The following is a 144,179-nucleotide window of genomic DNA, read 5'->3' on the forward strand; positions in this document are numbered from 1 at the left end:
GGGGCATACCATGTATATGCTGTATGGGGCATACCCTGTATATGCTGTATGGGGCATACCATGTATATGCTGTATGGGGCATACCATGTATATGCTGTATGGGGCATACCATGTATATGCTGTATGGGGCATACCCTGTATATGCTGTATGGGGCATACCATGTATATGCTGTATGGGGCATACCATGTATATGCTGTATGGGGCATACCATGTATATGCTGTATGGGGCATACCATGTATATGCTGTATGGGGCATACCATGTATATGCTGTATGGGGCATACCATGTATATGCTGTATGGGGCATACCATGTATATGCTGTATGGGGCATACCATGTATATGCTGTATGGGGCATACCATGTATATGCTGTATGGGGCATTCCCTGTATATGCTGTATGGGGCATACCATGTATATGCTGTATGGGGCATACCATGTATATGCTGTATGGGGCATACCATGTATATGCTGTATGGGGCATACCATGTATATGCTGTATGGGGCATACCATGTATATGCTGTATGGGGCATACCATGTATATGCTGTATGGGGCTTATAAATCCCTGAAATAATCGCAAATGCTAGCTTTCCAATATACTTTCTTTTTTTTTTTGTTTATCTCAGAAATAAACGCTGCGCAGGCCCCGTACACGAGCGTCGGGGTATGATAAATATCCCCCTATGTGTGTATAGGGTGTGTTTATACTGCACGTGTGTGTGTGTGTATATGATGTAAGTGTGTGTATGGTGTATATGTTTTTATATGGTGTGATCATGCTGTATGTGAATGTGTGTATGGTGTGAATATATGTATGTTTGTGTATATGTATGAGTGTATGCAGTGTGTTTATACTGTATGTGTGTATATACTGTGGGGAGGGCGGGGTCATGGAGAGCCAGCACTTTATTAATCTTCCCCTGTATGTTTCTTCATATGGGGTGTATATATTGTATATGTGTACATATGGTGTGTATATGCTGTATGTATTTTTATATGGCGTGTAAATGCTTTTTGTATATGGTGTTTTTATACTGTACACATGTGAATATATGGTATGTATATACTGTATTCATATGTATATGGTGTGGGTGTATATATATATATATATATATATATACACACACACACAATGGGGCACATTTACTAAGGGTCCGTCGGACGCATTTTCGTCGGTTTTTCCAAATTTTGCCTTTTTGGCCTGAATTGCCCCGTGTTTTTGGCGCACGCGATCGGATTGTAGCGCATCAGTGCCGGTTTTCATGCGACACAAATCGGGGGGCGTGGCCGTCGGACAACCCGTCTGTTACGGACAAACCGCGGAATTTAAAAACGGAATTATGTCGCAAGATCGGCACTTACATACACCAGGAAGAAGAAGGTGAACTCCGGCGGACCTCAGCGGGGGAAGCGACACATGCAGGAAATTGGACGCACGATCTTAGTGAATCGCGGCAGCTCCGAATCCTTGTCAGACATTCTGGATCGGCGGCGTCAACGGGACGGGTAAGTAAATGTGCCCCATTATTTATGTGTATATACTGTATGTATTTATAAGATGTGGATATTTTGGATGAAAAAGTGTATAAATGTATGTATGTGTATAAGAGTATAAATGTGTATATTTGTGTAGTACTGTGTGTGTACAAATCTAAATATTTTTTAAGGGGAAGGGTGGCCCGATATCAGACTTCCCCATAGCAGCCTCTTCTAGTCACGCCCCTGCATCTGCAATAGCATGAGTTTTTCTGAATTGCTACTAAGTAGTACTACTATTTCAAGATTAGTCCACATGTGAATGCCACAGAATTGTGTATATTAAAGATGAAAGAGGGGAATTGTATACAATCGGCTATAGTAACCAATTCTAGGTAGTTGAATTTCAAAAAATGATACTTTATTATTACATACTAATCTCACATTTGACAGACATTTAAAAACACTTAAAACCGCACAGAAAATGTGTGCAATGTTCCAAGCATGAACTGTTTTTGTGTGTCTCCAGTTCATGCAATGCCTCACCTATCCCCTAATGTGTCTGTTGGCAGTGGTGACCTATGCGTGCTGTGTGGTATTGTTTGAGCATGAATTTAATGTCCTATATGTTGAGTCTTAGGATGTGTTCTGCTCCCAAATTCAAAAAAACAGCAGCATGTATGAAAAATATGTATAGCAAGTAATTAAAGGTCGGATATCACCATGTCCAATAGAGAGGGATAGGGGCTCAGCTCCAGAATTGTGCCATTCCCTTAAAGGGGTTGTCTGGATAATCTTCTTTTCTATGGCCCCAGGAGTAGTAAAAGTAACAACCTATACTTACCTCTTTCCTTGCCTCTGGTCCACTGCAGCACCACCTGTCACCACCAACCTCACGGTTTTCTAGATCTCTGCTTGCTGTAATTCAGCAGAAAGCTTCGAAAACCAGTCAGTGGTCATGTGATGTCACACAGGTGCACAGCTCATCATATCACAGAGTTATCAGAGCTGTGTGATGATAATGTGCCATGCACCTGTGTGACATCACATGACCAGGGACAGGTTTAAATCCATGGGTAGTAAGTAAACAATGAAGCTTCCTATAGAATGACAGCAAGCAGAGATCTAGAAAACCATGAGGATTTGATACACAAAGTATGTTGGAAAATTGCATAACTTTCCATTACTATATCCATTATTTGCCAAAAGTGGACAAACCCTTTCAGTATTTCGTTTCTTTTATGCTCTTTGCTAAATTTGGGAATGTTAAAAAAATATTAGCACTGATGTGAGCTGGGTCATAGTTACATCTTTGTTTGCATGGATTTCCTCCGGGTCCTCAGGTTTCCTCCCACAATCCAAAACATACTGGTAGGGTGATTAGATTGTGAGCCCCATTGGGGACAGGGAGTGATTTGGCAAGTTCTGTGCAGCGCTGCGTAATCTGTGTCCGCTATATAAATAATAATTATTATTATTATCTAGGAAACATTTTAAACAATAATCAACAATGCAGGGACTGTATATCTCTAACTACACAGCAGATGGCAGTAGACACATATAATAATGTATAAGCTGCACCTCCGGCATTCAAATACAAAGGACCGGACCCGTTTTTTGCATGACTTTGTACTGCACAGAACATCTTTGGCGCTTGCACATGTATTTACCAAGTGTCTGCATCTGCATCAGTTTTGTATCGCGTCTGCACTGTGTCTGGGGGAGTATTATGTAAAGGCCTTAAAGGGTAGTGACATAATTTCTATATGGAACACAAGGGCATGATATGGTTACAAATGTATACTATACATATATATGGCTCTAATTTATTCTTTACAAAGGGGACTTTCTTTAATATTTCTCCACAAAGTGAAGGCTATGAAAGTTGTATTTGGGAAATTATTTGTATATACAGCAAAATAGGGGCCCATTATTTCTTTAAAAGGAACCTGTCACCAGGTTTTATGCAATTAAACTACTAGTCCCCATAGGGAGGGTTTCTAGAATTCCCTTTTTATGTGGAATATCACCTGTTTAAGTATAAAAAAAATCTTTCCCAAAGTTGGGCAAAAAGGGACCCTTATGTTCTGTTTAATAGTATCTAGAAACAAGCTTATTTATGTCATATTTAAGATAATGATCTCATCTTTCAGATGGCATCAGGATTATGCTTCTGTGCGCTACAGAACTGGACATAAAGGCAATTAAAAAATAAGCAGGAACTGGAGTTTATCTGCAGCTTACATTTCCACCTGTGCTAGCTCCCTGCATTATCGGTTGTGTAGATCATAAAGCCATAAGTCTGATGTGATCTGAAATATTAGATCTTTAATATGATGTAAAAATGAGGCACATTTACTTACCCGGTCCTAGGAGTTCACAAAAAGTGCATGGTCCATGGTGCCACGATTCACTAGGATCGTGCGCCCGATATCCTGCATGTGTCGCTTCCCCGCTCAGGTCCGACAGAGTTCACCTTCTTCTTCCCGGCGTATGTAAGTGCATTATCTTGCGATACAAATTAAATCTTAAATCCCAAAATCCGATCACGTGTGACACAATCCCCTGCTAAATACCTGTCACAGCCGCACAAAATGCCCAAAATGTCTGAATATCTGACGAAAGTGCGGCCGCGGACCCTTAGTAAATAAGCCCCAGTGTTTCTAGGTAGTAGAGGCTTCTGGACTGAGCTTCCCCTCTAAACCACTAAACTTGGGTGAAAAGAGTCACATTTGCCTGACTTTCTAGGATATTTTTATAAGACGGGATTCTATGAAGGACATACCCTACCTGAGGAGGCTAGTACAAGCGGTCCCCTACTTAAGAACACCCTACTTACAGACGACCCCTAGTTACAAACGGACCTCTGGATGTTGGTAATTTATTATTCTTTAGCCCTAGGCTACAATAATCAGCTGTAACAGTTATCACAGGCGTCTGTAATGAAGCTTTAGTGTTAATCCTGGTTCTTATGACAATCCAACATTTTTAAAATCCAATTGTCACAGAGACCAAAAAAATTCTGTCTGGGGCTACAATGATAAAATGTACTGTTCCGACTTACATACAAACTCAACTTAAGAACAAACCTACAGAACCTATCTTGTACGTAACCCGGGGACTGCCTGTAGTTTAGTGGGGTAAAACCTGGTAACAGGTTCTCTTTAAGCCTTATGTACACGACTGTGTGCAATTTCCCAGACGAAAGCGGATGACATTGGCGGATGATGTCTATAGTAAATGACCGGCCACATCGCAAATCGGAATAGGACCTGCTCTATAATTTCACAGAGCGGTGAGACAAGGTGCATGCCCCGCTCTGTGAATGTACAAATATAAGGCTGGATTCACACTGCCGTGTCCTATCTTTTAACGTGGTATGGAACGGTACGGTGCCGCACGTGTTCTGCACTGTACCGCTCCCGTAGGGCGGCATGCGGCCACTGATGTCTATGGGGGACGTATATCGGCCGTATATACGCCCCCCATACGGCAGTGTGAATGTAGCCTTAGTCTATGGTGCTGTGCTTTGTGCACACAAATACAATAGTATTATTATTTTACAATAGTAAAATGGACGCAAATTCTTAGGGCGGCACGGTGGCTGAGTGAGTAGCACTTCTGCCTTGCAGCGCTGGGGTCCTGGGTCCAAATCCCACCAAGGTCAACATCCGCAAAGAGTTTGTATGTTCTCTCCGTGTTTGTGTGGGTTTCCTCCGGGTCCTCCAGCTTCCTCCCACACTCCAAAATATACTGTTAGGTTGTTTAGATTGTGAGCCCCATGGGGACAGGGACCAATTTGTCATGCTTTATGCAGCGCTGCGTAATCTGTGTGCGCTATATAAATAAAGAATTATTATTATATTAAATTTAAAGGTGATGGGACCCATTTCAGTGGAGCCTATTACAACCATTATAGGTACATATTTTCTGAAAAAAAAATTCTTTCTATTGCCCTTGCTCTATACATATTTCTTACATTACATATATAAAGGAAAAAATCCATACACGGTATAAATTTAAAATCATTTACCTTTAATGACATCATTTTATCATTTCAATACAATTGACTACATTTGCAAGACCCGTGTGGCAAAAAGACATTACAAATGACTCATGTCAGATATAGTTTTATTAAAGTGCGATAAATACACCCACTTTTATATAATATATGAACTTGCAAACCATTTAGTGATTGATATACAAAAATATCTGTACACAGAGGATTGGTTATACTGTACAACACAACGATGAGCGGATTATTAGAAAATAAAACATGGGTAGATCATTCCACATCCGAGATAAAGAGGTCTATGGTAAATGTCTCAATAGTTTAAAGCCTATGATTGATTTTGAGGTATTGTGCCTAAAATATATTATTACTATTAATACAGTGAAATGCTCCTGTCGCATAGATTAAATGAACCAACTAACCTAAACGTCATCATTAAAGGGATTGGTCGGTTTTAAATAAACTGTCTATAGTTTATAGTTTATGCCAATAAACCAGCATTACTTATCTATTTGATCCTGCACTGGTTCTCCCTGCTATCACATAGAAATGGACTGGTGGTACCATATCCTATAGGTACCGTATTTTTCGGACTATAAGGCGCACAAAAAATCCTTTGATTTTCTCAGACATCAAAGGTGCGCCTTATAATCCAGTGCGCCTTATATATGAACTGTACTTAGACAACAGCTGCCTTGAACTGTGCACAGGACTGCCACCTGCTGGTCATTCATCCTTATAATCAGGTGCGCCTTATAGTCCAGTGCACCTTATATAGAAACCGTACTTACAGACAACAGCTGCCTTGTACTGTGCACAGGTCTGCCACCTGCCGGTCACTCATCCTTACAATCAGGTGCGTCTTATAATCCAGTGCGCCTTATATATGAACCTAGACAGTTAAGCAGGCATTTATTGATGGTGCGCCGTATAATCCAATGCGCCTTATAGTCCAAAAAATGTGGTAATTATTACTGCATTTGTTATTTTTTTGGCTATTTACTGTTGCACGATTGCCTAATTTTTGTTAAAAACAGATAACCTCCTTCCACCATTGTATCAAATTGTATTTTTCATCATATAGATGACGCAGTGGTACGTCTCAGGGCATTCAGTGCTTAAAACCATTTTTTTTATACATCATATAATTACAGAGGTCAAAGCTTTGTTGCTGTTTTTTTGTACTAACCCCTGGATAGACAGCAATCACTGCCACGCAACGCGTGCTGCTCGGATCGCACGGCCCGAACGCTAAAAACCGGAACTGAACTCAGCATGTCAGTTCCGTTCCGGTTTGCAGTAATAATAATAATATTTATTTATATAGCGCCATCAAATTCCGTGGCACTTTACAAATCATAGGGGACCTGGTTGTCCGTGGAGAGACCACTTGTTTAAATACTGCATGGGGGCCTATGTTTGCTCAATAAAAAAAAAAGAAAGTACTGGGATACCGCTTTAAGCTATAAAGGGGTTTTATTCCTTTAAAAAGGATAGTAAAACTAGTTACTGGTTAAGGGGCTCCAGTGAAGCTGGAGGCAGCAAAACACATCAATGGGAATGTGTTGCAGTTCACCTGGTGAGGAGCTTCATTGTGCAGTAGGAAAGCCAAAGGGTCCATGGTCCCCTTGTTCCCGTATTACTTGTGGCTCCCAAGGTCAGACCTGGATGATCAGAATATCTCGTCGTATTCTAGTGACACAGTATACTTAACATCCTGCAATAGGGATTCTATGCTACACAGCAGCACATACTATATATCATTAGTTCTGTCCTAAGGATACAGCAAAAACATTCAATATCAATGGAGCAAGTACTGTATTTTCGGACTATAAGGCGCACAAAAAATCCTTTGATTTTCTCTGAAATCAAAGGTGCGCCTTGTAGTCCAGTGCGCCTTATATATGAACCGTACTTACAGACAACAGCTGCCTTGTACTGTGCACAGGTCTGCCACCTGCTGGTCATTCATCCTTACAATCAGGTGCGCCTTATATATGAACCGTACTTACAGACAAACAGCTGCCTTGAACTGTGCACAGGTCTGCCACCTGCTGGTCATTCATCCTTATAATCAGGTGCGTCTTATAATCCGGTATATATGAACCTAGACGTTTTAGCAGGCATTTATTGATGATGCGCCTTATAATCCGGTGCGCCTTATAGTCCGAACATAGAACTGTATCCTGGTGTGCGTCAAGCTAAAGCGCCATGGAGCATGTCACTAGCTGGATGTTTTCCAGGATTTTTCTCTAAGAGCTGTACATGGAGATTAAAGTGGAAAAGCACAGTGATTGTGAAAAGTGCAAGCATGATTGTCTCTAAAGCAATGCAATGAATAGCTCTGTATATATAACACATAATAAAAGCATTACAAATACACATATTGCACACCTTCCCCTGTATTGACTTATTTTACAGTCCATTTATAGAAAAATATTTTATTACAGTATAATTCAAAGATTTCCTTATCAAGATGCTACTGCGACATTCACACAAATATGGTAGGTGCAGTTATTTCCCCTTTGGTCAAATACAAAGACAAAGCATGTAAAAAGCCCCATTTCTGACGTTATTGTCAGTTTTCTGCGCCGGGATGGGGCACGATGGGATGCAATGGTGTAGGGAGAGGGTCAGGCAAGAGTCAAGGGAGTGGGTCGGCATGTGGCGTTCCAGGCCCGCGCCTGTGCGCTCGCTAAAGCTTGTAAATCTTCATATGTTATCATTAGCCAGCTGTGTTTGTGTCAGGGCCTGGCGTAGAGATAAACACTGCGCAGGACCCTACGCCAGAGCCTACGCCGGCGTATGATAAATAACCCCCATGTATCTGATCACATGAAATTATAGCATGCCTCCATGGAGAAATGGGGAGGAGCAGAAGTCCAGGTAGGTACGCTGTTATTTCATGTGATCAGACACATACATGGGGTAGATTTTGCAAATGTTACAGGGTAAAGATGACATCCCCCAGGTCACATGACATGGAGTGCTGAATGGTTAGTCAAATGGCGTGGGAAGGAGTAGATTGGAGGGGCCGGAGGAGCAGGACACGCCCCCTCCGATGCAAGGTAGGATAACACAAAGTTGATTTTATGGGAATGTGCAACAATTTTTAGCTAAAAGAAGGGTGGCATTTAGTTCATAGGGCTCTATGGGAACCTATCCCTAGCTGTATTTGTGAAAAATGTGATAACAGGTTCCCTTTAAACTGATTGTTTTCATGAAAAGCTTCTTCCTCTTTATGTAAATGTAAGTATCCGCTAGCTGCCAATCAAAAAAGATGGGTCCGAAGTGAAGATTGTGATTTAATCCTAGTCAATTCAAGTCCTAATACTTCTCAATTTTAAGATAACTTCCCAGTTTTGAGAAAATGTTTTTTTAAGACTTTCTACATATCATTTTTTTACCCAGATGAATGCAGATTAAAGATTAAAAGAAAAAATGTCACAATAACATGTTCTACTGGGGTAAATGCACATAGGCTGCATTTCTACTGCTTCATAAATTTCCCTTTCACATTAATGGGAGGTTGTTGTTGGGTAGATTTTTTATTGTATAATAAAAAAAAAACAACCTACAAGTTTAATAGCAAAAATCTAACTCTTCAGTGCAAGAATCTTTAAACTCACAGAAGATAGTGATTTGTACAGATACATTTTGGGTTATGCAAAGGCATAAATTCTGATACATAACTATTAAATACATTTGTGTAAAAGGCAGTGTAGTAGATAGTCCAATGTATGTATACTATAGTATATAGTTTATCTTTGGATAAATTGGATCTAGACAAATACATATATTCATGTGATCATGTCTTTCCTAAGCCTCGTCTACAGTGACCTATGGTATATAGCAGGGGTCAGGAACCTTTTTGGCTGAGAGAGCCATGAACGCCGCATATTTTAAAATGTTATTCCGTAAGAGCCGTAGCATATGTACATGCCCCCCAATAGATAGGTAGTCCCAGTGTCATGGGTGCCCCTGCGATCTAGGTCTCGAATCGCACGTCTTGAATCACAGGCACACCACTCTCTGTGGTGGTTCCCCTTTCCGAGCTCATTCAACCCACCACTCTCCGACTCCCGTACCGGCTGGCCAGCGTGCGCGCCGGCATTTGCGGATTTCTAGGGCCAGTGCGCCGCTGCTCACTTTCCGGGTTCCTATAAAGACCGGCGGCTACCAGATAGGTAGCCATAGCACATGTCCCCCAGTATATAGGTAGCCACAGCACATGCCCCTAAGTAGATAGGTAGCCACAGCTGTCTAAGAACCAGATGCAGCAAACAAAAGAGCCATATCTGGCTCCCGAGCCATGTATTCTCCTGTAGTGCATTACTAGCTGTGACATATGATAAAAGTGCTGAATTACATTTTAAAATATATATTTCTGTTAAAGCAGTAAAGTTTTTAATATCTACAGTGAAACCTACTAGGGGACCGGGGGCAAGAAAAGGAAACATGCTCCTGTGTCGCCCTGCTACTTCCAGTTTTGTTCCCTGTGCCCAGCTGGAACATTTAGGGGGGCAATGGGTGTCCTCACATTGGCCCCCTCGAACCATAGGACCAGGGGCATAACTTGAGGGGGTGCAGAGGTTGAGGTCGCACCAGGGCCCAAGTGGTTTAGGGGGCCCTTATGGTGTCACTTTCCCATATGAGAAGACTATTACTATAAACCATACATTATAGTCAGGGGCCTGGCACAGACTTTGCACTGGGGCCCATCAGCTTCTAGTTACGCCACTGCAAAGGACATAATTTTGCTTTACCATTGGGAGTCGCCTTTGTAGTTTTCAGATCCAAGGAGGTTAACCATGCTGGTTCCATGACCTCTGAGAAGTGGGCACAGTGCTGAAAGTACCACATCAATATAGGAACCAGGAAAGTACGCTTTCTTTTTTATCCCACCAAGCACCCTAGGGGTTTCCAGGAATGGTGATTGGTTAAAATATGGGGCACAATTACTTTCCCAGTCCTGTCCCCCCCCATCATGGACTGGCGCGATTCACTAAGATCGTGCGCCTGATATCCTTCATGTGTCGCTTCCCTGCTCAGGTCGGACAGAGTTCACCTTCTTCTTCCCGGTGCATTGTCTTGGCAGAACTTAAGGACAGAAAGAACTTAGCAGGGTTAACTTATCTGAACAGAAAATTGCCTAAGGCTAAATATTTATTCCCATTTCCATTTGGCACTTGGACATGGGAATAAATATTTTGCATTGTGTTGGGACACAATTTAAATGTTAAATCGTCAGTCCGAATCCGTCGGATCGTGCTACAGCCCGCCCTCCAATTTCTGTCGCGTGCGCCACAATACCCTTTTAAAGGTGGCGCAAATCGGAAATCGTCGGAATATCCAACGTTTGTGCGGTCCGCGGACCCTTAGTAAAAGAGCCCCAATATCTTGCTACAATATATTTAAAAGAGAACCAAAAAAGGCAATTAAGTACAACTGAAAAATCAGACACAAGGGCCAAGACTTAACTATGTGCAGTTTGCCTGTAGAGGGCGCAATGTGCAACAGATTCATGAAATGTGTCACATGTTCTTCATGAATGTGGCGCCCCCTGGACTGTTCTGGCAGAGTGCACCAATCTTTTTTAGGTGCACCTTTAACATAGAGGGGATTCGTTTACTAAGGGTCCGCAGACCGCATTTTCGTTGGGTTTCCCGATGATTTCCGCGTTGCGGCGCATTTAACTGGGGTTTTTGGCGCATCGGCGCCAGCTTTCACGCAACACAAATCAGGGGGCGGGTCGTCGGACAGTGCTCGGGATTTAACATCGCAAATTGTGTCGCAAGACATGCATTCACATACACCGGGAAGAAGAAGGTGAACGCCGGCGGACCTCCAGGGAAGCGACAGATGCAGGATCTCGGGCGCACGATGTTGGTGAATTGCGCCGACTTCATCTTCGTCGGACCGTCTGGATCGGGGATTGCGACAGGACAATTGTGGCGCAGACCCTTCTTAAATACCTGCGCAAGCAGTTTGCACTGAAAAGAATGTACAAAGTGAGGCAGAAAACTGACACAGGGACTTTAGTAAATCTGGGCCAAGGTATTTTTGTATCTTAACTTGGAGACATAATTATCTACATAAAAAACCGTAAACATAAAACGGTCTTATAGTTTTACCCAAGACTCTCTATAACGCTGACTAATTTTTTTCCATACATTGAAACTAGACCGTAAAGTGCATTATTTAAAGGGGTAATAATGGAAATAATTACATAAGTAAAGACTATTTTGTGGTCCCCTATTAAACCGTAATGGGAGTTCATTTCTAAGTGAAATAGGTATGTATTTCAAACTTTTTTTTTATTTCTCTATCATTCAACTTAAAGGGGTATTACCATCTGGGAAATCACATTTTATTAAATTAATTTCTTCAGTTGGATGTTATTAAAAAAAATGTTCCTGTGTGAAGATAATTTCTCATAAATGTGGCCATGTTGTCCATTAGAAACGAGATGGCTTCCTTGGATACGACCACCTCACATTTTGGCAGTGGTGGCCAGACATGCGCTATTGAGACACCCCACCACCTGGCTTTACCAATCATTAAGACAGGACGGCTGTGGGACATTCAGTAACTCCCAGACATTTCATATACAAAAACTTTTTGTTGCTTTGTGCAATCTCTGCAGCAGAGGTGGTCGTATCCAAGGACACAGTCTTGTTTCTAAAGGACCATATGACTACATTTATGGGAAATTATCTTCACACAGGAACATTTTTTTTAATAACATCTAATTGAAGAAATGTTTATATATGGCAGATTAATAAAACTGAATGTGAGTGCCCAGATGAGAATACCCCTTTAAAGTAAAAACTAAACCTAGAAATGAATAATAAATGTAAACAGGAGATAACCAGTCTCCACCACTAACCAGTCTGGAGTATTTCTACTGAAACACACAGGTAGGGCTTTATATAAGATATTTATGTAGATATAGAAATAAATTGGCACAAGCTTCATTCATGCTTAATTTAGCCATTTTTCTAAAAAAGTTGAGACCTCCCACAGTCAAGACACATAAAGGGAACCTATCACCAGGGACCTCATTTTCACTAAAGACAGATTGTAAAAGCCCATGACACCTGCAGTGCAAATCTGCCTCTCTGCCTTTTCTAAGCATTTTCATTACAATATAATTGTGTGTTATAACTTACTCTTGCATCCTGACAAAATCCTGGGGTAGTCACAGGGGTTGGGCTTTGGTTTGGATGCATATCATAACAAACAACATGTGACTTGCCTGAGCTGCAGGCAGACTCCATCTTTGTGCTCCTGTACAGCTTGTCCCTCCCCCACTGATGTCATCTCACCAGAATGTGACCTCTGAGGAGGAGCAGGAGGTGGAGCTGTACAGGAGCACAAAGGGGGGGGCCAACCTCTGAGGAGTGAGTAACATAGACAAGGCACATGTTGTTTTTTGAAATGCTTACAAGCCAAAGCCCAACCCCTGTGACTACCCCAGGATTTTGTCAGGATGCAAGGTAAGTTATGACACACAATTATATTGTAATGCAAATGCTTAGAAAAGGCACATTTGCACTGCAGCTGTAATAAGCTTCTGCAACCTGTCTTTAGTGAAGATGAGGTCCCTGGTGACAGGTTCCCTTTAACAGAATTTACCACAAAGACTGTGCAAATAATAACACAGTTAAGGTAGCATCGTTATGTCCTGCTGCGGAAGGGCCAAGGGGGAGGCTCCTGCTGCGGCCAGTTGTCTTACAGAGCAGCAGGAAGGAGGAGGTGAGAACGGATTAGATTCCATTTTATATTTATCAGTTTTTATTAAGAGGCAAATAGGATCAAAATAAAAGAAAAAATTAAGGGGCGTAGTGCATTTTCTATTATTAGTGTTTATTTAAAGGTGAGTTCCACCAATTGAATATTCATCATGCACCCAATGGGCATGTGATTAATGATTTATTATATAATGATTTAATGATTTATTCTTATTCCCCTTATATTATTTTTTTTTTCTTTACATTGCAGTTCAAAATAGGTTTTTGGAGCATTGTCATACATTTTATATTAGTAAATAAATTATTCAAGTCGATAACATGATGCAAGGACAGATTTTTCCCTATACAGGCAGTCCCCGGGTTACGTACAAGATAGGGTCCGGAGGTTTGTTCTTAAGTTGAATTTGTATGTAAGTCGAAACTGTATATTTTATAATTGTAGATCCAGACAAAAAAATGTTGGCCCCAGTGACAATTGGAGTTTAAACATTTTTTGCTGTAATGGGACCAAGGATTATCAATAAAGCTTCATTACAGACACCTTACAGCTGATTATTGCAGCCTGGGACTATAGCAAAGCATTCAGAGACTTCACCAGAGGTCAGAGGGGTCTGTCTATAACTATGGGTTGTCTGTAAGTCGGGTGTCCTTAAGTAGGGGACCGCCTGTACAGGGATGTTATGCATGTAATATCTTTATCCATATCTCAATATATTTATAAATGAATTTCCAAAATATTATCTAAAAATAAACCTTTGAGCTATGAAGTGTTCATGTGCAAATCATCAACGTAAGTCATAAGTATGAGAACATACAGTAGCAATATTCATAGCCAGACCCATTAAATGCTGGCCACAAGGAAACATAGAATTGCTGCAAATTCTCATATACAATTACACAGAGCAAAAAGTGTCCCCTCTAGACATAAAATACTTTTCCCCCAATTTTTTTTTTTTTACAAAATGTAAACAATTTTCGGTTTAGTATTGTTTATACACATTATTACACATGCCTGTCTTTTTCCCTATTTTGGTCTTGTTGTGAACCTTTCGGCCAGAAGCGGTCTGGTCACTCTTCTTCTGTGGTTTCCATATATCTCTCGGAGAGTCACCTGACTCGTGCAATAATTTCATAGGTTGGATGCCGACGCGGTTAATATAAGTGCGGCCTTTCTGCGAAGTCTGAGGCTTCACATCATGAATGTGATTGACAAGATGGAAACCCCCTCGACTCCTGCGGTAAAAACGAAAAATAATAGACATTTACTATTTAGAGATTTATACTTAGAGGATGAAAGTAGTAGTACATCAGAAAGGTCGACTAGGTCTACAATGTGATGGCATGCCAGACGGCGGAGAAGTCGTATGAAGAAAAACAGAAAGTTTGATCCCAGCACTATAGTAAAATCCTATTAAAAAATTCTAGAAAAATATTGCAAGGAGTCCTAGACGCTGGGCCTACACACACTTCAAGCAACAACTCTGTTAGGCCTCATTCAGAAGGCAAACTTGTGGCCGGATGTAGGTCCCTATAGTCGCCTATAGTGACTGGGCTCAGTATGGTGAGTACAAGGTGTGCTCACCGCACCGTCAGAAGTGGATTATAAGATAGGTGATTTGGGTGGTAGCCTGGGGCCCAAGGCTTTTAGGGGGTCTATGGACACCCAAACCATATTTTATACTGAGAAGGGCCTTCCCCATTAAATACTCATACATCTATTCCTGCTCTCAATACACACATACAGAAGAGCCAAAGGTCCTGAAACTGCAGTTTATAAACAGGTCAAAGGGACTCATCCTCCATTCCCCAAGAAGCTGATTCTAGTACCATATATAGGAAGGTGTGAAACTGGGGCGAGCATACGTGCAGTGTGTATGAAGCCTTAGTCATGGCCTCTTAGGAGCCTTAAATGTCTAGGCTTGGCATCTACCACTTCTTGCAATTATTTTAAAGCATTTAAATATGGTGCTGGGATCCAACTTTTTGTTTTCTTTTAGATGATGACAGAGGGGAGACAGGTCCTCTTAGATGATGACAGAGGGGAGACAGGTCCTCTTAGATGATGACAGAGGGGAGACAGGTCCTCTTAGATGATGACAGAGGGGAGACAGGTCCTCTTAGATGATGACAGAGGGGAGACAGGTCCTCTTAGATGATGACAGAGGGGAGACAGGTCCTCTTAGATGATGACAGAGGGGAGACAGGTCCTCTTAGATGGTGACAGAGGGGAGACAGGTCCTCTTAGATGATGACAGAGGGGAGACAGGTCCTCTTAGATGGTGACAGAGGGGAGACAGGTCCTCTTAGATGGTGACAGAGGGGAGACAGGTCCTCTTAGATGATGACAGAGGGGAGACAGGTCCTCTTAGATGATGACAAAGGGGAGACAGGTCCTCTTAGATGATGACAGAGGGGAGACAGGTCCTCTTAGATGATGACAGAGGGGAGACAGGTCCTCTTAGATGGTGACAGAGGGGAGACAGGTCCTCTTAGATGATGACAGAGGGGAGACAGGTCCTCTTAGATGATGACAGAGGGGAGACAGGTCCTCTTAGATGGTGACAGAGGGGAGACAGGTCCTCTTAGATGATGACAGAGGGGAGACAGGTCCTCTTAGATGATGACAGAGGGGAGACAGGTCCTCTTAGATGATGACAGAGGGGAGACAGGTCCTCTTAGATGATGACAGAGGGGAGACAGGTCCTCTTAGATGATGACAGAGGGGAGACAGGTCCTCTTAGATGATGACAGAGGGGAGACAGGTCCTCTTAGATGTTGACAGAGGGGAGACAGGTCCTCTTAGATGGTGACAGAGGGGAGACAGGTCCTCAAAGATGGTGACAGAGGGGAGACAGGTCCTCTTAGATGATGACAGAGGGGAGACAGGTCCTCTTAGATGATGACAGAGGGGAGACAGGTCCTCTTAGATGATGACAGAGGGGAGACAGGTCCTCTTAGATGGTGACAGAGGGGAGACAGGTCCTCTTAGATGATGACAGAGGGGAGACAGGTCCTCTTAGATGATGACAGAGGGGAGACAGGTCCTCTTAGATGATGACAGAGGGGAGACAGGTCCTCTTAGATGGTGACAGAGGGGAGACAGGTCCTCTTAGATGATGACAGAGGGGAGACAGGTCCTCTTAGATGATTACAGAGGGGAGACAGGTCCTCTTAGATGATGACAGAGGGGAGACAGGTCCTCAAAGATGGTGACAGAGGGGAGACAGGTCCTCTTAGATGATGACAGAGGGGATACAGGTCCTCTTAGATGATGACAGAGGGGAGACAGGTCCTCTTAGATGATTACAGAGGGGAGACAGGTCCTCTTAGATGATGACAGAGGGGAGACAGGTCCTCAAAGATGGTGACAGAGGGGAGACAGGTCCTCTTAGATGATGACAGAGGGGATACAGGTCCTCTTAGATGATGACAGAGGGGAGACAGGTCCTCTTAGATGATGACAGAGGGGATACAGGTCCTCTTAGATGATGACAGAGGGGAGACAGGTCCTCTTAGATGATGACAGAGGGGAGACAGGTCCTCTTAGATGATGACAGAGGGGAGACAGGTCCTCTTAGATGGTGACAGAGGGGAGACAGGTCCTCTTAGATGATGACAGAGGGGAGACAGGTCCTCTTAGATGATGACAGAGGGGAGACAGGTCCTCTTAGATGATGACAGAGGGGAGACAGGTCCTCTTAGATGGTGACAGAGGGGAGACAGGTCCTCTTAGATGATGACAGAGGGGAGACAGGTCCTCTTAGATGATGACAGAGGGGAGACAGGTCCTCTTAGATGATGACAGAGGGGAGACAGGTCCTCTAAATGATGATGACAGAGAAGAGACGGGTCCTCTTAGAGAAGAACAGAAAATAGACAGGTCCTCTTAGGGGGTGACAGAAAGAAAACAGGCCTTCTTAGGGGTCCTCTTTAAGACCATTAAATGTCTATCCTATATGTTATTGCATCGAAATTTGCAGAAGGAATGTCCAGCTCTTGATACAACTGACCATACAAACATTACAAAACAAATTTTATCTCATCAGAGCACTGCCAGACTACAAGAAATCCCCAATTGGGCATTTGGGTTTTTTGTCATGAATAAGATTACCAATTGTTGTTTAACAACGGTATTGATCTAGTTGTATTGGTCACAAAGTGCCAAGTCTTACTTATCCTGGGGATACTTTATTTTGATACCCTCTGTCAAAATTACTAAACCCAATAAAGGATTTCCAATCCATATATTATGAAAAATGGATGCATCTTATACAGTGCCCCTTCAATGGCATCAGATATGAAATGGGAAATCTGGGGTATAGGTTCTAGGTACTCAGACTTAACCAAAATAAACTCCAGAGACCAGAGCTAGACCAACTATTGGTTAAAAAAAATGTATACCGAATAGGGTTGCTCTAGATTGTCTAATGCCCACCTATCATCCAGGCTTAAAGGACATCTACCACCAGGATGAAGGATTGTAAACTAAGCACACTGACATACTGGTGTGTGCCCCCTCTTACAGGAGCTTTTCTTTTATCTTGCCCTGGTTTTTAAGAAAAAAAGGCTATAAAAATTATGCAAACAAGCTTTAGAAGCTACAAGCTACATTAACACCTGTGGAGACTGGAGCCCTAAAGCTCATTTGCATAATTTGTAAAGCCTTTATTAAAAAAAAAAAACAGGGCATAAGAAGATAAAAGAAGAGCAGATCCTGCCAGAAGGGGCGCTCGCCAGTATGTCAGTGCGCTTGGTTTACAATCCTTCATCCTGGAGGTAGGTGTCCTTTAAGTAATGCCCTAAAGGTGAAAAAATGATAACCTCATTCCATTAACCATATTTATGTCTAAGGAGAATGATGATCAATGCAAAGACTGACAATGTGACGTGATTAATGAGCAATGAGCTTTCAGGAAAACACAGAATAAATATACGTACTGGAATTTGCTTTTCCGGTTAGCTTGAAAATGTACAACCTGATGGATGAAAAGAAGGCTCATATATACATGAAATTTTAACTAAAATGTAACTAAAAAAACTATCCATGTTCACAACAAAACTTCATTGTACTTGAAAAGTTCATGGTTCAGGGTATGGTATCTCCAGATAGTGTCGTATTGGGATAGATCAGCTGCATTTGTGGGGGAGGTCATTGCCCCAGTAGCAGCACTCTACAGTCATGGCCAAAAGTTCTGAGAATGATACAAATGTTAATTTTTACAAAGTCTACTGTATCAGGTTTTATAATGGCAATTTGCATATACTCCAGAATGTTATAAAGAGCGATCAGCTTAACAGCAATTAATTGCAAAGTCAACATTTGCCTAGAAAATGAACTTTTTCCCCCAAAACACATTTCAACTTCATTGCAGGCCTGCCTTAAAAGCAGCAGGTAACATGGTGTCAGTGATGTCTCCAGTAACACAGATGCGGGGGCTGATGAGGACAGGGCTAGAGATCAATCTGTCATGATTAAAGGAAACCTACCACTGCTCACATGATGAAATCATATAAGCACACCACCCTGTAGGCTATTTAATACTGATGCCAGCAGATACTTTGGTTAGGCACAGCGATTTTTAGTTTAGCTAAAAAAAACGATTAACTCACATATGTAAATTAGCCCTCCGGTGCTACCTCTATGTCATCAGCCCTCCGTCGATGCCTTCCTATTGTTATTTATTCATGCCTCCGTCTTTCACGGCTCTCGGCACCTGAAGGAGGGCAGGTAGAAAGACGGAGGCGTGAATAATTAACAATTGGAAGGCATAGACAGACGGCTGATGACATAGGGGGTAGCACCTGAGGGCTAATTTACATATGTGAGTTAATCTTTTTTTAGCTAAACTAAAGATCGCTGTGCCTAACTAAAGTATGTGCCGGCATCAGTATTAAATAGCCTACAGGGTGGTGTGCTTGTATGATTTCATCATGTGAGCAGTGGTAGGTTTCCTTTAAGTAAGAATTGCACCACTGGACACTTTAAAAGGAGGCTGGTGCTTGGCATCATTGTTTCTCTTCTGTTAACCATGGTTATCTCTAAAGAAACACATGCAGTCATCATTGGGAAGAGTATTCGCAGCTAGAAAGATTGCACCTCAGTCACCAATCTATCGCATCATCAAGGAATTCAAGGAGAGAGGTTCCATTGTTGCCAAAAAGGCTCCAGGGCGCCCAAGAATGACCAGCAAGCACCAGGACCATCTCTTAAAAGTGTTTCAGCTTGGGGATGGGGCTCCCAGCAGTGCAGAGCTTGCTCAGGAATGGCAGCAGGCAGGTGTGAGGCATCTGCACGCACTGTGACACTGCAGAGATTCTTGGAACAAGGCCTGGTGTCCAGGAGGGAAGCAAAGAAGCCACTTTTCTCCAGAAAAAACATCAGGGACAGACGGATATTCTGCAGGAGGTATAGGGAGTGGACTGCTGAGGACTGGGGGAAAGTCATTTTCTTTGATGAATCCCCTTTCTGATTGTTTGGAACATCTGGAAAACAGCTTGTTCGGAGAAGACAAGGTGAGCGATACCACCAGTCTTGTCTCATGCCACCTGTAAAGCCTCCTGCAGCCATTCATGTGTGGGGCGGCTTCTCAGCCAAGGGAATCGGCTCTCTCACAGTCTTGCCTAAAAACACATCCATGAATAAAGAATGGGACCAGAATGTCCTCCAAGAGCAACTTCTCCCAACCCTCCAGGAGCAGTTTGGTGATGAACAATGCCTTTCCCAGCATGATGGAGCACCTGCCATAAAGCAAAGGTGATACCTAAATGGCTCAGGGAACAAAACATAGAGATTTTGGGTCCATGGCCTGGAAACTCCCCAGATCTTAATCCCATTGAGAACTTGTGGTCAAACACACATAAAAACCAGAGGGCAACAGATCATGTGTAAATATAATATTTGGGTCATTCTCAAAACGTTTGGCCATGACTGTATATATAGAAACTCCTTAGAAATATAAGAGGTACTTGCCATGGCATCCTCAGGACTGGGTTGATTGTTTTTGATCTGCCGGTTTTGATAAAATTCCAATTGTTTTTCAGCAACTTCCACTCGCTGAAGCAGGTTCTCGATGAAATGCTGAAGCCTCCTTTTCCCTCGGAATTCCTTTTCAGCAGCGGCTTCCAGAAAGTGATTGATAGAAACCACTTCCCTGTAGGAAATATATACAACACTTGTATCTAGCTTTCCCATTAGGGCATCACATCCACACAAACTGATTGACAGCTTTTCTTGAGACTGTACGCAGGAAGGGACGGGGTTAACAGGACTCAATGGCTTTTTCAAAGAGTCCTGGCAGAACTTATAGGGGAACATGTCCCTGTTAGGCTGGGTTCACACTACATGTTGGGGAACATGTACTTACGCGTCCTGACGCAATCCCCGCTGTGCGTTGTCCGACGAGGATTCGGGTCACTAAGATCGTGCGTCCAATTTCCTGCATGTGTCGCTTCCCCGCTGAGGTCCGCCGGAGTACACCTTCTTCTTCCTGGTGTATGTGAGTGCTTGATCTTGCGACACAATATCGTTTTTAAATTCTGCGGTTTGTCTGAATCAGTCGGGTTGTCCGACGGCACGTCCCCACGATTTGTGTAGCATACAAGCCGGCGCCGATGTGCCACAATCCGCCAAAAACCCAGGGCAATTTGGCGCAAAAAGGAAATATTCGGGAAACCCGACAGAATCGCGGCCTGCGGACCCTTAGTAAATGTTCCCCATTGTGCCATACATTGTTGAACTTATAAAAGTGGGATATGTGGCCCGGGGACCCCTTCTCTCCCCTGAATGTGGGGGAGGAGTTTATATCGGCAGCAGCCAGTAATTGGCTGCTACCAATGTATATGCTGAGTGTATACCAAAGCATAGTGTGAACCCATCCTAAAAATGAATTGCAGCTGTGCTAGCAGTACTTGACAGCCATTCATGTATAATTTTGTATGTAGAAATATCTGTCTATAATAGACCGCATCAATGACTAGATGTCTGCTTCACAGCATAGAAAAGGAACAAAGATATTAATTAAAATAGTGAATCTTTTCCCTCAAAGCGATCTAACTATCTTCTCATCACCTTTTCTAAGACTGTATTTCCAGTCCCCTTTCTAACAATGGATTCAATTTTCGTTATGCCAAGATAGTGTCCTATAAGTGTCCTGTGTAAAGGCTCTGCAACACCCACAATATCAGCGCAGACACTTCTTAATTACCTGTGCAAGCCGTTTCAGCCTAGAAGAACGTGTACAGTCCGACAAAAGTAAATTAGTAAATGTGCCCCATTTTGTCGGACCGTGTACGTTTTTCTAGGCTAAAACGGCTTGCACAGGTATATAAGAAGTGTCTGCACCACTACTGTGTTGCACGTGACCCTTCTGTGGCACGACTGCGCAAGCCTCCATGCAACCCAAATCAGGGGGCGTGCCGTCGGTCGACTGATTCGGACCGAGCGCCGTATTTAACTTGCAAATTGTGTCGCAAGCCCTATGTTAAAGGTGCACCACAAAAAAGATGGTGAACTCTGTCGGGCCAGTGCGGGGAAGCAACACATTCATGATTTCTGGCGCATGTTCTTATGGAATCACCGCCCACAGCTTTATACACGGAAATAGAACTTTTAGTGCAGTTTCTGACTTTCTGAGTAAATGTGCCCCATTGGCCCAAATATATGAAAACTGGTGCAATCTGCAATAGTGCAGTTTGCCTCACTAAAGGGCAGTTTGCGCCAGATAATCCAATAGTGGCACACACTGGACGATTATACGGAGCAAATGGCGCTGCTTTGGGAAAGTGTGGAGAAAGAAGCACCTTTTATTTATTAGAGCACCTTCTATGTACTCCGTGTGACACAATTCTGTCGGAGTCTAAACATAAATGTGTTGCAAACTACGAATAAGCACTACCATACCCCTTTAGGTGCAAAGTTTTCTATAATGTCAGACAAAATGCAACCACGACAAAAAAAAAGTGTCTCAAACACTTAAGACGAAGCACAAAAGACCCTTTTTTAGTGCAAATTTAGACAAAAAAAAACTGGCACAGACACAATTATATATCTGGGCCATTGTGAACACTATATGAAATGTAACCCAGGCTCAGAACAAATCAAAGCAGGCAAAGCATTTGCAAACTTACTCAACTTCTTACGTAGATTACATCTCATTTACAATTGGCTTCAGATTACAATATTTGAAATGTACAATAGCCCTTCCTGGGTCACTGAAACTTAATACCACATTCACACGAAACAAATAGGGGATGGGCAGATTTGGCTGGAAAGTTGTGAATTGGCATATACAATTAGGATCAACTCTAGAGAATTAGTGTGTACTGTTTTACTTATCTAGAAGCAATGATTGGCGCTTTTTCACTGTACATTGAGGTACTACATGTGCCATGATGAGCTGGTTATTTGAATCTTCAATCACCAAACAAATACTATCACAAAATGCCACCATGCTGCCAACATACCAACCCTGATGAGCACCAAATTCCACAGTGCAACACTAAATACCTACGGAACAGCAACAAACACCATAGCGCACCACATACCTGCAGTGCATAGCATATTGTAGCTCAAAGTGTCTTCCCAGGAGCACCACATCCTGCATGGTAGCACATGAAGCTCCAAACAATACTGAAGTTCAGCTTAAAGCGAACCTGTCACCAGGGACCTCATTTTCACTAAAGACAGGTTACAAAAGCCCATTACAACTGCAGTGCAAAAATGTCTTTCGGCTTTCTCTAGGCATTTGCATTACAATATAATTGTGTGTTATAACTTACCTGGCTTCATGACAGAATCCTCTGTGTAGTCATAGGGGTTGGTCTTTGGTTTGGATACATTTCAAAAAACAACATGTGACTTGTCTGTGTGCAGACTGCTCAGCTCCCAGCCCCCACCTTTGTGCTAATGTACAGCTCCTCCTTCTCCCACTGATGTCAGCTCACCAGGCTGTCAGCTTTGTAAAGGAGCAGGAGGGAGGAGCCATAAAGGAGCACAAAGGTGGGGACTGAGAGCTGAGCAGTCTGCAGCACAGATAAGTCACATGTTGTTTTTTTTAAATGCTTCCAAATCAAAGCCCAATCTGGGACTACACATGGGATTCTACTGAAGAAGAACATAGCACACATCCTTTTATCTTTGTTTTTCATTTAATTCAAGTGCTTTGCATATATTTACATTTCCACCAAGAGTGATATAATTTTTTTAACAAAGAGAAAACAGATCATATGGATAATTGTGCAACATTTCGGTCATTCTGACCTTTGCCAAGCTAGATCTCCAACTAAAAAGTCATGAGCGTTTGTTTCTTCTCCACCCAAACAAATGCTCATGACTTTTTCATTGCAGATCTAGCTTGGCAAAGGTCGGAATGACCGAAAAGTTGCACAATTATCCATGTGATCTGTTTTCTCTTTGTTAAAAAAAATTGTATCACTCTTGGTGGAGATGTAAATATATGGAAAGCTAAAGATAAAAGGATGTGTGCTATGTTCTTCTTCAGTTGAAATTTGTGTTGAGAACCCGACAAAAGCACCACCCAGGATAGGTGTGCGGTACCCCTGCCTAGCGTACACAGAGGTTCTGTCAGGGTGCAAGGTAAGTTATAATACACAATTATATTGTAATGCAAATGCATAGGGAAAGCAAAAGACATATATGTGCACTGCAGGTGTCATGGGCTTCTGTAACCTGTCTTTAGTGAAAATGAGGTCCCTGGTGACAGGTTCCCTTTAAGACATTTAGGAGGAAGCAACATGGTGGCTTTGTTAGTTGTTTTTTGTGCACTGTGTATACAGTGGAAATAAAGTCAAGAGGCAGATAGGAGGAATTTGGATATATAGGAGACATTTATTTATAAAAGTCACCTTTTATTTATTATAATCACCTTGTGACTCGGTATTATCTTCAGCAGATGATCTAGGATTAAAAGCTTAGGAGGAGAAAGGATGAGTAGCAAAAGATTGAATTAACTTAGACACCAGTACACTGAACAAGTAAGGCCCCTTCCACACTAGCGTTACATTTCACGTCAGGGTGCAATGCGTGAAAAACTGACATTTTTGGCTGCGTTTTTGTTCCATTTTTCACGCGCGTGTTGTTCGCGTTTTTTGCGTTTTCGGTGTGCTTTTCACACGCGTTTTTTTTAAGTCAATGGGACTTTTTCAAAGGGACCATGGTTCGGGAATAAAATGTTTTATTTAATTGAAAAAGAATGTCTTCTGATAAGTGATCAGATGTATGCAAACATCTGCAATCTATTCTTCACTGTTCCGCGCGTATATTATCTCCCGACAAGTTATCAGATGTGAAGAACAATGAAGAATAGAATAAAAACAGTGAACACAGTGAACACAGGATCATTTAAGTGAAAAACATCTGCAATGTGTTCTTTACACACATATATATTGTTCTTCACATGCTATTTTGTTCGCACCGTTCCGCGCGTATCTCCCAACAAGTAAGCAGATGTGCCGAACATCTGTAATCTATTCTGCACTGTGTTCTTTACTGTGTTTTTCACTTAAATGATCCTGTGTTCACTGTGTTCACTGTTTTTATTCTAGTCTTCACTGTTCTTCACTGTGTTTTTTTAATTAAATGCTCGATCTCGAGCAGGGGAATTATTCATGTCACCTAGCAACCCATCCATTTAAAACGCATTGCACTCGCATTGCACTTGCAATGCTTGCGAGTGCAATGCATTTTTGATGCATCTCCATAGACTTGAATGGGGCGGGAAAAACGTGCGTGAAACGCAAAAGTAGAGCATGCTGCGATTTTGATGCGCGTCAAAACAAACGCAAGCACGCGCGTGAAAAACAACGCAAATGAGGAAAGACCCATTGGAAACAATGGGACAGAGTGCAATGCAAGTTCTGCGCGTCAAAAGCACACCCAGAACTCGCGCGTGAAAAACGCTAGTGTGGAAGGGGCCTAAGGGCCCTTAAATAAGGACCGATAATTGGCCAATGTGTGATCCTTCACATTGGTTTCTGACTACTGTGCAAATATCTAGTAACGGTCATCTGACAAATAGGTAACAGGTCATCTGATCACAAATTTTAGGTTTGGTCAGTTTAAAAAGCAAAATGTGCATTTTTATATATTAAAAAAATGTGTATTTTCAAAAGTTTTTAATGCATTTTCAAAATGCAACAGCCATGGGAGCATTTTGGCAACACCTTGGCACCATTTTACCTACTCAACCCCACGATTCACTTTTTGGGGGACAGCGCACTCTCACTTGTCTCCCTGTTGTGATGGTAATCTTGGATGCCCTCCATAATGTTAACAGGGTATCCCGGGAATATGAATGTCTGAGCTATAAATAAATGAATACAACAAAACTCAATGTCATTAGTCATTATGGAGCTTAAATAGTTTGATTTTATGATTCAAAAAACTTTATGGCCTCTCTAAAGTAGGTGGAGTTATTTCTAACATGGCCAGCATCTACAACTCCCATGATCCTTCAGTTCTCAGTAACAGCTCCTCCCTCTCATGCTCTGCTCCCAGTGATGATGTAACAGACTGTCCTGCTCTGTTACCATAGTAATGATGTGTAACTGCCATCCCTGCACACAACGTCTCACCACAACACTGGCCATACTGGATACGCTGCAACCAACCAACTACAGCCAAACATAGTGATGATCACATGACCTGCCCAGGCAGGTACAGGACATGTGATGTGGACATGTGACCAGCCGCCATCTTGTGTCCTGTGCCTCCCCTACAGGGACAACTAATTACATATAAGCTTATATTTCAATGACCCATTTGAATATGAATTATGCTTATTCCTGGAATAACCCTTTAAGTAAATAAAGAATCCAAAATTGAGTTAACAGGCTCATTTGTAGAACTCAAACTTGGCTTGGTTATGGGTCAATTTGGGTGTGGTAGATGTCACTCACTGGGGCATATTTACTTACCTGTCTGATGATAATGCACATCTGCCGCGATTCACTAAGATTGTGCGCCCGATATCCTGCATGTGTCGCTTCCCCGCTCAGGTCCGACAGAGTTCACCTTCTTCTTCCTGGTGCATGTAAGTGCATTGTCTTGCAACACAATTTGAAAGTTAAATTCTGCGCTCAGTCCGAATCATTCAGATCGTCCGACGGCCCGATCCCCCGATTTGTGTCACATGAAAGCCAGCACAGCTGCACCAAAATCCGATTGTGTGCGACACAATGCCAGTGCAGACACCTGTTAAATACCTGTCACAGCCGTGCAAATCCCGAAAACGACAGAAAGTCTGAAGAAAGTGCGCACGCGGACCCTTAGTAAATAAGCCCCACTGACTCCTGAGTCTACCTCTAGCCTCTCCTAGCAATTCTGTTCCTGGGCATCATGGTCTGGTGTACAATACTACCAGCAACAATTTGTGGACTATTCAGTAAATGCCTTCTAATCCTCAGGGAGCACTCGTGTGTTAGATCTCTTCACTGGACACGGCCACTCCCCCCTGAGTTACTGCTGTAGTATTCAAACAGAAGCCTGCTACAGCAGTGAATCAGAACAGAGGGGTGGGGCTGTGTACAGTGAAGAGATCTCATACAACAGTGCATCTGAGTCCTCTATGCTACAGCTACAATCCTGAAATGTGATGCACTGTTGCTGCTGATAACAATTACAAATTTTTTTTTTCAGGTGAAAACTCATGGCATATTGGGGCACATTTACTAAGGGTCCGAACGCCGCATATTCGTTGGGTTTTGCGATTTTTTTCTGTTTTGCCCTGAATTGCCCCAGGTTTTCGGCGCACACGATAGTATTGTGGAACATCGGCGCCGGCTTGCATGCGACGTAAATCGGGGGGGTGGACGTCGGACAACCTGACTGATTCGGACAAACCGCGGAATTTAAAAAGCAAATTGTGTCGCAAGATCAGGAAATTGGATGCACGATCTTAGTGAATCGCGGCAGACCCGAATCCTCGTTGGACAATGCACAGTGGGGATCGCGACTGGACGGGTAAGTAAATGTGCCCCAGTGCCTTTAACTTGTAAACAGCAACATCTCCACAGGGTGATACCCATGGGCACAATAACTTACTCCTCTTTCCTCTGAAGCTCCTGCTCAGACTCTGTTAGTCTCTGACGAAGAATCGCTATCAATTCCACGGCCACATCCACTTGCCGGCTGAGCGCTCTTTCCCTACGCTGCACTTCTTGCTTCTTCTGGGAAAGTTGTAGAAAGGCTGCACGAACCTCCAGCAGTTCAGAAGTTTTTTGGCACAGTTCCTTATTGAGATTATCAATTTTCTTTTCTATGTTCTTATCCACATTTTCAGTAAGTTGATTGAGTACCGACTTCTCTTGAGGATCGAGCTGGAACTTAGAAGAGGCCAAGGGATATCCAATGATATAGTGATTTTTCGTGGAGTTGTCTGGAATTACGGAGTTTTTAACCAGATGGGCGGGCTTGTCTGATAGGATCTGTATGGGACCGCTGGCTCTCCTGCCCTCATTTTTTAAGTCACAATAAGTTGATGAAGAACTTTTTTGATTGATTGCATCGTTAATAGATTCCATCTGCTTTTCGTTAAGAAGTTCTGTCGCGTTTTCCAAATCTGCTTCTTTCAGTGAACAAAATACCCCCGATTTTCCCCAAAAATACCTTTCATCATAGGTGTGCATATAATCAAGATGTGCCCTCAAAGAGGATAAACTTCTGAAACGTGCATTTTCACCACATTGCGGGCAGCGGAAAGGCTTATAGAAGTTACCATTCTTTACTGATTCCTGCCATGGGGACCTGACGGCTTCAGAGGTTTTCTGTTGCATTACACCAGTCAAACTGTAATGTATAAAATTAGACATGTCAAAATATAGAATACAGGAACTACTGTTTAAAAAAGTGCAGTTACACTGTTTCTAATAAATGTGGGCCATTGTGTTCAGCCAAACTCCCCATACGCATGCACACTGGGGTACAAGCAAATCCCCCCTCCCCCCAAAAAAAATGGCCAGTTGGATGTTATTTGCTATCAAAACATTTGCTGTGATTTTAGCCTTTACTTCTACCTGGTATAGGTTATTAAAGAACATCTACCACCAGGATCAAGGTTTGTAAACCAGCACACTGACATACTGGTGTGTGTCTCTCTTCTGCCAGGATCCGCTCTTCTTTTAGCTTCTTAAGCCCTTGTTTTTACATAAAAAGGCTTGTAAAATTATGCATATGAGTCCGAGGGGCTCTGGCCTCCATATGTGTTAATGGAGCCTGGAGCCCCTCAGGCTCATTTGCATAATGTTATGTAAAAACAAGAACTGAACAAGCTAATAGAAGAGCGAATCCTACCAGAGGGGGGCACACACCAGTATGTCAGTGTGCTTGGTTTACAATCCTTCATACTGGTGGTAGGTGTCCTTTAAACATATCAAGGGATATTTCAAATATTTCCTAAATCGTGAAGAGAGCAAGCAGATTATACATGCGTACATAAATACATGTTTTAAAAAGGATCTCCCATTTATGAGTTGTGGGGCCCATTTCTCTACAAGAATAATGAAAGTATCCTCATAGCTTATGGTCACATGGGGAACTGAAGCCTTGAAGATTAGAACCTGGCTACAACAGTGAAACGGAAGGTCTTTAGTGCTGATCCAGCCACAATTTTGGAAACTTTCTGAATACCCTATAAATCATCATTTAGTGTGTTGCACGTACTATATAAAGGCACACCAAGTGGTGCACTCTGTCGGAGCAGTACAGGGGGCGCCAGATTCATGAAGAACAGGCGCCACAAATGCTGAATCTAGCGCCCCCTGCACACCACACAGGCAAACTGCACATAGTACCGACTGCACTGTTCTTAGTAAATGTGGACCATGGGTTTTATGCTCTTTCTATAACACACATATTTCCCATGCTTCTGCTGCTATTGAATATTTATAAGGAATATTGATCACCAGTAATTCTGTCCCCCACCAGCTTGGTCCTACCTGAATGGAATAGTTACCCAAATACAACATGGGGTCACTTTAAGGAGAACCTGTCAGGGTTTCAAAGTGAAGGCAAAGTATTCTACACCGGCTTCACTTACCGTAACACACAGGTGGCGAGGGAACGAGCGACGACGAGGTAAGTATAAAGTTTATTTTCTAAGTGATTACTCAAAACACTTTAAGATGATTTGGGACACTAAACCACCGATCCATAAGAACCTGTAGGTAGTTTAGTGTCCCAAATCGCCATGTCAGTTTCCCTTTCCTATCTGCAGGCAACATGTTATAGAGCAGGAGCAGCTGAGTTCCTAATTCACCCCTGACTGACGTTCTTTGATAATTGCAGGCAGAGAGCTTGAGAAAAGTTTGCAAAAATAATCTTTAATTTTCTTAAATCAATGTAATTATTTTTCACTAAATAATGTATTACTGGTAGTATCAGAATAATAAATACACTTATTCTTCTATATAATCCAGGTCCTTAGTGAGTTTCATACTAAATTAGGTTGGAAAAAGACATCAAGTCCAACCTTTAAGTCATTTTGGTTTACAAATACTGATAGAAAATATTGTCCATTTATTAAAAACATCCCCAATATACTGTATTCTGCAGAGATGCACAAACAAGCATACACATTGAAGAACATTCCCTCTTGGAGATTTGTAACCATGCAACCATCACTGTCTCAGTAGATAATGTATTCTTCATAGACTGTAACCCGCACTGGATTAACCCACGTGATGACATAAAGCACAGAATGCAGAATGCAGAAAATATATAACGATATACTGCAATGTGTTATTTGTAGCTGTTCTAGAATCTGTCATGGCTGTCCTCTGCCTTATACTGTGTATGTGGAGGAAGACTGTCTCATTCTAGCTGATACATTGTATCTGTGCTGGATGCTGGCAGCCATGCAGGGGTTAATGGAGGGCGCTATTCATCCTCATCACCCTGCCTGCATCTGTAATCACAGCAGGCCGCCGCGCACTTACCTGACTTGTTGCTGATGCTGTAGAATAAGCCTTTTTTTTTCAGCAGAGACGTAAGTCAGAGCATGGCTGACACTGGTACATGGCTGGGCTGTAGGAATGCTGGGCATCTAGCATCATACTATTCAGTTTCCAAAGTTGCCATGTAAGCTGTGCCCTAATTGGTCACTGAGCAATTCTATCTGATTGGGCAATGCTGTTCTCAAGCCTGCTCGCTGGCTCCTTATGAAAGATTATGTCACCTTGTAACAAAGCTGTAGGAGATACATTCTGCTGTCTTTATTTTACCATTTGACATTATTTGAGGCTCATTCGGCACATCACATGGCAGATTGATCTTTAGATCTTTCTAGAAATTTCCAGTCCGGGTGCTATCACCTAAAAAACGTATTTCTGTTTCCATTTTAAAGCATTTTTTTTATTTCTAGTTATATCATTCAATAGAATTCTGTAAAGAGAATGTAAAGAGAAGATTTTGGGGCACATTTACTAAGGGTCCGTGCAGCGCATTTTTGTTGGGTTTCCCGGCTATTTCCGATTTGCACTGTATTTAAGTGGGGTTTTAGCCACACGCAATCAAATTTTGCCGCAATTGCGCCGACTTCCATGCGACACAAATTGGGGACGTGGCCGACGGACAACCCGACTGATTCGGAGTAAGCGTGAGAATTACAATTCAAATTGTGTCGCAAGACAATGCACTCACATACTCACAAGAAGAAGGTGAACTCCGGCGGATCTGAGCGGGGAAGCGACACATGCAGGAAAATGGACGCACGCTCTGGTAGAATCGCGCCGGACTTCATCCTCGTCGTAGAACACATCTTTGGGATTGCGACAGGACCGGGTAAGTAAATCTGCCCCATTAACTTTCACGCTTACACAATCTAATTCCATTCTGCCTAAAGAACAGACAAATGTAGCAACTTTTAATGGCAGATAGATCTTTGGATCTTTCTAGACATTTCCAGTCTGGGTGCTATCCGCTAAAAACGTATTTCTGTTTCCATTTTAAGGCATTTTTTTATTTCTAGTTAACTCATTCAATAGGATTCTAACCCTTATGTAAAAAGAAGATAGTGGGGCAGATTTACTTACCCGGCCCATTCGCAATCCAGCGGCGCGTTCTCTGCGCTGGATTCAGGTCCGGCCGGGATTTATAATGGCAGTTCCTCCGCCGTCCACCAGGTGGCGCTGCTGCACTGAAGTCCGCTGGAATGCCTCGAAATACACCGGCCTATCCTGGATGAAGGTGAGTGAAATTTTCGCGACACAATTTTTTTTTTAAATGCTTCGGTTTTTCCGAATCCGTCGGGTTTTCGTTCGGCCACGCCCCCCGATTTCCGTCGCGTGCATGCCGGCGCCGATGCCCCACAATCCCTGGGCAATTCAGGTACAATCAGCGCAAATCGGAAATATTCGGGTAACACATCGGGAAAACGCGAATCGGGCCCTTAGTAAATGACCCCCATTAACTTTCACGTTTACACAATCTAATTCCATTCTGCCTAAAGAACAGACAAATGTAGCAATTTTATTTATTTATTTATTTATTTTTTTGCCATTTGCTATATTTAATAGTAACATCCAAAAATTGGGGGAAATTCACCATTACAATTTATCTTTGACTTGGTTGTCTATGTTTTTTTTTTTATCATTTTATTATGAGAATAATACCATTTACATTAGCAACAGAGCTTACAAGGGTTATAAAACATTTTAACAAAGTTTTGTCACAGACATAAATACTCCAGACCCACAAATAACCGGGGTAGTCATCCTCAATAGCCCCCACCTTCCCCCCTCCCCCCCTCCCCCCTACCTCTGCCGTAAGGAAACGCTAAAGAGGATCATACTTCCATTTAATGTCCCTAAGACCAGCCTTTTGCTATAACCAATACTTTTGCCGATTTACTATCCTTCCTTAATTCTCAATCCCTATACACCAGATCTTTTTCCATTTATCCAGGTATCCTCCCTTGACTGCCATCAATCTTTCATATTTTTTGCACTTCTCCACTTCTCCTAAAAATTCTTCCGGGGCCGGGGCCGTCGGACTCCCCCACTTTCGTGCGATAACCAATCTTGCCAACAAGAGAACCTTGTTGACTACCGCCTTTTTTCCCCTGTCCCTAATACTGAGCTGCTGAATACTAAGCAGAGCAACCCGGATAGTACGAGGCAACTTTACTTTAAATGTTTCTTCCATGTACTGGAAAACCCTGGACCAATACGCAGAAACTTTATGGCATACGAAGGATACATGTACAAAGTCCGCATGCTCCAGGTTACAGCGCAGACAGCTAGAATTATCTTTCAGTTTCATTCTAAATAGACTGTGGGGGGAATAATACAATTGGTGCACAAAATTAAATTGTACCATTCTGTGGTTCCAGGAGAGGGAGGACAGCCCTATGCCCTTATAGCATCTATCCCAATCCGCCTCAGAGAGAGCGCCCAAATATTCCTGCCACCTTCTTTTGGAGGGATGAGTGATTCCTTTTGCGAGTCCTTGGATCAGATACCTATAAATATGTGCAACCACCTTATTCCGAATGGAGGAACCCAGTAAAAGTTCTACTCCTGCATCCGTACATAAATTAAGCCTACTTTTATCCTCTATCAAATTTTATGCGTGCTGCAATTGAAAAAATCTTAAGAAGCATATCTCCACGCTTCTATCCAGTGCTAAAACATCTAAAAAATTCCGTGGATAATCTAAATTAGTGAGTTGTGTAAGAGATTTTACTCCCCTTATCTCCTAATATCTACAATCCGGAATGGATCTGAACTCCTTAAAATGATAATTCCCCCATATTGGAGTGAAACGAAAAATGCCTTGAATACCTCTATTTTTCTTATACGCAACCCAAGTGTTATCCAACAATTTCCCTATATAAGTGCCTCTATATCTGTCGTGACCTAGTTCCCCACTATCCAAAAGACTAAAAATTGAGTCCCTTGTGAATTCACTTAATTGTAATAGCTTCCCAAAGGCGCTGCACTCCCTCCTTGTGATCAAAAACGCTAGCTGGGCTGCTATAAAATACCCAAAAAGATATGGAACCCCCAACCCCCCTTTATCTGTCGGACAGCACAGAGAGGACAACCCGATCCTGGGGCATTTTTTCCCCCAAATTAAATCTCTGATTAAACCGTCCATCAGTCTAAACAGTCTATTAGGTAACCAGACCGGGGAGACCGAGAGGTGATACAGGAGCTGCGGAAGCAAAACCATTTTTACTATTCCTACCCTGTCCGCTCTAGAAAGGGGCATTTTGAGCCAGCCATTGATGCTGTATCTGATTTTAGTTATAAGCGGAATGATATTTAATTCAGTAAAGCGTCCCAAATCCGCTGAAACATAAATCCCCAAATATTTGAACGATTCATCTCTCTTAAGGATCTTGACCACGTCTACGCCCTCCTGCCCCGCACCGTCCAAAGGGAGAAGGATGGATTTTTCCCAATTAATGCTGAGGCCTGAAAAAGTGCCAAATTCATTCACCAAATACATCACGTCATGTATGGAGCTACCTGTATTCTGAATAGTCAGGAGGATATCATCCGCGTAAAGTGAAATTTTTTCTGCTTCCCCCCCACACCCCCATCCCTTAATCCATTGAGCTTCACGAATTTTAATAGCTAACGGCTCTATAAAGAGCGCAAATAAGAGGGGGGAGAGTTGGCAACCCTGTCTGGTTCCTCTATACAGACGAAATGGCTCAGAATATAATCCGTTTATACAGATTCGTGCTCTGGGGGAGTGGTACATTGTTTTTATCCAATCAATAAACTCCCTGCCTATCCCGAATCTCTCTAATACCTTCCATAGGAAGGGCCACTCCACCCTGTCGAACGCTTTAGTCGCGTCCAGAGACAGGATGGAGCGGTCCCCCCCCCCATCCCTAACTGCATATCGGAAAACAGTCTATGAAGATTATAGGCTGTGCCCCTGGCCGGGATAAATCCATTTTGATCAGGATGGATAATATGAGAGATTACCTTCTTAAGCCGCATCGCGAGGACCTTAGCCAGGATCTTGACATCCGAATTCAACAATGAGATGGGTCTATAAGAACCCATCTCTGACTCTTTTTTGTCCTTTTTAAGGAACAAAACTATAGAAGCTTCCGTCATTGAGCCATAGACTGTCCCCGCGGTCAATGCTGCTGAGTAAACCGTTTCCAGAATTGGAGAAAGCATCTTATTATATTGTTTATAAAAGGCCAGTGGCAGCCCATCTAGACCTGGAGCAGAGTCCGCCGAGGAGTTATTTATCGCATCCATTATCTCCTTAGCCCTTATGGGGCGATTCAGAGGGGAACTCTGCTCCACTGTCAGAGAGGGAAACGACACAGATTCCAAATACTTCTCCAATTGAGTGTCTGAGAACTCTAGTTCTGAGCCATATAGTAACTGATAAAAAAGCCGAAAGTTCTCTAAGATTGCCCCCTCTCCTTGTACCCTCTCTCCTGCAGAATTTATAATCGAATGAATCCCATTAGTGCTATTTTTCTTTTTAAGAAGATTGGCGAGTATTTTACCCGGTCTCCCTCTCTCCGCATAATATTTTTGCCCGGCAAAAAAGATTTTATGTTGCGCCCTCTCGGACTAAAAGGAATTAAATGCGGCCTGTGCTTCGATATATCTATCCCTGTCTTCCATTGTGGCTGACGCCGCCCAAACCTCTTGTGTGGTGGCTACATTTTTTTTTAAAAGTACTTTCTCTCTGTCTATACCTCTTTTTAGCCCACTCGATTTCGGAGAAGAACAGGCCTCGGAGGAAGGCCTTAAGCGCATCCCAAGCCAAGCCCGGGTCCCTCTCGAGAACATTATTCCCCCAAAATTCCTCAATCAACTTTATGACCTTTACATCATTGTCCAAGACCGAGAGCCAATGAGGATTAAGCCTAAAAAAGCTCTTCTTATCAAGGAATGGGCCCCGCTCTGTCCTAATCTGGAGAGAGATGGGTCCATGATCCGAAACTACAATAGTTTCATATTTAATCTTAGCTATAAGGCACAGGAAAGCATCATTGGCCAGACACATATCGATCCTGGACAATGTCTAGTGGGTGCGGCTAAAACAAGAAAAGGCAGGTTTGTCCAGATATTTAATCCTCCAGGCATCCCTCAGACCAAGGTTCTCACAGAAGGTTCTCAGGCCTGAGGATCCCCGTTGATTCTGGGGACCGGCACCGCGCAAATTACGTCTGTCCTGCGAGGGATCCATAACTGTGTTGAAATCCCCTATAATCATCAATGGGCTGTCCTCCCTATCACTCAGGAAATTAACTAGGGCATTCAAAACCTGATATGAAAATGGAGGGGGAAGGTATACAAATGCCAGGATGCACCGCACCTGATTTAAAACACAGTACAGAAAAATGTACCTCCCCTGCCGGTCTATCTTATATGTTAGGACCTTAATGTCAACCTTCTGGTGAATAATAACAGAGACTCCCCTGGAGAATGCGGATCCGTATGAATGAAATGACATGGAGGCCCAGCGTCTTTCTAGCCAACCGATAGTGTCCTGAGTTAGATGAGTCTCTGTAAGGCAAATAATCCCTGGAAGGTGACGAATCACCACATCGTTTACCATGCACCGCTTTCGGCGGTCATTCAGCCCCCTAACATTCCAACAAAAAATTTGCGTGGCCATTCCTTAATAAAAAAGCGGCAGCAAACAGAAAATATTACAAACAGGACAATAAAACGTTCCCTACGGCAGAGTCGCACCCCGAAACCCCCCCCCCCATATCCCCGCACCGGCCCCCTTCTTGACCCATCACTGTTAACAGGCCTCTCTTCTCCTACATCCCCGTCCCCCCTACCCGTCCCACATCCGCATGCTATAGCTTATATACTTCTAAGAGATCTGTGCTACCCTAGCCTCCTACTACTACACCCTAGAACCCCTTCGACTCTAGCCACTCCGAGGCCTCTATGGAGTTATCAAAAAAGAGGGTATGATCATTATGGATTACTCTCAATTTTGCTGGGTATAAAAGTGAAAATTTTAATCCTGCCTCCTTCAGGCGCAGCTTTACATCTTTAAATTTGGTTCGCTTTTGTTGCGTAACCTGTGAGTAGTCCGGAAAAATAAAAATTTTTACCCCATTATACATAATATCCTGCCTGGAGCGGGAACATCTGATAATTACATCTCGGTCTTGGGAACATAGGACTTTGGCCAGAAGGACCCTGGGTGGGGCCCCTGGAATGGGAGGTTTGTTAGGAACTCGATGGGCTCTTTCTATCATAAAGACAGATGATAAAGTCTCAGTGCCAACATGCTCAATTAACCAATCCTGAATCCATTTTGAGAGGGAATTCTCCCCTACTTCTTCTGGGAGGCCTATAATACGAAGATTAGATCGTCTAGATCGATCCTCCAAATCAGTTAGCTTATCCCTAAGGGAGGTTTGAGCCTTGGTCAGAGCACTCACTTATTTTCTTAAACTCTTAGTCTCTCCCTCCACATTTTTTACCTGACTAACCACCTTGGAAACCGTTTCCCTAGTTTTGGAGATATCCTCCTTAACCAAGGCTATGTCGGAGGCCAGGGCCGCCACCTGTTTATCTAATCCCTCCACTGTTACCCCGGTCAAATGTAGCAATTTTTAAATCTTTGCAAAAGTAACCTACATAGAATTGATGGTGCTCTGTGAATAAATACATAATAACAATAATGATAATAATCTAGAAAATTAGGAATAACAAGGCTCAAAAATAGCTAATAACTCTTAAAATGTAAAAGGTATAAACATCAAACAGCTTGTTATACGTTATGTGCTAAAAGTTTTCTAAAATGCATAATATGCAGTAAAATATATCAGCCTTGTTTCTATCGCTCCCACCTCTCATGCTGGTCTCTTAAAGGAAACCTACCACCAAGGATCTACCTATTAAGGTAGATCCAGCGGCAGGTTCCTCTAATGTATAGTAGTATAGCTACTCGCTAATCTTCACTCATCTGCAAAGCTGGGTTCTGCGTATGCGCAGTAGCTCTGGCTTCGCAGACGAATGCGCGCAGCTGCTACCAGGAGCTGCAGACTGAAGATGCATTGGTAGGCGGAACGCAAGGGGCTAATGGGGCGTGGAGTAGCCGCGCCGTGTAGCCACAGCTCCGGCTACTCCACACCCCAGTAGCCTCTTTAGGAAATTTGAAAATTGGGGGAATTAAAATTTATAAAAGTTATCGGCCACGAAAGAATTATCCATAAAAAGCGCTATACTACTATACATTAGAGGAACCTGCCACCGGATCTACCTTAAAGGAAACCTGTCATCAGGTCTCTGTCACTATTTCTGTCACTACTACCTGTTGGAGCAGCTCACAAGGATCCCTCCCTTTATCTAGTCAATTCATACATTAATCATTATAAAATCATATTTTCTTTATTATGTAAATGAGGCTGGTCACATGGTCAGAGGCAGTGATGTCACCCCTGTCCCCCCTCCCCTCTCCTCCCACTGCTCATGTCTGTGTGTAATGTATAGTAAAGCATTGCTAGTGTCTGTGCTGCATCTGCTGACATGCTGCATCCTCCTAATACACAGAGACACAGACATCAGCTACACAAGTACCTGACATGTTCTGCTATAACATGAGTGCCTGGAGCTGTTGTATCTCTCCTATACACACACACATACATGGAGCAGCCATTACATGGAGCAGCTGTCAGTCAAGCACTGGGGTGTGTGGCTGTACCTCCCACTCATGAATAAGCTGGACAGCTTGAATATGCTAATGACTCATTGGACATTTCACAGGTCATTTGCATACAGCTTTAGGACCTCATTGCTTAGGTTTACAGGCATGTAGAGGGACAATGAAGGGATAGAGGCAATGCTCTCTAATGGCAGTTTATGAAAATATATTTAGATTAGGGGGGTTATTTTGCATGACGGGTTCTCTTTAATAGGTAGATCTGTGGTGGTAGGTTTCCTTTAAATACTATTCTGCATGACCTGCTTTTGAGATGGACTCATATATTACATATTAATCCTGTAAGAAAAATACAAGATCTATCAATATCCATAAATAATAACCAACTCCACTTATAATTGCAAAATCCAATGGTTTTCTATAGAAACCGTAATTATTCTGTATCCATTAAAAACATCAAATAGCATAGTGGAAGTATATATTTCATGGAGCGATAGGTCTCTTACTGATTTACATACAGGATACACTACTCCAGTACCTCAGTGTTAGCACACGGAGACTATGACATACTCTTGCGATGTTACTTCGGACACAACCTCCGAAACCTTGCAAATGGTATCAGTTATTATTATTTTTATAATTATGTTGCAGCTTTGTAGATTGGGGGAACTCCAATTATCCCATACCATCACAAAAGGGGTTCCCCATTGTTATATGAAGCTATAAGTGTATGTTGTATGTTATGAGAGATGTACATAATGGGGCACATTTACTAAGGGCCGTGCACCAGTTTTCTGTTGGACTTTTCACGTTCTTTCTAGTGCAAACTGCTTGGACAGATATTTAAGAAGTGTCGTAAGGGGCGTGTTAGTGCAGCGTCAGACTGTGCTTCACATTTATTACAGCGACTCGACAGAAATGTGGCACATGCTCATCAAACTGGGTGTACAAAAACAAAAAAACAATGAGTGTGTGCAGGGTGCGCCAGACTATTAAAGACTTTGCATCAGTATTTAATAATCTAGTGCAGTTTGCCTCACAATGTCCTCTCTGCAGGCAGCATGTTATAGAGCAGGAGAAGCTGAGCAGATTGTACATAGTGTCCGATCTGTAGGCAGAATTTTATACAGCAGGAGCAGCTGATCAGATTGTACATGCAACATCCAACCGGGGTCTGGCCTTTCTTCAGTGGCTGTAGACAGCCAGGGCCCAAAATCCCTGAGTGGCTGGCTTATGCAGCCTTCGGCACACTATGGTCACGGTGCTTGGTATTAGGATCGGAGGACGGACCTACAGCCTGGCAGGTCTCCAGCAGTTGGTATGTGCAAGAAAAAATGGAGGGAGAGGCTGATGAAGGAGGTCTCTCCATGGGGATACCCCTAAGGTGTATATAGGGATTGTGCAAATCAATTTACAGTTCTTAATTCAACCTCAAACGGCAGGCAACGGCCAAACATTAGCAGCAGAATCAGCAGGTTGGAAAGCTGGTAGGAGATAGCTGATCTGCAGGAAGAGTTTCTCGCAGCCTGGTAGTAACTTCAGGCTGGGCTGGTAAAGATGGAGCTGAGTCCAGAAAGTGGACCTCTGCTCAGGGGCTTAGCCTCCTGACTTACCCATGGTGTCAGGCAATGGCCTGAGACACCTCTGCTTCCTGGTATTATGGCATTGGCTGGTGCACCACAGTCAAGTGCTGCACACTCCTCTGCTTACTTTGCTGATTAAACTGGAGGACTACGGGCTCCTGCCCAGCAGGGGTTTTTCTACTCCCTTGGTCAGGTGGCAGCGCCCTCCAACCAGCTTCCAGCTTGCTTTTCAATAATACAAAGGATCTCATTGGCTATTAACATTGCACCTGTTAACTCTTGCTTTACCAGGCAGTGGTTTCAGCTGCAATTACTAAGTCCTCCACTTTTGGAGATCTCCTAGAGCAGTGATGGCAAACCTTTTAGAGACAGAGTGCCCAAACTACAATAAAGACCCACTTATTTATCGCAAAGTGCCAACACAGAAATTTAATTTGTGATTTATACTCCCTTCTCTGTCACAGTTTTCATTGATACCAGCACCTGAGGACACCAATAAAGCCGAAAATAGTCCCAAGTTGAGCTGTCACTTTAAAATAGCTCTGTGCACAGCAAGTCCTGGGCTGACTGGGATTGCAGGAAGATTCCTGGAGGCATCTCTGGTGATGGCCTGAGTGCCCACAGAAAGGGCTCTGAGTGCCGCCTCTGGCACCAGTGCCATAGGTTAGCCATCACTGTCCTAGAGAGATGGCCAGTCTCCCTAACATATTGGGGTGAGTATGCTATTCGCAACAGCCACCAAGCCCATGCATTGGCAGGAGTGTTGTATACACAGTGTCCTATCTGCAGGTAGCATGTTATGAGGGAGGAGCTGAGCAGAATGTGCACAGTGTCTTATCTGCAGGCAACATGCTATAGAGCAGGAGGAGCTGAGCAGATTGTATATTCCCATGTGGTCTAAAAGAGGCTAACCGTGATATTTTTCTTTTTGTTTTGGAAAATTGTAGAAAAATCTGGATAACCCCTTTAACCCCTTAACGCTCTGCGCCGTAGCTCTACGGCGCAGAGGTATAAGGGAAGTATGAAGAGGGCTCACGGGCTGAGTCCTCTTCATACAGAGGTGGGGGTTTTTGCATTTTGCACAAAACCCCCACCGCTAATAACCGCGGTCGGTGCTTGCACCGATCGCGGCTATTAACCCTCTAAACGCCGCCCGCAAAGTCGCGGGCGGCGTTTAAAAGACGGCGGCGCGCGGGCGCCGCCATCTTTTTTTCGATCGCCACGCCCCCGAACGTCATCGGGGGGCGGCGATCGGTTACCATGGTAGCCTCGGGTCTTCTCTTGACACGAGGCTACATGGTTTATGCAGGTTCGTTACAATGAGCCAGTGGCTCATTGTAATGTAAGACCTGCAAAAACGCCATATATTGCAATACTGTAGTATTGCAGTATATGGTAGGAGCGATCTGATCATCTAGGGTTATTGTACCCTAGATGGTCTAAAAAATAGTGAAAAAAAAAAGAAAAAAAAAAGTTTAAAAAATAAAAAAAATTAATAAAATATTAAAAGTTCAAATCACCCCCCTTTCCCTAGAACGGATATAAAACATAACAAACAGTAAAAATCACAGACATATTAGGTATCGCCGCGTCCCAAAATGCCCGATCTATCAAAATATAAAAACGGTTACGGCCGGCGGTGACCTCCGAGGCGGGAAATGGCGCCCAAATGTCCGAAATGCGACTTTTACACCTTTTTACATAACATAAAAAATGAAATAAAAAATGATCAAAATGTCGCACAGACCTCAAAATGGTAGCAATGAAAACGTCGCCTCATTTCGCAAAAAATGACCCCTCACACATTTCCGTGCGCCAAAGTATGAAAAAGTTATTAGCGTCAGAAGATGGCAAAAATTTTTTTTTCTTTTTTGTACACATTCGTTTAATTTTTGAAAATGTATTAAAACACAATAAAACCGATATAAATTTGGTATCACCGCGATCGCACCGAACCAAAGAATAAAGTAGGCGTGTTATTTGGAGCGAAGAGTGAAAGTCGTAAAAACTGAGCCCACAAGAACGTGACGCACGTGCGGTTTTTTTTCAATTTTTCCACATTTGGAATTTTTTTTCAGCTTCGCAGTACACGGCATGTTAAAATAAATAACATTACAGGAAAGTAAAATTTGTTACGCACAAAATAAGCCCTCACACAGGTCTGTACACGGAAAAATGAAAAAGTTATGGATTTTTGAAGTTGGAGAGCGAGAAATGAGCCGGAAAACCCTCCGTCCTTAAGGGGTTAATGAAATCAATGGGTGCTGAATAGGTCTTTAGGAAATAAAATATCTCTATTTTTGGCTTATAAATCTGCTAAAATCATTTGGGATATGCTCCCTTGCCTCCCTCCATATAAATATATCTCCATATTAATACCTCCATATAAGCCTAACACCAAAGGAGGTGGTAAACTGGAAACTGATAATTAAGTTGTCCAGAGATCACAAGAATGAAGTCTCTCTTGTGCACCAGGTGAATGGAGCAGCAGGTTGGGCTTGTGCACTTCCACTCCATTCACTGTCTATGGCACTGACAGCAGACAGTGACATTGAGATAGAGTAAAGAACTGAGCAGCAGGACACATGTGTGACTAGTATTTGGATCCCCAATGATTAACAAGTTAACCCTTCACAGAGTGCTGTATGTGCTTATTCTTTAACCCCTTCCCGCCGCAGCCCTTTTTCATTTTTGCGTTCTATCTTGCAAACTAGCAAGAGAGCTAGGAGGCGAAAGCTGTGATGAAGAAGGTTTGGGAAAGGAGAGGACGGGAGGGGACAGTGATGGAGGAAGTTAAGAGCAGGCATTAATGGAGGAAATATGGAAGAGAAATGGAGGCAGGGATATTAGAGGAGGCAGTGATGGAATACAATTAGGAAGGAGGCAGTTATGGAGGAGGAGGCTTCAAGGAAAGTGGAGGCAGTGATGGAGGAAGTTTTGGGAAGAAGGTGGTGTCATTAGACAATAATGCAATCTGCTGCGATTCACTAAGATCGTGCGCCCGATATCCTTCATGTGTCTCTTCCCCGCTCAGGTCCTCCGAAGTTCACCTTCTCCTCCCGGTGCATGTAAGTGCATGTCTTGCAACACTATTTTAAAGTTAAATCCCGGGCTCAGTCCGAATCCGTCTGCCCGGCCCCTGAGTTCTCTTGCATGAAAGCCAGCGCGACCCTGAGCCCTGATACAGTGAGAGTTAGTGTTAGTGATGCTAGCATATTTGCTGCCTGAGGCAAAAACTAAAATGCTGCCCCTTCCCCTTCAGTAGCCTACTCCCGTTCCATTATCCACAGCATGTTCAATAAATGCTAAAAACTTTACTAACAATTGTTAACATCCCCACAGGCAGTCTCACTGTCACTCTATGACTGACTACAGATTCTGAGAATCATTAGTGGCATCTAGTACCTTATACATGACAAACTGTTCCATCAGGAGGAGGACTTTATTACGAGTTTTCCCATCCATGACTTACCACATCTGAATGTACAGCCAGATATCTTCGGCTCCGTGCAGCAAATCTCCACCTGGTGTCCCTAAAAATACCACAGTCACTTACAGTATAAAGTCTCCTGTATAACAACACTGTGCTCCTAAATAATATATACTCCTCACAACACAACTGACCTCTGCACACATATACGCAGACAGCCGGAAAGACGCTGCGTCGCTTAGCATATCTATTGCACCTGTCTTAAGGAGACAGGTGTGATGGATTTACCTGGTGGGCGATTAGGACGCCCAAATCCCCCACCATATGATTGGAAATGTTGCCGCCCCCCGAAGGCCTCTACATTCTGCCGCCTGAGGCGACAATTTCATCTCACCTCATGGCTGATGCGGCCCTGCATTTGTATACCCATGAACCACTTTATGGCCTTATTCTGATGGGTCCCTACACTAACACTTTATTTTTAGGATAGGAGGTAATTTACTATAATTCTTAGTCTAGTGTAGTCAATAAAACTTCTTTATCCAAGATCTAAGATAGAGGACAATATTTCTTAAACAACATCTGAATGAGGTCGCCGTGACGTGCAAGATAGGCTCGTACAATTTATATAACTGTGCGCTAAGAACCTCACATTTAAAGCTATAGTCAGTGATACATAGAACTTTACGTAAATAATTTTGAATAGTGTAATGGTTCATACAGTTCCTTTTAAAGTACTGTTACCGATGCAATATGCTGGAAACCAGTTTCAAGGGGGAGGAGGTGTATATCAAATCCTAGCATCAGCAACTCCGCTCCCCCGCAACCTCTCCTTAGCCAAAAAATTATACAAACTATTTACTCCCCTCTGAACTGCTTGTGTTTACCTATATACTATACATAGGTGTCTGTGTTCTGTATAGGTGTCTGTGCTCTAGATGCAGCACTGATTGTCTGTCCTGATTGGCTGAGCTGATAAGGCTCCTTCATGAGGTGCCAGGAGTAATTCTGGTTTCACTGCCCAGAGCTAAGGTCACAAGCAGGAAGTGCCCGTCCCCTTAAGGAAAAGCTGAGTGCATTTTACAGAGAGGAATAAAAGATAGAAAAAGATTAGAGATGAGCGAACATGCTCGTCCGAGCTTGATGCTCGGTCGAGCATTAGGGTACTCGAAACTGCTCGTTACTCGGACGAATACTTCGCCCGCTCGAGAAAATGGCAGCTCCCGCCGTTTTGCTTTTTGGCGGCCAGAAACAGAGCCAATCACAAGCCAGGAGACTCTGCACTCCACCCAGCATGACGTGGTACCCTTACACGTCGATAGCAGTGGTTGGCTGGCCAGATCAGGTGACCCTGGGATAGACTAGCCGCTGGCCGCGCTGCTCGGATCATTCTGTCTCTGGATGCCGCTAGGGAGAGAGCTGCTGCTGGTCAGGGAAAGCGTTAGGGTGTTCTATTAGCTTACTGTTAGGCAGGAGTGATTCTCAAAGAACCCAACAGCCCTTCTTAGGGCTACAATAACGTTCTACTTTTTTTATTTTAATTTGCATCTATTACCATTTTGTGAGGAATTAGCAGGGGGACTTGCTACCGTTGTGTTTAGCTCTTAGTGGCACACATATCCATAGCAAAGACCGAAGTGGGAAAATTCAGTAGGGGTTGGATTTCTATTAGGCACTAACTCAGTGTCATCTCATCTGGCATAGTAGTGTGCTTCCTTTGATACTTGGCTAGAAAATAGCCATAGGAGAATACAAACAGCTTCTTGAAGCCTACAGTAGCGTTCTATATATTTGATTTCTGGTTGATCTGCTGGTGGCTGTAGTTTCTGCAGTGCATGTACTTGCCAATTCTGAGCAATTTGTAGTGAGACTTGCGACCGCTGTGTTCTGCGCTTAGTGGCGCACATATCCATAGCAAAGGCCGAAGTGGGAAAATTCAGTAGGGGTTGGATTTCTATTAGGCAATAACTCAGTGTCATCTCATCTGGCATAGTAGTGTGCTTCCTTTGATACTTGGCTAGAAAATAGCCATAGGAGAATACAAACAGCTTCTTGAAGCCTACAGTAGCGTTCTATATATTTGATTTCTGGTTGATCTGCTGGTGGCTGTAGTTTCTGCAGTGCATGTACTTGCCAATTCTGAGCAATTTGTAGTGAGACTTGCGACCGCTGTGTTCTGCGCTTAGTGGCGCACATATCCATAGCAAAGGCCGAAGTGGGAAAATTCAGTAGGGGTTGGATTTCTATTAGGCAATAACTCAGTGTCATCTCATCTGGCATAGTAGTGTGCTTCCTTTGATACTTGGCTAGAAAATAGCCATAGGAGAATACAAACAGCTTCTTGAAGCCTACAGTAGCGTTCTATATATTTGATTTCTGGTTGATCTGCTGGTGGCTGTAGTTTCTGCAGTGCATGTACTTGCCAATTCTGAGCAATTTGTAGTGAGACTTGCGACCGCTGTGTTCTGCGCTTAGTGGCGCACATATCCATAGCAAAGGCCGAAGTGGGAAAATTCAGTAGGGGTTGGATTTCTATTAGGCAATAACTCAGTGTCATCTCATCTGGCATAGTAGTGTGCTTCCTTTGATACTTGGCTAGAAAATAGCCATAGGAGAATACAAACAGCTTCTTGAAGCCTACAGTAGCGTTCTATATATTTGATTTCTGGTTGATCTGCTGGTGGCTGTAGTTTCTGCAGTGCATGTACTTGCCAATTCTGAGCAATTTGTAGTGAGACTTGCGACCGCTGTGTTCTGCGCTTAGTGGCGCACATATCCATAGCAAAGGCCGAAGTGGCAAAATTCAGTAGGGGTTGGATTTCTATTAGGCACTAACTCAGTGTCATCTCATCTGGCATAGTAGTGTGCTTCCTTTGATACTTGGCTAGAAAATAGCCATAGCAATAGGATAGGATTGTTTGGTTTTAAAAACTCAAAAAAAAACAAAAAACACAAAAAAAAAAAAAAACACAAAAAAACACAAAAAAAAACCAAAAGAAGTAAAAAAAAAAAAAAAGTTATAACTCTCATTTTAAAAATGTTTAACCCGAGGGCTAGGGGTAGAGGACGAGGGCGGGGACGTGGGCGTCCAACTACTGCAGGGGTCAGAGGCCGTGGTCCTGGGCGGGGTGAGACACCACCTGCTGATGAGGGAGCAGGGGAACGCCGCAGAGCTACACTCCCTAGGTTCATGTCTGAAGTTACTGGGACTCGTGGTAGAGCACTGTTGAGGCCAGAACAGTGCGAACAGGTGATGTCGTGGATTGCTGACAATGCTTCGAGCAATTTGTCCACCACCAGTCAGTCTTCCACGCAGTCCACCCATGTCACCGAAATCCCCACTCCTCCAGCTCCTGCACCTCAGCCTCCTCCCCCCCAGTCTGCCCCCTCCCAGGAAAATTTGCCATTTGAACCGGCATACTCTGAGGAACTGTTTTCTGGACCCTTCCCACAGTCACAAACCACTTGTCCGGTTGCTGCTGAGCAATTTTCCGATGCCCAGGTTTTCCACCAGTCACAGTCTGTGGGTGATGATGACCTTCTTGACGTAGTGGAAGTGTGTAAAGAGGTGTCCGACGATGAGGAGACACGGTTGTCAGACAGTGGGGAAGTTGTTGTCAGGGCAGGAAGTCCGAGGGGGGAGCAGACTGAGGGATCGGAGGATGATGAGGTGACAGACCCAAGCTGGGTTGAGAGGCCGGGTGAACACAGTGCTTCTGAGACGGAGGAGAGTCCTCGACCTGAACAGGTTGGAAGAGGCAGTGGTGGGGCCAGACGGAGAGGCAGGGCCAGAGCTGGTGCATCAGCGCCACTGTCAACTAGTGAAGCTCCCGTGGTGAGGGCTCTTGCGGCGAGGGCTAGATCTTCAGAAGTGTGGAGGTTCTTTAAGGAAACACCGGATGACCGACGGACTGTGGTGTGCAACATTTGCCAAACCAGGCTCAGCAGGGGTTCCACCACTACTAGCTTAACTACCACCAGTATGCGCAGGCATATGAATGCTAAGCACCCCACTCAGTGGCAACAAGCCCGTTCACCTCCGGCCGTGCACACCACTGCTCCTTCCCCTGTGTCAGCTGCTAGTCAGCCCCCTGCCCAGGACCCTGGCACAAAAACCCCATCGTCGCCTCCACGATCCTCCACAGCATCCACCAGCGTTCAGCTCTCCATACCCCAGACGCTGGAGCGGAAACGCAAATATAGTGCAACCCACCCGCACGCCCAAGCCCTTAATGTGCACATCTCCAGATTGCTTAGCCTGGAGATGCTGCCCTATAGGCTAGTAGAGACCGAGGCCTTTCGCAACCTCATGGCGGCGGCCGCCCCTCGGTATTCGGTCCCCAGCCGCCACTACTTTTCCCGATGTGCCGTCCCAGCCCTGCACCAGCACGTGTCAGACAACATCATCCGTGCCCTGACCAACCCCGTTTCTGACAAGGTCCACCTGACCACGGACACGTGGACGAGTGCTGCCGGGCAGGGCCACTATATATCGCTGACGGCACATTGGGTTAACTTGGTGGAGGCTGGGACCGAGTCTGACCCTGGGGCTGCTCATATACTGCCGACGCCGAGGATTGCGGGGCCTACCTCGGTCCAGGTGTTTCAGGCCTACTATGCCTCCTCCTCCTCCCACCCCTCCTCCACCTCCTCCTCCGAACTACCATCCGTGGGCACGGCGCCATCAGTCGGTAGCTCTAGGCACAGCAGCAGTGCCGTCGCTAAGCGACAGCAGGCGGTGCTCAAACTGCTGAGCCTAGGCGACAAAAGGCACACCGCCCAAGAGCTATTACAGGGCATCACGGCGCAGACTGATCTGTGGCTGGCACCGCTGAACCTCAAGCCGGGAATGGTTGTGTGTGACAACGGCCGTAACCTGGTGGCGGCTCTGCAACTCGGCAGACTGACACATGTGCCATGCCTGGCCCATGTGTTAAATCTGATAGTGCAGCGTTTCCTCAAGACATACCCCAATCTGTCTGATTTGCTCACGAAGGTGCGCCGCATCTGTGCGCATTTCAGGAAGTCCAGCCCAGATGCTGCCACTCTCAGGGCAGCGCAGCGCCGCCTCCAACTGCCCGCTCACCGACTGTTGTGCGACGTGCCCACGAGGTGGAATTCAACACTGACCATGTTATCCAGAGTTTACCAGCAGCGCAGAGCGATTGTAGACTGCCAGATGTCAACTTCCACCAGAACTGGTAGTCAGGTCAGTCAGCTTCCTCAAGTCTACAATGAGGAGTGGACGTGGATGTCTGATATCTGTCAGGTGCTGAGTAACTTTGAGGAGTCAACACAGATGGTCAGTGGCGATGCCGCCATCATCAGCCTCACCATCCCGCTGCTTGGCCTGTTGAAAAACTCTCTGGTCAGCATGAAGTCGGAAGCTTTGCGCTCGTCACAAGAGACGGGGGAAGAATATTCCCTTGTTGATAGCCAAAGCACCCTGAGGTCTGTTTCTCAGCGCATATCGGAGGAGGTGGAGGTGGAGGAGGATGAGGAGGAAGAGGAGGAGAATGTTGGCGAGACACAAGAGGGGACCATTGTTGAGTCCTTCACTGTTCAGCGTGTATGGGCAGAAGAAGAGGAGTTGGAGGAGTTGGAGGAGGAGGAAATGGACAGTCAGGCCAGTGAGGGGAGTGAATTCTTACGCGTTGGTACTCTGGCGCATATGGCAGATTTCATGCTAGGCTGCCTATCCCGTGACCCTCGCGTTCAAAGAATTTATTCCAGCACCGATTACTGGGTGTTCACTCTCCTGGACCCACGGTACAAGCAAAATCTTTCCACTCTCATCCCTGCAGAGGAAAGGAGTGTGAGAATGCATGAATACCAGCAGGCCCTGGTGCACAAGCTGAAACAGTATTTCCCTTCTGACAGCGCTAGCGGCAGAGTGCGTAGTTCTGCGGGACAAGTAGCGAGGGAGAGTAGGCGAGCAGGCAGCTTGTCCAGCACTGGCAAGGGTACGCTTTACAAGGCTTTTGCCAGCTTTATGTCACCCCAGCAAGACACTGTCACCTGTCCCCAGTCTCGGCAGAGTAGGGCTGATCTTTACAGAAAGATGGTGAGGGAGTACGTAGCTGACCATACCATCGTCCTAAATGATCACACAGCTCCCTACAACTACTGGGTTTCAAAGCTGGACATGTGGCACGAACTGGCGCTGTACGCCTTGGAGGTTCTTGCCTGCCCTGCCGCTAGCGTCTTGTCCGAGCGGGTTTTCAGTGCAGCTGGTGGCATCATCACCGATAAGCGTACACGCCTGTCGACTGACAGCGCTGACAGGCTGACGCTTATTAAAATGAATAAAGGCTGGATTTCTCAGAATTTCCAATCTCCACCAGGTGAAGGAAGCTCAACCTGAATAATTGATCCACTCCTCCTCCTCCTCCTCATTTTCCTCCTTCTCCTCCTCTTTGTACAGTAAAGCAGAGGAAAATGGCTATTTTTTGACAGGGCCCACTGACTCTTGCTATAGTACTTCATGCATTTAATTTTTCTGGAGGGCCACCTACCCGGTCCTCTGTTTGAAACAATTTTTGTGAGTGCCACATACAGGCACTCAATCTATTCCATTTTTCTGGAGGGCCACCTACCCGGTCCTCTGTTTTAAAAAATTTTTGGGACTGCCACATACAGGCACTCAATCTATTCCATTTTACTGCAGGGCCACCTACCTGCTCCTCTGGTTTGAACAATTTTTGGGACTGCCACATACAGGCACTCAATCTATTCCATTTTACTGGAGGGCCACCTACCTGCTCCTCTGGTTTGAAACATTTTTGGGACTGCCACATACAGGCACTCAATCTATTCCATTTTACTGCAGGGCCACCTACCTGCTCCTCTGGTTTGAACAATTTTTGGGACTGCCACATACAGGCACTCAATCTATTCCATTTTACTGGAGGGCCACCTACCTGCTCCTCTGGTTTGAAACATTTTTGGGACTGCCACATACAGGCACTCAATCTATTCCATTTTACTGCAGGGCCACCTACCTGCTCCTCTGGTTTGAAGAATTTTTGGGACTGCCACATACAGGCACTCAATCTATTCCATTTTACTGGAGGGCCACCTACCTGCTCCTCTGGTTTGAAGAATTTTTGGGACTGCCACATACAGGCACTCAATCTATTCCATTTTACTGGAGGGCCACCTACCTGCTCCTCTGGTTTGAAACATTTTTGGGACTGCCACATACAGGCACTCAATCTATTCCATTTTACTGGAGGGCCACCTACCTGCTCCTCTGGTTTGAAAAATGTTTGGGACTGCCACATACAGGCACTATCCAAATTAAATTGTCTCCATAGCAGCCTCCACACGTTGTCTCCATTGCTACCTCCAAAAGTCGTCCATATAGCTGCCTCCATACATCGTCCCTTTATCAAACGAGGTGTGTCAGGCAGAAATTTGGGTTGTTTTCATGGATTCCACATCAAAGTTGTTAACTTTGTCGCCACCCTGCTGTGTTATCCACAAAATATACTGGCAAACTTTTACCATTTAGGGATATTATTTCAGCGCTTCTTGCGCATCTGTTTACATTCCCCTCACCCGGCATATCCTAAACTTATAAGAACGCTACTACACTTGATCTTATACAAAAGGTTCTTAGAAGTGCTGTTTGGGGAGTAGCCTAGAGACAGGGGCTTGGATTGGCGAAAGCTCGCCTGGCAGCGGAGCGCCAGCTCCATGCGCATCATGCGCTTCTTGCGCATCTGTTTACATTCCCCTCACCCGCCATATCCCAAACTTATAAGAACGCTACTACACTTAACTTGGTGCAGGCTGGGACCGAGTCTGACCCTGGGGCTGCTCATATACTGGCGACGCAGAGAATTGCGGGGCCTACCTCGGTCCAGGTCTCAAAGGCCTACTATACCTCCTCCCACCCCTCCTCCACCTCCTCCTCCTCCGAATTACCATCCGTGGGCATGGCGCCATCAGTCGGTAGCTCTAGGCACAGCAGCAGTGCCGTCGCTAAGCGACAGCAGGCGGTGCTGAAACTGCTGAGCCTAGGCGATAAAAGGCACACCGCCCAAGAGCTATTACAGGGCATTCCACATCAAAGTTGTTAACTTTGTCGCCACCCTGCTGTGTAATCCACAAAATATACTGGCAAACTTTTACCATTTAGGGATATTATTTCAGCGCTTCTTGCGCATCTGTTTACATTCCCCTCACCCGGCATATCCTAAACTTATAAGAACGCTACTACACTTGATCTTATACAAAAGGTTCTTAGAAGTGCTGTTTGGGGAGTAGCCTAGAAACAGGGGCTTGGATTGGCGAAAGCTCGCCTGGCTGCAGAGCGCCAGCTCCATCACAAGATCCAACTAACATAGTTGCAGCACCTTTAATCTACTACTAGTTCACTGCCTCCATAATAATAATAATCTTTATTTATATAGCGTCATCATATTCTGCAGCGCTTTACAAATCATAGGAAACAAATACAAATGTAATGTAACAGAGCACAACATTTGTATGGAACAACAGGAGTGAGGTCCCTGCTCGCCAGAGCTTACGGTTTATGAAGATGATGGGGTAACACGAGGTAAAAGAATATTTAATGGTCAAGCCATTCTTCTTAGGGAATAGAAAAAAATATAATAAATGGAATTGCTGTCGCTTGAAACACTCAGCCGTCATCTTATATACCAGGTCCAGGGTGAATGGGACTGCAGAGAAGTCTGGTGCCTGTTGGTTGCTGGATAACAGATGGGAGGACGACACAGGACGGGTTAGTAGAAGAGTTAAAACTTCATGCAGTTAATGAGTGTTATAGGCTTGCCTAAAGAAATGGGTTTTAAGAGCACGTTTGAAACTTTGGAGGTTAGGTATTAGTCTGATAGTCCGGGGCAGAGCATTCCATAGAATTGGTGCAGCTCTAGAGAAGTCTTGGAGACGCGAGTGGGAGGTCCGCACTAGGGTAGAGGTTAATCTAAGATCACTGGCGGATCTAAGAGCACGGGTTGGGCGATAGACTGAGATAAGAGAGGAGAGGTAGGGGGGTGCAGCATTATACAGAGCTTTATGGATGAGGGTTATTATTATTTTAAACTATTCGAAAGGAGACTGGCAGCAAGTGCAGCGACTGGCATGAACTGTAAGCATACATGGTCCCCTTATCAAACGAGCTGTGTCAGGCAGAATTTGGGGTTGTTTTCATGGCTTCCATGTTAACTTTGTCGCCACCCTGCTGTGTAATCCACAAAATATACTGGCAAACTTTTATCATGTACCGATATTATTTGAGCGCTTCTTGCTCACCTCCTTTGGTTCCTCTCTGCCACCCATTGGTTTGAAGCCTGAGTCCATTTAGGGTATGTCGCCATGCCACTCTCTAGCCTGCCGCTGCTGCCGCTGCCTCTGCATGCCGTCCCCTATAGTGTCAGGGTCAATTATTGGATGTTTTAGATGCTATCTAGCTTCATTCTGTCACTCTGTCATGGCCATGCTGTTGCCCATAATTTTGGCATAATGGTGCGATTAGGCAGCCTCAGAGGCATCCATGCATGCTGCCCCTGCTGTTTCCTGTCCATTTCCGTGGTGTTTCCATCCTTTTCTGAGGTTCCCAGGTGTTTGGCCAAGCTTCCCTGTGCAGAGCCTTGGTCCCCTTGAAAAATGCTCGAGTCTCCCATTGACTTCAATGGGGCTTGTTATTCGAGACGAGCACTCGAGCATCGGGAAAAGTTCGTCTCGAATAACGAGTACCCGAGCATTTTAGTGTTCGCTCATCTCTAAAAAAGATGTATCCAAGCCTAGGAATAAAACAGCAGCATGATACAGATGTCGTTGGAATTGTTATCAGAGGCTCTCTCCAGTGTGCTAAAACTAATTTTTGTCCAGTACCTTTACAGTTACGCTTTAAGGCTCAGCTCCATTTTTTGTATTCTAAAATGCTTCGCTTTCTATGGTTATAACTTTTGAACACTGTTACTTATCAAAGCGATTCTGAGATTGTTTTTTCCCCACATGTTGTACTTCAATTTAGTGGTGAATTTTGCCTGATAAGTTTTGAGTTTATTTACAAAAAAAAAGAAAAAAATTATTTTTTAAAAAAATTAGCTATTTTTTCGAAATTCGAAATCATTGCGTTTTCAGGCAGATAGATTTACCACCTAAATAAGTTGCTGAATAAATTCCCATTTGTCTACTTTACATTTTCATCATTTTTGAAACGTCTGGATAATTTATTTTGATGTCACGCGGCTTACAAATCGAATATTGATGTTCCATATTTTTTTAGAATTGACTATTTTGGGGATAAATACAGTTTTGAATGAAATTTTAAATATTTTACATTTAAAAATCTCTTATGTATCAACCCATTTTCAGATCTGCACCGCTCAAACTATCAGAAACAGCTTTAAGGGAGATTGTTAACCCCTTGAGATCTTCATAGTAATTAAATCAAAATGGGGGTGACCAAATTTTTTATTGTGTCGGTTAAACCTTCATTTAGCTCTAAAATTTACACATTTCCAAAAGAGAAAACCCCTCTTACAATTTGTTCTGCAATTTCTCCTGAGTGCAGCGACCCCCCCCCCCCCACACACACACACGTGGCCGTTACTTGTGTTATGGGGGCACAGCGAGGCGCAGAAGGGAAGGAGCACCCTGCAGCTGCCAGGATTTTAGTTTTCTCATTGGCCCCTTTTGCAGGCTATAAAATTTTTGCTTTTTCGTTATTGGGGTCATGTGACGGCATTTTTTTTGCGGGATGAGATGCTTTTTCCAGTTTTACCATTTTGGGGTCGGTATTTCCTATTGTTGAAGATTTGTGAAGGTTTTTTTTGAGGGCAGGAATAGAAAAGCATCAGTTCTGTACTGGATTTTTTACTTTTTTTTTGGTGTTCACCGTATAGCCTAATAATCATGTTATCTTTATTCTATGGGTCGATACGATTACGGGGATACCATACGTGAATATTTTTTCTTATGTTTTACTAAATTTGCCAAATAAAACGCTAATGTGGGGAAAAATCTATCATTTTTGCATCACCATCTTCCGAGTGGCAGAACATTTTTACTTTTTTGGCTACGGAGCTGGTTGATGGCTTATTTTTTGTGGCACATGATGTACTTTGGAACAGTATCGTTCTGGAGTACATATGTTTTTTTTTATCACTTTTTATTGCATTTTTAAATAGGTAAAAATCATAATTTTTGGTACATTTTAATTTTTTCTGCGAGCTTAAACGTGCGGGCTCAATAATTATTTACTTTTATTCTACGGATTGTTTCGGACCTGGTGATACTATATATGTGGGGTTTGTGTTATGATATCAACTTTTTTGTGCATTATATGTCTCTTTATATGTTATGGGAATTTTTACTCATTTATTTTTTATTGAATAACATTTTTTTTTACTTTTTCACTAATTCCACCATCGGACATGAACAAGCAATCATCTGATTGCTTGTTAATGATAATACTCTGCAATACTGATGTGGGGTTTAATGCTGTTTATGGAGACTCCATCATGGATCATAAAAGAACAGAAATGAAAATATTTAATATGAAGCCAGTGGAATATGGCAAAAACGCGACACACAGGGCACGTTCACACGTGGCGTTTTGTCCTGCGTTTTCATTGTGTTTGAAACGCATTACAACGTCTGACGAGAGGTGATTTGCCTAATTACATTACTGTTTACATTTGTTACCACAATGTTAACGCACACGTTAACATCGCGTTTACAATGCGTTTTGTAAACGGAAACGTTAACAGTAATGTAATTAGGAAAATCACCTCATCTCAGCTGTTGTAACACTTTTTAAAACGCAATGAAAACTCAACCAAAGCGCCCAAGCGTTGTGCGCCCACAACGCGACACAACGCATCGTGTGAATGCGCCCTAAAGGGAAAACAGATAAACAGGACACCTGCGCCTTTCATCTCACAATCCATCCCACAGGGCGAAACCATGTAAATGGAGGGGAGAGTTATTAGCCAGATTTAGTAAATAACTTTAGTGAATTATTCTTTGTGGAAGGTTACCGTTTCAAGATTTTAATAAATAGAGTACAGTCATATATTTGAGGGAATACTTGATGGTTTAAACGCAGTTCCTAAGGTGTGGCAGAATGGTACGGTCCAGCCGAGGGGAGGTGGCTGTAAATCTGCTTCGCTGTATCCAGGGAGCGTGACGTCACCGGTGTGGATCCTGTACGGCGGCTGCGCAGTACGGCGCCAAATTCAAAATGTTTCGCCGTGGAGAGCGGTACCGGGCCACCGTGTCCAAGTGCTCGGCGCTGGGGATGGAGATAAAACGGAAGAAGATCCGTGAGAGCGCCGTCTTCCCCTCTCAGGAAGTGAGTAGTGACTGCAATCTGTGTTATCTGTGACATGGGAGTGTCCGCTGGCTGGCTCCGAGCAGGAATGGGTTAATGTACAATGGGGTCAGACTGGCATTGTATGCAATGGGGGCTTTGTGTGAGGGAACCTCCTGTCTGTGGGGTCTGTTCTGTCACTTTCACCTGTGCACTAAAACAACAGCCTATTCAGGAAAGAAACGGGACATTTCTAAGGGCTCGTTCACATGGGGGCGTTTTTGAGGCCATTTTTGTGGCCATGTAAACCATTGATTTGTATAGGTCTGTTCACATGTCTGTATTTTCACAGATCTGTAGAAAGTTGAGGTCAATGGATCCACAAAAAAATAAAACTTACTGCACATGGGTGACTGGTGACTTCTGTATGCTGTATGTTTTTCTGAAATGTCGTTAGAGCAACCAGAAAACACAATAGAAAACTTTTTTTTTTGCGGATGTGGAAAAAAAGCAAAAAGTGGATGACATGTAGATGTTAAAATATGGATGTGGATACTATACGGATTGAGCACAGACATCACACGTCCCAGTGGATCTGCCCATCTGAATAAGCCCTATAATAATTCTTTATATAGCGCACACAGATTCCGCAGCGCTGCACAGAGCTTCCCAAATCGGTCCCTGTCCCCATGAGGCTCACAATCTAATCATCTTACCAGTATGTTTTTGGAGTGTGGGAGGAAACCGGAGGAAACCCACGCAAACACGGAGAGAACATACAAGCTCTTTGCAGATGTTGACCTGGGTGGGATTTGAAGCCAGGACCACAGCGCTGCAAGGCAGAAGTGCTACTCACTCAGCCACCGTGCCGCCCTAAGGGAAAGACATGAACCTACAATAAGAGGAGCGACGTGACCTGTATTCTGTGTGGAAACCAGATTCTCCTGTGTGAACATAGTCTGAGAGACCATAGCGTAGCACTCAAATATTAATGGGGACGGGGGTGTAGTCAGACAGCATTTTGTTTTCTTTGGTTTATCATGTCTTATCACTAACACAAAACAAGAACAGTACAACTGATATCGTACCCACACCTGAGGATACAGGCAGTCCCCGGGTTACATACAGGGTAGGTTCTGTAGTGGGTTTGTTCTTAAAGGACACCTGTCATCAGGTCTCTGTCACTATTTCTGTCACTACTACCTGTTGGAGCAGCTCACAAGTATCCCATCCCAGCCTTTATCTAGTTATTTCATACATTATTCATTGTAAAATCAACTATTTTTTATCATGTAAATGAGGCTGGTCACATGGTCAGAGGCAGTGGTGTCACCCCTGTTACCCCTCCCCTCTCCTCCCCCTGCTCATGTCTGTGTGTAATGTATAGTAAAGCATGGCTAGTGTGTGTGCTGCATCTGCTGACATGCTGCATCCTCCTAATACACAGGTGAGAGACACAGACATCAGCTACACATGAATCTGACATGTTCTGCTATAACATGGCTGCCTGGAGCTGCTGTATCTCTCCTATATACAGGCGGTCTCCTACTTAAGGACACCCGACTTACAGACAACCCATAGTTACAGACGGACCGCTCTGCCTACTGTGACCTCTGGTGAAGCTCTCTGGATGTTACTATAGTCCCAGACTGCAATGATCAGCTGTAAGGTGTCTGTAATGAAGATTTATTGATAATCCTTGGTCCCATTACAGCAAAAAATTTTAAACTCCAATTGTCACTGGGACAAAAAAAAAATTTGTCTAGAACTTCAATTATAAAATATACAGTTTCGACTTACATACAAATTCAACTTAAGAACAAACCTCCAGACCCTATCTTGTACGTAACCCGGGGACTGCCTGTACACACACACAGGCTGCAGGAGGCGTGGCCACCAGCACCAGCAAGCACATCATTATACAGCCTCACATCATTATACAGGCTGTCAGTCATGCACTGGGGGTGTGGCTGTTCCTCCCACTCATGAATAAGCTGGACAGCTTGAATATGCTAATGCTTCATTGGACATTTCACAGGTCATTTGCATACAGCTTTAGGACCTCATTGCTTAGGTTTATAGGCATGTAGAGGGACAATGAAGGGATAGAGGCAATGCTCTCTAATGGCAGTTTATGAAAATATATTTAGTTTAGGGGGGTTATTTTGCCTGACGGGTTCTCTTTAAAGGGAACCAGTCACCAGCCGCACGGCTGTTAAACCCCCAAACATACCTTATAGCAGTGATGGCTAACCTATGGCACTGGTGCCAGAGGTGGCACTCGGAGCCCTTTCTGTGGGCACTCAGGCCATCACCAGAGATGACTCCAGGTATCTTCCTGCAGTCCCAGACAGCCCAGGACTTGCTGTGCACAGAGCTATTTTAAAGTGACAGCTCTACCTGGGACTATTTCCTGCTTTATTGGTGTCCCCAGAGTGCTGGTATCAATGAAAACTGTGACAGAGAAGAGAGTAAAAATCACATTTAAATTTCTGTTTTGGCACTTTGCGATAAATAAGCGGGTCTTTGTTGTAGTTTGGGCACCCGGCATCTAAAAGGTTTGCCATCACTGCCTTATAGGGTGTAGTAAATGTTTCTCATGCCAGTCCTTATAATGATTGTGTGCCGGCCTCATGCTGAAATATCACAGGCAGCTAGCAGTCACGCTGGGGGGGTGCTAGCTGCCTGTGAATATAAGTTGATAATCATTATAAGGACATGCCTGCACAACATTTACTACACCCTATAAGGTATGTTTGGGGGTTTAACAGCCGTGTGGCTGCTGACAGGTTCCCTTTAAGCTTAATTTGTATGCAAATAGGAACAGGTATATTTTGTAAATGTAATTAGACAAAAATAGTTTATGTTCCTGTGACAATAGGATATTCAACATTTTGAGTTGTCATAGGAACAAGGATTAACAATGAAGCTTTGTTTACAGACGCCTTTCATAATTTATGTTGAGGATTGCAGCCTGGGACTATACCTCAGTAAATAACCAGCTTCTGCAGTGTGCAGAGAGTTCCGTCTGTGACTAGGGGTCGATTGTAAGTCGGGTGTCCTTGATTTGGGGACTGCCTGTGAAATACATTTTTATAAAAAAATTTTTATGCCTGCAATTTTATATCAAACCTTAAAGAGATTGAAGCAGATTTGATTGTTATCCTCTATCCGACCAGCAGTTGGACCCCCCCCCCCCCCCAAACGTTCAATAGTGGAGTGATGAAGGTTGATCTTGTGTCCTGCTGCTCCATTCGGTGGGAGTGCCAGAAACTGAGATTTGATCAGTATTTAATGCATCTGAATAACTAAATAATCCTATAAATTTATGGATTTGTTTCCTATAGCAGAGGATCAATAAAAATAAATTGAATGCAAATGATATCTGATAGAATACATGTTTATGGCTCTTCCTTTAGTCTTGTATAAGTTGTACTTTATGCACGTCATATGCAGAAGTAGGGTATGATGCGAGTCTCCTGCATGTTCAGCCGTCGCCTCTTTCTCGTGAACTGCAGGGTTTCATTATTACAATTGGTGGGGGTCCAAGTAGTCAGGGGATAACAATGAGCCCCTGCGGCTCTGTCCATAAAAACTGGAGCATGGACAGACCGCAGTGTAGCGGATTAGTCTCTGTGCACCTTTATAGATATGATACAAGTCCCTTCTTCCCTGTGGTGACGTCCTGTAATCATGATGACAGTGGGGAAGAAGGGACTCCTTACAGCATAGCACCTGCGGGTGGTTTAGTGTCCAAAATCGCCCTGGTCTAAAGACAACTTTCAATATGAACCAGGGATATACTGCTCCACCTTTACTGACAGGTAGGTTCAAAAGCATAGGGCAGTGATGGCAAACCTTTTAGAGACAGAGTGCCCAAACTACAACAAAGACCCGCTTATTTATGGCAAAGTGCCAACACAGAAATGTAATTTGTGATTTATACTCCCTTCTCTGTCACAGTTTTCATTGATACCAGCCCCTGAGGACACCAATAAAGCAGAAAATAGTCCCAGGTAGTGCTGTCACTTTAATATAGCTCTGTGCACAGCAAGTCCTGGGCTGTCTGGGACTGCAGGAAGATACCTGGAGTCATCTCTGGTGATGGCCTGGGTGCCCACAGAAAGGGCTCTGAGTGCCACCATAGGTTAGCCATCACTGGCATAGGGCACGGTGGGTGAATAGGACTGTGCCATGCATGGTAGGCGCCACGCCTATTTACAGTATGTGATGTTGTTTTTTGCTATTCTATAATTTTTTTGCTTATTGTAAGCCATTAAAACCCTTATTTTATGTGAATGTCCTCTTATTTTAGGACAGCTGCCTCCAGGAGAAGCTAGACTTTGAAGTGCGTATGCGTGATGGCATATGTAAGCTGCTGTCAGTGAGCACGCAGAAGGATCAAATACTGAACGCAGTGAAAAATCTGATGACCTGCAGTGCCCGCATCCAGATCTATACCAGGCAGCTGCACTCCCCACTGGAAGCCAGTAACACTGTGAGCTCGGGCAGGAGGTAGGTCCATGGAGGAGATTGCTGCCACACTGTGACATTACCATACACAACATTGTTATTCTGGCCGACCCTGGTCATGCAATTCTACCTCTAAGGCCTCATTTACACTGCCGCATGGGGGACTTATATACGTCCCCAATAGATGGCAATGGGCGCGCGGCGCCCTACTGGAGCGGTACGGTGCAGCACACATGCGGCACTGTACTGCTCCGTACCCCGTGAAAAAAAAAGGCCATGTCCTATCTTTTCATGGCATACGGCACCGTGCGCCATATGTTCCTATGGAGAGGGGCGGGGGTGAGCAGCGCTCACCTCCTCCTCTCCCCGCGCGCTGCCGTGTGCCCACCGTGCTACGGTACGACGGGCAACGGTAGTGTGAATCTTGCCTACTACTCGTGCAATTAGTAGCTTACATTATTGGGAATGAGTTGCAGGAATTTACACTTAAAGGGTTTATTTATTTATTTTTTTTACTAGTGACATCTATCCCCTTTTTTTTTTTTTTTACAACCTCGGGTTTGCAACTGCCCCATATGAATAAAGCAGTGGTATCCCTGCTTAAAGGGGTCCAACATTAATTAAAACATTGTATTGGTGGGCTTGGGTATACGTGCCTCCCTTAGCACTCCCGGTGTCTCACGCCGCCACAGTTGGGACAGGAGACGGGTTGGCGTGCCAGAGGCAGCGACAGAAGGTGGCACGGGACACCGGAGGCACGGAGGGAGGTAAGTATAGGTTGTTTTTTTTTTCACAGCCCACCAGTAAAGTTTTTATCAATGTCAGACAACCCCTTTAATCACCGCTCTATTCCATTCAGTTCAGTGGAACTACTAGGCAATGCATATCCCTTAGGCTGGCGCCACACGTAGCGCTTTGTCTGCGCTTGCAAACGCAAACAAAGTCGCGCCCACCGGGAACGAGCCGGTGTTTCGCGTTAAATTAACGCAAAACACCGGCGGCTCGTTCCCGATCGCAGGCGTTTCCATAGAAACGCCTATGCGATCGGGCCGAGGCCCGCCCCGGTGGGCGCGACTTTGTTTGCGTTTGCAAGCGCAGACAAAGTGCTACGTGTGGCGCCAGCCTTAGGCTATATTCACACTGCCGTTGCCCGCCCGTACCGTAGCGGGCAACGGCAGTGTACGGGGAGAGGAGGAGGAGGTGAGCGCAGCTCACCCCCGCCCCTCTCCATAGGAATTAATGGCGCACGGCGCCGTACTACGGATAAAGATAGGACAGGTCCTATCTTTTTCCGGGTACCGCTCCCGTAGGGTGCCGTGCGCCCATTGCTGCCTATGGGGGACGTATATCGGCCGTATATACGGCGGCTGTATATACGGCGGCTGTATATACGTCCCCCATACGTCAGTGGGAATATAGCCTTAGAAGCTTTGTATGACTCTAGTAATCTTCTTATATTTGGCCTCCTCCCTTCAAAATTGATTTTTATAAATTATGTTGACTGAAACTGAGGGGCTACCCCAGCCCTCTGTGATTTGGCTATACAGGCTGTTACACGGTCTCACCCGTGCTTCCTGATATAATCTCAGTGCTGAGGCAGAGACAGTGAGAGTTTAACAGCCTGTGAAGCTACGGCATAGAGGGGTTCTGGTAACACCCCTAGAAGCCGCTCAGACTAATTAGCATAATCGGCATTTGCATGATTTGCATAGTCTTATGCATAACAGATATAAGACTATTACCACAGTCACAGAGCCTGGATCTATGAGTAAGTGTCCCTGGTTTATCAGGATGGATTGTGATGGTAGATTTCCTTTAACATGTGCTGTAATATGATAATGTGGTTTCTTATTGCCATCTGCTGGTCATTTCATGTAACTACACATCAGGTCTAATATCATTAGGTTTGTAATTAAAAAATGCCCTTGTTGGGTGTTTTACAGCGGACATTTTTTTTTTTTTGTTCTATCACTTTTTTGTATTAGAATTTCAAATATTGAAAAGTAATTAGTTTTTCTTATATTGACTGCACATGTAGCTGAATGACCATTGAATTTAAAGGGGGTTTCCCATTTCGGCAAATTAATGTTATTGTTTGTATAATAAAAAGTTCTACAATTTTCCAATATACTTCCTATATCAATTCTTCACTGCTTTCTAGATCTCTGCTTGCTGTCATTCTATAGGAAGCTTATATGTTTATTTCTAGTGGACAGAAATCTGCCCATGGTCACACAGGTGCACGGCTCGTTATATCACACAGCTCTGATCACTCTCTATGATACTAATTAGCCGTGCACCTGTGTGACCATGGTCAGATTTCTGTCCACTAGAAGTAAACATATAAGCTTCCTATAGAATGACAGCAAGCGGAGATCTAGAAAGCAGTGAAGAATTGATACAGAAAGTATATTACAAAATTGTATAACCTTTTATTATACAAACAATAACATTAATTTATCGAAATGGGAATACCCCTTTAACTATGCAGCGATTCCTTATTGGAAAGCTGCCTGAATAGACAGAATTATGTTGCACGCACTTTAAAAGGTTATTCTCATTTTGTCAAATTGATATTTTTTGTATGATGAAAGGTTATAAAATGTTCCAATATACTTTCTGTATCAATTCCTCACAGTTTTCTAGATCTCTGCTTGCTGTCATTCTATGGAAAGCTTCTATGTTTACTTCTAGTGGACAGAAATCTGACTAACACTGAGGCGGAGTACAATGTAAACGCCAGACTGCTTGCAAAGCGGTCCGATGTATACATGAGGAGGCGGGATTGGGGATGGTGACTGACGCGTGGCAGTTACCACCGGCCTATGGAGCGAGCGCGGCGGTCCGGGGTTTACATTGTACTCTGCCGCAGTGTAAGATACCATTACTGGAGGTTTCCGATAACGCATCACTGCAAAATAAGCATGTTTGTGTGCATGAGGCTTTATTGTGCAGATTTTCTACATAGGGAATCTGCTTTTAGTACACGATGTGGGACCGTTATCAGCGCTTCTACACCAGTTTTCTCACGACTACGCCACCTCAACGCTAAGTGGCGCGAAAGGATGCAGCAGCCGACAGTGGCCGGCAAGGGGTGTTCCTGCTCCTGCCTGCACACTTTCTAAAAGCCTGTAAACATTCAATGCTAAATCTCATTAGTTTTGTCCGCCAGCGCCATGATGTATCCAGTGGGAGGGATCAGGGCTTTATCATACGCTCGTTATATCCCCCCCCCCCGCCTGTCCTGTAGCAATCAATGAAGCGCATACATGTGGTTGGTTGGTGTATATGTCTTCATGTATCCTGTATCATGCTTTTGTGTTATAATGTTATTTTCCCCTGTGATGTAACTTTGTTGTGTCTTCCCCCTTTTGTAGATCCTCAGATGCTGGATTGAAGGAACGCTTGGCCTGTCCTGGAAAACTTTCAATTACAGGTACCAGCATTTTAGAGAATTTGCTATACATCCACAAAGCTGTTATCTGCAGTTTAGCAATTTTTGCCGATTTTTGTTCCCTGTAGGGTGTGCACATATTGTCCTGTAGGTACCGTACTTATCCTGCCCATACATTCATTACAATGGAATCCATCACCAGAATAAAATAACTTGCAGGACTGGTTTTGGGTGTTTTTTTGGTGATGGCTCCATTCAGGTGTCTGTATTTATTCATTAAATTCATTGGTTATATGTTCCGGTGCAGGTTTCCATTTTTGCCTTACAGCTACAGTGGATGTAGCCGCTTTTATCTTTCACACTTAAGTGATCCATTGACTCTTTATTACCTCTACTGTTCAAGTCCAAAGTTATACATTAGCTCAAAGATAAAGAATCGACTGAACTTTATTTTCTGATAAGATTTGTTCCAAGGTGTTTGTGCAAAAGTTTTAAAATACTTTCATCTGCTCTGTCACTGTTAATGTAAGGCTGATATACCGACATAACTAGATTTAGTCCTGCATGGGCCAATTTAAGGCCCATCCTTTATGCTGAATTACTGTATATAACCCGTTAGGCTGCTACTCGTTCAGAGGACTAGTCTAAATGTTGCACCAGTCTCCTTTTAAAGCGAAAGCAAGTGTTTGTCAGAAACCTGTTTAACAGAGAAAACCCTGATCTGCTTGGTCCCTTAAATCTGACGTATGGTTCCAAACAAAGTATCTAACGGAATCTACAAATGTTGTGTATTATGTGCATATTTGCCACAAAGTAAATCTGCAGCATTAGGGTGGTGGCACACGTGGCGTTTTGAACCCGTTTTTAGTCATGCGTTTTCAGTCCGTTAAAAAACACGTTAGTTTTTGTCTGGATTTTCTCAGTTATATTAATTAAAAATGTACAAAAACGCATGCATTTTTTAACAGACTGAAAACGGGTTCAAAACGCCACATGTATCATCACATGTTTCACTAGCGTTGCGATCATAACACACCGCTGGAGGGGGCCTTGGCCCGATTGCATATGTGTTTCAAGGAAAACGCATACGATCTGTAACCAGACCGGGGTGTCTTGCATTGTTGACCAATCTCGTGCGTTTCGTTGGAAACATATGTGATCTGGCCACCGGTGCGTTAGTGTTGCGTTATGAAAGCAAGCGTGTGACCGCAGTCGTACAATGCCGGTGCTGAGCATATAATGTTTTTTCTAGCATGAAGCAGGATGAAAATGAGTAGTTTGCTGCTATTTTTTTAATCCGGTGTTTCCTGCTGGATACTGCTTATACCTCTGCCCGTCAGTAGAAGTATGGATGTGTCCAGCGGTTATTCTTCAAGGACATCTACCACCAGCATGAAAAACACATTCAAATGAGACTGAGGGGCTCTGGGCTCCATTAACACCTGTGAAACCTGGAGCCCCTCAGGCTCATTTGCATGTAGTCCTTCATCCTGTCCTTTAAAGGACATCTACCATCAGATTTACTGCATTACAAAGTTGCTTGCTCATTCTTTGATCTAGCGAATGGCAATGAATTTCTGATGTCCAGGAACAGCCGGGTTCATCTAAAAGAAAGTCTTAACAAAAATATGCAAATAAGCTGCCCCTACTCTGTGCGTTGCAGCCCTGTGCCGCCCGTCACTCACACAGACAGCCTATGGGTGCTGCTACGCATCGCATTCTTGGACCATTTTTGGACCCTTCTTAAAGGGACTGAAAACGCATGGGGTTTTTCACGGAGGTGTTTTTGTAAGCTTACCATGTGCTTGGCTGGTTTTAATTTGTTTCACAGCTGCCTACATTTCTAGAAATTAAGATCAACAGGTTCAAAGCAGCCAAACGCATACGTTTTTTTTAAACGGACTGAAAATGCATGCGTTTAAAACGGTCCAAGAACGCGACGTGTGGCAGCTCCCTATGACATCACGATAACGACAGGCAGGACCAGGCTGCAATGCACAGAGTGGGGGCGTACATAAATAACCAGAGGGTGGAGCCTCCGGCTCATCTGCATGTTTTTCTAAGTGTGTGTGTGTTTGTTTTCCCTAGATAAAAGAAAGTCAGGGCAGTATGCCATCAGTAGATTTAATGGTAGCTGTTTTTTATAATGTTTCTAAAAATGCAATGTGATCGTGGGGTGCCGTCTTCGCAGTCAGGGACCTAATGAAGAAACCACAAAATAAAATTCATAAAAATGTCCCAAAGGCCCCTAACACACATAAAACAATTTCCTAAAATGGGAAAAAAAAAAGTAAAAAAAAAAAACCAACAAAACACACGTTAAGTATCACGGCATCCCAAAGTGTCCAATCTTTAAAGATACGGAAAAATACGCTCAAATGTCCAAATCGACACTTTTTTTAACGCTTCGCATCACAAGTATTAAATGAAATGTGAATGTCCAGCTGGTAATTTTAGGTTTCCCTGAACTATACATGAATAACACAGGGACCTATGTGTGAATGCAGTCAGAGGAGGATATTGATCCAGCGTTATATGTGCCTGGTATTTCTTTATGGCTTTTATGGCGGAGTAGAACTTGATTACAGTATTTTTCGGGCTTTAAGGCGCACAAAAAATCCTTTGATGTTTTCAAAAATAAAAGGTGCGACTTATAGTTCAGTGCGCCTTATATATGAACCGTACTTACAGACAACAGCTGCCTTGAACTGTGCACAGGTCTGCCATCTGCTGGTCATTCATCCTTATAATCCGGTGCGCCTTATAATATATGAACCTAGGCTTTTTAGCAGACATTTATTGATGGTGCGCCTTATAGTCCAAAAAATACGGTATACACGTGTTCCTGTTTTGGGGCAGCAGATAGATGTTATTACAGCTATTGGGTTTCGGGCTCTAGCGATCCATTTTAGGGCACTGATGGGTAAAGAGTTGTAGAGTAAGAGTATATACAAGTATCTATAATCTGAGATATTTCATTCTTTTCATTAGCAATATATCAACTTGTACCCTGGGAGACGCGCTACATAATTACCTTATGTTTTGGCTGGAATGATTAAAGAACTGAGTATTTGGGGAAAGAAAAAAAAAGCCCCGAAAGCCGTGCTATTAGATCACTCCTAATTCTGGCAGCAGATTGCGTAGCGGTGGATACATTGGGGCAGGTTTTTCACACCTGTGATTTATCTGCAATAGACGTTCCAGTCTTTGCTGGCCATAAAATCACCAGATTGGAAAGAATTCACACCTTTTGCTAAATTCCGAGCAAGACCTGGGCTGCAATTTCTACTTTAATCTCTTCCATGTAATTTACTTTCCTGCAGTCAACAGGTGATGAAAATACTTTACGAGCTTTTAAATTGAATATATTTTTTTCATGTTGCACTTGTTCACTGAAATCTCCGGGGGGAAACCCTCGCCGCTAGGTTTTGAGTGTTTGTAGCTTGTGCTGCCAGCATTCGTGGGGTGGAGGAGCCCGGCCTGTAATCTTCTAGTCACTGGCACCAGGCGATGGAGTCTATTAGGCCTTGTGTGATTTATGGATACGAGGTTTGCAAAAGCATAAAAGGAAAGTGTTGGACTTCCATATCGCTCGTAATATTATGTGCACTCACCCACTGAACTAAGAGTTTTCAAAGAATCTTTTTGACTCTACATATTGGAGTTGTTCGGGTCTTTCATTAGAAATGACGTCACTTTTGGCTATTCACAGCCGCAGTTATAAATGGAGCCGAGCGGCAATACCAGAATACCCCAGTCACAGGTGGAGATGTTTCTCTTAGCAGTTTTATATTTATTTCCTGTATGCTAGTCCGATCCCACATTGCACAGGACTGGAGTTCTTGCATCATGTAGAAATTTGATGCCAGGACTCCCTGTCTGCCGGCCAAACTGCAGCACTGGTACTGCAAGAACTGTCACAATGTTGGTGCTGCAGTTTGGCCGGCAGACAGGGAGTCCTTGCAACATATATTTCTCCATGATGGAAAGACTTCAATCCTGTGTGGGATCGGACCAGCACACTGACTTTAGGAACAACTATAATGTTGGAGGGGCTTATTGTTTTATGCTTCAGAATTCCCAAATTGAGCACATTTGGCTTAGCAAGCACTTTAGAGTCTTTCAAGTGGGTTAAGGTGCGCTCACACGTAGCCCTGTGTTTATAAATGAAGCACTAGGGCAGTGATTTTCAACCTTTTTTGAGCCGCGGCACACTTTTTATACTTAGGAAATCCTGGGGCACACCACCAACCAAAATAGCACAAAATTACACAAAAACAGTCATAAAAGGCCTCCCTTTACTAATAAAAAACCCCTAGCGGCCTCCCTTTACTAATAAAAAAAAACCCGAGCGGCCTCCCTTTACTAATTAAGAGCCCCTAGCGGCCTCCCTTTACTAATAAAAAGTCCCTAGCTGCCTCCCTTTACTAATAAAAAGCCCCTAGCGGCCTCCCTTTACTAATAAAAAGCCCCTAGCGGCCTCCCTTTACTAATAAAAAGGCCCTAGCGGCCTCCCTTTACTAATAAAAAGTCCCTAGCTGCCTCCCTTTACTAATAAAAAGTCCCTAGCGGCCTCCCTTTACTAATAAAAAGTCCCTAGCTGCCTCCCTTTACTAATAAAAAGCCCCTAGCGGCCTCCCTTTACTAATAAAAAGTCCCTAGCTGCCTCCCTTTACTAATAAAAACCTCTAGCGGCCCCCCTTTACTAATTAAGAGACCCTAGAGGCCTCCGTTTACAAATTAAGAGCCCGTAGCGGCCTCTCTTTACTAGTTAAAAGGCCCTAGAGCCCCCCCTTTACTAATTAAAAGGCTCTAGAGGCCTCCCTTACTAATTAAAAGGCCCCAGAGGCCTCCCTTTTCTAATTAAAAGGCCCTAAAGGCCCCCTTTACTAATAAAAAGCCCCAGCCTACCTTTACTAATAAAAAACCCCTAGCGGCCTCCCTTTACTAATAAAAAAAACCCTAGCGACCTCCCTTTACTAATAAAAAACCCCTAGCGGCCTCCCTTTACTAATAAAAAGGCCCTAGCTGCCTCCCTTTACTAATAAAAAGGCCCTAGCTGCCTCCCTTTACTAATAAAAAGGCCCTAGCTGCCTCCCTTTACTAATAAAAAGGCCCTAGCTGCCTCCCTTTACTAATAAAAAGGCCCTAGCTGCCTCCCTTTACTAATAAAAAGGCCCTAGCTGCCTCCCTTTACTAATAAAAAGCCCCTAGCGGCCTCCCTTTACTAATAAAAAGGCCCTAGCTGCCTCCCTTTACTAATAAAAAGTCCCTAGCGGCCCCCCTTTACTAATTAAGAGACCCTAGAGGCCTCCGTTTACAAATTAAGAGCCCGTAGCGGCCTCTCTTTACTAGTTAAAAGGCCCTAGAGCCCCCCCTTTACTAATTAAAAGGCTCTAGAGGCCTCCCTTACTAATTAAAAGGCCCCAGAGGCCTCCCTTTTCTAATTAAAAGGCCCTAAAGGCCCCCTTTACTAATAAAAAGCCCCAGCCTACCTTTACTAATAAAAAACCCCTAGCGGCCTCCCTTTACTAATAAAAAACCCCTAGCGACCTCCCTTTACTAATAAAAAACCCCTAGCGGCCTCCCTTTACTAATAAAAAGGCCCTAGCTGCCTCCCTTTACTAATAAAAAGGCCCTAGCTGCCTCCCTTTACTAATAAAAAGGCCCTAGCTGCCTCCCTTTACTAATAAAAAGGCCCTAGCTGCCTCCCTTTACTAATAAAAAGGCCCTAGCTGCCTCCCTTTACTAATAAAAAGCCCCTAGCGGCCTCCCTTTACTAATAAAAAGGCCCTAGCTGCCTCCCTTTACTAATAAAAAGGCCCTAGCTGCCTCCCTTTACTAATAAAAAGGCCCTAGCTGCCTCCCTTTACTAATAAAAAGGCCCTAGCTGCCTCCCTTTACTAATAAAAAGGCCCTAGCTGCCTCCCTTTACTAATAAAAAGGCCCTAGCTGCCTCCCTTTACTAATAAAAAGGCCCTAGCTGCCTCCCTTTACTAATAAAAAGGCCCTAGCTGCCTCCCTTTACTAATAAAAAGGCCCTAGCTGCCTCCCTTTACTAATAAAAAACCCCTAGCGGCCTCCCTTTACTAATAAAAAGCCCCTAGCGGCCTCCCTTTACTAATAAAAAGGCCCTAGCTGCCTCCCTTTACTAATAAAAAGGCCCTAGCTGCCTCCCTTTACTAATAAAAAGGCCCTAGCTGCCTCCCTTTACTAATAAAAAGGCCCTAGCTGCCTCCCTTTACTAATAAAAAGGCCCTAGCTGCCTCCCTTTACTAATAAAAAGTCCCTAGCTGCCTCCCTTTACTAATAAAAAGCCCCTAGCGGCCTCCCTTTACTAATAAAAAGCCCCTAGCTGCCTCCCTATACTAATAAAAAGGCCCTAGCTGCCTCCCTTTACTAATAAAAAGGCCCTAGCTGCCTCCCTTTACTAATAAAAAGGCCCTAGCTGCCTCCCTTTACTAATAAAAAGGCCCTAGCTGCCTCCCTTTACTAATAAAAAGGCCCTAGCTGCCTCCCTTTACTAATAAAAAGCCCCTAGCGGCCTCCCTTTACTAATAAAAAGGCCCTAGCTGCCTCCCTTTACTAATAAAAAGGCCCTAGCTGCCTCCCTTTACTAATAAAAAGGCCCTAGCTGCCTCCCTTTACTAATAAAAAGGCCCTAGCGGCCTCCCTTTACTAATAAAAAGTCCCTAGCTGCCTCCCTTTACTAATAAAAAGCCCCTAGCGGCCTCCCTTTACTAATAAAAAGTCCCTAGCTGCCTCCCTTTACTAATAAAAACCTCTAGCGGCCCCCCTTTACTAATTAAGAGACCCTAGAGGCCTCCGTTTACAAATTAAGAGCCCGTAGCGGCCTCTCTTTACTAGTTAAAAGGCCCTAGAGCCCCCCCTTTACTAATTAAAAGGCTCTAGAGGCCTCCCTTACTAATTAAAAGGCTCTAGAGGCCTCCCTTACTAATTAAAAGGCCCCAGAGGCCTCCCTTTTCTAATTAAAAGGCCCTAAAGGCCCCCTTTACTAATAAAAAGCCCCAGCCTACCTTTACTAATAAAAAACCCCTAGCGGCCTCCCTTTACTAATAAAAAACCCCTAGCGACCTCCCTTTACTAATAAAAAACCCCTAGCGGCCTCCCTTTACTAATTAAAAGACCCGAGCGTCCTCCCTTTACTAATTAAGAGCCCCTAGCAGCCTCCCTTTACTAATTAAGAGACCCTAGCGACCTCCCTTTACTAATAAAAAGTCCCTAGCGGCCTCCCTTTACTAATTAAGAGCCCCTAGCAGCCTCCCTTTACTAATTAGGAGACCCTAGCGACCTCCCTTTACTAATAAAAAACCCCTAGCGGCCTCCCTTTACTAATTAAAAGACCCGAGCGTCCTCCCTTTACTAATTAAGAGCCCCTAGCGGCCTCCCTTTACTAATTAAGAGACCCTAGCGACCTCCCTTTACTAATAAAAAGTCCCTAGCTGCCTCACTTTACTAATAAAAACCTCTAGCGGCCTCCCTTTACTAATTAAGAGACCCTAGAGGCCTCCGTTTACAAATTAAGAGCCCGTAGCGGCCTCTCTTTACTAGTTAAAAGGCCCTAGAGCCCCCCCTTTACTAATTAAAAGGCCCTAGAGGCCTCCCTTACTAATTAAAAGGCCCCAGAGGCCTCCCTTTTCTAATTAAAAGGCCCTAAAGGCCCCCTTTACTAATAAAAAGCCCCAGCCTACAGAGGTCGCATTAACGCCTCACCAAGCGTCATAGACGCATGATGAGGCGCCATTACCCCCCAAAATAATTGCCATGCGTCAAAGTACGCATGGCAATTATTTCCTGTAGCGCGCAGGCTGAGGGGTTCGGCGCGCGCCGCAAAGGAGAGTAATATCAGTGGCGCGGTCGCAGCGCAGGGCCGCTCCGCTGGACAAGTGACGCCGTGATCCGTGTCAGCGGCGCGTTGCAGACACCCCCAGCGAGAGCGCAGACCCCGGGGGAGACATGCGGGTTCGTGGCTGCTGCTCCAGCTCTCCCTGCAGGCCTGTGTATCAGCGATTACGTAATTCTGGTAGGACCGGAGAGCAGGGCAATGTGAGAGCAAACCCACACTGTACTCACTGCACTCTATGTGTACTGTGTGTAGTGTGTATGCTGTATGTAGTGAGTGAGCCAGGTGCTGTGTGTGTGCTGTGTGTAGTGTAGTATGTGTGTAGTGTAGTGTAGTGTTCTGTGTGTAGTGTAGTGTGTGCGTGCTGTGTGTGTATGCTGTGTGTAGTGTGTGTATGTATGCTGTGTGTAGTGTGTGTATGTATGTATGTATGCTGTGTGTAGTGTGTGTATGTATGTATGCTGTATGTAGTGTGTGTGTAGTGTGCGTATGCTGTGTGTGTGCCGTGTGTAGTGCGTATGCTGTGTGTGTGCCGTGTGTAGTGTGCATGTCGAGTGTGCCGTGTGTAGTGTGTGGCAAGTGTGCCAGGTGCTGTGTGTGGCAAGTGTGCCAGGTGCTGTGTGTGGCGAGTGTGCCAGGGGCCAAGTGTGGCGTGTGTGTAGTGTGTGGCGTGTGTGTGCCAGGTGCCGTGTGTGGCGTGTGTGTGCCAGGGGCCAAGTGTGGCGTGTGTGTGCCAGGTGCCGTGTGTGGCAAGTGTGCCAGGTGCCGTGTGTGGCAAGTGTGCCAGGTGCCGTGTGTGGCGAGCGTGTGCCAGGGACCGTGTGTGGCGAGTGTGCTAGGTGCCGTGTGTGCCAGGGACCGTGTATGGCGAGTGTGCCAGGGACCGTGTATGGCGAGTGTGCCAGGGACCGTGTATGGCGAGTGTGCCAGGGGCCGTGTATGGCGAATGTGCTAGGTGCCGTGTGTGGCGTGTGTGTGACACGGGCCGTGTATGGCGAGTGTGCTAGGTGCCGTGTGTGGCGTGTGTGTGACACGGGCCGTGTATGGCGAATGTGCTAGGTGCCGTGTGTGGCGTGTGTGTGACACGGGCCGTGTATGGCGAGTGTGCTAGGTGCCGTGTGTGGCGTGTGTGTGACACGGGCCGTGTATGGCGAGTGTGCTAGGTGGCGTGTGTGTGCCAGGTGCTGTGTGTAGTGTGTGTGTGCCAGGGGCCGTGTATGGCGAGTGTGCTAGGTGGCGTGTGTGTGCCAGGTGCTGTGTGTAGTGTGTGTGTGCCAGGGGCCGTGTATGGCGGGTGTGCCAGGTGCTGTGTGTAGTGTGTGTGTGCCAGGGGCCGTGTATGGCGAGTGTGCTAGGTGGCGTGTGTGTGCCAGGTGCTGTGTGTAGTGTGTGTGTGCCAGGGGCCGTGTATGGCGAGTGTGCTAGGTGGCGTGTGTGTGCCAGGTGCTGTGTGTAGTGTGTGTGTGCCAGGGGCCGTGTATGGCGAGTGTGCTAGGTGGCGTGTGTGTGCCAGGTGCTGTGTGTAGTGTGTGTGTGCCAGGGGCCGTGTGTAGTGTGTGTGTGCCAGGGGCCGTGTGTAGTGTGTGTGTGCCAGGGGCCGTGTGTAGTGTGTGTGTGCCAGGGGCCGTGTATGGCGGGTGTGCCAGGTGCTGTGTGTAGTGTGTGTGTGCCAGGGGCCGTGTATGGCGAGTGTGCTAGGTGGCGTGTGTGTGCCAGGTGCTGTGTGTAGTGTGTGTGTGCCAGGGGCTGTGTATGGCGAGTGTGCTAGGTGCCGTGTGTAGTGTGTGTGTGCCAGGGGCCGTGTATGGCGAGTGTGCTAGGTGGCGTGTGTGTGCCAGGTGCTGTGTGTAGTGTGTGTGTGCCAGGGGCCGTGTATGGCGGGTGTGCCAGGTGCTGTGTGTAGTGTGTGTGTGCCAGGGGCCGTGTATGGCGAGTGTGCTAGGTGGCGTGTGTGTGCCAGGTGCTGTGTGTAGTGTGTGTGTGCCAGGGGCTGTGTATGGCGAGTGTGCTAGGTGCCGTGTGTAGTGTGTGTGGGCCAGGGGCCGTGTATGGCGAGTGTGCTAGGTGGCGTGTGTGTGCCAGGTGCTGTGTTTAGTGTGTGTGTGCCAGGTGCTGTGTTTAGTGTGTGTGTGCCAGGGGCCGTGTATGGCGGGTGTGCCAGGTGCTGTGTGTAGTGTGTGTGTGCCAGGGGCCGTGTATGGCGAGTGTGCTAGGTGGCGTGTGTGTGCCAGGTGCTGTGTGTAGTGTGTGTGTGCCAGGGGCCGTGTATGGCGAGTGTGCTAGGTGGCGTGTGTGTGCCAGGTGCTGTGTGTAGTGTGTGTGTGCCAGGGGCTGTGTATGGCGAGTGTGCTAGGTGCCGTGTGTAGTGTGTGTGTGCCAGGGGCCGTGTATGGCGAGTGTGCTAGGTGGCGTGTGTGTGCCAGGTGCTGTGTGTAGTGTGTGTGTGCCAGGGGCCGTGTATGGCGGGTGTGCCAGGTGCTGTGTGTAGTGTGTGTGTGCCAGGGGCCGTGTATGGCGAGTGTGCTAGGTGGCGTGTGTGTGCCAGGTGCTGTGTGTAGTGTGTGTGTGCCAGGGGCTGTGTATGGCGAGTGTGCTAGGTGGCGTGTGTGTGCCAGGTGCTGTGTTTAGTGTGTGTGTGCCAGGTGCTGTGTTTAGTGTGTGTGTGCCAGGGGCCGTGTATGGCGGGTGTGCCAGGTGCTGTGTGTAGTGTGTGTGTGCCAGGGGCCGTGTATGGCGAGTGTGCTAGGTGGCGTGTGTGTGCCAGGTGCTGTGTGTAGTGTGTGTGTGCCAGGGGCCGTGTATGGCGAGTGTGCTAGGTGGCGTGTGTGTGCCAGGTGCTGTGTGTAGTGTGTGCGCGCCAGGGGCTGTGTGTGGCGAGTGTGCTAGGTGCTGTGTTTAGTGTGTGTGTGCCAGGGGCCGTGTATGGCGAGTGTGCTAGGTGGCGTGTGTGTGCCAGGTGCTGTGTTTAGTGTGTGTGTGCCAGGGGCCGTGTATGTCGGGTGTGCCAGGTGCTGTGTGTAGTGTGTGTGTGCCAGGGGCCGTGTATGGCGAGTGTGCTAGGTGGCGTGTGTGTGCCAGGTGCTGTGTGTAGTGTGTGTGTGTGCCAGGGGCCGTGTGTGGCGAGTGTGCTAGGTGGCGTGTGTGTGCCAGGTGCTGTGTGTAGTGTGTGCTAGGTGGCGTGTGTAGTGTGTGTGTGCCAGGTGCTGTGTGTAGTGTGTGTGTGCCAGGGGCCGTGTATGGGGAGTGTGCTAGGTGCTGTGTGTAGTGTGTGTGTGCCAGGTGCTGTGTGTAGTGTGTGTGTGCCAGGGGCCGTGTATGGCGAGTGTGCTAGGTGGCGTGTGTGTGCCAGGTGCTGTGTGTAGTGTGTGTGTGCCAGGGGCCGTGTATGGCGAGTGTGCTAGGTGGCGTGTGTGTGCCAGGTGCTGTGTGTAGTGTGTGCGCGCCAGGGGCTGTGTGTGGCGAGTGTGCCAGGTGCTGTGTGTAGTGTGTGTGTGCCAGGTGCTGTGTGTAGTGTGTGTGTGCCAGGGGCCGTGTATGGCGAGTGTGCTAGGTGCTGTGTGTAGTGTGTGTGTGCCAGGTGCTGTGTGTAGTGTGTGCGTGCCAGGGGCCGTGTATGGCGAGTGTGCTAGGTGCTGTGTGTAGTGTGTGTGTGCCAGGTGCTGTGTGTAGTGTGTGCGTGCCAGGGGCCGTGTATGGCGAGTGTGCTAGGTGCTGTGTGTAGTGTGTGTGTGCCAGGTGCTGTGTGTAGTGTGTGTGTGCCAGGTGCTGTGTGTAGTGTGTGTGTGCCAGGTGCTGTGTGTAGTGTGTGTGTGCCAGGGGCCGTGTATGGCGAGTGTGCTAGGTGCTGTGTGTAGTGTGTGTGTGCCAGGTGCTGTGTGTAGTGTGTGCGTGCCAGGGGCCGTGTATGGCGAGTGTGCTAGGTGCTGTGTGTAGTGTGTGTGTGCCAGGTGCTGTGTGTAGTGTGTGTGTGCCAGGGGCCGTGTATGGCGAGTGTGCTAGGTGGCGTGTGTGTGCCAGGTGCTGTGTGTAGTGTGTGTGTGCCAGGGGCTGTGTATGGCGGGTGTGCCAGGTGCTGTGTGTAGTGTGTGTGTGCCAGGTGCTGTGTGTAGTGTGTGTGTGCCAGGGGCCGTGTATGGCGAGTGTGCTAGGTGCTGTGTGTAGTGTGTGTGTGCCAGGTGCTGTGTGTAGTGTGTGCGTGCCAGGGGCCGTGTATGGCGAGTGTGCTAGGTGCTGTGTGTAGTGTGTGTGTGCCAGGTGCTGTGTGTAGTGTGTGTGTGCCAGGGGCCGTGTATGGCGAGTGTGCTAGGTGGCGTGTGTGTGCCAGGTGCTGTGTGTAGTGTGTGTGTGCCAGGGGCTGTGTATGGCGGGTGTGCCAGGTGCTGTGTGTAGTGTGTGTGTGCCAGGTGCTGTGTGTAGTGTGTGTGTGCCAGGGGCCGTGTATGGCGAGTGTGCTAGGTGGCGTGTGTGTGCCAGGTGCTGTGTGTAGTGTGTGCGCGCCAGGGGCTGTGTGTGGCGAGTGTGCCAGGTGCTGTGTGCCGTGTTTCAGGCTTTAATGATTTTCTTGTATTAATAGACGTTTATTAGATCGTTAGTAGACATTAATAGATAAATATATACACGACTAGGAGTTATATATTTGTATTCCTAAAAATTTCATACTCCTCATCGGCTAAAAATACTCCTCAAAAATGGTAAAAGGAGTATTATTACCCTTCCAGAAAAATGTTAGTGCGACCTCTGCCAGCCTACCTTTACTAATAAAAAAAAAAAAAAGACCCTAGCTGCCTTCCCTATACAAATAATAACCCTATATACTTACCCTTGATGTCTTCTTCCACGTACCTTCACTCCTAATGGCGATCCGCCCACCTTCTGTACCTCCTGCACCGCGTGCCTCTGGTCACGTGACTTACGCGACCTGACATCAGGTCGCGTCAGTCACGTGACATGGGCCGCGCGGTGCAGGAGCTACAGAAGATGGGTCGGATCGCCGACGCGGGGCTCGGAGGTAAGTATGTGCACAGAAATACGGGGCAGCTCTACACAGGGGCAGCGTAGTTCGGGGAACTTTCCCCGCGGCACACTCAACCTTGTGTCGCGGCACACAGGTTGAAAATCACTGCACTAGGGTACCGGGACGAGACTCTGCCTGATAGTGTATGCATCTCTATGGAACCAGGTACTGGTTACCGATCGCATGTGTTTCCATTAAAACGCATAAGCTATCAAGCCGAGGCCTGTCCCCGTACCCTAGTGCTGCGTTTGCAACGTGTGACTACACCTTTAGGGCTAAGGGTGCGGTCATGCATGCAATCGGGCCGAGGTCTGCACACGAGCAATTGCAGTGCATTGGCATTCACATTGCAAGCTCCCTAATGGGGGCCTAGTCGCGACACCCATAGAGGTCTATGTCGCTCTATATCTCCCTGCACCGTGACCTGGCTGGGTGGCCGCTGTGTGAAATATGGGACATGTTTTTTGCTGTATTGTGGCGGAGGTCACTTGGATTTGTATGGAGGGGGCAGGGGTGAGCTGTACCCCCCCCCCCCTCCTCTCTCCTGCACCTGACCACATGCTCGCACAGGTTACAGCATGAGGCCTAAAACCCACAATCACTGGATCCGTTACACATTCTGTTATAAGTAGCCAAAAGAAAAGTATAGCAGCCCATATATTAATAATTATCCCATTAAAGTCTATGTGGAACAAAGACCAATTCCCCTTCCGTTTTTAGTTTCCATTACACTCCAGTGACACAGAAAGTGTATTGTCAAACCTTGACTCAGGGGTTAACTAAATTGTTCTGTTTTGGAGGCAATACTTTTTAGGATAGTAGCATTTATGTGATCGCTCTATATATTGGGGCAAATTTATCAAGTGTCTGAAAGTCAGAATATTTCCAGTTGCCCATGGCAACCAATCACAGCTTGGCTTTCATTTTACCGGTGCTCATGAATATTTTAAAGGGGAGCTGTGATTGGTTAGATGATATAATATGAAATCATTGTTAAGAATATGAATAATAATCACCTTATTACTTTTATACAGGGATAAGAATTCCCCTCATGTGGAAGGACTCTGAACACTTCGGCAGTAAAGAAAGTAAGTGCTCGGTGCATTTGTTTCCTAGCCCACTGCTCATTCCAGATTCTTTATGGTGTCCTATATATTTATATCATGGCAGATTTCGCCAAATATTTTACCTCCTTTTGTTATTTATGGCCTTGTCCCCTTGAGTATCATTGATCAAGGCCCATATAAGACCCTGTTTACCCGAAATGTTTAACTCTATGCAGGCCTGGCATATGCCCAGTGTATGTAAGTACGTCTAGTGGTACGGTCAGTGTCATAATTGGAGTAAAGTTCTGGGCCGCATGAGGATTGGTAAAAGGGGCATGAGCAAAACAAACATTGTATAACGTCATCTTGGGAAGATCAGGCAGTTGTCTGCTTTCTTTTGCCTCCATTAAAGCGAAGGAAAGATGGAACGCTGTTGCTGTGATGCTGAAGATGACAAGAAGTCTGCGACAGATGACGTGTCTCCCTCCCATTATGGCAGATTCCCTGCTGGGGCCTGTAGGAGAAGTCGTCATCTACTTCGGCCATACTCTCTATATGATGGTAAAATCAATGGCTGGTGCCTAGACCATGTCTACGGAAACCACGATGATGATCCAGCCCAAGCAGACTAAGGCTACATTCACACGCACGTATGATTTCTCCAGTCCCGTATTTACGGGCCGTAGATATGTGACGGTTTTCATCCGTAAGCAGCACGTATGTAACCCGTATTTTATACGTCCCCATAGACTTCTAGGGCATACGGAACTGAAATACGGGAGAAAATGGGACATGCTCTATATTTTTATATGGCCGGTGTACGGTACAGAAAGGAGTTAACAACGGCAATATAAATGGTCAGACGTATTGTCCATTGAAATGAATGTGGCCGTATGTAACCCGTAAAAAAAACGGTACGGTACGGATTCATACGTTTTCATACGTCCGTGTGAATGTAGCCTAAGGCTTAATGAGCAACTGTGTTAATGGCTGACTTTCTTGTGACCTAGAATTTAATTTTCCACGTCCTGTATAGATAATGTATATATTTTATATAGTAAAGCTTCTGCTTACTCTGCACCATTTATAAACTTTGTGATGATGCAGATGGACTACAAGTTGATGTATCTAACGCAAAGCATGACAATCTACGTCATGTGCGGCTTGCCTTAGTCTCAAGCCCTCCCATAAGAGGTGAAGGAAAGCCGCCTGATTATTGGAGAGCAAACTCTTTTCCTTTAATGAAATGCAATCGCCGATACAGTTCATTACTAAAAACCAACTTTAGAATTGGACAAACTCTTTAAAGAACATTTACCATCAGATTTGCTGATGGTAGATTCATACTACTCGCCCCCGCCCAACCGTCTTTTAGTACCGTATGTCTTAGAAGTGCCGCATTTTGTAGAAATAAAGCTTTTAAAAATATGCAACCGAGCCTAAGGCACTCTGCCGGGTGCCCCTTGGCTCCACAGATAAGTAATTTATTCATGGCTTCTGACCTGACTGGCTCCGCCTACACCATTGGTCTACTAAACCCCTGGATTTAGTTTATTATGGATTGGTGGAGGTCCCGGTAGTAGGACACTTACCAATCAGTTGGTTCTCCACATGATTGGGAATCACTTGTAAACTTGGTACAACCCTTTCTAATTTTCAGGGGTCACATTTTTTTTTGGGAGGGTGAATTTAAAACAAAATCGCATTGTAAGGGTGGTGTTTTTCACATCCATGGTTCTATAATTTCGATGGTGCCTCACAAAGCCATTGTTTTGGATGGGTGTTTTAATTTTCTTACTTTTTTTCACTGATCTGTTGTCCTTGTGAAAAATTTTGAAACCTGTCGGCTGATTTTCACGGATGCCGATCACGGAAGGCAATAAAATTACTTGATGAAACTTCAGGGTTTTTTTTTCCGCTGATGAGGCTGAGAAATCGGGTGTTATGTTCAGTTATTTTGGGGGGCGTGGAGACCAAGCAAAAGGGAGACCATGCAATGGATGCGCAGCGGCCAATGTGAAACTATCCTTATTCAGCATTATGTCATTCACAGGTCGCGTTAACTGCATTGATGCACAACATTAGGCTTCCTTCTCATAGTGCTCATTCAGACAGTGCCGAGAATGGGATTCTGTGCCTTATATCAGCAGTGGTATATGATGCAAGGAGTCCCTTCCCCACAAAACAGCAGTGGCGAATTGTAATCAAAATAACAGTCCTGTCCTCATCACTTTGGTCGGCCATGAAATCCGGCCACGCCTGGTCAGTCCGTTATACTCAGACTGACCACATTCATCGTTTTGGCCTGTGTTATATAAACTCCCCTGGATGTCAGTGCACATTCTCATGCGCTCCAGTAAATAAGAATTCTTCTACATTTCAGTTTTTAATTATTGCATTTTTGTGTGTTTCCCTTGGCCCATGCTGCACTAATGGCTGCAGCCGTGCTATGAAGGCTGGCACATGAAACACTCTTGCATGTATAATTGATGCACACAGGCTCTTTGACAGCTCCGCTGTGTATTGGGCTTTACAGTTCTGTTTGAAACACATTCCAGCTTCCATACAGGAATTGCCGAAACTCTTAAGCTCCTCTTTGTTAAAATAGAAAGCTGGAATTCTTTGGAATCTTAAGTCATTTTCTCTGCATAGTTTTTTTCCTGCTGTATCAAGCGTCAGACAATAACCCCCTTTATCCTCCATGATGAAAACCACCGGCAGCACGAACATTCGCTCCTGCTACATGCAGCGCATTGATCAAAGCCGGCGGAAGATTGATGAACTGCTTTTCTGCACTTTCCCAAACAAACCCCTCCGTATTTCCAGTAAACAAATGTTGCGGGCAGCGTGGCATCAGTGGGGGTCCCTCTGTTATTGTAGCTTTTTATCCAAGTACTGTATATACTCGTGTATAAGTCGTGTATAATAGAAAAAATTTTTGAAAACTCAATACTCACCCTCCGACGTCCGGATCCTTGGCGCGGTTCCCGACGGTTCCTCTTCTCTCGCTGGCAGAGTCGCGTCCATGCGATCTGCTGGTGGGCGCACAGTATGATCTGGCGTTGTCGCCGCTGAGGACATCATCAGCGGTGACACCGCCGCATCATAGTGTGCGCCCACCAGCAGATCGCATGGACGCGACTCTGCCAGCGAGAGAAGATCAACCGTCGGGAACCGCGCCGAACATCTGGGGTGAGTGAGTACAGGCAGTCCCCGGGTTACATACAAGATAGGGTCTGTAGGTTTGTTCTTAAATTGAATTTGTATGCAAGTCAGAACTGTATATTTTATCATTGTATACTGTATACTACATGGGTGTGGGTGGCAAAGGAACCCTAATATCCTGTTGACACAAAAAAAAAATGTTTCTTTGCTGTTCTCTCACAACTCCCAAGAAATTATTCAAGTTATTAAGTCTAACCCAAACACTTCTCACTCCCCCCCCCCCCCCCAACAAATCTGATGGGGCTTTTTTTCATTACAGGCCTTAAGATCATAGGACCTTATGACATCATGGGGCACTGTCATATTGTATGGCGCTATAATATGTGGTTGGACATCACAGTGCAAAAAGACAAAACACAAAACATTATGATCCCATAGGACAGTGATGGCGAACCTTTTAGGGACCGAGTGCCGAAACTGCAAGCAAAAGCCACATATTTTTCACAGCGGGCCAAATGGCAATTTAAAGTAACAGGTTTCAAACGTATTGGCGCCCTGAGGACACCAATACAGGAAAAAGAAGGAGAAACTCGTATTATTGTAGTTTCCCTTTAAAGTCCCCTTAACAGGATGAATCGCAGGTCCAGAGAAGGGGCTACAATGATAATCACGCTCAGTCCACACCTCCTTGATTCAGGTCTTGAGTCCTGAATGGAGACCTTTGTGCTGGGTGATGGCCTGGGTGCCCAAAGAGAGGGCTCCGAGTGCCACCTCTGGCACCCGTGCCATAGGTTCGCCACCACTGCCATAGGACATGGCATTCCATAACATGCAACGAGAAGCTTAAATAAATTCAGTAATACACAATCTTTATTAGGAGTCCTATTTGAGATGAGCGCGTATACAATTTCTGTACCAAATACATACTACAAGTGCCAGGGGCTACGGACAAAAAAGATCAGTGACTTATACTAAACAGATATAGATTCCCTTTAACTCACGCTCGGTTACCCAGTCCTCAAAAGCAATGAAAACGTCAGCTCATCTCGCTTAAGCGGCTCTGTACATCGAGGTATGACAACGGTTTTGGCAACAGAAAATGGCAAAACAAATCTTTTTTTCATACACATTGATTTAATTTTTGAAAATGTATTGAAACACAATAATACTGATTTTAAATTTGGTATCTATGTGATTGTACCGAACCAAAGAATAAAGTAGATGTGTTTATTTGGAGCGCACATTGAAAGTCATTAAAATTGAGCCCACAATAAAGCGATACAAATGCGTTTTTTTTTTTTTTTCCTATTTGCCAATTTCGCCACATTTCAAAATTCTTTTTTTTTTCCAGCTTCCCAGTACACGGCATGAAATAATCACTGAGAATTAAAATTTGTTACTCAGATAAAATAAGCCCATGCATAGCTCTGTACAAAAAGTTAAACATTTTTGAAGGTGGAGAGTGTAAAATGAACAAAAACCGCTTCGTCCTTAAGGGGCTAAACGGTTCTCACGATATGAATGCAAGATTTACAGACGTCCAAGGCTTTAACCCCTTCTCGGCACAGCTCTTTTGTGTTTTTGCGTTTTCATTTTTCACTCCCCACCTTCAAAAATCTATTACTTTTTTATTTTTCCATGTACAGAGCTGTGTTATGGCTTATTTTCTGCATAACAAATTACACTTCAAAATGGTGGTATGTAACATTTCATGCAGTGTACTGGGAAGCCGGAAAAAAATTCCAAATGCAGTGAAATTGGTGAAAAAACGCATTCGTGCCTTATTCTTGTGGACTTGGATTTTACCGATTTCACTATACTCCCCAAATGACAGGTCTACTTTATTCTTTGGGTCGGTACGATTACTGGGATACCAAGTTTTGTATAGGTTTTATAACGTTTTCATACATTTACAAAAATGTTTGGGGGGTTTTGCCATCTTCTGGCGCTAATAACTTTTTTATACTTTGGTGTACGGAGCTGTGGGAGGTGTAGTTTTTTGCGACTTTTGATGATGTTTTCAATGTTATCATTTTTAGGACTGTACGACCTTTTGATCATTTTTTATTTCATTTTTTATGTTATGTAAAAAGGTGTAAAAGTCGCATTTCGGACATTTGGCCGCCATTTCCCGCCTCGGAGGTCACCGCCGCCTGTAACCGGTCTTATATTTTTATAGATCGGGCATTTTGGGATGCGGCGATACCTAATATGTTTGTGATTTTTACTGTTTATTATGTTTTATATCCGTTCTAGGGAAAGGGGGGTGATTTGAACTTTTAATATTTTATAAAATTTTTTTATTTTTTAAACTTTTTTTTTTTTTTCTTTTTTTTTCACTATCTTTTAGACCATCTAGGGTACATTAACCCTAGATGGTCAGATCGCTGCTACCATATACTGCAATACTTCTGTATTGCAATATATGGCATTTTTGCAGCTCATTCATTACAATGAGCCACTGGCTCATTGTAACGAATCTGCAGCTGCCAGATAGCCTCGTGTCAAAAGAAGACACGAGGCTACCATGGCAACCGATCGCCGTCTTTTAAATGCCGGCGGCGGCAACGGGGGGTTAATAGCCACGATCGGTGCAAGCACCGACCGCGGTTATTAGCGGTGGGGGTTTTATGCATTTTGCAAAAACCCCCACCTTTGTATGAAGAGGACTCAGCCCGTGAGCCCTCTTCATACATCCCTTATAGAGCGTTAAGGGGTTAAACTGTATGGCCGGAGCAGCTTCGGCGCAGGGAGGTACGCGCTCAGCGCACCATGCGCGTGACCGTGCCCGCGGCTCTCATTCACTTCCTATGTAGCCGCGTGCACGGTCGCGCGCATGGTGCGCCGAGCGTGCACCTCCCTGCGCCGAAGCAGCTCCAGCCATACAGTTTAAAAAGTGTTTTAAACCGCGATACTGCGGTTTAAAACACTAACAAAAATAAGCTCCGGCACCAGCTCACCCTGAGCTGGTGCTCGGTAGTTCCCTCTTATACCTGCCACTTCAAGTGGTAGGTTTCCTTTAAATGACAGTGCCATTTTCGACTTTGGGCGCTGTTTTCTGTTATGGGGTCAACCACAGTGGAAAACCGTTATATTTTGATCGGGCATTTTTGGACACGGCAATACCCAATGTGTTTATGATTTGTACTGTTTATTTATATCAGTTTTGGGGAAAGGGGGGTGATTTTGAATTTTTTTGAATTATAATTTTTTTTTACTATTTTTCAGACTCCCTAGGGTACTTTAACCCTAGGTTGTCTATACGATCCTATCATATACTGCCATACTACAGTATGCGGGTTTTCCTCCTCATTCATTACAATGTGCTGATAGTCCCCCCTGATGTGCTATCATTCCTTTGAGCCAAGGAAAGTTGCTTGCTCTTAAAGGAAATCTACCATGGAAATCCATCATGATAAACCAGGGACACTTACTCATAGATCCAGGCTCCGTGACTGTGGTAGTTTTTTTCTTATATTTATGATCCATGGCCTCTTTCTTTCTAATATCAACTTTTAAAAATATGCTACTGATACTGAAGAACTCCTGGGAAATTAACCCAAAGCCCCTTTGTGCTGTAGCTTCACAGGCTGTTACACTGTACAGGAGTTCATCCCCCTCTCCCACCTGCTTTCTCAGCAGAGTGTTTCAGCACACAGATATTCCTCGAGGTTCGCCAGGCAGTGCAATAGTTTCAGCTTATTGCAAGTCCTGAGAAATTACCCTGTGCCTAGTCTCCATAGACATCTATAGGCAGATGTAATCTGATCCCTCAGTGAGCTGACACTCTTCCAAATTGTCTCAAAAACGCATTTGGCAAACTATTCAAATATTTCTTTGATATATGTGTGTATATATATATAACAAAGTTTCTTGTATGTGTCTGTACTATGTGGATCTCTAGTGTAATAACTGCAGAATTCTGCACATTGGGGGGGATATTTAACTGCAGTACAAAGCAAGGCGCGTTGCCATGGCTGACAAATGGCAAAATAATAGCATGGATTCTATTGATGGCCGCAGGGAACATAATTGTGTTTGTCTCTGTCCTCCAGTGAGTATGAAAGATAATGCAAAATTACAATTCTTTCTGCAGGTAAGTGTCCGGCTGTTATTAACTGTGTACATAATGATTGTGTTTATCTGTATTATTGCTTTTGTATCCGTGTGCGTTTTTTCTTTGTTTTTAATTTGGCTCAGAAATGCAAAATACATTTTTCATAAATGATCTATCCGTCAAATAGTTTTTTTTTATGTCTGTTTAATATCCTTATTTTAAAGTTTTTTTAATTTTTAGCCTTTTGTAGCCACGTAAGCTGCTTTTTACTTGTAATAGGCTTTTATACACTGCCAGCAGACTTAATCCCTTCATACTGGCAAGGAAATATTTCCATTAGCAGATAGGAATGCTTGTGAAACTCCTCTCTTGATACAGTTACTCCATCAAATAAAGGCTGAACTTATCGATCCGAGGGGCTGGCGGTCCCACAGGATACTAGATTACAGAGATCTAATCTCCATTTACTTTTTTATTACCGGTAGCAGTTTAGTGATTTTGCTACTTATGTGATTTCTTTATTTATATTTATTAATTTAACGTTTGCCAAGATGCAAATTACATTTCATATTATGTTTATTACATATCTAAAAGCACAATGTTGTGAGGACATCCTCTTGTGCTCCAAGTCCAGCTTACATATAAATGTCATTTTTCACAGTCCTGCTGCTACTTAAAGAAGTGATCTGTCACCCTAAAAAAAACAAACTGCACTACTTACTAAAGTAAGCAGCTCCTAGCGCTACCCCGTTTTTAGCCGTGTTAAGTCGCTAGCTTTATCAGAACCCTCTGACACTGCAGTGCCATAGCCTCCGAAGCTTACCGATGTAAGCTCAATCCGGCGTGTTCATGAAGGGGTGTTCCGAGGTGCTGCTTCTTCCCCGGACTGGCCCTCCCATGCCATATTTCTCGTTATTGTATTATTAATCTGTCTAAATAAAATATTCATATTTTATTACTTGGTGACTTTGTTATTGTATTCTCGCTCTTTTTTTTTGGTGTATAATGGTGGCTCTTTGAGCCGAGCGAGTGGGTGCATTGGGTGATGACCCCTCCCTCCCCCCTTTTTTTGAGGTTTCTTTTTGGTTGGCCTCCCATGCCATAGGCTGGCAGTGACTGCCGGGCTTCATTTGGCAGTCACTGCCTCCTAGGACCGCCCCCTCATGAGTGCCCCAAACCACTGTAAGCTCGCTCCAGCGTTCTGAGGCTATGGCTCTGCAGTGTCGGAGGGTTCCGATAAAGCTAGCAGTTTAACACTGCTAAAAATGGAGTAGCGCTAAGAGCTTTAGGGTGATGTCACACATGGCGTTTTTAGGCCGTTTTTTTGGGCTGTTTTTAGTGCGTTTTCTGATTGTAAAAACCGCATGCGGTTTTTGGAAACTGATGCGTTTTTTAACATATGCGGTTTTTTACAATCTAAAAAAAGGGCCCAAAAACGGCCTAAAAACGCCATCTGTGACACCACCCTTGGTAAGCAGCTCCTAGTGCGTCTTTTTTTAAAGCCCGGCGGCACATGTGGCATTTTGAACCCGTTTTTTGGGCTGTTTCTAAGCAGTCCGTTAAAAAATGCAACCTTTTTTTTAAAAAAACTCATCCGTTTTTGACCCGTTTAAATTAAGATAATTGGTAAAAACCGTTCAAAAACGGATGCGTTTTCAAAAAACCGCATGCGTTTTTTTACCGGACTGCTTAAAAAACGGCCCCAAAACAGGTTCAAAACACCATGTGTGCCGCTGGTCTAAGGGTCACAGGTCCTCTTTAACATACAGAATGGATTTGATCTCTTCTCTCCCATTGAGAGAGGAAAGGCCTGCAAGTGAATCTGTAGCAGAAAATGTACATGCTGTGGATTGTAAAATCCACATAAAGCATGTCAGTACTGGGTCCGGTCCGGTAAATACAGCACACCACATAGAGTAAGTTTCTCTGGACATGCCCAGGATCAATCCCATGTCGGTGTAAAGCGGCCGAGCGGCATCTAAATTAATCAGTCAGTTCATACAGGTGTTTTGTTTTTGTTTTGTTTTTTTTTTCCATTGGACACTGCGTTTGTTCTGTTAGTGTTCTAGTTATAACTGTTTTTACTGACCTGTTGTCCTATAGAAGTCACAAACTTTGAATTGGAAGTCAACGGGTCTGGGAAAATTAATCCTGTTTGAAAAGTGGGTGGATGCTGTTTTAAGGTGGTGGCACACGTGGCGTTTTGAACCCGTTTTTGGGCCATTTTTAAGCATGCGTTTTTGACCAGTTTTAATTAAGATAATTGGTCAAACCTGTCAAAAACGGATGCGTTTTCAAAAACGGTTGCCCTGTTTGCCCAAGGCTATACATATAATGTATCAAAACAAAATGGGGAATTCATTAATAATGTTAATTCTGAGTGAATTTGAAAACTAAAAAAAAAATATGTACTATATATTACAAAAAAGTCTTTTCCACTTTTGGCCCCAAATAAGAATATAAATGGGGGGGAAAAAATGTAAAACTTTTATTTCGTTTTAACTAATAAAATACACCAAAAAAAAAAAACCCCTACACCTACTCGCTTGTGCTTTGGGCTGCTGATTATTCGCGCCTCTCATAACCTCCCTCCTGGACCTCCCTGTTTAGTTTAACTTTGATTTAAGGTACTGGTAGATTTCCCATAAGGGAATGATTTATCAGGGTTTTTTTTGGGTGTTTGAGTTTATGTTGAATGTTCTTTATACCCCATGTAAAGGTCTTTCCAATGAATTTACAAGCTGGTGAGCTCTCTGTAACAGCGTGTTTTTCTTTCTTTACAGAATCGGATCGTTATGCTGTATTCTGCATGTTGAGACTTGGACATGAGGTGTTCGATACAGATATGGTTATTGTGGACAAAACAATGACTGATATTTGCTTTGAAAACGCTATTGTATTGTAAGTATCTGATTTGTGCAACTGTTTACATTGATGCATGTGTTCAATGAGTTTACCAAAATAATTACTGTATATATTAGAATATCTGCTGAGTTTTTCCGCACATAAAATGCGCTGCAAAACCCTCACTCGGCTTATACTTAAGCTGTATACTGGGGGGCAGGGGCTGCAGACTGTATACTAGGGGCAGGCTGGGACCAATGCATTTCCTACCCTCGGCTTATACTCGAGAATATATACGGTACAAACCTTTCAACAGACTTAAAGGGAACCTACCACCACGATTCTACCTATAAAGGTAGATCGGGTGGTAGGTGGATGTAAGGGACGTGAGGATAGCTCTTTTTAGAGCTAAGCCTCACGTCCCCGCTAACTTTTGGTAAACTTTATTCCCCTAATATGTAAATTTTGTTATGCGGCTACTGGGCCCTGGAGTAGCCGGGCACGAGGCTACACAGCGCGGGTACTCCACGCCCCCGTAGCCATGTTACTCCTCCTACCCTGATGTGTGCGGCGCGCAGCTCCTCGTAGCTGCGTGCCCACGTCCGACAAGCCGGCGTTCTGCGCATGCGCAGTAGCTCCGGCCTCGGAGCTGTGGTTGCTCAGCCGCGGGCCTGCGTTCTGCACATGCGCAGTAGCCGGCTTGTCTGACGAGGGCACGCAGCTACAAGGAGCTGCGCGCCGCACACATCAGGGTAGGAGGAGTAACGAGGCTACTGGGGCGTGGAGTAGCCGTGCTGTGTAGCCTCGTGCCCGGCTACTCCACGCCCCAGTAGCCGCATAACAAAATTTACATATTAGGGGAATAAAGTTTACCAAAAGTTAGCGGGGACGTGAGGATTAGCTCTAAAAAGAGCTCTCCTCACGTCCCTTACATCCACCTACTACCCGATCTACCTTTATAGGTAGATTCGTGGTGGTAGGTGCCCTTTAATATCAATAGTAAAAGTTGCCTATTAGAAATTCTGTAATCTATATTGTAAGAGATGAGGATAATAATCTTTGTTTCTATAGCGCCATAATATTCCGTAGCGCTTTACAAATCATAGGGGACATATACAAATATATTACATTACAAGAACTAACAATCATTCGGAACAATAGGAGTGAGGACCCTGCTCCCAAGAGCTTAGTCTATTCTATTCTTTCTCCACTCACCAGGCTCTTGTTCTGCTTCACATTCATGCTAAACAGATTTGCCGAGATATAATTATTACTTTTTATTATTATTGAATAAAATCCTGTTCATTTATTTTCTGCAATGGAGCAGATGTGACACAATTAGAATGACCTTCTTGACCCTATTTGCAGTGGACAGATTCATACAAGTACATGAGGAGGGCATCAACATGGGAAATGTTTGTGATTTATATTTCATCGTTCTTTTATAATATCTGTGTAATGCTTATTCAGCACCATCTCATGCCCAAGGGCCCCAGGGTATTTCAATATGAAGGCAGCACGGATATTTATTTTTTCCTTTTCGTTGCTTCTTTTGTGGCAACTGATTTATATTACATTTCCAGGTAATATATTTATAAATGTACCTTTATACGGATTGGCATTTACTGTATAATATGTTGTTGGTTTATTCACTATGGTTCTTTTTCAACATTTGTTGCTGAATTGGCATATTTTTAATGTGATTTAAAGGACACCTGTCATCAGGTCTGTGTCACTAGTCCTGTCACCTCTTCCTGTTGGAGCAGCTCACAAGGATCCCATCCCAGCCTTTATCTAGTTATTTCATACATTATTCATTGTAAAATCATCTATTTTTTATCATGTAAATGAGGCTGGTCACATGGTCAGAGGCAGTGATGTCACCACTGTTACCCCTCCCCTCTCCTCCCCCTGCTCATGTCTGTGTGTAATGTATAGTAAAGCATTGCTAGTGTGTGTGCTGCATCTGCTGACATGCTGCATCCTCCTAATATACAGGTGAGAGACACAGACATCAGCTACACAAGTACCTGACATGTTCTGCTGTAACATGGCTGCCTGGAGCTGCTGTTTCTCTCCTAAACACACACACACACACACACAGGCTGCAGGGGGTGTGGCCACCAGCACCAGGAAGCACACCATTATACAGCCTCACACCATTATACAGGCTGTCAGTCAAGCACTGGGGGTGTGGCTGTGCCTCCCACTCATGAATAGAGTGGACAGCTTGAATATGCTAATGACTCATTGGACATTTCACAGGTCATTTGCATACAGCTTTAGGACCTCACTGCTTAGGTTTACAGGCATGTAGAGGGACAATGAAGGGATAGAGGCAATGCTCTCTAATGGCAGTTTATGAAAATATATTTAGTTTAGGGGGGTTATTTTGCATGACGGGTTCTCTTTAAATGTTACAGTGCATCATATTGCACTATTGTAAACCTTGTTATTGTAGAAAGTTTAATTTTGATCCATACTATATAAAAATTTAGCTTTTAACATTGATCGAAATTGATAGAAATTTAGATTCCGTAAAAGCCGAGTTTTTCAGCACAAAAATTTTGCTCAAAACCCCAAACTCGGCTTATACTTGAATCAATAAAAAAAAAAAAAAAAATCAAAACTCATCTTTCTGGCGCCCCTGCATGTCTTCTATGTGATCAGTCAGGCAGCGGCCTGTGCGATGTCACAGGCACTGCGGAGGAGAGCAGCGGACCCTACTTACATAGGTCCCCGCTACCGGAGACAGCAGATCTCCGGCGGGAACTGCAGACCACGCGGCACGAACAACAGGCTAGCGCAAACCAACTTCTGCCGCGTGGTCTGCAGTTCCCGCTGGAGATCTGCTGTCTCCGGTAGCGGGGATCTATGTAAGTAGGGTCCGCTGCCATCCTCCACCTGAAGAGACCCCCTTTCTGGCTCACCTCTCCGGTCTCCGCTCCGGTCGGTCTCCGCTCTGCCACGCCCCCGGACCTCCGCCACGCCCCCGACCCTGCGCCTTATAGTTCGGTGCGCCTTATATATGGAATTATTCCATATATAAGGCGTTTAGTACTGATGCGCCTTATAGTCCGGTGCGCCTAATGGCCCGGAAAATACGGTATGTATTTTTTTCATGTCTTTTATGCTCCCGTTCATCTTCATTAATATGCAATATGTAAGTTTAATTCTTACGGCGCAGTGCATCTCTTCTGCGTTAGTGTAAAATACACATCTTTTCATTGTGAGTTATGAATTTACAGCACAACAGATGTTTCCTTGCTTTTGCAGCACTGAAGCCAGGCCAGACTTTCAATTAAAGCTGGAAGTCTATAGCTGCGGCTTGGAGGAATCGTCCATAGCAAACACTCCCAAGAAACTTGCGCGGAAGCTTAGAAACTCAATTGGGAAATCTGCAGGGAAGAAATTGAATTCAGAACTTGAAGAATCGGAGCCAGAAGCCTTTTTGTTCTCAAATCCTCACATGCCGTGAGTTTTTTTGCTTGCAACGTTGATTACTATTAACACACATCTATGCGGTCACTGTGTCTTTGTAGCTACATCGCAAACAATGTATGGAATCTTGGAAGGAAAGAAAAGCTTCATTATAGATGTTTTAATTAGTTGAAGCAGAACTGAGGATTATAACAACCTTTTATGTATTAGATTTTCAGAAATATTTTTGCATTAATATATTTCAGCTTTAGCAAATGTTTTTCTAATAGTATTAAGTATTTATAAACTTTCAATGAAATAGGGAAATAATGTTTTGGGAGGAGGCGTCCAAACAACCCATTTAGGGCCATTAATGTTATGTAGTGTTCATCTAATATAAATCTTCAGCAGGGCTTTTAGGGTGATGCCACACGTGGCGTTTTTGAACCCATATTTGGTCTGTTTTTAAGCTGTCCGTTAAAAAATGCACCAGTTTTTGACAGGTTTTACCAATTATCTTAATTATCTTGGTCAAAAACTGATGCATTTTCAAAAAACTCATTCCTTTTTCCAAAAAACGGACCAAAAACGGGTTCAAAACGCCATGTGTGGCATCACCCTGATGTGATGGCACTTCATAGATGCTTGTTTAGGCAATACATTTTCTGAACTTTTATTTAAAGGAAACCTACCTATTTGATGCAGTATGAGGCAAACATACCTTGAGAAGGCTGTAGCTACACTGATGCAGGATCATATCTTGGTTAATCCCTGAGCTGAGTGGTTTTGCTGATAAAACAGACATAACGTTTTGATAATGAAGCTCTGTGGCTTCTATATCTGCTCTGGCGCTTGCTTTGCAGCTTCTCATAGCAGGAGAGTTTCTAGTCATGACTAGTCATGCTTAGATATTCTTAACGTAGCAGCCATTTGCAATTCCAAGCTCCCGTGTAATGTGTAAGCCAGTCTGACCCAGCTTTCCCAAGGTCCTGAATGGTATAATAGTTTTTTCAGCAAAACCACTCAGCTCAGGGATTAACCAAGATATGATCCTGCATCAGTGTAGCTACAGCATTCTCAAGGTATGTTTGCATCAAATCAAATGGTAGGTTTCCTTTAAAAATAAGGAAGTTTGGCTTTAAAACGGTTGTCAACGTTTTTACCCTGTGTTACTCTGCATCTCTTTTTCTTTGGATTTTTACATTAGGATTTGGATTTTTTTTACTCCTCAATTTCCAAGTTGTACTTTCTAGTGGCACAATGGAAAGCCAGAGGAAATAAAAATTCAAATGTGGTATAATTGACAAAAAAATTATATTTTCTTTTGAGCTTAGTCTTTACGGCTTTTACTCTGGGCTCCAAAGGTCACATTAACGCCTGTACAAGCGGCTCATGCGTATAAATACTTATAATTATTATCTAATTTTTTTTTTTCAAGGCCCTCTATAGTTACATATAAATGATTTGTTTATTTAAGGCCCTCTAGGATACTTGGACCATAGGGGGTCTTTATTGCTCATATGATATACTGCAATACAATACTCCTATTGATATTGGTGACCTATTTTATAGATTTTTCTTATGTGGCTTGGTACTAACGTATAACTATATTGCATGGAGTTCTGTTCCTGGGCAATGTTTGATCTGTGAAGTGCAGCTGTCACATGGTCGTTGTGAATAAGCCCTATAAAATTACTTTTTTGGACAAGAGTCAGAGTTAGGTGAATAAGCAGTAGAGGTAATGGATAACTTGTCTGTTTCGTTTGTATCTCTTTAGGGGAGCAAAATACAACCTTCTGGCCCATATAACATTCACGCTGGATAGTGTGGAGGATAGCTTCAGAACTCATACCCTGACTGTAACTGGACATGGTAAGCCTTTTCACAGATATACACATTTAAGAGGAGCTGCTTCCACTCCTGATTATTATACTATTTTGGCAAATTTTTGTGTTTTCCTCCATAAAATTTGACAATTCTGCCATATCTTTTACTCATAGCTGAGAATATTTTGCGCTGATCTACTCTTATTCCTACAACTTTATGAATAAATGTGCAGCATCCATCAATATCCTCTAGTACTGTTATTAATCGTCGCTATTGTTCTGTATTCAAGCCCTGTGATGACACTGGCACTAAAAGCTGCATTGAGAGGGAATTATACATTAAAACACAGGTTATGCTTGTTCACTTTTGGCAAATAATTGCTTGTGTAATGAATTATTACACAAAGTATATTGGGAAATTTTATATCAATTTGTTGCGGTTTTCTAGATCTCTGCTTGCTGTCATTCTGTAAAGAGATTCCTTATTTACTTCCAGTGGATAGGTCCATAGTCATGTGATGTCACACAGGTGCATGGCTCGTTATAGCACACAGCTCTGATTACACACTGCGATATAATGAGCCGTGCACCTGTGTGACCGGGCATGAGCAGAGATATGAGCCGTGCACCTGTGTGACATCACATGAGCAGAGGTATGAGCCGTGCACCTGTGTGACATCACATGAGCAGAGATGTGAGCCGTGCACCTGTGTGACATCGCATGAGCAGAGATATGAGCCGTGCACCTGTGTGACATCGCATGAGCAGAGATATGAGCCGTGCACCTGTGTGACATCGCATGAGCAGAGATATGAGCCGTGCACCTGTGTGACATCGCATGAGCAGAGAGATGAGCCGTGCACCTGTGTGACATCGCATGAGCAGAGAGATGAGCCGTGCACCTGTGTGACATCGCATGAGCAGAGATGTGAGCCGTGCACCTGTGTGGCATCGCATGAGCAGAGAGATGAGCCGTGCACCTGTGTGGCATCGCATGAGCAGAGAGATGAGCCGTGCACCTGTGTGGCATCGCATGAGCAGAGAGATGAGCCGTGCACCTGTGTGGCATCGCATGAGCAGAGAGATGAGCCGTGCACCTGTGTGACATCGCATGAGCAGAGATATGAGCCGTGCACCTGTGTGACATCGCATGAGCAGAGATATGAGCCGTGCACCTGTGTGACATCGCATGAGCAGAGATATGAGCCGTGCACCTGTGTGACATCACATGAGCATAAGGGTGATGCCACACACGGTGTTTTTGGTGCATTTGTAAGAACACGTTTTCAGTCTGGTTAAAAACGCATGCATTTTTAAAACTCATCCGTTTTTGACCGTTTTCCCCAATTATCATAACATATAAACAGGTTGTAAGCAGCCAAACACATGGTAAACGATCCAAAACGGTCAAAAACGGATGTTTTTTCAAAACTGGTTTGTTTCCAGAGGAAGTAAACAATGAAGCTTCCAGTCGAATGACAACAAACCGAGATCTAGAAAGCCGTGAGGAATTGATACAAAAAGTATATTGGAAAATTTTTAAACTTTTCATTACATAAACAGTTGGACAAATCCTTTTAACACCTTAGCGCTCCGCGCCGTAGCTGTACTGCGCAGCTTCCGACGATTAGCGCTCAGCGCAGTACAGCTACGGCGCGAGCGCATAGGATTTTAGAATTGTCACCACGTCTCGCGACGTGGTGACATCGGGACGAGAATTGGGTGACAGAGGCAGGAGGAGTTCCTGTCTCCGTCACCCGACCAATCAAATTGGTCCCGCCCGCCGATCGCCGTGATTGGCCAGTCAAACCTGACTGGCCAATTACAGTGATTTTGGGCTAAAAAACGTGCTTTTAGCCCTTTCCTCTTCCTCCAGCGGCACCATTTTGGTTTGGTATCGCTGGAGAGAGGAGAGAGCGTTACTGTGTGCACCAAAATACACTTTTACACTATCAATAGTGTTCTGATCCTTATCTGATCCCTATTGTTCCCTACAAATTCCCATCCCTATCTGTTTTTTCCTGTGTCCTGTGTGTTCCCTGTGTGATCGCCTTGTGTGATCCCACGTGTCTTCCGTTTTTCCCTGTCTGTCCCTTCTGAACCCAAACACACTTTTCAGTGCGCTGTGTTAGCGTTGTTCTGCACTGGACGCACTTTTCAGTGCGCCGTGTGAATAGCGCTGCACAGAATCTTTAGCAGTCTTAGCGGTAGCTAGTTTGTCTTAGGGCAAGCTAGGTGCATTTGTAGCGCCTTTTTGCGCGGTGCACATAGGTTTTTTTTCGGTGCCTGGTAATATTTTTTTCCAGAGTGCCGTAGGTGTACCCGTACGTAGCTACTTTTTGTGTGTGCCATCTGTGCGGCTGGTCCGTGTGGTTTGGTGTGCATTATCTTTTTTTTTGTGTGCTATTTGTGCGGCTTGTCCGTGTAGTTTAGTGCGCATTATTTTTTGTGTGCTATCTGTGCGGCTTGTCCGTGTAGTTTAGTGCGCATTATTTTTTTTGTGTGCTATCTGTGCGGCTTGTCCGTGTAGTTTAGTGCGCATTATTTTTTTTGTGTGCTATCTGTGCGGCTTGTCCGTGTAGTTTAGTGCGCATTATTTTTTTTGTGTGCTATCTGTGCGGCTTGTCCGTGTAGTTTAGTGCGCATTATTTTTTTTGTGTGCTATCTGTGCGGCTTGTCCGTGTAGTTTAGTGCACATTATTTTTTTTGTGTGCTATCTGTGCGGCTTGTCCGTGTAGTTTAGTGCGCATTATTTTTTGTGTGCCATCTGTGCGGCTGATCCGTGTGGTTTGGTGTGCATTCTCTTTTTTTTTTTTTTTTTGTGTGCTATCTGTGCGGCTTGTCCGTGTAGTTTAGTGCACATTATTTTTTGTGTGTGCCATCTGTGCGGCTTGTCCGTGTAGTTTGGTGTGCATTATATATTTTTTTTTTGTGTGCCTGCTAGACAGTTTATCCGTGTAGTTTGGTGCACATTATCTAATTTTTCTAGTTCTCTATTTTTTTGTGTGCAATGTCTCAGAAGACATACACCGTGTTGGAGGCATATAACATGCTTGCCTCTGACACCGAGTCAGCTAGTGGGGATGATGGTCCCTTTTACTTATCATCATCCTCCTGCTCATCTTCCAGTGACCTGGAAGGACCCCCAAGAAGGCGCCGTAGGGTTCCAGGGACTTCTGCAGGAGAAGTGCCTGGGACTTCTGCAGGAGAAGTGCCTGGGACTTCTGCAGGAGAAGCGCCCGGGACTTCTGCAGGAGAAGCGCCCGGGGCTTCTGCAGGAGAAGCGCCCGGGGCTTCTGCAGGAGAAGCGCCCGGGGCTTCTGCAGGAGAAGCGCCCGGGGCTTCTGCAGGAGAAGCGCCCGGGGCTTCTGCAGGAGAAGCGCCCGGGGCTTCTGCAGGAGAAGCGCCCGGGGCTTCTGCAGGAGAAGCGCCCGGGGCTTCTGCAGGAGAAGCGCCCGGGGCTTCTGCAGGAGAAGCGCCCGGGGCTTCTGCAGGAGAAGCGCCCGGGGCTTCTGCAGGAGAAGCGCCCGGGGCTTCTGCAGGAGAAGCGCCCGGGGCTTCTGCAGGAGAAGCGCCCGGGGCTTCTGCAGGAGAAGCGCCCGGGGCTTCTGCAGGAGAAGCGCCCGGGGCTTCTGCAGGAGAAGCGCCCGGGGCTTCTGCAGGAGAAGCGCCCGGGGCTTCTGCAGGAGAAGCGCCCGGGGCTTCTGCAGGAGAAGCGCCCGGGGCTTCTGCAGGAGAAGCGCCCGGGGCTTCTGCAGGAGAAGCGCCCGGGGCTTCTGCAGGAGAAGCGCCCGGGGCTTCTGCAGGAGAAGCGCCCGGGGCTTCTGCAGGAGAAGCGCCCGGGGCTTCTGCAGGAGAAGCGCCCGGGGCTTCTGCAGGAGAAGCGCCCGGGGCTTCTGCAGGAGAAGCGCCCGGGGCTTCTGCAGGAGAAGCGCCCGGGGCTTCTGCAGGAGAAGCGCCCGGGGCTTCTGCAGGAGAAGCGCCCGGGGCTTCTGCAGGAGAAGCGCCCGGGGCTTCTGCAGGAGAAGCGCCCGGGGCTTCTGCAGGAGAAGCGCCCGGGGCTTCTGCAGGAGAAGCGCCCGGGGCTTCTGCAGGAGAAGCGCCCGGGGCTTCTGCAGGAGAAGCGCCCGGGGCTTCTGCAGGAGAAGCGCCCGGGGCTTCTGCAGGAGAAGCGCCCGGGGCTTCTGCAGGAGAAGCGCCCGGGGCTTCTGCAGGAGAAGCGCCCGGGGCTTCTGCAGGAGAAGCGCCCGGGGCTTCTGCAGGAGAAGCGCCCGGGGCTTCTGCAGGAGAAGCGCCCGGGGCTTCTGCAGGAGAAGCGCCCGGGGCTTCTGCAGGAGAAGCGCCCGGGGCTTCTGCAGGAGAAGCGCCCGGGGCTTCTGCAGGAGAAGCGCCCGGGGCTTCTGCAGGAGAAGCGCCCGGGGCTTCTGCAGGAGAAGCGCCCGGGGCTTCTGCAGGAGAAGCGCCCGGGGCTTCTGCAGGAGAAGCGCCCGGGGCTTCTGCAGGAGAAGCGCCCGGGGCTTCTGCAGGAGAAGCGCCCGGGGCTTCTGCAGGAGAAGCGCCCGGGGCTTCTGCAGGAGAAGCGCCCGGGGCTTCTGCAGGAGAAGCGCCCGGGGCTTCTGCAGGAGAAGCGCCCGGGGCTTCTGCAGGAGAAGCGCCCGGGGCTTCTGCAGGAGAAGCGCCCGGGGCTTCTGCAGGAGAAGCGCCCGGGGCTTCTGCAGGAGAAGCGCCCGGGGCTTCTGCAGGAGAAGCGCCCGGGGCTTCTGCAGGAGAAGCGCCCGGGGCTTCTGCAGGAGAAGCGCCCGGGGCTTCTGCAGGAGAAGCGCCCGGGGCTTCTGCAGGAGAAGCGCCCGGGGCTTCTGCAGGAGAAGCGCCCGGGGCTTCTGCAGGAGAAGCGCCCGGGGCTTCTGCAGGAGAAGCGCCCGGGGCTTCTGCAGGAGAAGCGCCCGGGGCTTCTGCAGGAGAAGCGCCCGGGGCTTCTGCAGGAGAAGCGCCCGGGGCTTCTGCAGGAGAAGCGCCCGGGGCTTCTGCAGGAGAAGCGCCCGGGGCTTCTGCAGGAGAAGCGCCCGGGGCTTCTGCAGGAGAAGCGCCCGGGGCTTCTGCAGGAGAAGCGCCCGGGGCTTCTGCAGGAGAAGCGCCCGGGGCTTCTGCAGGAGAAGCGCCCGGGGCTTCTGCAGGAGAAGCGCCCGGGGCTTCTGCAGGAGAAGCGCCCGGGGCTTCTGCAGGAGAAGCGCCCGGGGCTTCTGCAGGAGAAGCGCCCGGGGCTTCTGCAGGAGAAGCGCCCGGGGCTTCTGCAGGAGAAGCGCCCGGGGCTTCTGCAGGAGAAGCGCCCGGGGCTTCTGCAGGAGAAGCGCCCGGGGCTTCTGCAGGAGAAGCGCCCGGGGCTTCTGCAGGAGAAGCGCCCGGGGCTTCTGCAGGAGAAGCGCCCGGGGCTTCTGCAGGAGAAGCGCCCGGGGCTTCTGCAGGAGAAGCGCCCGGGGCTTCTGCAGGAGAAGCGCCCGGGGCTTCTGCAGGAGAAGCGCCCGGGGCTTCTGCAGGAGAAGCGCCCGGGGCTTCTGCAGGAGAAGCGCCCGGGGCTTCTGCAGGAGAAGCGCCCGGGGCTTCTGCAGGAGAAGCGCCCGGGGCTTCTGCAGGAGAAGCGCCCGGGGCTTCTGCAGGAGAAGCGCCCGGGGCTTCTGCAGGAGAAGCGCCCGGGGCTTCTGCAGGAGAAGCGCCCGGGGCTTCTGCAGGAGAAGCGCCCGGGGCTTCTGCAGGAGAAGCGCCCGGGGCTTCTGCAGGAGAAGCGCCCGGGGCTTCTGCAGGAGAAGCGCCCGGGGCTTCTGCAGGAGAAGCGCCCGGGGCTTCTGCAGGAGAAGCGCCCGGGGCTTCTGCAGGAGAAGCGCCCGGGGCTTCTGCAGGAGAAGCGCCCGGGGCTTCTGCAGGAGAAGCGCCCGGGGCTTCTGCAGGAGAAGCGCCCGGGGCTTCTGCAGGAGAAGCGCCCGGGGCTTCTGCAGGAGAAGCGCCCGGGGCTTCTGCAGGAGAAGCGCCCGGGGCTTCTGCAGGAGAAGCGCCCGGGGCTTCTGCAGGAGAAGCGCCCGGGGCTTCTGCAGGAGAAGCGCCCGGGGCTTCTGCAGGAGAAGCGCCCGGGGCTTCTGCAGGAGAAGCGCCCGGGGCTTCCACTGACCCCACATGGGTAGCCCCAGATAATTATACCCCTCAGGTCCCTGACTTTACGGGCCATCCTGGAATTAACTTTGACACGACAGGGCTCAGAGCTGTGGACTTTTTTAAGTTTTTTTTTGATGAGGCGCTGCTGAATATTATTATATTTCAGACAAATCTCTACGCTGCACAACATATTGCCCAAAACCCCACGTCCTTTTATTCACAACCCTACAGGTGGACCCCTGTCACTGCAGCAGAGATGCACAAGTATTGGGGCATAATACTCCTCATGGGGATAGTAAAGAAGCCTTCAATCAGGGACTACTGGAGCACAGACATACTGTACCACACCCCCATGTTCCGCATGGCAATGAGCAGGATGCGCTTTGAAGGCATCCATAAGTTTTTGCACTACACTGACAACACACAGTGCCCACCCAGAGGTGACCCCAGTTATGATCGGTTATTTAAGGTCAGGCCCATATTAGATCATTTTAGTGCCAAGTTTGCCCAGGCATATACCCCCGCCAAACATGTGAGCATAGACGAGTCCCTGGTACAATTCAAAGGGAGACTTCAATTCCGCCAGTACCTGCCCAATAAGAGGGCAAGATATGGTGTGAAGATGTATAAGCTGTGCGAAAGTTCATCAGGGTACACATACAAGTTTAGGATATATGAAGGGAAGGACTCCACTATAGTGCCCCCAGAATGCCCCCCCTTCCTGGGTGTTACAGGGAAGATAGTGTGGGATTTAGTGCACCCACTGCTGGACCAGGGCTACCACATCTACTTGGACAATTTCTACACCAGCACCACCCTGTTCAAGTGCCTCACTTCCAGAAATACTGCGGCATGCGGCACTGTACGCAGAAATCAGAGAGGTCTCCCTAAGTCGCTGCTTGGGCAAAAACTTAAAAGGCACGAAAGCAGGGCACTATGCAGCGACTCTGTATTGTGTGTGAAGTACAAGGACAAGAGAGAGGTCCTTGTATTAACCACAATACATGAGCACACCACCACCCCTGTCCCAGTACGAGGTGCCAGTACAGAAGCCCCCAAGCCAGACTGTATTTTAGATTATAACAAATACATGGGAGGGGTGGACTTGTCTGACCAGGTGCTTCAGCCGTACAATGCCATGCGGAAGTCGAGGGTGTGGTACAAGAAGCTGGCCGTGCACATCATGCAGATGACATTGTATAATGCTTATGTGCTGCATCGATATGCCGGCCAGAGGGGAACTTTCCTGGAATTTCAAGAGGTGGTTATAAAGTACTTTCTTTTTGGAGACCAGGAAGGGGGGAGTGCTAGCACATCTGGAAGTGAGGCCACATCACGTATTGTACCAGGGCAGCACTTTCCAGGAGTAGTTCCCCAAACAGCCAGCAAGGGAAGGTCACAAAAGAGGTGCAGGGTGTGCTCCAAAAATGGCATTCGGAGGGACACCATTCATCACTGTGAGACATGCCCAGAAAAACCAGGGTTATGTATGAAAGATTGCTTCCGAATTTATCACACACCCCTGGATTTTTAGAGTACCCTGTTGTTACCCTGACGCACAGCTTATACATAATGCCGCATGCCGCACCTTCCCTTCTAAGCCCTGCCATGTGCCCAGCCTGTAGATTACTGTCCCGTATGCTTTACCCGGGAAAACATGCATCATGATTTTTAGGGTGTTTGTCTCCCATGGCAGCAGCTGGGCACAAAATGACATAATGGATATTTTTTACTATGCACTATCCATTATGCACTTTTTCAGGGGTCCACCTGTGGGGTTAAAATGCTAACTATACCCCTAGATTAATTCATGGAGGGGTGTAGTTTCCAAAATAGGGTCAGTTCTTAGGGGTTTCTACTGTACTGGCCCCTATTGGCATCTACAAATCTTTCATGATGACAAAAAGAAAAAAAAAATGTACAATGTCTGTGCTCCAACATGTTATTCCCTTTTGAGCCCTGCCGTGTCTCCATCCTACAGATTATTGCCTCCTATGGGGTATTGCCCTAACCGGGGTAACCCGCAGAATGATTTTTGATGTGTTTTTCCCCAGTGGCATGAGTTGGGCAAAATACTTTTGTCACTTCAATGGCATATTTGATAAATTGCAATACAATTGTTTCTCTGCACTACTCACTTTGTATTACATTTGAGCCAGCACCTTAGGGGTTAAAATGCTCATACAAGCCTACATACATTCTTTGAGGGGTGCCCTTTCCAAAATGGGTTCACTACTTGGGGGTTTCTATTGTACTGGTACCTCGGGGGTACCCCCCATTACCAATCTAGTGAAAACGAAGCTTGAAAACCTAAATTGTGCTTCTTTCTTCCTGACCCCTGCCGTGTGCCCAGCCTGTAAATTATTGGCACATGTGTGGTATTGCTGTACTCAGGACAACCCGCAGAATGATTTTTGGGGTGTTTGTCTAAAGTGGCACGGGTTGGGCACAGTATATGAGGCACTAAAATGACATTTTTGAGATAAAAACGCAATTTTTACTCTGCACCATTTACTTTGCATTCAATTTTGACCAGCGTGTTGGGGGTTAAAATGCTCAACACAACCACCGATAAATTCTTTGAGGGGTCTAGTTTCCGAAATGGTGACATTTTGGGGGGTTTCTATTGTACTTTTACTTCAGGGGCTCTTCAATTACACTGTGGCACCACAAAATATTTGCAGCCAAATTGGCCTTCCAAATTCCCAGTATCGCTAACTCTGTTCTGGACATCGCTGTGCGGGGAACCAGCAGCTGACATCCACATGTCTGGTATTGCCATACTCGGAAGAAGCAGGGCAAGAAATTAGGAATATATATTTACCTCAAATTCCTTCTGAATGTATCCATTTTAGGGCTAAATTGGAAAGATTGAAATCAAAAATTGAAATTTCAAAATTTCCACTCCATTTTCATATGCTTCCGGAAAAATAATTAAAGGGTTAACAGACTTCTTAAATGCTGATTTGAATAGGTTGAGATGTTAGGTTCATAAAATGGTGTTACTTGTGGGGGTATATAGTACATAAGCCTTTATAGGGCTCTTCCAAACTGAATTGATCACCAAAAAGTTCGCATTTTTCAAATTGCAAGAAAATCTGAGAAGTTGCTACTAAAACTTCAAACCTTCTCACATCCATAAAAATAATGGAAACGTAAAACAAATTATGGATATAAAAAGAAGACCAATGGCAAAAGGTTTCTATCAAAAAAAATTTGTGGAATCACTTTTTGTCTAAAAATTATAACATTTGAAACTTTGAAAATAGTCATTTTTTTCAAATTTTTCCTAAATTTTTGAATTTTTACCCCCCAAAAAAGGAACGGATCACCGAAATGACACTACTAACATAAACTACAATGTCTCACGAGAAAACAATCTCAAAATCACAGAGATATCTTAAAGCGTTGAAAAGTTATTACCACAGGAAGAGACACTGGTCAAATTTCAAAAAAAAGTTGCGAGCCTTAACCTGCAAACAGGCTGCGTCCTTAAGGGGTTAAGGAAGTAGCTTCAGCGATTGTGGGACTTATTACGTGATCCCTGGGGCACAATGCAGGACACAGTTATTGGGTCTTATTACACTTGTGTTACAATTTAGAAATAAACTCTATTTCTGTTTGTTTTATAAAACAATATACTATAATAAATGCCATTTTTTGTTTTGTCATCTGCAGAAGATTCTTCTTTTTGGCTTCCGTTGTACGGCAATGTTTGCTGCCATTTGATTGCACAACCTACGTGTATGACAGATGAAGTTATTTCTGGATTTCTTAACCAGCAGGTAAGAGCTTGTTTCTAAACCATTACTGGATAATTCACTCAATGACTTTCTCTTGGTGCTTTTGTGTATTGCAGCTCTTCCCATACCCCCCCCCCCCTTTCAGTAATTTAATGTGTCATTCTTTCATGCAGGAAATGGTTGGTGATGTTCCTAGTTGGATAAGACTGTACTGTGTGCTGAAAGGTGGGAACCTTTATTGTTATTACACACCAGAGGAAATTGAGGCTAAAATCGAACCCACTATGACCATTCCTGTTAACAAGGTAAACTGTATCCATTTAGTAATTTTTTGTTAATCACAAAACTAAATGCGTTCATTATATTTATAGTCTCTGTTGCTTTCTGTATACAAAAGTTTCAACTTCTGGGACAGACTTATACTTTTTCATTTTCTCTTTAACCCCTTTCCGGCACTTGACGTAATAGCACTGCACAGGCAGCAGTGACTTGCCACCCAGTAAAACAAATGAGGTTTCCTCTGCATCAGTTTTTCGTTAGTAAAATTTTACAAATATATACAAATTTTGATAAATTGGGTATCCCTGTAATTGTAGTGATCCATAGAATAAAGATTAAATATTTTTGTGGTACAGTGAATGAAGCAAAAAATCCAAAACAAAGCAAATCTGCTCTGAATGCCGCACTTGCCCTTTTCCACTGACAACATCCAAGCTTCCACTAACTGACAACATTCAAGCTTCCGCTCACTGACAACACACACCCCTCCCCCACTGACAACATTCAAGCTTCCACTCACTGACAACACACACCCCTCCCCCACTGACAACATTCAAGCTTCCACTCACTGACAACACACACCCCTCCCCCACTGACAACATTCAAGCTTCCACTCACTGACAACACACACCCCTCCCCCACTGACAACATTCAAGCTTCCACTCACTGACAACACACACCCCTCCCCCCACTGACAACCTTCAAGCTTCCACTCACTAACAACACACACCCCTCCCCCCACTGACAACATTCACGCTTCCACTCACTGACAACACACACCCCTCCCCCACTGACAACATCCAAGCTTCCACTCACTGACAACACACACCCCTCCCCCCACTGACAACATTCACGCTTCCACTCACTGACAACACACACCCCTCCCCCACTGACAACATCCAAGCTTCCACTCACTGACAACACACACCCCTCCCCCCACTGACAACATTCACGCTTCCACTCACTGACAACACACACCCCTTCCCCCCACTGACAACATTCACGCTTCCACTCACTGACAACGCACACCCCTCCCCCACTGACGACATTCACGCTTCCACTCACTGACGACATACATCCCCCTTCCCCACTGAATCTCCCCCTCACTTACAACATACGTCCCTCCCTGCAAAAAGTCACACTGAAATCTTCAGGTTTTTACATTTTTCTCCTCCCTCAAGATAGTTAGTTATTTAAAAAATATTATTAAGAGCAGGCCGGGGTAAAGAAAAGTAAAAATAAAACAAAAACCCAGCCTCTTTAGCACCAAGTTCCTGCGTCACTTTCTGGTTTCAGCACTGCGCCCAAGCAGAAGTTCAGGAGACCTGTTTCATCCAATCAGTGGCCTCCTCCGGCATGGGACGATCACTTCCTTTACAAGGAGGCCAGTCAGTGAATGAAGTGAATCCGGTGACCCCTGAACTTCCAGCCGAACCCAGCGAGGAGTAGGGGGGGAGCAGTCTGAGAAGCCGGTGGACATTACACAGACATAATGAGGGGAACCACACCAGAAAAGGAGGGTGCCGTGTGCTCATTAGTTTTGACATTTTTCATTGTGAACCAATGCTGCTACAATTAACCCCCTCTTAGCTGAAGTATTCTATTGTTCTATTCTGTTCTATTTCTGTTAAACGCGGGTTTACATGTCACAGAATGCGCTAGCAATCTGCTGCAGTTGTAAAGGCTGTACAAATGAATGGCAAAAAAATCTATGTGAATATTTGTATATATAAGCAGTCCCCGGGTTACGTACAAGATAGGGTCCGGAGGTTTGTTCTTAAGTTGAATTTGTATGTAAGTCGAAACTGTATATTTTATAATTGTAGATCCAGACAAAAAATTTTTTTTGCCCCAGTGACAATTGGAGTTTAAACATTTTTTGCTGTGATGGGTCCAATGATTATCAATAAAGCTTCATTACAGACACATTACATCTGATCATTGCAGTCTGGGACTATAGTAAAGCATCCAGAGAGGTCACCGGAGGTCAGAGGGGTCTGTCTGTAACTATGGGTTGTTTGTAAGTCGGGTGTCCTTAAGTAGGGGACCGCCTGTACTGAAGAAAATAAAATAAATCCCATGTTCCATTCCATGAATCTCTGTGGATTTTACTCGTTTATTTTTGCCCTGGAAAGCAATCTGCATTGTGTAAACCCGCCCTCTTGTTTTTCTTGTGTAATGATATAGACATTTTTGTCTTTTTTTTTTTTTTTATTTTTTTTTTTTCAATAAACTATTTGAAACTTTGACATTTTATTTCTTTTCAGGAAACGAGGATCCGTGCAGTGGAGAGAGACTCCAAGAAAAGAACTAACAGTTTTACAGTTCTCAACCTGGTGTCTGGAGAGGCGCTAGCAAAAATATTCTCCGCTGACAGCAAAGAAGAACTTCAGAAATGGATGGAAGCCTTCTGGCAGCATTTTTACAATCTCAGTGAGTGCACACCTAGACTAGTTTTCTGGAAAAAGTGTCCTCCTGAAACATAAGGAGGAAACTGGCGCTAGTAACTATTCAGATGAAAGAAACTGATTAACACCTCAGACGTAAAAAAAAAAGCCAAAATTTTATATTTTTTTTAATCCATATTAAAACAAAACTTCCCATTATACCAAATGGTTAGTGAGCCCCACAATAGACTGACACATCTAGACTGGTGAAGTCTCACTAGAAGGTAAACTCTACACTGTAAAGCTACAAGCAGATACCACAGAATCGGCTATTGAGCATAGGTGATGAGCACAGCTCGGCACTACCCCCCACAACACTATCATAGAATTTTGGCTACACAAAGTTGCAGTTTAAAGATTTTACAAATTCATGAGCAACATTTTTTTTTATATACTTTTTATTTAGTTTCACAAAATACACAAATAACATACTTAACAGTATTACATAATTCATCACAACACAGTAAATCAAAATATCATACAATTTTCAACCCCCCCCCCCCCCTACCCCCCCCCCCACTCCCTATGCATTATTATAAAGCAAAGCAACATTTTTTTTTTACATTTTTATGTTGCTCAGAGTTTCCATGGTTGGCCATTCCAGGTGTATAAATGTATCAGTTAACATAAAAACGTAAAATAAAAAACATGAATTAGTGTTTGGAAATTGGACAGTGGAGGTCCATCCGAGGATAGAAATTAGGCACTTCTACCATGTCCGCTGGCTCCTACAATGAAAACCCTATTGAATGCCATCATCGGTGTTCTAGCTTTTCCCTGCTATGGGGGATATGGATTAGGCAATGAAGCTAAAGAATAGACAGGCTCTGGTAATGTCCCTCCCCAATTCACATGTACCATAACCACCATCTGTGGTCTCTAAATGTATGTGTATTCCTACCCCTACCCTGCAGTGGTATTAGTTTAGGGGGGGGGGGGGGCAAACACATGACAGATTGAATTTTAATTCCTCTAAGGGCTCATTCACACGGCCGTTCATGGGGGATGTACATGCGGCCGCATATGGCGATGGGAATAACACCGATCCGCGCCACACTCTGCAAAAAGATTGTGCGGCCAATGGGAGGAAGGGTCACCTCCTCCTCACCTGCAGCGCACGGCGGGCATACCATGTGTGAATGAACCCTAAAGTTATGCCCAATTTGTTATATTTGGCATAAATACAAATATAAATAATACAAAGATTTAAACAAACATGCAGCCAGCGTTGACCAATTATCCACTTATTGGCCATATCACATCCAGTGGGGCAGGGACCAGAGAGCTGGTGTTGACATGGGTAACTTTCTATTGATTTATTATTATAATTTTTATATTGCACGGACTTTATTATAATTTCCAAATTAGCTGGACAGCCCTCCCCCGTGAGCTTGTTGTTGAATCGCATCTCTCCGCTTACCAAAATGAAAGACCTTGATGACTCGTGGCTCTCTTCTCTGTGAGGTCCTGCCGTGTGCTACACGTCTAAGCCCTTATTTTTTATTTTGTGCCATATAAAGGGGCATCGCGCCATGTTTACAGGGTTGGCTGGTTGTTGGCGTGGACACAAACGTCTACCTTAAAATCGCTCCATAAACATTTGGTTTGTTGTAGTCTTGACTGGGCGGCATTGTACACACTTTCCTTGTAGCATTTCTTACCTGTTATTTATACTGCTAGGAAGTGTCATCTCAATAGGATAAATATACAGTGGGAAAAGTTTATTTTTACTCCATTTTTCAATACATTCTCCACTAAAAACATTCATTTCAGTTGATAAACATGAGTGGGGGCTTCAGTGCGAGTGTACAGTGTGTATAGCGCCGCTGCCAAGGCGAAATGAGATGCCATTAATACTGCTACAGCCGGGCCATAAATGCATCTCGGGGCTGTGAAGCTTTGGTTACAGAGGGAAATATTTCGTGTTTTATTTCCAAACAACGTGGGAAATAAGAAGTCCTTTCAATGCAGTTCAAAACGCAAAGCCTTCTATTTATTCATACGAGCCACCTATTTTAGAATTTGCAGAATGCCGCAACGGGATGTTTAATGATTCTGTGTTTTTCCAAAGGGGGTGGTCTAGGGTTAGAAATGAAATAGTTAGTGGACCACACTGTGCATGGTGTTGGAGCATTGATAACAATTCATTATCCATGCTAAAAACAAAAATATTGATGTATCAAACACCTGTATCGCCTCTTCTCAGAGTACAGGCAGTCCCCGGGTTACATACAAGATTGGTTCCTTGGGTTTGTAATTAAGTTGAATTTTTATGTAAGTCGGAACTGTATATTTTATCATTGTAACTACAGATAAAATTATTTTTGCCCCAGTGACAATTGGATTTTCCAAATTTTTTGCTGTAATAGGACCGAGGATTATCAATAAAGCTTCATTACAGACACCTTACAGCTGATCATTGCAGCCTGGGGCTATAGTAACATCCAGAGAGCTTCACCAGAGGCCACAGGGGGAAGAGGGGTCCGTCTGTAACTAGGGTTTTTCAGTAAGTAGGTAAGTAGGGGACCGCCTGTACATGGAGAATAGATCAGGAAAACAGCTCTGTTTTCGGTGTAATTGCCAGACCAGTTTACCACAGCTCAGCTCCCATTCAATTGAATGGGAACTGGTCTAAACAGCTCATTGATGGGGACGCCCGGTGTGACATCCTACCAATCTGAGCAATTTGCCCTTCAAAAGGTATGTCATCTTTGGGTCTGAAAACCTTTTCTGAACTTGGGTGCTGCACATATGTTTTTCATATCCATAGAAGAAGGCAGGATAAAAAGATCACTTATGTAGCTCAGCAATAGGGGGAACTGGTAATGTATAGGCTGCTGCCAATGTACACTCCTCACCCCACATTCAGAAGGGAAGGGGGGGGGGGGGTTGGCGTTGTATCCCACTCTATAGTCATAGAAGTGTAGAAATATGTTGTCACTTATTTGGGCCGCTGGTTGGGAGGTCTTTTCACACCCTGACACTGAACTGAGTGGGGGCACAGATTGCTTAATATATTAATTCCTTTTTAAAATGCAATAACGAGAGACAAAAATAAATGCTGAGTTCTATTAAGCTGCTCCAAAATAGTTGTTTAAGGGTAGCAATGGTGGATATATAGAACTTTGCTAATAGAGAAGCTCCTGGTTTCCTCTGTCGTACAGCTCAGGCCTTGGACTTGTAAATCATTCATCAAGCATAGCGGCCCACATTTACTAAGGGCTGCTGTTTTATGGTGGACTTTGCATGTTGTTTTTAGTGCAAACTGCTATTTATACAGGTATTTATAAAGTCTCAGACACATTTGCGTAGCGGCTTCACTTTATCCAACACTGATAGGGGAGTTCTGGTGCTCAGACAGAGTTTATCATGCAGACAGAATTGTGTTGCACGACCTACGTTAAGGTGCACCAAAAAAAGTTGGTGCCTTCTGTTGGAGCAGTGCAGGGGGCGCCGGATTCATGAAGAACATGAGACACAATTCATGAATCTGTCGCAGGCTGCAGTTGGCACTAGTTTGGATAAATGTAAGCCCGTGTGTCTGGCGATTGTTAGGTTATGTGAACTCTTTTCAGATCCATTCTTGTGATTTGTATTTTTAGGAAGTATTCCTCCTGTAAAATCCTTCTCTTGCTGGATCTGACTTCCCCTTCTCCCTGTCGCTATTGTCCCCTGCGAGTACAATTGGCACAAGCCGCGTTCATTCCATTTGCCTGAAGCTTGCATCTAATTAAACATTTTCTCCAGGAATAGACAATGAAATATTGTCTGTTTTTTTTTTTTTCTTTTAGATTTAATTACCGTGTTTATGGCGTTTTTAAAAACTGCCTTACTTTTTCTGCCTTTACAAAAAGAAAAAAAAACCCACATGTGTCTCATATTTTGTAACTCTTCCATGGTACTAAAATTTCTTACTTTTGTGTTCTTTTTTTTGAAAATTATGCTAATGAGCCAGGAGGGCTTTGGGTGCGTTACCAGAGCCACTCTGTGTTGTTGCATCAAATGTTGTTTATACTCTAGGTCAGTGATGGCAAACCTTTTTTTAGAGGCCGAGTGCCCAAACTGCAACCCAAAACCCCACTTATTCATCGCAAGGTGCCAACCAAAAATTAAAGCAGCAACTTATTGCTCCCTGTTCAACAACTTTCAATCATATTGAGGATATCAATACAGTAGAAAGATGGAAAATGTTCATCATTTTAGCTTCTTTCCAGTTTCCCTCTGTACGCAGAGAATTGTGTGGCCTGCAGGAGGTCCTCCAAAGATAATTCAGCCCTGTCTACACATTCTCCCTCTTCCTACAGTCCCAAGTAGCAAAGCAAATTCTGAAATATGACTGAAAGAAGCATCTTTTAAATTGCTTGGGACTGCAGGAAAATTCTTTGAGTCTTGTCTGATGTGCTGGGGCGATGGCCCGGGTGCCCACAGAAAGGGCTCTGAGTGCCGCCTCTGGCACCCGTGCCATAGGTTCGCCACCACTGCTCTAGGTGCTGTATGACAGTAATATTAATAATTTTATGGCAGTAATATAAATCACTATATTTGCTATATTTGCTTTTTATTTCCATATTGATAACCTATCCATATCAGATAAGTAGAAGCAATAAGTAATGCAATATGTATTCTACATATTCTACACCAAACAATATATCAGATGAGGCATTTTACTTTACAATATACTCCATAGTTGTTAACATGACCTTACCTCCTTCCCAAAAATCTTTACACAACGTAACTAGAGGCTTAAAGCCGTTATATATCTATGGCAAGCGAGTTATTTGCCCATGGTGCTTAATAATAGCTAATCATCAGAACTCATTGCATAAAAACTAAAACGGAAGACCAGAAAGTCAAAAGGCCAAACCACAATACTACAAAGCCTAGACCAGGGCTGGACAGACGAGACACAGGACACAGTAGGACAGTAGAAAATTGGGGAGGGGGGGGGTTTAGAGGGGGTGTTTATCATGGAACTACAGCATAGCTACATACATGGATGTAATGTTTTGATGGCTCGGGAAGGCCACAGTTACCTTCCATAGTACATGACACTACAAATGCAAAAAGAATCCCACGGCTCCCAGACTTTATAAAAAGCATCCATTGTATTATTGAGGGAGTAAAGGAAGACAAAAAGTTGCGGCACTCACCCAATCAATCTTCTTTATTTAAAGCCATACATAGGGCAGGGAGGTGTGGCACGGTAAAAGCTCCGGCGACGGTCCGTTTCACGCACTCCTGCGCTTCGTCTAGCCGTCGTTTGTCCTAAAATTAATAACGGTCTCAAATTTCCACATATATTTGTGAATAAGAAAGGGGTCCTCTGCGGGAGCAGAAAGAATTTGAAAGATTGTGGATATGGCCCCACTTTACTGAAGTCCCTTTTTACAGAGACTTTCGAATTCAGTTGGTTTGGGTGATACAACGGACCCGAATTGACCCATTACAAAGTGCCTGACCTGGAGCTAATGATGCCACTCTTCTCCAGGCTAGTTGTGTTCCTGCTGAAGGTAGTCAAACTGCCCCAGCTACAACGGAAGGGTATCCGCCATATCTACCACTCCTGCCCTGGACCAATTTCATCACCATGGCGGCTGTTAGACTATCTGGTAGGAAAACCCCTTTTAATGCCCTTGTTAAGAAAAGAGATTCAGAATAAAAAATATTTTTTTTGTGTAAAAGGAATTGATGGAACATTCAATACTTTCAAGTCCTATTTATCAGCGCTGGAATTGCGTCCAAGGTCGCAGAGAACTTTAGAACCTTGTTCGTGTGATTAACATTCTGTTCCCGTGTGCTGCTACATAATGATAATTAGCTGTACACTGAAATTCCAAAGGATTGATATTATATGAAGCCTCGTCCAGCCACACAACTTTATCCAAGGTTAATCGTACCCTTTTAATAATGGTTCTGTATTTTTTCTACATCCAAATGTAAAACGGGAGAGGCCAGTTATTGAAGGAAGTACAGGCGGTCCCCTACTTAAGGACACCCGACTTACAGACAACCCATAGTTACAGACGGACCCCTCTGCCCCATGTGACCTCTGGTGAAGCTCTCTGGATTCTTTACTATAGTCCCAGACTGCAATGATCAGCTGTAAGATGTCTGTAATGAAGCTTTATTGATAATTCTTGGTCCAATTACACCAAAAATTTTGAAACTCCAATTGTCACTGGGGCAAAAGAAAAAAAATTGTCTAAAACTTCCATTATAAAATATACAGTTTCGACTTACATACAAATTCAACTTAAGAACAAACCTCCAGACCCTATCTTGTATGTAACCCGGGGACTGCCTGTATCTATCTATCCATTCAGTCTTGTCCATTGGTACAGCCTGACAATAGTGAAGGTTATAAAATAATGGCGCGGTGTTAATGAGCCGGGTAGTTACCCTGTTATCAGCAGCTGACAGCCCGGTATGATCCCGGTTGGAACAGCTGTTGAACACGTTCTTGACATTCCCTGACAGCTGCTCGCAGATCGGATCATTCACCAAACAAACATTTACAATCCCATAATGATTTAACACTTTGGGTCTGGCGATGCTGAGTACTGGGATAATGGGATTAGAAATTCAACTGGGTTTCCATGTGGTGGAGGTGAAGGATATCATCACCATGTACTAAGGTGGTTTTGGTTTTCTATCTAGTTTTTCTTCAACATTCTAAAAATAAGAATCCTGTTGGATACAGAGATCAAATATTGTGTTTTTTTTTTGTTTTGTTTTTTTTAATTGGGGGTGCGTTTGGTGCTGTAGGTCAACACTCTCTCTATACACAACATTGAGGAGCCTTGAATAAATTGTTATATATTCTCTATCATCTATCCATCTACCTATCTATCCATCTACCTATCTATCCATCTACCTATCTATCCATCTATCCATCTACCTAATCTATCTAATCTATCTATCCATCAATCAATCAATCTATCTATCCATCAATCTATCTATCTATCCATCCATCTACCTACCTATCTAATCTATCTATGCATCCATCTACCTATCTATCTATCTATCTATTCATCCATCTACCTACCTATCTAATCTATCTATCCATCCATCTACCTACCTATCTAATCTATCTATCTATCCATCCATCTACCTATCTAATCTATCTATCCATCCATCTACCTATCTAATCTATCTATCCATCCATCTACCTATCTAATCTATCTATCCATCCATCTACCTACCTATCTAATCTATCTATCCATCCATCTACCTACCTATCTAATCTATCTATCCATCCATCTACCTACCTATCTAATCTATCTATCCATCCATCTACCTACCTATCTAATCTATCTATCCATCCATCTACCTACCTATCTAATCTATCTATCCATCCATCTACCTATCTAATCTATCTATCCATCCATCTACCTATCTAATCTATCTATCCATCCATCTACCTATCTAATCTATCTATCCATCCATCTACCTATCTAATCTATCTATCCATCCATCTACCTATCTAATCTATCTATCTATCCATCCATCTACCTACCTATCTAATCTATCTATCCATCCATCTACCTACCTATCTAATCTATCTATCCATCCATCTACCTACCTATCTAATCTATCTATCCATCCATCTACCTACCTATCTAATCTATCTATCCATCCATCTACCTACCTATCTAATCTATCTATCCATCCATCTACCTATCTAATCTATCTATCCATCCATCTACCTATCTAATCTATCTATCCATCCATCTACCTATCTAATCTATCTATCCATCCATCTACCTATCTAATCTATCTATCCATCCATCTACCTATCTAATCTATCTATCCATCCATCTACCTACCTATCTAATCTATCTATCCATCCATCTACCTACCTATCTAATCTATCTATCCATCCATCTACCTACCTATCTAATCTATCTATCCATCCATCTACCTACCTATCTAATCTATCTATCCATCCATCTACCTACCTATCTAATCTATCTATCCATCCATCTACCTATCTAATCTATCTATCCATCCATCTACCTATCTAATCTATCTATCCATCCATCTATCCAATTTGCAAATGTTTTAAATGAGGAAAATATGATTTTTCATTAGTAGTTCCTATTATTCTAATATTATGTTTTACCGCCACATTTTACATAACTATATTTAAGATGGTCATGATCACTGATCCATTTAATGAAGGAAAATCGGAAAGCTTCATGAAAGAGAAAATGTATTTCAAGTGTAAATGAAATTTGCTCTTTCCTGCCCTGTATAACACAGTTGTTTTTCCTCTCAGGTCAGTGGAAGCATTGTGCAGAAGAACTCATGAAAATAGAGATTATATCACCACGGAAACCACCATTGTTTCTAACAAAAGAGGCAACGTCCGTGTACCACGATATGAGTAAGTGTAATTTGTAGGTAGCGGGCTCAGCCTATCTTTGTCCATTTATGAAATGTTATTTCATTGTCTTATCACATAGGACACTGTTAGCACTGAGCTACATTTGATTTTTATGTAGTTATTTTATTATGTGAATATATAAGATATACACTCACCGGCGACTTTATTAGGTACACCTGTCCAACTGCTCGTTAACACTTAATTTCTAATCAGCCAATCACATGGCAGCAACTCAGTGCATTTAGGCATGTAGGCATGGTCAAGACAATCTCCTGCAGTTCAAATCGAGCATCAGTATGGGGAAGAAAGGTGATTTGAGGCCTTTGAACGTGGCATGGTTGTTGGTGCCAGAAGGGCTGGTCTGAGTATTTCAGAAAGTGCTGATCTACTGGGATTTTCACGCACAACCATCTCTAGGGTTTACAGAGAATGGTCCGAAAAAGAAAAAACATCCAGTGAGCGGCAGTTCTGTGGGCGGAAATGCCTTGTTGATGCCAGAGGAGAATGGGCAGACTGGTTCGAGCTGATAGAAAGGCAACAGTGACTCAAATCGCCGCCCGTTACAACCAAGGTAGACAGAAGAGCATCTCTGAACGCACAGTACGTCGAATTTGAGACAGATGGGCTACAGCAGCAGAAGACCACACCGGGTGCCACTCCTTTCAGCTAAGAACAGGAAACTGAGGCTACAATTTGCACAAGCTCATCGAAATTGGACAGTAGAAGATTGGAAAAACGTTGCCTGGTCTGATGAGTCTCGATTTCTGCGGCGACATTCGGATGGTAGGGTCAGAATTTGGCGTCAACAACATGAAAGCATGGATCCATCCTGCCTTGTATCAGCGGTTCAGGCTGGTGGTGGTGGTGTCATGGTGTGGGGAATATTTTCTTGGCACTCTTTGGGCCCCTTGGTACAACGCCACAGCCTACCTGAGTATTGTTGCTGACCATGTCCATCCCTTTATGAGCACAATGTACCCTGTAACATCTGATGGCTACTTTCAGCAGGATAATGCGCCATGTCATAAAGCTGGAACATCTCAGACTGGTTTCTTGAACATGACAATGAGGTCACTGGACACAAATGGCCTCCACAGTCACCAGATCTCCATCCAATAGAGCATCTTTGGGATGTGGTGGAACGGGAGATTCGCATCATGGATGTGCAGCCGACAAATCTGCGGCAACTGTGTGATGCCATCATGTCAATATGGACCAAAATCTCTGAGGAGCTTCCAGCACCTTGTTGTATCTATGCCACGAAGAATTGAGGCAGTTCTGAAGGCAAAAGGGGGTCCAACCCGTTACTAGCATGGTGTACCTAATAAAGTGGCCGGTGAGTGTATATCTATGTATATTAATATTCTGTAATACAGTGGGAGAAATGAGGATTTGATCCCATCCCAATTTGGCAAGTTTTTCCATCTACAAAGTTTTTTTATGGTAGGTCACTTTAACTGTGAAAGACAGAATCTAAAATAAATGCAGAAAATCACAATGTATGATATTTAAATTAGCATTTTATTGCACAAAGCAAGTATTTGATCTCGTAGAAAAACTGATCGTAATATTGGTACAAATTACAGAGTTCAGACATTACCTATGTCTTGACCAAGTTTGCACACACTGCAGCAGGGATGTTGGACCAAGTCCTCCATACAGATCTTCTTCAGATCTTTCAGTTTTTGGGGCTATTGCTGGACAACATTGAGTTTTAGCTCCCTCCAAAGAATTCTGTTCAGGCCTGGAGACTAGCTAGACCACTCCAGGACCTTGAAATGCTTCATACGGAACAGCTCCTTAGTTGCCCTGGATGTGTGTTCTTGGTCATTGTCATACTGGAAGAACCAACCACAACCCATTTTCAATGCTGTTACTAAGAGAGGGAGGTTTTTGTCCAAAATCTTGCAATACATGACTCCATCCGTCCTCTATTCAATATGGAGCGGTCGACCTGGCCCCTTATTAGTAAACCACCCTCGAATTATAATGTTTCCACCCCCATGCTTCACATTTGAGACCGTGTTCTTGGGGTTGTATTCCTTCTTTCTCCAAACCTAGTGGAGTTGGTACTAAAAAGTTCTATTGTGATCTGACCACATGACCTTCTCCCATGCCGACCCGCATGATTTTACTCCCAATAGTGTTGACGGTTATATTTTGAGACTCTTACCTGGTGGATCCAGGTCATTGACCAGGTTCTCCTGTGTAGTTCTGGGCTAATTCCTCACCTTTCTCAGAATCCTCATTACCCCCAATAGTTGAGATCTTGCATGGAGCCCCAGATGGAGGAAGATTGATGTTGTCCGGTGTTTCAACAGTTGTTGTCTTCTTACCAAGCTGCTGCTTATTGTCCTGTAGCCCATCCATGCCTTGTGCAGGTCTCCTATTTTGTCCTTAGACACTCTTTGGTCTTGCCCCTGGTGGAGAGGTTGGAGTGTGATGGTTGAGTATGTGGACAGGTGTTATATAGAAAACAGGTTAAAATGAGTACAGACGGTCCCCTACTTAAGAACACCTGACTTACAGACAACCCCTAGTTACATACGGACCTCTGGTAATCAGTAACTTACTGTACTTTAGTCCCAGGATACAATAAACAGCTATAACCTTTATTAAAGGCGTCTGCAATGAAGCTTTATTTTTAATCCTGGTTCTTATAACAATCCAACATTTTTAAAATTCAATTGTCACAGAGACCAAAAAACATTTATCTGGAGTTACAATTATAAAATAAAAAGTTCCGACTTGCATACAAATTCAACTTAAGAACAAACCTACAGAACCTATCTTGTACGTAACCCGGCGACTGCCTGTACTATGAATACAGGTAATAAGTGCAAAATGGGAAGAGCTTCTTAAAGGAAAAACTTGCACTGAGACAGAATTCTTGCTCATTGGCAGAGGATCAAATAATTATTTCATACTGTTAAAATTAATTTTTTTTTTAAAGATATGATTATCTGGATTTTTTTTTTTTAAGATTCTCTCCCTCTCTCTCTGTCTCTCTCTCGTGTATTTACAATTAATATTACCGCCCTCTCCATTCGTTTTAGGTGGGAAACCTCACATACTGGCATCAAATACTTATTTCCCCCACTGTGTGTATATATAATTGTCATTATTGGATACAGAGATGACTGTAATCCATGTTAGAACCACCTTCATGACTAGATGGCTAAGCATAAAACAAATAAATGAATGTATCCAAATCCATGCTCTATAACATGCTGCCTGCAGATAGAAACTATATGCACTTTACTCAGCTCCTCCTGCTCTATAACGTGCTTACTGCTGATAGGACACGGTGCTCAGCTCCTCCTGCTCTATTAGATACAAATCGGCTCAACTCATCCCGCTCCATAACACTTTGCCTGCAGATAGGACACTGTGTACAATCTGTTCAGCTCCTCCTGCTCTATTACATACTTCTGCATTGGACTGTGTTTTCATGGTGACCAGTTCACTTTAAAGTCGGGTCACATGATTATTTTTGCCATTCCATTCAGCTTTTTATTATTCTTTTTTCAGGCATTGGGTCTCCTGTGAAATTTGAAAGTCTTACAGATATTCTGCACAGGAAGATTGAAGAGACAGATGGGCAGTTTCTTATTGGCCAGGAGGACACTGTGTCCCCTCCATGGTCCGCCTTATTTGATGGTAATCATCAGCTTCAAGTTGAGAAGAACGCCCTCTCTCCATCTTCACGAAGTAATGAATCAAACCTCCTGGATGGCAAAGGAAAGAAGAGAAGAGCTCCTCCTCCACCTCCCAATAAAACTCCATACACTGCAGATTGTAAGATCTCAGACCCTATGGAAAAGGAGAATATCTGGCCACGATCCAGCTTTTCCCGCAAGTCGCTTGATGCCAAATTGTCTTCCATCATGCAACAGTTTCAAAGGCCAATCGTCCCTCCTAGAAAGCCCATATTGTCCGAGGACAATGACCAGATCGAGAGAAATGCCGAGGAGGTTCCATCGAAACCCGTTCCAGCTCCAAGACAGAAGTCCATAAAAGATAGGCTGGTCCCCAAGTCGTGGCTACAATCCCAAGAATAAGTTCATTGTGGGCATCTCTATCTGTAGTGTTAGGATATTGTCAGCTAAAAGTGAATAATTCACATACACATTAACCATAATTTGCTCTCAAGAAATCATTGAAAAGGGAATGCTCTGGGCAATTTGTTGCACGGCATAATTGGCTTATTATTTTAATCACAATCCTATCCTCGTGTTATTTGTTCTGTGCTCAGATTACGTATAAGAATTTTCCCGAATACCCTGTAAGAAAACGGGGCTCTTAATCTTCAAAGAAAGTTTTTTTTTTTTTTTTTCCCTATCTTTATCCGCTGGCTCGCAGACCGCTCTGCCTCGTAATTACACAAAGGACACAAAAGTAGTATGTCAGTTTAGGTTGAATCGTACACATTTTATTCCTTTCTTCGCCAGTTACTGTCCTTTGCTAAGATTAGTCTTAATAATCGGGGTCCGAAGCATTTAATACAAGGCAATAATATAATAGTACGGAAAGCAAGGCATACAGTAAGCCTGTGTTTACCATGTAAATTAGAGAATTATTTTTATAGTCTTTTTATATGTTTGTTTTAAAAAAAAAATTTTTTTTAAAAACCTTTGTTGTAACTGTGAAGATTTTTTTTTTTTTTCATTAAATATTTTACCAGGTTAAGCTTGGTAACTTGAAATTTCTCTCCACCTTGTATTTTGGAGACCTAATAGAATATATTTAGGACTTTTTTTAAAAAGTTTTGCAATTGTTTTTCTGGTTGTAAGTGGGACTATTTTTTTTTGTCAATGACTTCCGTTTTATATTACATTTAAAGGGAACCTGTCACTTAAACTAAACAACCTAAACATATTTTTGAAATCTGCTATTGTACAGCAGAACAACTATCTCTATATTGTTCCTCTCCATGCCTGAAAATTTCCAGTCTGTAAAGTTGACAAACCATTTATGCAGATTGCCCCATGTGAGTCTGATCATTGTATTTCCGGCACATGTGTCCGGCATATAATTATTTCCTTCTTGTTCTACCGCTCCCCTTGCCTAAGAGAATTCCTAGGGAAGGGTGAGCAGATTTCTCTTAAGCAAATCAAAGACGGCCAGTGTCTCGGTTAACTCCCTCATTCACCCATGCTTAAAGGGAACCTATCACCAGGAGACCCATTTTTAGCACTCCCCCAGTCCCCACAGAGCATAGTACATACACTGCCAATGTGTTTTTGTATTAAAAATAGGTTTTACAGAAAAAAAGATATGTTATATTGTACCTTTCATTAGCATGTGCTGTGTGAATAGGCAGTTGCCTTTTGGGAGGGGCTGGAAAGGAGCAGTTCCCCCCCACCCTTGGGGAACAGCTCCTCCATGTGACCTTTTCAAATATATGAAAACGCACATCACTTGGCTTAGCGACGCCCCCTGCTCCTCTACAGCCAATCCTGAGTGTTGGGAGTTATTCATATATTTGAAAAGGTCACATGTTTCCCAAGGGTGGGGGTGAACTGCTCCTTTCCAGCCCCTCCCAATTGGCAACTACCTAGTCACACAGCAGATGCTAATGAAAGGTACAATATAACATATCTTTTTTTCTGTAAAACCAATTTTTAATACAAAAACACTTTGGCAGTGTATGTACTATGCTCTGTGGGGGAGTGCGAAAAATGGGTCTCCTGGTGACAGGTTCCCTTTAAGGAGTTCTCTTCAGCCACTCGCACAGGCAGCTTGTACTGCTGTATAATAGAAGTTTTACAGATATGTTTAGTTAGTGTGGGTTTAAGTGACAGATTCCCTTTAAAGTAAATGTCTGAAATTTTATTTGTAGTTTTATGTATGTATAAGAAAATTATAATTTATTTTTTATGAAAATATTCTGTATGCTTCAATGTCAAACACCTCTCTTTTGGTATTTTCTGTAATAATATACTGTATGGCAGCTAAAACCACTGGAACTAAACATAGTATGTCTTCACCAATAGCCAAACTGGAACCCAGTGGGGCCTGAGTAAGGAAAAAAAAAAAACGCAGACCCAGTTCAAGCGTGCTGGATGGACCCTGTGGGTCCTGCATCCAACCGGTGGGGTTGGGGGTCATGAGCTCCAATGAGTGGCCTCCTCAGTCCAAGCGAAAAACAGGAAGTCCCCTGGAAAACTGAAGTGACATCCTGTGGAGGCCACTGATTGGACTATGCGGGGCCCATAAACTCGAAACTTCTAGTTGAAGGCAGGGTTAAAGACTGGAATTACCAGAGCAATTTTTTTTTTCTTGCCCTGGTTCCTGGAGACGCCCTTCAAGTGAAATAATACCATTTTTGGGTGACATATTTTAGTAAGTCTTAATAGAACTGTAGGTTTTACCATTTTATTTTTATGTTCCGCAGTTTTGGGAAAAGATTTTTCTTCCTCCTCACGTAGGGCTGGGACACTTTTTTTCATTTTTGGCTTTCATTTGTAATGTCAGCAGATGCTTTAAATAGTGTTTATAGGATGACTACATGTGAAGATCTTCCCCCTTTGTAACTTTGCCAGAGCAAAAGTCTTGAGGCTCGTACCTTATGGCTGTACATGTGTTTTGCTTTATACCTGGATGTGAACGTGCACGTATAGACCTGCTTGCGTTCCTACAGTTTCACATAGTGAAGTGCTTGTATAGGGCTATGTAAATGTAATAACTTTCCCGAAAATTGTTGAAAAAGTTTACTAAGTTGGAGCCCATACAACTGGAAGCAAATTTGAAAAAAATTTAAGAACTGGATAGCTGTTTTTTTTAGTTGGGGAAAAACTTGCTTTTTGTACAAATGTTATTGGTATTGTATGATTGTATTTTGAATGACATACCCAATGTCTCTTTGGAAACTGTATTATTGTTTATCTAACTAGATACAATGTTATTTTCTGATTTTGATTTCTTAATACATTTTTATAGTAGATGGAAATCTTTTTTTTTTGTATTTTATAGAGCTCCATATAACCACTATAGACTTAAAGTGAAATAATATTATTACCTGCAGCCACCACTAGGGGGAGCTTACTGCATAGCTTTACACTTATTGAATTTGATGATAAAGATGTAGCTTGCCTAATTGGTAACAGCAAACATCCATAGTTTTATGATCCACATCCGTTATTATCCAGTGTAGATTATAAGATACTTGTATATCAAAGTAAATCGATCACATTAAAAATGCTGGAGGAGCTGAACAATTGCATAGTTTTTATTTGAAAAGAATTATCATTGCCTATGACTCAGTATTGGTATTGCAGCTTTTTACTTTCTGGGCCTGTTAGAAAGGGATTACGACCACCTAAGAGTTAACTCTGTATGTAAGGTTATTCATTGTACGAGGGCAGTTCAATAAGTACCCGTGTTAGAAATGAAGACACCACTTTTTTTTTTTTTTTACATTTTTTTTTTTTTTCAACATAGTCCCCTTTTAGAAATATGCACTTCTCACAACGTTCCTGCCATTTTTTAACCCCTCCAAAAAATAGGATTTGTCGAACTCTCCAAAATACGCTTCTGTCTCAGAGATGACTTCCTCTTTTGAGCTAAATTTTTTTTCCAGCAAACCATATCTTCATGTTAAGGAACATGAAAAAGTCGCAGGGAGTCAGATCGGGAGAATGCGGGGGGGGGGTGGGTGCGGCAGCAGTTCATAACGCAATTCATGCAGTTTGGTGACGACAACTCCAAATGAATGTGCTGGTGCGTTATCGTGGTGAAACGGCGCCTTCTTTTTCGCCAAATGCGGCTGCGTCTCTCAATTTTTTTGTCGAAGCGGTCCGATAACTCACTGTAGTATTGTCCAGTGATCGTTCTTCCTTTTTCTAAAAAAATCAATGAGGATGACGCCGTTCGCATCCCCCAAAAAATCGTTGCCATGACCTTTCCGGACGATGGGACAGTCTTCGCCTTCTTTGGAGCCGGGAGAAATCCATTGTTTTGATTGTTGCTTAGTTTCTGGTGTGATGAATCCAAGTTTCGTCAATGGTGACAACGCAACGCAAAAACTCCTTTGGATCTTGCTTAAATTGCTCCAAACTCTGCTTCTAAGTTAACAGCCGCATCCGCTTGTTGTCCACCGTGTGCAATCGCGACACCTATCGGGCCGACGATTTTTTTCATTGCCAACTTCTCCTCTAAAATATTGCCGTTCCGATCGACACACCTACGGCCTCTGCTACTTCCCACACTTTCATACGTCGATCAGCGAGTATCATGTCGTGGACTTTTTGAATGATTTCCTCGGTAACTACTCGGTAATTCGTTGAACCCATATCGAACTGTGGTCATAGATGGCGAAGTGTCCCCATAAACAGCACCCATAGATGGCAGCACATGATGATAACACCAACTTCCCTCAGGAACGCCCCCTGTCGTCAAACATGGGTACTTATTGAACCGTCCTCGTAAGTGTCTCGTTCATTGAGTGTATATAACATTGTCTCAAATTTATAAATATCATTCCGCTCCGCTCCTCTTGCAATGATCCTGCGTTTCCAATGTCTGCATTTAAGAAATTCATCTTCAATGAAAGGTGGATAACATTACAGCGGAACTTATTTCTTACACTACTGTACAATTGTGAGTGGCATGTTTATATTTTGTGCCATATGGACTAAATGTAGCTTGCTTTATGTGTATGTTAGACCACATTTACACAACAGTATGGGGGGCGTATGTATGGCCGCAAGCTTGCAGCCGTACATGCATCCCCCATAGATGGCAATGGAGCGTGTGACCGTACCTTACAGGTGGGGGGGATAGGACATGTCCTATCTTTCCCCGTTTGTACGGCCTGTACGCTGTTCATTTCTGTGGAGAGGGGTCACCCCCTCCTCCTTTCCATCGCGTTGGATGTATGCCCGCGCGGCTGTGGCCTGGCGGGCAAACGTATGTCTGAATTTAGCCTTGTACAGTAATAGTTATCTGTGGCATATATTGTATTAATGTAAATGTAAACTGAATATTTTTATTGTTGAAAACAAATTCAAAAACAATAAAGAGAACCTACCATTTAAATTCACCCACCCAAAATAAATAATTCATTAACCCCTTGGCCATTCCTGAAACGGCCCAATTTTTAAAAATCTGCTATATAACTCATAGTTATAACTTTAGAACTCTATAACCTATTCGGGTGACACATTGACACAAACCTGTTACCCAGAATGTCATTTTTAACTGGCGACGGGTCCCAAAAACCTGTGCTATGCCGATTTAAAAAAAAAAAAAAAAAAAAGCCTTTGTCAGCATTCTGAATAACTTCAGTGCTTTATAAAACTTTCTTTCACATTCTATGGCTCCCTTCCAGCAGCTTGTGGTGGGTCCCGGGATGGGAAAGGGGTTTTCAGCTGCAGAAGCCTGTGTCTGTTTCCTCTCTACCTGCACCCAACTCCCTTGAGAACCTGCACCCAGCTCCCTTGGGATGGTGCAGGGAGAGAGCCGGGTAATGTGAAATATATTTTATTCATTTGTTACCCTGTACTCTTTGTTCTACTGATTAATGCAAGTTTGATAAACCATTACTGAACATTTTAAATAGCATGTAAAAAGGGTACAAGTGGAGATGCTGTCCTACAAACCTATAGAAGATCTGTTCCAAAACCTTCTCTGAAAAGCCGACCATGACTTTCTAATGGTTTCTTTTAAGGTCACTACTATTTTTTTATTTATTTTTTTTTGCTTGCATTTTACTGTAGGACATAAAAATGACCAATAAATGGACATTGACAAATTACTAACCTTTCAATTAAACAACTGTGAACAATAGATGAAAATTGTTCTGAACTATGGAGGATTTTGGACAATTTTCAGGTAGTAAAATTGAAGACAGGCTCCACTTTTTATTTTTAATGACTCAGACTTAATATTTAACTGTACGACATTTTGCTTCCAAACAATCATCCATCATTTACTAAGGAAACTGTATCTAGCTGACCAGGCTTCAAGGGAGTGAGTCAGCAGTTTTTCCTTTTGACTCATTTAAAACCAGATGCAGTAATGTATCACTGTTTTTCTAATCTGTTCCTGGAAGTAAATGGGTTTTATTTCCTGTCCTTGACTAGATGGGCTGCCTAATTCCTCAGCAAATAATAATAATAATGATATCTACATCTATTAGCTTAAAAGATAGAACGTCCTTCCTATTATTGCAATCAGAAATTCTTTGTCTTCAATGGAAAACCACAAAAAGAATTGTCAAAAAGCCAAATTGGATATAATTCCACACCAAACATAAGGGTTGGACAAAAGTATTGGCACTGTTTGAAAAATCATGTGATGCTTCTCTAATTTGTGTAGTTAACAGCACCTGTCACTTACCTGTGGCACCTAACACGTGGTGGCATTAACTAAATCACACTTGCAGCCAGTTGAAATGGATTAAAGTTGACTCCACCTCTGTCCCGTGTCCTTGTTTGTAACACATTGAGCATGGAGAAAAGAAAGAAGACCAAAGAACGGAGAATCAAAATTGTGAGGAAGCATCAAGGCTACAAGTCCATCTCCAAAAACCTGAATGTTCCTGTGTCTGTGTGCAGTGTCATCAAGACGTGTAAAGCCCCTGGCACTGTGGTACCTCCCTAGATGTGGACAGGAAAGAAAAATTGGAGAGATTTCAACGCAAGATTGTGTGGATGGTGGATGAAGAAACTCAACTAACATCCAAACAAGCTGCCCTGCAGTCCGAGGGTACAACAGTGTCAACCCGTACTATCCGCCGGCGTCTGAATGAAAAGGGACTGTATGGTAGGATACTCGGGAAGACCCCACTTCTTACAAACATAAAAAAGCCAGGCTGGAGTTTGCCAAAACTTACTTGAGAAATACTAAAATGTTTTGGGAGAATGTTCTCTGGTCAGAGGAGGCAAAAGTAGAGCTTTTTGGGAAAAGGCAGGGGAAAAAAAAGGCCTTCAAAGAAAAGAACACGGTCCCTACAGTCAAACATGGCGGAGGTTTCCTGATGTGTTTGGGTTGCTTTGCTGCCTCTGGCACTGGACTGCTTGACCATGTACATGGCATTTTGAAGTCTTAAGACTACCAACAAATTTTGCAGCATAATGTAGGGCCCAGTGTGAGAACGCTGGGTCTCCCTAGGAGGTCTTGTGTCTTCCAGCAGGACAATGATCCAAAACATGCTTCAAGAAGCACTAGAAAATGGTTTGAGAGAAAGCACTGGAGCCTTGTAAAGTGGCAGCAATGAGTCCAGACCTGAATCCCATAGAACACCTGTGCCGAGATCTCCCAATGGCCGTTTGGAGAAGGCGCCTTCACATCTCAGGGACCTGGAGCAGTTTGCAAAAGAAGAATGGTCTAAAATTCCAGCAGAGCCTTGTCAGAAACTCATCGATGGTTACCGGAAATGGTGGTTAGCAGTTATTTTGTCTAAAGGTTGTGCTACCGAGTATTAGGCTGAGAGTGCCAATACTTTTGTCCTGCCCATTTTTTGGCGTTTTGTGTAAAATGATTGACTTTTTAAATATTTTTTTCATTCTCTTTTTGTTTTTTTTCATTGCAAGCAAAATAAATGAAGATATTAATACCAAAAAAATTGTGATTGCAATCATTTTCTTCAGAATTGCAGGGGTGCCAATACTTTTGGCCACCACTGTAGGTATAAGCATTAGTACTAATGGCATCTTAAAAGAAATTCTCGGATTATAATGAGTACAAATTTACTGAACTTTTTAAGCTCGTTGTATCCCTGTCCTGTAAAATTAAATTTTAAACATAAGTTCTCGAAATCTAAAACCAAAATCAAGTTTTTTTTTTTTTTCTTTTTGTTTTTTTTTTTGTTTTTAATCAATGATTCATTTAAGAGTTTGTGTATTACATAGGTCAAGTTTTGCTGTTCTGAGAAAGAAAATATGCCATGGCTAAAGTTTTACAGTTGCTGTAAAGTTCATCTCATTAAAGTTTTATTGAATAATTGATGAACAAACAAGAAAATCGGCAATATACTGGGTATGCGGTAAAGTAACAGACATGTTACTATGTAATGTTGGTAAATACGTAAGTCAAGTACATATGAAAGTACACATGCATCATGGGAATCAAAAACGGACAAAGGTAACATAAACCAACAACTGCTGTAAAGTTAATATAATTTAGATATCAAGACCACAAAGCGCTAGTTTATTGATTATTCATATATCGGATGCCTTTATAAGTCATTTGTGGCAGTGATATAATTTGGGGATTGAAAGGCGTGTATAGCGCACATGTATCTTGTCACTTGGACAGGAGTCGGAGCTACTGTGCGTGTGCAGTAGCTCCATTCAGGCAAACAATGGGGCAGATTTACTTACCCGGTCCATTCGCGATCCAGCGGCACGTTCTCTGCGCTGGATTCGGGTCCGGCTGGGATTTATTAAGACAGTTCCTCCGCCGTCCACCAGGTGGCGCTGCTGCGCTGAAAAGCATCGGAACGCGCTGGAGTTCACCGAGCCGGGCTGAGTGAAGGTAAGTGCAAGCTCCGCGACAGATTTTTTTAGTTTTTTAATATGCAGCGGTTTTTCTGAATCCGTCGGGTTTTCGTTCGGCCACGCCCCCGATTTACGTTGCGTGCATGCCGGCGCCGATGCGCCACAATCTGATCGCGTGCGCCAAAATTCCGGGGCAATTCAGGGGAAATTGGCGCAAATCAGAAATATTCGGGTAACACGTCAGGAAAACGCAAATCGGGCCCTTAGTAAATGACCCCCAATGTCTGAAAGAAGAGAAGGAGAATACCGAACTATGCCACCAATCGGCTACCCTAGTAGCCTCTAGGTAATTTACATATTACTTTTAGAACGTTAGATTAGGTCTTTAAGATTAGTAAAATAAAGATTAGGGCAAACCTCGGCAGGGGGGATCTACTTCTGATTGGTAGACTCCTCATGGTACGTTTCCTTTAATGTAGACCTTAAAGGGGTTGTGTTTTCAGCTCGGGCAGTCCTCTTCCACTGTCCATGGAGCATGAGCAGAACGTGCTGATGACAACGGACCAAGAGCCCGTAGCTGCTATACTCTACTGATGCAATGTTGCTGTTGAACTGGACGGAAGGTAATTACCAAGGCAAGTAGAAGTATTGTTTTTCACCGCCTACGGCCAATAAAAAAGAAAATAATGGTGATAGCAGCCAACCACTTAGAACTCAGCAGTCCGTAATTGTCTGTCTGAAAATTCTGCAACCGTTATCAGTTCCCTTGTAAATATACTAATGCTGTGTATACAAACAACAAAAAGGTGAAATGGCAAAAGTTGTTCACTGTCAAGATCCTGCTCACTGCCATATTATGTTCCTGTATGAAGATAATTTCCCATAAATGTAGTGATATGGTCCTTTAGAAACAAGACTGTGTCCTTGGATACGACCACCTCTGCTGGAGAGATTGCACAGAGAAGCAAAGAGTGTTTGTATATGAAATGTCCTGGAGTTACTGCAGGTCCCACAGCCGTCCTGTGGTAATGATCACTGAATCCAAGTGGTCAGGCAGAGCTCAGTAGCGCATGTCTGCCACTGCTGCCAAAATGTGAGGTGGTCGTATCCGAGGAAGCCATCTCATTGCTAAGAGACAAAATGGCGACATTTATGAGAAATTATCTTCACACAGGAACATTTTTTTTAACCCCTTAAGGACGCAGCCATTTTGTAGCTTAAGGCTCAGACCCATTTTTTGGATTCTGACCTGCGTTTCTTTATATGGTTATAACTTTTGAACACTGTTACTTATCAAAGCGATTCTGAGATTGTTTTTTCCCCACATGTTGTACTTCATTTTAGTGGTAAATTTTGGCAGATAAGTTTTGCGTTTATTTACAAAAAAAAAGAAAATATGATGAATTTTCTTAAAAATTTGCCATTTTTGAAATTTGAAATCACCGCGTTTTCAGGCAGATAGATTTACCACCTAAATAAATTGCTGAATAACATTTCCCATTTGTCTACTTTACATTTTCACCATTTTTGAAATGTTTGGATAATTTATTTTGATGTCACGCGGCTACAAATCGAATAGCGCTTTTCCGGATTTTCAGAATTGACTGTTTTGGGGATAAATACAGTTTTGAATGAAAATTTACATATTTAGCATCAAAACCCCCCATATAACCAACCCATTTTCAAATCTGCACCCCTCAAGCTATCAGAAACAGATTTTACGAAGATTGTTAACCCCTTGAGATCTTCATAGTATTTACATCAAAATGGAGGCGAAATTTAGAATAGTCAAATTGTGCCGGTTATACGTTCATTTAGCCCTAAAATTTACACATTTCCAAAAGATAAAAATACAAAACCCACCATACAATTTGTTCTACAATTTCTCCTGAGTGCAGAGACCCCCCACATGTGGCTGTGACTTGTGTTATGGGGGCACAGCGAGGCGCAGAAGGGAAGGAGGGCCCTGCAGCTGCCAGGATTTTAGTTTCCTCATTGGCCTCTTTTGAAGGCTATAAAATTTTCGCTTTTTCGTTATTGGGGCCATGTGACGGCATTTTTTTTGCGGGACGAGATGCTTTTTGCATTGTTACCATTTTGGGGTTGGTATCACCTATTGTTGAAAATTTAGGAACTTCTTTTTGAGAGCAGGAGTAGAAAAGCATCAATTCTCTACTGTTTTTTTTTACTTTTTTTTTTGTGGTGTTCACCGTATAGACTAATAATCATATTATCTTCATTCTATGGGTTGATACGATAACGGGGATACCAGACACGAATATATTTTCTTGCGTTTTACTAAATTTGTAAAATAAAACCCTATTGTGGGGAAAAATCTATCATTTTTGTATTGCCATCTTCCAAGTGGCATAACTTTGTTACGTTTTTGGCTACGGAGCTGGTTGATGGCTTGTTTTTTGCGGGACACGTTGTACTTTGCACCAGTATCATGTCTGAGTACATGTTTTTTTTTATCACTTTTTATAGCATTTTTTGTGGGATTGAATAGGTAAAAATCATAATTTTTGGAGTGTTTATAACAGTTTTCTTTTACGGCGTTCATCGTGCGGGTTCAATAATTTATTTTTATTCTACGGGTTGTTACGGACGCGGTGATACTATATATGTGGGGTTTGTGTTATGATTTAGACTTTTTTTTTAGTTATATGGCTCTTTATATGTTTTGGGGCTTTTGGGCATTTTTGGTGATTTATTACTTTATTTTTTTATTGAATAATTTTTTTTTTTACTTTTTCACTTTTTCCACCATGGGAAATGAAGAAGCAATCATCTGATTGCTTGTTCATAATAATACCCTGCAATACATAAGTATTGCAGGGCATTATCAGTGTCAGCCTATGCACTTGCATAGGGTGGCACTCTGTCAGTAAGATGACGTCACAGACGCCATCTTACCGACAGTTCCTGCAGGTAACACTGGGGTCCAGATCGGACCCCAGTGATACCGTAGCAATAATCGGTGCCCCCCGAAAATGATTCGGGGGGGGCGATCGTGGGGGAAAGACACCCCAGATGCATGTTAGATGCCGCGGTCGCGATGACCGCGGCATTTAACGGGTTAATCACCCGCGATCAGAGACAACTCCGATCGCGGGTGTTACACTGGGGTGCCGGCTATCAGTCACAGCCGGCACCCCGTGTTTCCCGATGCCGGTTCGGCTCAAATCTTGAGCTGAACCGGCATCGGCTCAGCGTCCGATATATCGTTAAGAGGTTAATAACATCCAATTGAAGAAATGTTTACAGATGCCAAATGAATTAAATTAAATGTAAATGCTCAGATGGGAAAACCCCTTTAGTATTGACCCATAATATGCAAATGAGAACAACAGCAAGATTGTCTGAAATGATGAGCAGTAGGGAATCTTATTTTCCATTACTTCCGTTAAATCTTTGCAACAGTCAGAAATATAAAAATGGAAAACCGTGTAATGAAGTTGTGTTTTTGCGAGGCTTTGTTACCAAATACTTTTCAATTGCTCAATGCCTGTGTGTGTTTTTCATTTTTTTTTTTTTTTTTTTTTGCCAAATATTTAGTGACTAGTGTAAACTGTAAGATTTTGGAAGGTTTTAATAGCCTCTGTGGGATTTACTTTTCCTTTGCAATGCAAAAGTAAACATCTGGTAATGAACTAGGTCTGTGAATGCCACCCGGGCGGATAATATGAAGTGGCCCTTATGTTCCATTTAATTTTAGGAGGGTTTGGTAGATCTTTCACTTTTTAATTGTTTCATTAAATTTTTTTTGTTTTTTATTCACTGGTCAAATGAACAAACTGTGTCTAAGTGTTTTCTTAGAGATGATATGTCAGAACTTCTATAATATTGGAAGCTTCCTTTTGCCAATTATAGACCAGGAACCATGTTCCCTGCAATGATAGTATTGTACAGGCAGTCCCCGGGTTACATACAAGATGGGGTCTGTAGGTTTGTTCTTAAGTTGAGTTTGTATGTAAGTCGTAACTGTATATTTTATAATTGTAACCCCAACCAAATTTTTTTTTTGGTCTCTGTGACAATTTGGATTTCAAAAATGTTGGATTGTCATAAGAACCACGATTAACAATAAAGCTTCATTACAGACACCTGTGATAACTGTTATAGCTGATTATTGTAGCCTAAGGCTAAAGTACAATAAATTACCAATATCCAGAGGTCCGTTTGTAACTATGGGTCGTATGTAAGTCGAGTGTTCTTAAGTAGGGGACCGCCTGTATATTGAATGCTCATTGACCACCTGCAACTGTGACACTATTATGCTGTTCCGTGGACCTCATGTGGTTCTTCTCTAGATTGTGGCTCCAATGTTTCTAAGGTGAAGGATTTTGGAAGATTTTTTTTTTTTTTTTTTTCATTGCTCTGATAATCGGAAGCAACAAGGCTGCTTTTAGCTTCTACTTGTACTTGGAAATGCCTATTTAAGTAATAAAATATAACTGTTACTACAGAGTTCTACACAAAGTGCTATTACAGAGGTGTCAATGTAACCTGCCCTGTGACAAAATGTGGACTTGCTTTGAATCCAGTAAGAAGTTACCTATGTTTGCAATGTAAAAAGAGATTTCCAATGAATGCCAAACAACTAACTTAATTGAATGTTGTTTCGTTGTCTGGAAATTCATCCACAAATAAGTGGAAAAGATTCGAGACTCCTGCCAAATTGCTGGATTGTCCAAACATGCTCACTCCTAGGTCTGAACGTAACCTGGTATCTCAACCAGATCTGTCAATAGAAAAATACAGAAGTTATGGCCCTGAAAAGTTGTCGATTAGTAAAAACAATGTGATTTTCTAAAATATTGGTTTTGCTCATTAAAATTGAGCAGAGATTAAAAAAAAAACTATATACATGAGGTATCACCGCAGTCGTAGTGAACCAGAGAATAGAGAGATAATATTAGTTTTAAATTACAATCCGCAGGGGGGAAAAGTGATAAAAATCCAAAATAAAAATGTATGACTTTGTTTGTGTTCCCCTTTAAATAGTTAATAAAATCTCATGAATAAGCTATAGATCCCCCAAAATGAATTATTTTCACAAGTGTTTCTCACCCCGCACATTACCAAAAACATTTTAATTTTATAGCCTGTACATTGTGACAATACAAATCTGCTGCTTCCATCCTATGCCTATGATATGAGGTATCGCTACACTCGGGAGAAATTGGGCATCAAACTTTGCAGAGCGTTTCATAATTTTATTCATTATGAAAATGTCAGTTTTGGACTAAATGAATGTATTTTCCCCAAAAAATCTAAAGTTTCCAAATCGCAGGTTCATATTGTTTTAACCCATGTGAAACACTTAAAGGGTTAATAGACTTAATAGAAGTTGTTTTAAATATGTTGAGGGGTGAAGTTTCTATAGTAGGGTAATTTATGGGGTTTTACTATTATTTAGGCCTTTCAAAGTCACTTGGAAGCTGAGTTGTCCCTCAAAATGTGAGTTTTGGGAATTTTCATGAAAGTGAGAAAAATCGCACCTAAAGTTCTGCGCCTCATAACATCCTAGAAAAGTGAGAGGACGCATAAAATATCATCTCAACATAAAGCAGACATTCTGTAAATGTTAATTATCAAGCTTGTTGGGTAGTTTTACTTCCTGTCTGGAAAGCGGAACATTTTAAACTTTGAAAATGAAGACATTTTACCCACTTTTTTGCCATATTTTATATTTTTTTTCTAGAACGAAACGCAAAACTTATCACTAAAATTTTACAACTAACGTTAAGTACAATCTCAAAATCACCCGGATATGTTAAAGCGTTCTGAAGTTCTAACCAATTATCGTGATACATGTCAGATTCATACACATTCACACATGTCAGATACAGTCTGGTCATTGAGCTGGAAACTAGTGTCGGTGATAAGGGGTTAAGCAAGGGCTCCCACATCAAATTTCAGTCTTTTGGAAAAACTTCATAAAGATATTGGCGGATATGTATAAAGCTGTCTGCCTGAGAATTCTGGGGTAGAAAAAAAAACTCACGACACAGAAATGCCTCACGACACATAAATTTAAGGTTTAATACCATTTTAAAGTAGTTTTCTCAGTTGTACGAAAAAAGTTTGTTATTTTGGTGCAGTAAACGATACTAATAGGTGTTAAATATGACTCAACTGTCTGAGGCCCCAACAGCTCCTCACCCCTCCCCTCTCCATTGGAAGCCGGATGGCTGTGCCCCAAATCCGGCTCTGTCACAGTGTGAGGAGACAGTGGGGGTCATTTACTAAGGGCCCGATTCGCGTTTTCCCGACGTGTTACCCGAATATTTCCGTTTTGCGCTGATTTTCCCCTGAATTGCCCCGGGATTTTGGCGCACGCAATCGGATTGTGGCGCATCGGCGCTGGCATGCACGCGACGGAAATCGGGGGGCATGGCCGAACGAAAACCCGACGAATTCGGAAAAACCGCCGCATTTTTAAAAAAAAGTGTCGCAAGACTTGCGCTTACCTTCACCAGGAATAGGCCGGTGAACTTGAGTGCATTTCGGCAGGACTCGAGGAATTTAAGCGCAGCAGCGCCATCTGGTGGACGTCGGAGGAACTTAGTGAATCCCTGCCGGACCCGAATCCTCCGCAGAGAACACGCCGCTGGATCGCGAATGGACCGGGTAAGTAAATCTGCCCCAGTGTGTGCTCACTGCTCGGTGACTGGATGTAATGCAAGTCTGTGGCGGCCGTGCGCTAGCTGCCGTTTATGTACAAGGGGCTTTAAACAAGTCCAGATCATCCAGCATCAGACACAAAGATAAATCTGGTGCAGTCGAAGACTGTCTAGTCCTACTCTGCACAACTCTAATGTACTACACATTGATACGTTTCTCCCATTGTTGATTTTTCTCAGTGTTTTTTTTTTTTTTATAAAACTGTCACGTTGATGTTTTGTTTTTCTTTTCATTCACAGTAATTTATCCCCCGAGGCTCATGTTCTACTGATTTTTAAAAAGATTAGTGCATTGACAGGAATGAGGAGACGACTGTCAAGGTGGCATCCAAAAGTTGCCCTTTCAGATCTGAGCTAAAATTCTCAGTGATTGACAAAGAATTCAGAAGACAATGGGAAAAGGTAGGACCAGATCCCGTGTTGTATTATCCAGATAATGACCTGAAGGTTTAAGTTGGGGACAGTATAGCATAAGGCCAAGTTTGCACCTGCTTTCGAAGACCTTTCATTTGTAGTTTGTCTTACACTCTCAAAGTTAAGAATGTAGCAGAAACCCATGACATAGGTGTGAACTGAGCTTAAAGGGATGTTCTCATCTGGGCACATTCACATCCAGAATAATTAATCTTCCATATATAAACATTTCTTCAATTAAGTCATTAAAAATAAGTTCCTGTGAGAAGATAATTTCTCATAAATGTGGTCCCTTAGAATCAATATATCTGTCCTTGGATACAGCCACCTCTGCTGCAGAGATTGCACAAAGAAACAAAAAGTTTTTGTATATGAAATGTCCAGGAGCCACTACATGTCGCACAGCCGTCCTGTGGTAATGATCGCTGAATCCTGGTGGAAAGGGAGGGATCAGTAGCGCATGTCTGGCCACTGCTGCCAAAATGTGAGGCGGTCGTATCCGAGGAAGCTATCTCGTTTCTAAGGGACAACATGACTACATTTATGAGAAATTATCTTCACACAGGAACATTTTTTTTTTTGAATAACATCCAATTGAACAATTGAAGAAATGTTTACAGATGGCAAATTAATTAAATTAAATTTAGGGTCCGGGCACATCTAGTGAAGCAAACTGCACGGTCACTTCCCAGTTAAATGCCGTAACAAGTAAAGTTGTTTCTGGGCAGATGAAGGGTTTGTGTTTTTGTATTGTAGAAATAGTACGGAATGTTCGTTTGTTTGTTTTGTTGGAAGTGGCTCCAAATGTATCTATCTATTGAAAAGTGGCAACCACCACAGACACCCGAGGGGTCTGATCGACAGTGAGCACTATCCACCCACTTTTTGTAAAATCTAAAAATACCATAATTTTAATTGTTGCCTTGTTTTTTTTTTTTTAATCCATGCCTATTTTCAAATATTACAAAGTAAAAACTTAGTGTGAACACGGTGCAAAACATTTTTTTCTAAATTATGTAAAATCTGTTCCCCAGTAGAAGAAGTTTAACTGTTATGTGTTCACTAGGTTTCTGACTGTGAAATCCAAGTTCGATTCCATGTTATAAATTACTATGTATAACATGTTTCTGAACTTCAGACTATAGATCACTGCAGTAATGTCATGTACAGGCAGTCCCAGGGTTACATACAAGATAGGGTCTGTAGGTTTGTTCTTAAGTTGAATTTGTATGTAAGTCGGAACTGTATATTTTATCATTGTAGCCCCAGCCAGAACTTTTTTGGTCTCTGTGACAATTGGATTTTAAAAATGTTGGGTTGTCATAAGAATCAGGATTAACACTAAAGCTTCATTACAGACGCCTGTGATAACTGTTACAGCTGATTATTGTAGCCTAGGGCTAAAGTACAGTAAATTACCAATATCCAGAGGTCCGTTTGTAACTAGGGGTCGTATGTAAGTCGAGTGTTCTTAAGTAGGGGACCGCCTGTATATGTAAACGTATGGAGAATGGCTGGAAATTACTACTTTCCCCATTCAATAAAATTACGTCACCCAGTAATGGTTAAATACAACAAAAAAATACATGGATGTTGTCTACCATTATTTACATTCCTGGGACTGATGAAATGCAAGTCTTCTTGTTCGCGCCGTAGTTTTAAGCAAATATCCTTCACCTTCCCAAGTGTTTGAATCCTCTGTTCATAGTTTTGATTGTGCAGAAGTGTACAGCTGCCTGCGCTAAGAGAATCCGAAATCAAAAATTTTTAGTTTTTTTGTGATTATGGAGCAACAACATTTTGTAATATTTTATCCATTTCACAAGCAAATTCAGTGGTGGCTTACATGTTTCATTAAGAAAACCTAGTTTCTAATGCATGGCAATCTCTAGTCACCTGTAATTGCTATGAAAAGATACTTAATTTTATTTTTTAAAAATATATACAGGCGGTCCCCTACGGGTGTCTGTAATGAAGCTTTAGTGTTAATCCTGGTTCTTATGACAACCCAACATTATTGAAATCCAATTGTCACAGAGACCAAAAAAGTTCTGGCTGGGATTACAATGATAAAATATACAGTTCCGACTAACATACAAATTCAACTTAAGAACAAACCTACAGACCCTATCTTGTATGTAGCCCGGGGACTGCCTGTAGTTGTTTATTTGAGAAATGAGTAGAGCAGGTGATAATGATAACCTGTGTATCACACATTATTAAGCAAATCTGTTTTTCTGCTTCTTTCTCCTGCAGTGAGCAGTGTATCTTGAAGCCTTCTGAGGTTACATCCACTATAGAGTTAGAGGCTAATGATTACGTCTTTTTATACCTAGCAAGGATTTGCCGTGATGATTCCGCTCTCTGAGGAAATGAGATAATCCAGAGTTAAGTCATATCCTGTAAGATGCCCTGTTAGAAAGGGGGTTAGGATTTTAATTTGCAGTTACAACCAGCCTGATTTTTAACATTTTTATCTTGTAATGGGATCAAATTATTTTCGGAAAATCCAGGAAAATTAACTTGGTCACTAACGTTTATAAATTAATATTATTATTTTACTACTCAGTTTACTTCTTCTTCATTCCTGAATTCCATCTTGCGAGCAAGATTGCCAGGAGTTTCGGTGAGATATCAGCCGGGCTGGGCAAGTGCCGGGGCCCATGGCTGCTGGGGGGCCCCCCACACATGGCTGTACATAAGGTATCCAGAGGGGTGAGGTGGCTGTATCGAATGAATCCACAGGGTCTGAGGGGGCTGTATACAGGCAGTCCCCGGGTTACGTGCAAGATGGTGTAAGTCAAAACTGTATATTTTATAATTGTACCTTCAGACAAAAAATTTTTTTGTCCCCAGTGACAATTGAAGTTTAAACATTTTTTGCTGTAATGGGACCAAGGATTATCAATAAAGCTTCATTACAGACACCTTACAGCTGATTATTCCAATTTGGGACTATAGGAAAGCATTCGGAAAGCTTCACCAGAGGTCTGTAACTATGGGTTGTCTGTAAGTCGGGTGTCCTTAAGTAGGGGACCGCCTGTATAAAATATCCATGAGGGGGCTGTTTGGTATGATAAACTAGGGAATATTTTATGGAACCGATGTGTTTATTTCTGAATTTGTAATGCCGTCACGTGAGTTCACTGCAAAGGGGCCCACTGAGGCTCTGTCGGCCAGGGGCCAACTGATACCTGGACCCTGGGTATCAGATTACATAGCTTTATGGAGAGGAACACTCAATGAACTACTGATTTCTGTAATGTTTGTAGAATACTGTACAGGTAGTCCCCGGGCTACATACAAGATAGGGTCCGGAGGTTTGTTCTTGAGTTGAATTTGTATGCATGTCGAAACTGTATATTTGATCATTGAAGTTGTAGACAAATATTTTTCTTTTGTCCCAGTAACAATTGGAGTTTCAAAATTTTTGCTGTAATTGGACCAAAGATTATCAATAAAGCTTCATTACAGACATCTTACAGCTAATCAGTGCAGCCTGGAACTATAGTAACATCCAGAGAGCTTCCCCAGAGGTCACAGGGGGCAGAGGGGTCCGTCTGTAACTATGGGTTTTCTGTAAGTCGGGTGTCCTTAAGTAGGGCACCGCCTGTAGTTCACTCTGCTTTAATTGTTACAGCTCAGTACAGTATGAGTTATGCTTTGATATTTAACAAGCAGCTCGTCTTCGTCTGGTTTTGCTTTTATACCCGTTAATCTTCGGTTACTGTTATTGGTCCTTTGTTCCTGGTGTCCTACTTCCATGAGAATGCCTCGATGTTATTTCTAAAGCTCCCGATCTTACACGTAGTACTCATCTCCGCTCCGTATAATCTGAACCGATGATAAATCAGCCCCTCAATCTTTTTATTATTTCACTGTTCATAAGCAGCTGTTAGATATCGAGAATAAAGATTTTTCTTCTTTCGATACAATTAGTCTTGGCGATACATCCATTAAGCTGATGCATACATACTTGAGTGTCTTATAATTACCCGCATACAGTGTAATGTGTGCGTTTACACGAGAGTTATTTCTAATATACGGCGCTTCCACGTTGTTCACTTCCCAAAGAAAACCATCTGAGGTTACAAATGGGCTACATCATCGCAGCACTTGGCTGCCGAGCCTCACTACAAAGATGTGTTTTTGTATCATTAATAACATCTGTATCCTCCAGCAAACGGCCGTTTCGACGTATACTTCAAGCTGTCGGAGCCGTGGAAAGGCTGTCTTGATCGTTCAAGATGATGCTTTGAAAATCTCTCAGCAATTGAGTTTTGTACTTTTGTGTTTTTTACGCCTTTTTGAATCGGCTTTCGAGTTTATTATGGCTCTTAGTTTTGAATATATTGCATCGTTGTAGCTTTTTATCTATATAGTATACAATAAGCTGTAGTCTACGGTTTCTGTTTGTCTGGGGTCCACCAAGAATCGGTGAGGTTGGCTTAGAAAAAAAAAAACAATTTTCAAATCTACTTATTGGGGCAATTCCTCCGAGGGTTTGAGGTTTTAAAACCATGTTCTGATCATTTTAATGGAGGATGATTTATCAATTAGTAAAGTGGAGCCTTTTACTTGCACACTCTCTCTACTACTCCACTCGCTCAGCTAAACCAGATCCCTACACTGTACTGAAGAGACGCAACCAGGTCGAAACCGTTCTGTACAAGGCAGTCCCCGGGTTACATACAAGATAGGTTCTGTAGGTTTGTTCTTAAAATCTACCATTTTTGATTTCATGAATTATGAACCAAACATACCTTCAGAGTGCTGTAACTACACTGATGCAGAAATATATCTTGTTTAATCCCGGAGCTGAGTGGTTTTGCTGAAGAAAACTATAAAAAAAAATTCAGGATAATGAGTCTGTCGATCCTTTGCCTGGCTCAGCGCTTCTCCTCTTACACTGCTCAGGAGAATGATGTAATCACTGACAGGCAAAAGTAATCAATCGCTGCACCATCCCCCAGCTGCTTTTGTATGAGTCATCCAGCTCAGGTTGATTACTCCTGTCTGAACAGTGCAGCCAGCTCCGTGTAATGTGTTTTTTATACTGCAAATAGCATGCAATCGAGCTTTCCCAAGGTCCTGAATGTCATTAATTTAGTTTTTTCAACAAAACCACTCAACTCGGTGATTAAACAAGATATGCTTCTGCATCAGTGTAGCCACAGCATTCTCAAGGTATGTTTGGTTCGTAATGCATGAAATAAAACGATTGGTTTCCTTAACTTCCTTAAATTTGTATGTAAGTCAAGGAAGTGGTCCCTCATAGTGTAACAGCCTGTGAATTTGCCTGTAATGAGGGTGGGATCAGCACTCTTGCCGCCTGATGCACCTGGTATCCTCAGATAACAAGATAAAACTTGGCTTTTTTTGATATTGCTTCCAATCTTCTATCTTTTGTGTTCAATAGTAATACCATACATGAGGGCGCATTTCAGCTCTTGCTGGGCCTTTGTCAAACTGTTACATTTGGTTGGTGAGTGAAAACAAAATGCATTCCCTTTTAAAGGGAAACTTTCACCATAAAGTGACCTAATTAACCATTACGTGTATGTTGTGAAGCAGTTTAACACCTTTCAGATTCACGGCCCAGGGTGATCTCTTCATCTACAAATTCAACTTTAAAGATGTAAAATAGCTGTATAAAGTCATGGAGATGGAGAGTTTCACACTAAAGTCAAGTTGGGGAGAGCTTGACTTCAGCGCTAAACTCTCCACCTCCTTGCCTTCATCCAGCCAATGTACTTCTCCCTTCAAAGTTAATTTTCTGGATAAAGCCACCACACTGGACCATGATAGAAACATGATCTGGAAGGTGGGGACCCCTTCGACAACATACTGGTAGCGGTTTATTAAGTCCATTTCTGCTGACAGGTTCCCTTTAAGTAAGTTTTGAGATTTCCTGTGATATGAGGAATAGTAAATTACCCTATACACTAATAAATTCTGACTAGTCTCTTAAAGAGAACCTGTCACTCAGAAATTCGGCACTGGGAGCTGCTTACTAAAGTACAGTTATCAGAAACCTCCGATAACTATCTAACACTGCGGCGGAGTACAATGTAAACGCTGGACCGCTTTCAAAGCTGTCCGGTGTATTCATGAGGGAGCGGGATTGTGGGTGGGTTTAGCGGCAGTCACCGCAGGCCTATGGAGCGAGCAGGGTGGTCCGGTGAAGTGGCATCTTTTACATTGTACTCCTCCGCAGTGTTTGTTTTGGCACTGGGAGCCAAATTAGTGCCGAATTTCTTGGTGACAGGTCCTCTTTAAGTTTAAAAAAACAAACAAAAAAAAACAGTTTAGTTTCTGTGATGTGATATTGGCTTCATAGACTTAACTCTAATAATAAACTGACTTTGATATTTGCAGGGTACATTATTGTTGGCCGGTTCTATTCTACATAGTTGTTCTTGGCTTTCGTCATTGACTTGCTGCCATATCTTTCTTAGTAGAGCATTTTAAAATGACTTTGTCAACAATTCTCATCAGCTATATTACCTTTTTGGCTAAGAAATAAAATATAACCTATAACATAAATATTCATTTTATTACTGGATGCCTTGGGGATAAACTTAAGACACTATGCAGGTGTTTTATGTTAGCACAAGTCCTCTACTTATCTGCTATGGGATCTGTTGAAGACTGCTAAACATTTTTCTACAGAACTTGTAAGGTTTTAAGAGGAAAAAAAGCTGAAAAGAAAGGAAAATTATAGCTGAATATTTTACACTTTCTCCAAATTTGCCTTTCAATTTGTGCATTTACAATGCTGGTGGTCATAAGCAAATTGTGAAATGTAGGTGTATTAAATCAGAACACACACTGGGTAGAGGAAGCCAGCTCCTACTTTTGCCTACTTTTGATTTGACCAACTTGGTTAAAGTCCAGAAAGTGTTTTTTTTCGACCCAATGGGACACCCAATTGTTGTGACTTCAAGTTACTAGCAAGAGCATAGGGTAAGTGAGCTCCCTGGTGTTCACCCTTTAACCCCCTACAGAAATCTGTACTTCTTTGTGACTTAGTCACCATGTTGGAACTGCTGAGAAGCCCTGGAATATATTTTAGGTCGAGGAACACTGTGCAAAAAGCCAGGAAGGTCAGAGAATGATGAGCATGAAGTAAAAATGTGGGCAAAGTCAAGGATTGAGTCACAGATTTGTGGGAGAGCAAGCAACAGATTAGAAATGTGATTCAAGAATGTAAATGGAGAATGTGCTGGATATCCTAAAAGACCACAGAGCATTGCCAGGGACACATATTTGTGGTGGGCATCCAAGGTGTTAAAGTATTTAACTCATTAGCTTCTCTGATCCAAATAAGGTTATAGGTAACATCTATGATGTATATTAGTGGTCCTTATAACCTCCATATCATTCCAGTAGCCAGGGTTGGATTATAGGGAGGACTCTTGGGATGCATGCTCCAAGGCCTCCACCACTTTACTCTTGAGGGGTCTCCAAAAGCAATATCCTACAGTCAGCTCACAGTGATGTCTAGTGGCGGTGCCACCGTGCCTCATGTGTGCCTGCCCACAAGCTGTGACAGTGTCCCCCCCCACCCGTACCCAGTTGCATGCTGCATGCCTTTTAAAGAACTGCATGCATGGAGAGTAAGACCTGATCCTCCTCTTAGTATCTAACAGGATGCCAGCCATCCCAGTCAATCAGTGTTAGGTTTACTTCCTTACAGATCGCTTTGTCTGATCCATGACAGGAGGGGTGAGAACCCTCAGGCCGACACCACCATCCCTGTGCCAGCCAGGTCAGCAGCTAGGCCGACACCACCATCCCTGTGCCAGCCAGGTCAGCAGCTAGGCCGAAACCACCATCCCTGTGCCAGCCAGGTCAGCAGCTAGGCCGAAACCACCATCCCTGTGCCAGCCAGGTCAGCAGCTAGGCCGACACCACCATCCCTGTGCCAGCCAGGTCAGCAGCTAGGCCGACACCACCATCCCTGTGCCAGCCAGGTCAGCAGCTAGGCCGACACCACCATCCCTGTGCCAGCCAGGTCAGCAGCTAGGCCGACACCACCATCCCTGTGCCAGCCAGGTCAGCAGCTAGGCCGAAACCACCATCCCTGTGCCAGCCAGGTCAGCAGCTAGGCTTACACCGCCATCCCTGTGCCAGCCAGGTCAGCAGCTAGGCCCACACCACCATCCCTGTGCCAGCCAGGTCAGCAGCTAGGCCCACACCACCATCCCTGTGCCAGCCAGGTCAGCAGCTAGGCCCACACCACCATCCCTGTGCCAGCCAGGTCAGCAGCTAGGCCGAAACCACCATCCCTGTGCCAGCCAGGTCAGCAGCTAGGCTTACACCACCATCCCTGTGCCAGCCAGGTCAGCAGCTAGGCCTACACCACCATCCCTGTGCCAGCCAGGTCAGCAGCTAGGCCCACACCACCATCTCTGTGCCAGCCAGGTCAGCAGCTAGGCTTACACCACCATCCCTGTGCCAGCCAGGTCAGCAGCTAGGCCCACACCACCATCTCTGTGCCAGCCAGGTCAGCAGCTAGGCTTACACCACCATCTCTGTGCCAGCCAGGTCAGCAGCTAGGCTTACACCACCATCCCTGTGCCAGCCAGGTCAGCAGCTAGGCTAACAACACCATCCCTGTGCCAGCCAGGTCAGCAGCTAGGCCCACACCACCATCCCTGTGCCAGCCAGGTCAGCAGCTAGGCCCACACCACCATCCCTGTGCCAGCCAGGTCAGCAGCTAGGCTAACAACACCATCCCTGTGCCAGCCAGGTCAGCAGCTAGGCCAACACCACCATCTCTGTGCCAGCCAGGTTAGCAGCTAAGTTGACATGTAAGTAGGAGAAAGTTTTTAAAAAATTAATGATCATTTAGAATAGTAATGTGTAACTGTCTACGTTACATTCAGTGGGGCTCCCATCAGATTTTGCGCCAAGGGTCCTCCACTTGCCTTAATCCGGCGCTTAATAGGATCCAAAATAAGAAAGACTTTTTAGGTTTTACAATTCCAATATATATACAGGCAGTCCCCGGGTTACATACAAGATAGGGTCTGTAGGTTTGTTCTTAAGTTGAGTTTGTATGTAAGTCGGAACTGTATATTTTATCATTGTAATCCCAGCCAGAACTTTTTTGGTCTGTGTGACAATTGGATTTTAAAAATGTTGGATTGTCATAAGAACCAGGAATAACAATAAAGCTTCATTGCAGACACCTGTGATAACTGTTATAGCTGATTATTGTAGCCTAGGACTAAAGTACAGTAAATTGCCCACATCCAGAGGTCCGTTTGTAACTAGGGGTCGTATGTAAGTTGAGTGTTCTTAAGTAGGGGACTGCCTGTATATAATTTTTAGGTTTTACAATTCCAATATATATAAATATTTATATATATTTTTTTTTTACTAATTGATATTTTCAGGGAGAAACTGATTCCTTTTATATTGGCCTGTTAACCCTTTCAAGTTACCGGTCTGTAAAACCCATCTATAATTGCATATTTTTAAGATCGGATTAATATATTGGGACAATCGTAATTACAAATAATGTGACATTTCTCATCTTTGTGTAAAATTGATTGTTGGCTCAATAGAGTCGGCGTGTAGGACGCCATCTTGTGGCCAAACAGCAGCCAACCTCAGAGTGCGAAGAAAGTCTCTTCGCTTTTTGTTCTCATAAAAGCTTACACGCAGCAGTTACATGTTCAGCCTCAAAAAATGTCTGCTATGCACGAATTGATGTAAAACAAACGGCTCAGGTTTTCCAATGACAGGAATATTTCTCCGGTGTTATTTTAAGTTCTGAAAACGAGCAGTAGAGATCTTCCAATCTACATGGAAACTATCAAATTCTGAAGACTTAGTTTTTACAAGACTTTCTTTGCATTTTATTAACTGCACTAACAAATTAGATACTGAATTTTTAATGCCGCCACATGCCCTTCATTGTAAAGGGTCCTACTGAGGCTCTGTCGCCCAGGGGCCTTCTGAAACCTGGAGCTGACCCTGCCCATACGGCCGGAGAAAGATGGGGAGGGCTATTCACAGCAGAATTGTCTGCGGCTAACAAATATTTCCCATATTCTGCAATAAAGCTCAGCGAAATGTGTTTGTGTCGCCTAACGTAGATCTTCAGTCTACTGCATGTTGGGTTATGATGAGATTTTCTAGGTTTTTATCCTTTTCAGGGATCAGGTTGAAGACCATGAGGGACAATTGTATCGTGGCAGAAAGAAAAAAAGTTGAATTTCTTAGATGGAAATTTTCCCTTTGCCGTAAAGCATCATGTGCACACACTTAGTTTTTGGCCTTTTGTTATCAATTGTGTTAACCAATAGCACGTGACCCCATGTATTTTAATGGGCTCCCACACAAGGGCATGATTTCCACTGCCCAGTTCGTAAACTGGTAGTCTTTTAGCTCACACACAGGGTAGTCCTTTGCATTGTCATCGGCGCATGAGCGGACCTCACACATAGGGTAGTCCTTTGCATTGTCATCAGCGCATGAGTGGACCTCACACACAGGGTAGTCCTTTACATTGTCATCAGCGCATGAGTGGACCTCACACACAGGGTAGTCCTTTGCATTGTCATCAGCGCATGAGTGGACCTCACACACAGGGTAGTCCTTTGCATTGTCATCAGCGCATGAGCAGACCTCACACACACAGGGTAGTCCTTTGCATTGTCATCAGCGCATGAGCGGACCTCACACATAGGGTAGTCCTTTGCATTGTCATCGGCGCATGAGCGGACCTCACACACAGGGTAGTTCTTTGCATTGTCATCAGCGCATGAGTGGACCTCACACACACAGGGTAGTCCTTTGCATTGTCATCAGCGCATGAGCGGACCTCACACATAGGGTAGTCCTTTGCATTGTCATCAGCGCATGAGCGGACCTCACACATAGGGTAGTCCTTTGCATTGTCATCGGCGCATGAGCGGACCTCACACACAGGGTAGTTCTTTGCATTGTCATCAGCGCATGAGCAGACCTCACACACACAGGGTAGTCCTTTGCATTGTCATCAGCGCATGAGCGGACCTCACACACACAAGGTAGTCCTTTGCATTGTCATCAGCGCATGAGCGGACCTCACACATAGGGTAGTCCTTTGCATTGTCATCAGCGCATGAGCGGACCTCACACATAGGGTAGTCCTTTGCATTGTCATCAGCGCATGAGCGGACCTCACACACAGGGTAGTTCTTTGCATTATCATCAGCGCATGAGCGGACTGCACACACAGGGTAGTTCTTTGCATTGTCATCAGCGCATGAGCAGACCTCGCAAACGGGTCAGTTGTTCCTGTACAAGTAGCCTTTGGCTATGTTTGGTAATTCAAGTTTGCCAGTTAAGATTTTCAAGTCAGTACGTG

At 43.9% G+C, this 144,179-nt stretch overlaps 2 protein-coding genes across 2 annotated transcripts; one reads left to right on the forward strand and one right to left on the reverse strand.

Annotated features, from left to right (window-relative positions):
• Positions 1-13,066: 13,066 nt before the first annotated feature.
• Positions 13,067-30,331, reverse strand: ZNF365 (zinc finger protein 365). Its single transcript, XM_072130038.1, has 5 exons — positions 30,193-30,331; positions 27,302-28,045; positions 20,213-20,393; positions 18,181-18,218; positions 13,067-14,475 (listed from the first exon to the last, which is right to left on the reverse strand). The coding sequence occupies exons 1-5, from the start codon at positions 30,297-30,299 to the stop codon at positions 14,223-14,225; spliced, it is 1,323 nt and encodes a 440-aa protein (XP_071986139.1). The 5' UTR covers positions 30,300-30,331; the 3' UTR covers positions 13,067-14,222.
• Positions 30,332-55,033: 24,702 nt separating this feature from the next.
• On the forward strand, positions 55,034-117,848 carry RTKN2 (rhotekin 2). Its single transcript, XM_072130023.1, has 12 exons — positions 55,034-55,208; positions 59,482-59,681; positions 63,017-63,075; positions 76,946-76,999; positions 86,963-87,080; positions 90,300-90,497; positions 92,221-92,315; positions 102,092-102,198; positions 102,330-102,461; positions 104,703-104,868; positions 113,161-113,268; positions 116,800-117,848. Exons 1-12 carry the CDS (start codon positions 55,098-55,100, stop codon positions 117,327-117,329), a joined length of 1,878 nt encoding a protein of 625 aa, XP_071986124.1. The 5' UTR covers positions 55,034-55,097; the 3' UTR covers positions 117,330-117,848.
• Positions 117,849-144,179: the final 26,331 nt, after the last annotated feature.

The sequence above is a fragment of the Engystomops pustulosus genome, chromosome 11 (assembly GCF_040894005.1).
Source record: "Engystomops pustulosus chromosome 11, aEngPut4.maternal, whole genome shotgun sequence".
Classification (NCBI taxonomy): domain Eukaryota; kingdom Metazoa; phylum Chordata; class Amphibia; order Anura; family Leptodactylidae; genus Engystomops; species Engystomops pustulosus.

Coding starts and splice junctions, on each gene's coding strand:
- ZNF365 (XM_072130038.1), bottom strand. CDS start 30,299: ATGCCCAGCATTCCTACAGCCCAGCCATGTACCAGTGTCAGCCATGCT. Junction 18,219..20,212: donor CCAGTCCTGAGGATGCCATG/GCAAGTACCTCT, acceptor TTCATCCATCAG/GTTGTACATTTTCAAGCTAA. Junction 14,476..18,180: donor AACCGGAAAAGCAAATTCCA/GTACGTATATTT, acceptor TTTTTACCGCAG/GAGTCGAGGGGGTTTCCATC.
- RTKN2 (XM_072130023.1), top strand. CDS start 55,098: ATGTTTCGCCGTGGAGAGCGGTACCGGGCCACCGTGTCCAAGTGCTCG. Junction 77,000..86,962: donor ACACTTCGGCAGTAAAGAAA/GTAAGTGCTCGG, acceptor CTTTCTTTACAG/AATCGGATCGTTATGCTGTA. Junction 113,269..116,799: donor GTCCGTGTACCACGATATGA/GTAAGTGTAATT, acceptor TTCTTTTTTCAG/GCATTGGGTCTCCTGTGAAA.